Below are 122,698 nucleotides of genomic sequence, written 5' to 3' on the forward strand. Positions count from 1 at the left end.
TTGTCTTGTTTTATTCTTGTTTTGTTTCTTCCTATGCTAAATGCCTTCCTGCTGTTCTGGAAAGGCAGAAAGAAAGTGGCTAACATTTCCCACATGCATGCCACTTTATCTCTGTGAATCATTAATTATCAACCCCTTTCCTCTGGGGAGCATGTAAATTGGAGGGTGTGTGTGAGAGAGACCTCTCCCCACCCCAAGCCTTGCCTCTCCACTCTTTGTCTTCGCCAAAGAGCTTCTGCTGCACATTACCAAATGAGCAATTCACTGATAAATGTACTGGCTCAATGGGAAAACTTTAGAAATTCATATAAAATCACTCCAGTGATGGATTTATACCATTCCAATGTTGTTCTATTCAGAAGGGAAATGGCTACCAGAGGAGAAGCTTGGGATATGGCTAGGTAAAGGTAACCATTAGGTCCAGTCGTGGCTGACTCTGGGGTTGCAGCGCTCATCTCACTTTATTGGCCGAGGGAGCCGGCGTACAGCTTCTGGGTCATGTGGCCAGCATCACTAAGCCGCTTCTGGCGAACCAGAGCAGCGCACGGAAATGCTGTTTACCTTCCTGCCAGAGCGGTACCTATTTATCTACAAAAGAGGCTTGAGCCAAGGAGTCAGCCTCTTTTCTTTTGGCCTTAGGCCGTCCATTGCCCTCCCTGGCCAAGGGCGGGTCAAAGGCCAGCTCAAGCAGGTGGGTGGCACCCGCCCAGGTGAGCCCCACTGGTGCCGCAAACCCCGCCCACCTGTGGGGAAGGGAGGGCGGATATTATCTACTTGCACTTTGATGTGCTTTTGAACTGCTAGGTTGGCAGGAGCAGGGACCAGGCAACGGGAGCTCACCCCATCGCAGGGATTCGAACCACCGACCCTCTGATCGGCAAGTCCTAGGTTCTGTGGTTTAACCCACAGCGCCACCCGCATCCTGGGATATGGCTAGGGGCAGCAATAATCCCTGAAGCATGAGACCACGTACTCAGCAGCCCCACTACCTGGGTGATCACTGCTGGCATCCTGACACCAGAAAGCAGGAAAATGTAAATACTTAACTTTGTTTCACCTGAGGGGTGAGACGTGGAGGTCACGTGAGGGAAAAGGCAAGCCTGGTGCTTAGGTATCTGTCAGAAGACCCCTCCCAGTTTATGACATAGTTATGACCAATATATGATGTTTTACTAAGGGTGTTATAAAAAGAGCCATCCTTTGTTTGGGGCTTCTTTCTGCTTCTTCCATGTGGTAGTTTGAAGTCTTGTTGCAAAATAAAGATCAGGCCTACTGGCTGCTGTTTTGCTCCTATACACTTGGTTGGTGTCTTTGTTTGACAATGCAAGTGAGCTGGGGAATTTTCGTTTAACAAGCGACAGGGATTGAGCATAGTGTTCCTAGGCTATCTTCCATCAAGGAACTACCCAGTCCCCAGCCTATGTGTCTTTAGTAGATTACTGCATTGTGCACCTCCAGAGACATCCTGGCAACACACCCTCCCTTTTCTACTACAGTCCTAGAATGAAGCGCATATTCCCTAAGCAGCAGGGGTTACAAAAATGGAGACAGAGATGTTTCCTTCCTGTTGAGGGTCGCTAACAAAAGTTTTCTTCCTGCAGATTGCTAGCTTCTGGATATTTCATATTTTGGGAACTCTTTCCATGCTAAACAGAAAACGCTTAATGGATGGAATGTGTCCATGTTGTTGTGAAGGCAGAATTGTGAAACCAAACAAGCTTCAATTTCAAGATAGAGGAGAAAACTAGGGGTTTGTGGGATAGTCCCTAAGCTATCAATGGGGACTTTCTGTCTCCCTCTAGATCTGACGTGAGGATTAAGCAGTCTGTTGGAGGGTTGCATCCTCCTCTGTGCTCAGACTGTATCTATGCTCAACCTGTAAACAACTCAAATATTACAAAACAGTATACACCTTCAGTGACCTCCTCCCACGGGAAACTAAACTTGGGTAAGCTGTGTAGCTCTGGAACTTTTCACTGCTCAGAGAAGAGGGGTGAACGTAAAAAGAGCTCTCAATGTCAATGTGCTGTTATGGGCTGGGTGTGAACCAGGAAATCCTGGGTTCGAATCACCACACTACCATGAAGTTCACCTGGTTGTTATGAAAATAAAATGGGGTAACAGCGCCTCACCCACACGGCTGAGAGAGTTCCTTGAAGGAGAGGCAGGGGACAAAAGTAGTAAATGAGATGTAGGGAAATTGAGTTACCAGAAGAAAACACCCAAGTCTAGAATTTGTTCTCATGTGTCACATTAGATAGTTACTAATCTATCCCTTTTCTTGCTCAGATGACTTATCTTTATATTAAAGTCATTTTTAATGTTGTATTTTAATTTTGTTTTTAAGTTGTAATCATTCAACTTGTTTTTATTATTGCTTGTTAGCTGCCCTGAGCCCGGCCTTGGCTGGGGAGGGCGGGGTATAAATAAAAATTATTATTATTGTTGTTGTTGTTGTTGTTGTTGTTAAAATTAAAAAATAAAAAAGCAAATGGAATAAAGCTGATAATGACACTTGTCCTGCTAAATCTCTTCAACATCCAGTTAAGCATATCACAGCTGATAAATACTTCTCTCCTCATATTCCTCTTTCTATCCTCTCCCATTTGCTCTGGGCTCTTTATGTAGGCAAATACACACATCCAGATAGCTTCAAAAAGGGACTCCCAGGGTTGGCTCAGTAACCTTTGCTGCCTGAAATGGAGGGCAAGATGGCGCCCTCATTCCATGGACAGAAGATGATTGGATCTGCAGGTGAGTCTTTTTTCCAACACTAAAAATGGGGCAGTAACTTCTGCCGCACCTGAGGGCAGAAGCTATCGTAGAGGGGAGGCCACGTGGCTCAAAATTCTGGGCTTCAGCACCTCCCACCTAAAAGGGGCTAAAATGAATGGGAAGGTGGCCCTGTGGAATGGGAAGCACCTCCCATAGGAGGCTCCCAGTCTGGAGAGCCTAACACATAATTAGGAGATCAGATACATAGAGCTGCAATAGGGACGACATAAGACTATCTGTGGAGGAGTGAGCAGCTGGAGACAACTGGACTGTATTCACATTGCTTGCTTAGTTTATCCAGCATCCCTGAAAGAAGAAAAAGGAAGGAGCAATGGTGACGGAAAATCTCCTCAGAGAGCGATAACTTATAAAACGCAGAACTGGTGGCACATTTCTACCTTGGGAAATCTGGAAGCTGTGGCTGGTGTGGCTGTCTTGACTGATCTCCTCTATAGCTACATGAGATTTTCCATGGTGCTTCTCCGAAGGACAGAGTCTAATCCTTCATGCTGACATCTCCCTGGAGTTTTGATTTACTCTTTGGCTCACCCACAGCTTGCATTTCCACAGACGGCTGGGTGTTGCACCATAGACATCCCCATGAAGGACCTTCCATTCACAATCTACCCTGCCTGTCACACCAGTCGGTGCAAGAGCTCCATATTTCAGAAACGTTCTCGGAGCGTGGATGGTTTATTCCAAACTGGGTCTGGAACTCACTTTGGCTATGAGAACTACGATCTCTGGGGCCTGCAGGGGTAAGTAACCTGAGCTCTGTCTGATTTGTTAATTGCTATGAGGAATGCTGTTTACATGAACTTTGGGCTTGCAAATTCAGAGTGGATCCTATGTGGAGAGGGGCTCCTGATCATCTGCTTTCCTCTGATCCCAACTTTTAAATTTCTGGCATAAAAAGGGGGTTTTCTACCTCCACCAGCATTTGGCCAAGAAACAATTGAGAGGGGGTTGTTGCTTTTAACCAGATAATTGCCCCAGAAGAATCTGCATCTACACACCAGATTTCTGCTTATTTTCTAAACACGACAGGGTCCCCCGTTGGGGTTAGAATTTTAGAAGTAGAATACTCTGTACCCATATTCTCTCATTATAATCCAAACATCTCTTAGTGCTTTCCCCTGCTTCTTGCCCTGGAGCTTTCCTTGCAAAACCCCACTCTTTACGGCTGAATTGGAGCAAATGGCGATCCACAGAAAACTCAAATTGCTGTTTGTAGTGCTTCAACTTTAAAGAGCAGGTTTTCATGTGGAAGGCTCCGGGGCAAAAAAGGGAATGTCATTTGGATACGGAGCTTTAAAGTGCTTACCCGTACCTGGAAAGCGTGGGGTGAAAGGTAAGAGTGGATAAGACCTTATTTGAGCTATTCTTTGGTAATGTGAATTTGACAGAAGACATTGTTTGCAAGAGCGGAGATAAGAAAGAGTAGATGTATCTTCATCAGAGTAAGAAGTAGGGGATAAGACTTATTGCAGTAGGAGATCAACTCTCAACAGGTGAAAGAGAGGGGAAGAGCAAGGTCTGATTCCATCAGGTCTGTTTCAGACTCAGTACTTTAAAGATCAATTCCTAAGGAGCAAAAGGTGGTAACTTGACATTGTTTTAGATGCACTGTGAGAACTTGTAATTGGAAAAAGTGACAGAGAGCTCAGTTTTCAGGGTGACTCTGACTCCATGCTGAATCCGCATTTATTTATCCACTGGTTGTATGGAAATTTTACACCAACCACTCTGCTGTATGCCCTCCGACATAGGAAGTCTCTGGATCAGAGAATTAAAACTTACCTAATGTGGTTTGGTGTGTCAAAAGGGCGGCGGTTCAAATCCCCGCGACGGGGTGAGCTCCTGTTGCTCGGTCCCTGCTTCTGCCAACCCAGCAGTTGTCATTCTGGCCACATGACCTGGAAGCTGTACGCCGGCTCCCTCGGCCAGTAAAGCGAGATGAGCGCCGAAACCCCAGAGTCGGTCACGACAGGACCTAATGGTCAGGGGTCCCTTTACCTTTTAATGTGGTTTGGTGTGTTTGCACACACAAACACACACACACATACAAACTTTTAAAGACACCGAGTCTGGGACAGGGTGGGGGAAGAGAAGGGAGCAACCCAGAGTAGCTCAGTTGGTCGTGGCTCAATCCTCCTTCCTAGGGGACTCTGGGAACTGTAGCTCTCTCAGGGTGAATGGAGGTTTTCTAGCTACCCTCAGCACTGCTAACAAACGACAGCTCTTGGGATTCTTTGGGGGAAAGCCATGCAGTGCCGGATTTACGTATAAGCTAAACAAGCTATAGCTTAGGGCCCCACTCTCTTGGGCCTCCCCCCCAAAAAATATACTTCTTCTTAATTATATTTCACCATTAATATACTTCTTCTTCACAAAATTAAAAGACGCCTGCTTCTTGGGAGGAAAGCAATGACAAACCTAGACAGCATCTTAAAAAGCAGAGACATCACCTTGCCAACAAAGGTCTGTATAGTTCAAGCTATGGTTTTCCCAGTAGTGATGTATGGAAGTGAGAGCTGGACCATCAAGAAGACTGATCGCCAAAGAATTGATGCTTTTGAATTATGGTGCTGGAGGAGACTCTGGAGAGTCCCATGGACTGCAAGAAGATCAAACCTCTCCATTCTGAAGGAAATCAGCCCTGAGTGCTCCCTGGAAGGACAGATCGTGAAGCTGAGGCCCCAGGACTTTGGCCACCTCATGAGAAGAGAAGACTCCCTGGAAAAGACCCTGATGTTGGGAAAGATGGAGGGCACAAGGACAAGGGGACGACAGAGGACGAGATGGTTGGACAGTGTTCTCGAAGCTACCAGCATGAGTTTGATCAAACTGCGGGAGGCAGTGGAAGACAGGAGTGCCTGGCGTGCTCTGGTCCATGGGGTCACGAAGAGTCGGACACGACTAAACGACTAAACAACAACAAATCATGGACACTATAGCCTCACTTCTCCTCTGAAACTAGAATCTTCTTTTTGAAAAGTTCGAGCATGTAGATACACATGCTTAATATTTCTTCCCAACTCTTTCAACTTTAAGCAAGCATCCTGGAACTGCATGAAGCAAGCCAAAGGACAGGTTGGGGGCCCAGCTCTCTGTGTCATCCTCTAGCTTGCTACTTTTCCTGCTGTACAACCTTGAGCTGCTGCTGCAATTTACAGTCATATTTTTTTTCACCCACCCACTAAATGGAAAATTGGCACAAGTTGTGCTGCTTTACCAGTTACACCCAGACACTAGGCAAATGCCACCGTTTTCATTGCCAGGCTGCAATGGTGCCCTTTGGATGTTTCCACGCACAAATGCTCTCTTCCAAATTAAAACCCTCTTCTTTTCCCCCCAGTAAGTTCGGCTTCTGTTCCCAGAAAACAAATCCTCCAGGCCATTCCTGTCATTTAATGGTCCTTCCTGTGAGGTGGTCGACTTTTAACTTCGTCTGGGGATCAGTGCCTTTAAGAGGTGACAGGAGTTCAGCAGGCAAAGGCTCTCTCTCCAGCCTGAGCATGCAGTGATAAGGAAAGACTTTAATCGGCTGTCTGTCCTCCTGTCACGAAGCTGTTAAAGGCACTGAAAATGATTTCAAGCAGAAGGCTGGCAGGTGGTGCAAGTTGCAAAGATTGCTCTTGAGCAAGACATTGTAGGATTGTGGCACACGTTTTGTTGTCTCCAAGTATGTAAGGAAAGGAGAGTTGCCAAGTCCTGAAACCAAACATTCTGGTTCCTGGCTTTGCACACAAAATATGTCATTTGGGGTGGGATGCGGGGAGCAGCTCTGGTGAATCTCAGGAGTTTTGTTTTTTTGATGTCTAGAATTACCCGGCATTTTCAGGTCTTCTGGGAGGGTGGCGAAGCAGAGTCCAGCACAAGAGGGAGGGGCAGCGGCATTGCGCCCTCATGTGCCAAATCCTCTTTATCTATCAGCACTGTGCATTTAAAGCAATATCATGCCAGTTTAAACAGTCGTGGCTTCAGGGCCGGATTTAGGTGTGATTAGGCCCTAAGCTCCTGAAGGTAATTGTCGCTGTTTTTTGTGTTGAATATATGCTATATGGTAATTTATGGCCCTAATAGGTATCTAAAGCCGTTTGCACATCACAAAATATGTATTTTATCAAAGTAATTTTTGAACTGACATACAGTTAAGAAGAAGTATTAAGAAGACTGCTGTCACCACCTGCAGCGATCATGGAACCCAAGAAAGGACTCTGAAATCTGAGGGTGGGAAGCTTAGAGAAGCTAAGGAACTGTTGCCATCTCCTGCTTTCATTGACTGACGGAGAGACACTGGGAAATGCAGCTTGCTGCTCAAACCTTTCCACTACCCCGACGTTATTCGGTGGTGTGAATGTTGCATTGTGTTAAGCTGGCTGTTCTGAACACCCCTACAGTCAAATTTGGATCCTGGGTTAGGGGAAATTGCTCCGCTTTGGTTTTTGGGTGGTGGAGGAGGAAAATACCTTTAAAAGTTACAGTCACTTTGCATAGGTAAAGGTAAAGGGACCCCTGACGATTGGGTCCGGTTGCGGACGACTCTGGGGTTGCGGCGCTCATCTCGCTTTATTGGCCGAGGGAGCCGGCATACAGATTCCGGGTCATGTGGCCAGCATGACTAAGCCGCTTCTGGAGAACCAGAGCAGCGCACGGAAACGCCGTTTACCTTCCTGCCAGAGTGGTACCTATTTATCTACTTGCACTTTGACGTACTTTTGAACTGCTAGGTTGGCAGGAGCAGGGACTGAGCAACAGGAGCTCACCCCGTCGTGGGGATTCGAACCACCAACCTTCTGATCGGCAAGTCCTAGGCTCTGTGGTTTAGCCCACAGTGCCACCCACATCCCTTAGTCACTTTGCATACCAGAGACTAATTTCTAGCCTGCTGAAATAAAAGATAAAACTCATGTTCGTTTTGGTCACAGCCAATACCATCCAGCATAGATTTAATATACTGTTATGAGTTCTTGGGTGCTAAGTTTCTCGGGTAAGTGGATTTAATTAAGACCTGGGATGTCAAAAGCTAATTAAGATAGGCTAGTTGACCCATGTGTGTATTTGAGCTGTGTACTAGATGCTCTTAATCCTCTGGAACCAACAAGTGTCAAAAGCTAATTAAGCCAGGACTAAGCCAGTGAGGCGATAGACTGGAGATGAGGAGCGATTAGGACAAGTAAGGATCAATGACAAATCTCATTTGCAAATGAGTGGCCCTCCCTCCCTCTCTCAACTGAGAGTTAGTTTTAAAAAGCAAGGCTGGTGTTTTAGATGAGAGTTTATGATTGCAGTTGGGAGTTATGCAATAGAGATAGCAAAGCAATGGGCTGGAGAGCAATGTTTGAGAGCAATGGCTGAGTTCTCCAAGGCTGCTGTAGCACTGGGTGAAGCAAGGGTATTTTGGAGTGTGGTGCTGCGAAGCCCTCCATCATAGGCTCAGGTTGGATATATGGTAAAGGTAAAGGTAAAGGACCCCTGGATGGTTAAGTCCAGTCAAAGGCGACTATAGGGTTGTGGTGCTCATCTCGCTTTCAGACCAAGGGAACGGGCGTTTGTCCACAACAGCTTTCCGGGTCATGTGGCCTGCAGGACTAAACCATTTCTGGCTCAACGGAACACCGTGACGGAAACTAGAGTGTATGGAAATGCCGTTTACCTTCCCGCTTCAGTGCTACCTATTTATCTACTTGCACTGGTGTGCTTTCAAACTGCTTGGTTAGCAGGGGCAGAGCAACAGGAGCTCACCCCGTCACAGGGATTCAAACCACCGACCTTCTGATTGGCAAACCCAAGAGGCTCAGTGGTTTAGACCACAGCGCCACCCGGGTCCCTGCATGTGTAAATAGGCCATATATCATAAAGACAACATAGTCTCCACTGTGCCTCGTTTTCCAAAAGGAAACACAGACCTGGGGAAATGCCTGGAATTCCAGAAATCTTGCACCGCTCCGAGACTGGGGTGGCATGTAATAGTACCTTCTATTTGCTTTCCAGTTCTTTCCCGGTTCTTAGAGAGATGGAAGTCCACAGACAAGAGGCTGAATTGCTGGATGATTTTGCACTCTAGTGCCAAGCGCTGTCATTTGGACATGCCAGAATATTTCAATTATCCTCTGGGCCTTGCACAGTACTCTCTCTGTCTCCACCTGCCAGCACAAAAGCAAAAAAAAAAGGGAAAAAAAAGGAAGCACAGGGGGCGGGGAGCAATATCTATGGTAATAAGACTTTTGTAGCCCAAGGGAGCAGCATAACCCTGTTGCTACGTGTAAGCAGGACATGTCTGCAGTTTTCCTTACAGGAATTAACAAGCAAGAAGCAATGCAGTTCATAGCAGGACAGCGCTAGCTGTAGTTTAGCTGGTGAGTAAATCCAACCAAAAAGACATCTGATAGGTTGAGGACTGTGTTGGTGTATGCAATAAAAGAAAACCAGAACACATAGTCTCTTGTGCAATATGTCACCTCGAGCCGACCTGCACCTCTGGGTTAGCTTCTCTGCCAACGCTGCCTGTCGTTCTGTCGTTCTGACCTGTGCCGGATTTACATATAAGCTAAATAAGCTATAGCTTAGGGCCCCACTCTCTTGGGGGCCCCAAAAAAATTAAAGGGAAAAACCCCCAGATGTACATTTCCAAAATATAAGATAAAAAACAAATAAAATAAAACCTACATACAGCAACAGTGTTTTGTGTTGTGTAGGCTCCTATGATATGTAAGTAACGGGCCCCGCCTACTAGCCTGCTCCCTAAAATATCACTGGTTTGCTCATTTCTATATACAGTGGCACCTTGGGTTACATACGCTTCAGGTTACAGACTCTGCTAACCCAGAAATAGTACCTCAGGTTAAGAACTTTGCTTCAGGATGAGAACAGAAATCGTGCTCCGGCGGTGTGGCAGCAGGAGGCCCCATTAGCTAAAGTGGTGCTTCAGGTTAAGAACGGTTTCAGGTTAAGAACGGACCTCCGGAACGAATTAAGTACTTAACCTGAGGTACCACTGTATAGGGTGCCTACATTCTGCATGGACTGGTTATTTTGTTATGTGCAAATGGCTTTAGATACCTATTACAGTGGTACCTCAGGAGCCCCGTTCACATCCTGAAGCGAATGCAACTGCGGATCGCGTTTTGCCACTTCCACACATGTGCATGACGTCATTTTGACCGTCTGCGCATGCGCACGCGGCAAAACCCGGAAGTAACAAACTCCGTTACTTCCGGGTTGCCGTGGAGCGCAACCCGAAAATACTTAACTTGAAGCACATTTATCCCGAGGTATGACTGTAGGTCCATAAATTACCATATAACATATATTCAACACAAAAAACTGACAATTTGTTGTTGACAAAGGACAGCTGGACATATAAAGGGTCCCATTACCTTCAGTAGCTTAGGGCCTCATCAAACCTAAATCCGGCCCTGATTCCGACTTTCCACAGATAAGCTCTTCTCGGATTTTTGGAAGTGGGGAGTCGCCATACAAGCAGCTGCAAAGAACTGCATCTCCTCCAAGTGTCCCGATTTCCCAGGGACAGTCCCGGAATTACAGAAGCCATCCCAGTTTCTGATATGATCCCCTAATGCCCCACGCATATTGTGGAGAAAGTGACTTGGAAGAAGTTTTTCTCCCTCTCTCAGTACAGTGGTACCTTGGGTTACATATGGTTCAGGTTACATACGCTTCAGGTTACAGACTCCGCTAACCCAGAAATAGTGCTTCAGGTTAAGCACTTTGCTTCAGGATGAGAACAGAAATTGTGCTCCGGCGGCGCAGCAGCAGCAGGAGGCCCCCATTAGCTAAAGTGGTGCTTCAGGTTAAGAACAGTTTCAGGTTAAGTACGGACCTCCAGAACGAATTAAGTACTTAACCCGAGGTACCACTGTACTAGAACTCAGTGGCATCCAGCAAAGATGCATGCTGAAAGATTCTGGACAGACAAAAGAATTCCTTCACACAATGCATAGGTAAATTATGGAATTCAAAACACCCCCCCATAAAAGGTAGCATTGGCAATTGTTTAAAAATAATTAAAAATCTCATTTGCAGTTAGTTTGGAAATTAAGGGCTTTATTTATTTCCGGATGCCGACTCATTCCCGCCTGGGGAAACTGAAGGTGTCACAATTAAGTAGGAACTTTTGGTGCAGGTAAACAACGTCTGCCATAGGATTAAGAAAATTAATTTTGTTTGATGCAGCAAAAAGATAACTCAGAGCTATAACCAGCCAGCTTCTTATACTGGCATTCAGGCTGCTTTCACGCGGCAGTTTATTCAGTTTTCATGACACTTCCCTGTTAGGTTCTGCATTATACCGTATTTTTTGCTCTATAAGACTCACTTTTTCCCTCCTAAAAAGTCAGGGGAAATGTGTGTGCATCTTATGGAGCGAATGCAGGCTGCGCAGCTATCCCAGAAGCCAGAACAGCAAGAGGGATTGCTGCTTTCACTGTGCAGCGAACCCTCTTGTTGTTCTGGCTTCTGAAATTCAGAGTATTTTTTTTCTCGTTTTCCTCCTCCAAAAACTAGGTGCCTCTTGTGGTCTGGTGTGTCTTATAGAGCGAAAAATACGGTATTTGAGCTTCCGCACTACTTAAGAGCCACTTCTGGAATGATAGTGGAATATAGCCACCAGTTTGGCGCTCATTTCCATGTTTCCGGTTTACGTAAAACAACCCCATTTGCAAATAATATCATAATGAGTGCTAAACTTGTGCTATAGTCCACTATAGTTTCACTATTTTGGCTACCTCCACCTGCCTAATGGTAGGGCCGGTGCCCCTCCCCTAACTATCAGTCAGCATTCCGTGACCACTGAGCATGCTCAGTCCTCATAAGGCTGATTTTGGCACACACCTCTTGGGTGTCTCCCTCCCTTAGAGAATGTGGTTTTATTTTTATTTTTATTTTTTTGGACTTCTGCAAACCTCAGGGTCTTCTGAAGCCTACAGATACCTCTGTCTTGTGTCTGGATGGTGCTGTTTTGGCCACCTGAGGATCCACACTCGGAGATTGAGTTCGCTGTTATGATTCTGTGTGTGTTTATCCTGCTCTTACCTTCACGGAGCTCAGGGTGCCTCTCCAATTTCTCTTTCACCCCTTCTGTCCTTGTAATGATTCTGTGATGTAGGTTAGGTTGAGAGACAGTAACTGCCCAAGGTCACCTAGTTATTATTTTGCAATCAAACCTAGGACTGCATGCCATGTGTTTTATCACCGTAGTGGCAGTTTTTCATCGGACAATATAATAATAATAATAATAATAATAATAATAATAATTTATTACTTATTACTTATTACTTATACCCTGTCCATCTGTCTGGGCCTCCCCAGCCACACTCCCAACAGAATATTAAAAACACGATAAAACTTCCCTAAACAGGGCTGCCTTCAGATGTCTTCTTAAAGTCAGATAGTTGTTTATTTCCTTGACATCTGACAGGAGGGTGTTCCACAGGATGGGTGCCACTGTCGAGAAGGCCCTCTGCCTGGTTCCTTGTAACTCCACTTCTCGCAGTGAAGGAACCTCCAGAAAGCCCTCGGAGCTGGACCTTGGTTTCCGGACTGAATAATGGGGGTGGAGATGTTCCTTCAGGTATACTGGGCCGAGGCCGCTTAGGGCTTTAAAGGTCAGCACCAACACTTTGAATTGTGCTCAGAAACGTACTGGGAGCCAGTGTAGATCTTTCAGGACTGGAATTATATGGTCCTGGAGGCCGCTCCCAGTCACCAGTCCAGCTGCTGCATTCTGGATTAGTTGCAGTTTCCGGGTCACCTTTAAAGGTAGCCCCACGTAGAGTGTATTGGAGTAGTATACTGTACAGTAGTACCTCGGGTTAAGAACTTAATTCATTCCGGAGGTCCGTTCTTAACCTGAAACTGTTCTTAACCTGAAGCACCACTTTAGCTAATGGGGCCTCCTGCTGCTGCCGCGCTGCCGGAGCACAATTTCTCTTCTCATCCTGAAGCAAAGTTCTTAACCCGAGGTAATATTTCTGGGTTAGCGGAGTCTGTAACCTGAAGCATATGTAACCTGAAGTGTATGTAACCCGAGGTACCACTGTATAGTTGAACTAGAACTGGAAAGATTAGTTCACTGGATGACTTTGGATCATCTGGTGACTTCTTGCAACCCAACCTACATTGCAGGGTTGTGTGTATAAACGAGGATTCAAAGAGAAGAACTATGGACACATCCCTGACCTCCTTGGGAAAAGTCTGGGGCAGAAAATACAATTCACAACAATTGTGTTGATTTCTTAAAAGTTCAATTTGAGATTCCAAGCGTGCGTTCATTGCTTGGAAGACGGCTAACGTACCAAAAGTTTTTTATTCACAAATTTGATGAGCTTTATTTGGACTGGATGTTGCATGTTTTAATTAAGTAAATCGATTATATTGTATTTGTGGTTATTGTAAGACTGATCCTTTGTAAGCAGGGTATTTAGTTGTAGCCCTCCTTCCCAGAGTGCTTGTTAGGTTCTCTCCACTCGACATCCACGGTTTAAATCCCTACATGACACAGGTAACAGTTCGAAGTCTTATTGAGGTCAGTTTCATGGTTAAAGGAAGTAATTTATCCTCCAACACTCGAGACTTGGTCACATTCACATTGTTGTTGTTGTTGTTGTTTAGTCGTTTAGTCGTGTCCGACTCTTCGTGACCCCATGGACCAGAGCACGCCAGGCACTCCTGTCTTCCACTGCCTCTAGGAGTTTTGTCAAACTCATGTTGGTCGCTTCTATAACACTGTCCAGCCATCTGGTCCTCTGTCGTCCCCTTCTCCTTGTGCCCTCCATCTTTCCCAACATCAGGGTCTTTTCCAGGGAGTCTTCTCTTCTCATGAGGTGGCCAAAGTATTGGAGCCTCAGCTTCAGGATCTGTCCTTCTAGTGAGCACTCAGGGCTGATTTCCTTAAGAATGGATAGGTTGGATCTTCTTGCAGCCCATGGGACTTTCAAGTCACATTCACACCATGCATCTAAAGCAGTCAGTGCCCATTTAAAGCATGCGACTTTTCCGAAAAGCTTCAGAGGGCTGTAGTTTACTCCTCACACAGCTACAGTTGCCAGCACTCTTAATAAACTTTAGTTCCCAGGATTCTTTGCAGTGTGCGTCTGTGTGCCATGTGCTTTAAATGAGACAGGCTTAATTTAATTTCGGATGCCTACCGAAGAAGAAAGAAAAGATTGGGACAATGGTTCTGTTTATTAAATAGAATGATTTTGCTGACTTTTTCAGAGCACAACAGTCAGCCAGAAGACACAGAGACTTTGAACCATGGAAGATTCTTCTCATCATTCTGGGCGCTTCGATTGCAGCAGCCATCGCCATCGGTCTCTTCGTATACTTCATACACTTTCCGCAAGACAGAAAATATGGTAAATATCGTGTTTGTAGATCTGCTTTCTGAATGAAAGTATTGGACCTGTCACTTTTCCATGGGGTCTGGGTAAAAACCAGATCCAGTAGAATCAAAATGGTTTCCTGCAATCAAATTAAATATTATACAGCAAATACTACAAGTCTAGTATTCGCCAACCCCACAAAAACATTGCTCCAAGGCCCAGATCCTAATGCGTCTCATCATGATTTTTGTATGGCGATACCAGTAACAAATAATAGAACACAGTTGTGATCCATGTGGTCTTGACTGTGCTCTTGTGAGTATCGCTTGTAAAAACGACGAGGATCCATAACTATCTGTGCCCTGGATTCATGTTTTTGCACCTTTGCAGTGCAAGAAGGCATCAGATCCATGATTTTTATGATTCAGAGAATGGAGGCAAATTTGACAGTGATTATGGGGAGGGAAAGCGATGCAGGTGGCGCTGTGGGTTAATTCACAGAGCCTAGGACTTGCCAATCAGAAGGTTGGCGGTTCGAATCCCTGCGACGGGGTGAGCTCCTGTTGCTCAGTCCCAGCTCCTGCCAACCTAGCAGTTCGAAAGCACGTCAAAGTGCAAGTAGATAAATAGGTACTGCTCTGGCGGGAAGGTAAACAGCATTTCCGTGCGCTGCTCTGGTTCGCCAGAAGCAGCTTAGTCATGCTGGCCACATGACCCGGAAGCTGTACGCCAGTTCCCTCAGCCAGTAAAGCGAGATGAGCGTCACAACCCCAGAGTCGGTCACAACTGGCCCTAATGGTCAGGGGTCCCTTTACCTTTATGGGGATGGAACCATGGAAAAAAAAAATCATTCAATTCCACTAGGATCTGTTTTACTGCATCCAATGTGTCCGAGCACACATAGATGTCTTTTCTTGCTTTCTCTTGACTCTACCCCCAGTCACTCTGCCTGCCCCCTCTACTGGTCTCCCACATCAGTCCCCTTTCCCTTCTTTTCTCTCAGTTGCTCCACTTTCTGTTCAGCCGCTCAAGGGCTGGTCTGAACCTTAAAAATCACAGAGGGTTAGAAGAGTCGCAAAGAGCATCACTCTTCAAGCTTCCTCCTTCAGGTCCATGAACTTTCCGAAAGTGGGGAAAGGTAACAGCCCTCACCACTTCATGAAAAGGAGCATTAAGTTTTCAGGAGGATACACAGACCTGCAAGCGAGACTATAAATGGGGAGCCACCACAACTATATGCAGTGTGTTTCAAATTATACCTCCAAATCTGCCTTACAATTTACTGCAATTTTGCCCAGTTCCTTCTTGTGGTTCGAGGACCCGATCCCCGCATAGTGGAATGAAAACACAAGGACACGTGATATAAGGTTAATGGGCAAGAAAAGGCCACAACTTTATTGATTACAGCAAGTGAAAAGGTATTGGTTTAGGCATTGGATTACGTCAGCTGACTCCACCCCCTCAGAGAGGGGTGAGTCCAAAACAGGGGGGTTTATTCACCAGTAGGTGGAGCCTGTTGATGCTAATCCAACTATAAGCTCTCCCCTGATGTCACCGAGGGTCGTGCCATGGCCTCCCCCCCCCCCACAGGCATCCGACAAAATACACGACCGCCGGATTCCTTTAACGGAATACCCCAAAATTGAAGGCGCAGGCGATGGCCACACCTAGCCCTTTGACACACCACAACACATTATTCCAATGCCTAACCGTCACCCGAGCCCAAAAGGCTCGCCGCCAATACCCTCACAGCTGTAACCAATCCCTGATGCTGCTCATGATGCTATTTAACCAAATGTCATTCCCTTGGTCTGAAAGATGAACCCCATCACTCCGGTACAAGGCCTGATCGCCAATCCGGATATGGTCATGAGAAATGACTCGGCCATTCATAAAGCACACCCAACGGGCTATTGCACGATTTAAGAGTTTCCTGGATTTTTCAATGGCCATACAGTTCTGTGCACTGCGCCAAACAATTCTCTTCAGGAAGGAGGACCAGAACACCGTTGTTCCGGGACACAAGGCAGCAATCTCATCCAAATCTCTTTTTATGTTCCACGACAAGTCCGCACTTCTTCTGTTAACAAGGTCATTTTACCCTAATTGAAGGATAAGGATGTTGGGAGGGCCAAACATGGCGACTTTCTCCCTCAGCAATGGCATAAGCTCTTCCCAACGCATGACTCGTCTCGAAAACCAGGAAACTCGCACTCCAGGTGGCAATCCAAGATTAGGGGTGAGGCCGCAGCTAGCCGACCGTACGCGGGCCCAATGGACTATACTATGGCCGCAAATCCAGACACTTCTCCTGAGAACGGCTGAGAATAAAGGAAAGGAAAGACGGGTAAGTAGAGGTAATGGAGCAGAGCGCATTTTAACGAATGTAACCTTTATAAGCATCGGATTTCCACCGGCCCATTTCCTTAATCTTATCCGCCGGCAGACCCAAGCGTGCAGCTGTTGTGGCGGCCCCAATCCTGAATGAGTGTGCCGCATAATCCTGGGAAGATAAACCACAGGCATCAATCGCTTTGTGGAGTACCCTTGTGAATTGGTGTCTCAACAGAGGTGACCCGTCCTCGTGAACCAGGAGCGGGCCCGGGCCGTGCGGTCTGAGGTAAAGGTACCGTCTAGTGTCCTTGACCGGGCATGGGCCCTGCTGGGATGAAGCTGAAAGTTTAACAATAACACCCCTACCGGCCTGATCAGTTTTGGATTGACGTATCTGCACCGTCATGCTAGTTTCGGACAACTGCACGTCCTCCATAAGGAGGCCGCGCGTTGAGCCGCTTGCGCTAACCTCGACTACAACTTCGCCAACTCTCAAGGCGCCAAAAAAGGCGATAGCATATGCTGCGGAAAAGAGGCGGGCCTCAAACTTGGTCCAGCAGATTGACCTAAGCTTTGTGTGTATCTGAGAGAGCAACCCATAAGAAATTGGCTTACGGCCCTCGGCCCTAGGGGGTTGTAGCCTGCCCCAACCCTCAATAGCTCTGTGGATCAGGAAGTCACTGCACGGATTGGAGAAAAACGTGGCTTTAGCAAAGAAGCTGATGGCGGCTACATGTATCTTTAAGGTTTTGGGGGCACGTCCCAAATCGCCAAGATGGGAAAGGTATTGCAGAACGTCATCAGTGGTGGGTGGCACGCTAGGCGAAAGCCCCGATATCCCTGACCTGAAGCCCAAGAAATCGCACCAGGCCTTCTTGTAAGATCTGAGAGTGGAGGGTGCGACAGACGCTAATACTCCCTTAATCACTTTGCGTCTCCAAGGTTCCACAGGTGCTCCGGAAAGGGTTCGGGCAACAGTTGCGCTCCAGGTGCTAGCGACCGGAAGCGAGACATCTGAAAGCGAGACAAGGCATCCGCTATATCATTATTGATCCCCGGTATAAATTTGGCTGAAAAAATTATGTTATACTCAAGGCACCGGAGAACGAACGACCGTAGCAGGGACGAGACCCTCTCAGATCGAGATGACTGCCTAGCCAGTATGTTCACCACCGCCTGATTATCGGTTCTGAAGCACACCCGGCGATTCCGGAATTCCTCCGTCGAGATATGCACAGCCACTACTATGGGAAAAAACTCAAGAAAAGTGAGATCCCATGTGATGGCCTCGCCCTGCCACCCCGTTGGCCATCGTTGAGCGCACCATCCTCCCCTGAAATACAAGCCAAAACCCAGGGACCCTGCTGCGTCCGATTGGACCTGGAAATCTGAGGACGTTAACAACCTCTTGCCATAGGGATACTCCATTGTAGCGGTTCAAAAATGTAATCCAAACCTCTAGGTCCGCCTTAACTGACTTGGGAAGTCTGACCCTGTGGTGTGGGTGTTTGAGACCTACTGAGAGCCTGGCCAGGCAGGAGCAGAAGGGTCGTCCAGGGGAAACTACTCTGCAAGTGAAATTAAAATGACCTAAAAGGGATTGTATCTGTCTAAGAGTGACCTTTCTTAATGTAAGGGTTTCATGGATTATTTCCAGAAGGGCGTCTATTTTATCCTTAGGTAAGCGGGATGAGCAATTGTATCCAGCTCGATGCCCAAGTAATAATAATAATTTATTATTTATACCCCGCCCATCTGGCTGGGCCTCCTCAGCCACTCTGGGCGGCTTCCATAAAAACCAAAAATACAATAAAATATCACACGTTAAAAACTTCCCTGAACAGGGCTGCCTTAAGATGTCTTCTGAATGTCAGGTAGTTGTTTATCGCTTTGACATCTGCTGGAAGGGCGTTCCACAGGGTGGGCGCCACTACCGAGAAGGCCCTCTGCCTGGTTCCCTGTAGCTTTGCTTCTCGCAATGAGGGAACCGCCAGAAGGCCCTCAGCGCTGGACCTCAGCGTCCGGGCAGAATGATGGGGGTGGAGACGCTCCTTCAGGTATACTGGACTGAGGCCGTTTAGTAAGTGAGGCGTGTAGTGGGGCCCTCGGTTTTTTCGGCTGCGAGGGGAACACCCAGGTCCTGGGCCAAAGCTGAGAAGGCCCCAAGCAGGGAGGCACATTCCCCGGTATCGGACTTTCCCACGAGGAGAAAGATAGTGTGTGACCCCAGCAGAATTAGTCCTAAAACACAAGGCCCAGTCCAGAAAGGTGCTGAATCTGCCTTACAATTTACTGCAATTTTGCCCAGTTCCTTCTTCCTAATCTTTCTTGCCGCCAGTGCAAAAAGCGCCAATTTATGAGTCACTGAGGGGTTCAACTCATTCAGCAGCCACTCAGAACCCTCTTTGCCAAGGAGAGACTGCTTTCTTGATGTAGAGATGTAGAAAACCATGTTTTATAGCAGTGGTTCCCGATTAGTGGTTTCACCATGGCCCCATCCCTTGCCAACTAATTTTTTTTGCCATTTTTGCATGGTAATATCACAAATGTTATGCTCTGTTTTAGCACTGTGCGGCTTTTCAATATATTGGCCAAAATCGGTTTTGAAATCACACCGTGTTAACAATTTTGACCCTGCAATACACAGCAATATATCTCTCCTCACTCAAGGGAGAGCAGGGTAGCCGATTTCAAGGCACCACCGATATCGCACACTAATCTCAGCCAGGGCCGGATTTAGGTTTGAAGAGGCCCTAAGATCCTGAAGGTAATGGGGCCCTTTATATGTCCAGCTTTTCCTGCTTGGCAGGGGGTTGGACTCGATGGCCCTTGTGGTCTCTTCCAACTCTATGATTCTATGTCCTTTGTCAACAACAAATTGTCACTGGTTTTTGTGTTGAATATATGCTATGTGGCAATTTATGGACCTAATAGGTATCTAAAGCCATTTGCACATAACAAATAGGAGCCTACACTGTTGCTGTATGTAGGCTTTATTTTATTTGTTTTTTATCTTATATCTTATATTCTTATCTTTTCTTTTATCTTATATTCTGGAAATGTAAAAGGTAAAGGTAAAGGAACCCCTGACCATTAGGTCCAGTAGTGGCCGACTTTGGGGTTGCGGCGCTCATCTCGCTTTATTGGCCGAGGGAACCGGCGTACAGCTTCCGGGTCATGTGGCCAGCATGGCTAAGCCGCTTCTGGCGAACCAGAGCAGCGCACGGAAACGCCGTTAACCTTCCCGCCAGAGCGGTACCTATTTATCTACTTGCACTTTGATGTGCTTTCGAACTGCTAGGTCGGTAGGAGCAGGGACCGAGCAACAGGAGCTCACCCCGTTGCGGGGAATCGAACTGCCGACCTTCTGATCGGCAAGTCCTAGGCTCTGTGGTTTAACCCACAGTGCCACCATCCAGTTTATTTTTCCCTTTGGTTTTTTTTTGAGGCCCCCAAGAGAGTGGAGCCCTAAGCTATAGCTTGTTTAACTTATATGTAAATCTGGCACTGATCTCAGCCGATAGCGCTGCTGATCTGGGCTGCTGATGGAGAACAGGGCAGCCGATTGCCCTCACAAGGCACAGTGGCACTACCTTCCCCTGGCCCTGAGGTAGAGCAGCTTTTCTCAGTCAGCAGGAAAGCAGCAGCAGCCACAGTGGATAGAAGAGTTTGGATTTGATATCCCTCTTTATCACTACCCGAAGGAGTCTCAAAGCAGCTAACATTCTCCTTTCCCTTCTTCCCCCACAACAAACACTCTGTGAGGTGAGTGGGGCTGAGAGACTTCAGAGAAGTGTGACTAGCCCAAGGTCACCCAGCAGCTGCATGTGGAGGAGCAGGGAAGCAAACCTGGTTCACCAGATTATGAGTCTACCGCTCTTAACCACTACACCACACTGGCTCTGCATCTTTGCTGGCTGTCCCACTGATGAAGGCTTGATGCATCCCCCATCCCCATCCCCTCACACTCAAACCATGAGGTGGAGGTGACTCTGCTTCCTCTCCTCCCCCCACCCATTCCTTCTCCACAGCCGCTCCTTCCCTCATCCCCACGCCTGATCTCCTGTTTCAGATATCGTGATATATTGGAATCTTGCGCTGTTTAACTGCTGACATATCATGATGTTGCAAACCAGATATCGCTCAGCCCTACTCTGTTGTTTAGTATACCTACAATCCTTTGCTTATTAGGGGATACCCGACATTTTCTTCCAAAAAGTGCTTTGCAGAGGTAACTACCGTAGAGTTATCAAAAGTAAGGGGTCCGTGGCTTGGCTTTTGAAAAATAGGGGGGTCCTCTGCCACTTTGCCGGTGAGTCTTGGGGAGGACCGCTCCCCCTACAAGCCCATTCTCCATCTTGGGCCTGGGGGCGGGCCCCATACTCCACCTCATCACATAAGGCTCCAAGGAGGCCTCGGGACATTGTTGCTGCCGCTTTGCCAGTGAGTCTTGGGGAGGACCGCTCCCCCTGCAAGCCCATTCTCCATCTTGGGCCTGGGGGTGGGCCCCATACTCCACCTCAGCATATAAGGCTCCAAGGAGGCCTCGGGACATTGCTGCTGCTGCTCTGCTGGGAGTTTGTGGGGAGGGGTCTTCCCCCTGCAAGCCCATTCTCCACCAGGCCAGGGGGCGGGGCCCACACTCACCACCGCCACAACTTTAAGGACACTGGTGCTGCTGCAGCAAATGTTTAGAATGTTTTTATATATTTTAAAGTGTTTTAAAAGTGTTTTTACATTTTACTTTGTTGTACCACCATAAACGGTGGTTCTTATCCATGTATTTTTGTTTTGTTTTGTTTAATTTTGGGTTGGGGTGGGATGGTTGTTGAGTGGGGTGGGGATTGGTTTTGTTTTGGTGTAATTGTTTTTTGTTTGTTTGCTTTTATATTTTGTAAATGGAGGCAACTATGAGGCTTGGGATTCCTACTGTGGAGGGGCGAGGGAGGTATGGCGGTGGGGGCAGACGTCATAGGCGAAGGGGATCGAGATACGGATATGCTCATACCCCTTCCAATCTGTGCCCCATCCTGAGAGACGAGGGTAGGGTGAGCAAGGATTACTCACCTCCGTCACTGGTGTTGTGCAATGCCAGGTCTATAGGCAACAAAACCGCCACCCTGCGAGATTTCTTCATCTCGCAGGGGGTTGACCTGGCTTGTGTGACGGACACCTGGGTGCGCGAAGGGGATACTGTTACCTTACGAGAGATGGCGCCCCCGGGTTTCTCCGTCCTCCACCAGTCGCGGACTGTGGGCCGGGGGGGAGGGGTGGCATTATTAATCTGGGAAGATTGTTCTTTCAGGCCTCTACCATCACCATCAATCCCTGGCATTGAATGTGTTGGCCTAGTGTGGGGCTCCGAGGTGAGCTTGGCTGTCTGGCTGGTGTACCGGCCACCTAGCGCACCAGCAGCCACCCTGTCAGGCCTGCTGGAGGCGGTGGCCGGCTGGGCCTTGGAGTTCCCTAACCTATTGGTATTGGGGGACTTCAACATCCATGCTGATGCCACTCCCTCCTCACAGGCTCTGGACCTGGTGTCTTCCATGGCGACACTAGGGCTCTCCCAGTTTGTTTCGGGCCCTACACATCAAGAAGGCCACACGCTGGATTTGATCTTTGGCGTCGGTATAGATGTGATCATGTTTCCTTCGATGAAGGTGTCATGGTCTGATCACTACGCTCTGAAAGCCAGGATTGACGTTCCACCCCCACCCTGCTTAGGTGGCGAGCCAATTTGGGCTCACCCGCAGAGGCTGATGGACCCTGATAGATTCCGTCAAGCCTTGCGGGACCTTTCTCCCCCTGGTGACTCATTGACTGAGCTTGTTGAGGGCTGGAATACCCAGCTCCTGGCAGCCATCAATGAGATCGTACCTAAGCGCCCTCTGCGACCCCGCAGAAACCGGGCTCCCTGGTTTACTGAGGAGCTCCGGAAAATGAAGCGGGACCTCAGACGGCTAGAGCGAGTATGGCGGGGTGCCCGTGATGGAGCTTCAAGAACATCTTATAGGGTTTTTATGAAAACCTACGAGATGGCAGTGAAGGCCGCTAAGAAGTCCTACTTCTCGGCCTCCATTGCATCCGCTAGCTCTCGCCCGGCGCAATTATTTAGTATAATTCGGTCTTTAATGTCCCTCGAAGGACAGCCAAATTTAAATAACAATTTGACACACAGCTGTGAGGCATTTGCGAGCTTTTTTGCGGAGAAGGTCCTGTTGCTCTGCCATGACCTCCCTGCCAATTTGGATACAATAAAGGAACTGGAGGCCCCTCGACTGTCCTCGGGTCCAGTATTGGACCACTTTGACCGGATATCCGCAGCCGATGTGGACAGACTCCTCCGAGCTGGAAAGCCCACCACTTGTCCTCTCGACCCGTGCCCGTCCTGGCTGATTAGAGCGTGTCCAGACGAGGTGCGGGCCCCCCTGGGTGATATCATCAATTTGTCCCTTGGCACCGGGATATTCCCAGGGGAACTGAAGGAGGCAGTGGTGCGCCCGCTTTTAAAGAAAACATCATTAGATCCCTTAGATCTATCCAATTACTGCCCGGTTTCGAATCTTCCATTCCTGGGTAAGGTGATTGAGAGAGCGGTTGCTGAACAGCTTGGTAGGTTTCTGGATGAAACATCGGCTCTGGATCCATTCCAGTCCGGCTTCCGCGCTGGTCATGGGACCGAGACGGCTCTGGTCGCCCTAACAGATGATCTCCGCAGGCAGATGGATCAAGGCGGGTCGGGGCTGCTGATTCTTCTAGACCTGTCAGCAGCCTTCGACATGGTCGATCACGAACTCCTGGACCACCGCCTTGCCGACGTGGGGATCCAGGGCACAGTCCTTCAATGGCTGCACTCGTTTCTCTCTGGTCAGGGACAGAGGGTGTCATCCCGCCACTCCTTGGTGTGTGGAGTGCCCCAGGGTGCGATACTCTCCCCGATGCTTTTTAACATCTTTATGCGCCCCCTCGCCCAGCTTGTCCGGAGTTTTGGGCTGGGCTGCCATCAGTATGCTGATGACACCCAACTCTATCTGTTGATGGATGGCCATCCTGACTCGGCCCCAGACACACTGATCAGATGTCTGGAAGCTGTGGCTGGATGGTTACGTGGGAGCTGGTTGAAGTTAAATCCTTCGAAGACAGAGGTCCTCTGGCTGGGACGGGACGATATGGGATTGAGGGGGCAACTCCCATCTCTTGCGGGGGTGCAATTAGTGCCAGCACCGTCCGTTAAGAGTTTGGGTGTAATCTTCGATACCTCCCTCTTCATGGAGGCGCAGATTGCAGCTATAACAAAGGCGGCATTTTTTCATCTCCGCCAAGCTAAGCAGTTGGCTTCTTACCTCTCTCGCCCTGACCTAGCCACTGTGATCCACGCGACGGTCACCTCCAGACTGGATTATTGTAACTCGCTCTACGTGGGGCTGCCCTTGAGACTGACCCAGAAACTCCAGCGGGTGCAGAATGCCGCAGCGAGACTCCTTACGGGGTCTTCGCTGCGAGATCACATTCATCCGGTGCTATACCAGCTGCACTGGCTCCCGGTGGAGTACAGGATCAGGTTTAAGGTGCTGGTTTTAACCTTCAAAGCCCTATACGGCCTAGGACCCTCGTACCTACGGGACCGCCTCTCCTGGTATGCCCCACAGAGGAACTTACGGTCTTCAAATAAAAACATCTTGAAGGTCCCAGGCCACAGAGAGGTTAGGCTGGCCTCAACTAGAGCCAGGGCTTTTTCGGCTGCGGCTCCAACCTGGTGGAACGCTCTGTCACAAGAGACAAGGGCCCTGCAGGACTTGACATCTTTCCGCAGGGGCTGCAAGACAGAGCTGTTCCACCAGGCCTTTGGTCAGGGCGCGGCCTGACTCCCTCCTTTGGCAATCTTTACAAAACTTTAGTTTATGGTTGCCATCAATTTTGATTTTAATTAATTTTTATAATGTTTTTATAATGTTGCACTGTTTTAGTGTTGTTAGCCGCCCTGAGCCCGGCTTCGGCTGGGGAGGGCGGGATATAAATAAATTTTATTATTATTATTATTATTATTATTATTATTATTATTAATTAGCTAATTGGAAACCACTGCTTTATAGGAGCATAGGAAATGGCCTTACGCCAAGTCAGATCAGTTTAATCTACACTACTGGCAGCAGCTGTCTGGGGTTTCAGGATTATCTCCTGGCCCGACCTGGAGATGCTGGGAATCAGATCTGCAACCTTTCCCATGCAAATTTCATCTTCTGCCATGAGCTATGGCCCTTCCTTCAAAGTTCTAAGCCATTTTCAAACAGCTGAGGTTACTTACACCTTCCCAGGCCCAATTCCAGAAGTCAGGCGAGCCTGAGCAGGGGGAGAGAGTGGCTTGAGGTAGCCAAGTGTGGCAAGAGGGAGAGAGAATTGTTTTCCCTTTCCTGCATGCTCATTCTGAGATATTTAGTGGTATGTATTTATTGGCTCCCAGTACGTTTCCGAGCACAATTCAAAGTGTTGGTGCTGACCTTTAAAGCCCTAAATGGCCTCGGTCCTGTATACCTAAAGGAGCGTCTCTACCCCCATCGTTCAGCCTGGACACTGAGGTCCAGCACCAAGGGTCTTCTGGCGGGTCCCTCATTGCAAGAAGTGAGGTTACAGGGAAGCAGACAGAGGGCCTTCTTGGTAGTGGCACCCACCCTGTGGAACACCCTCCCTTCAGATGTGAAGGAAATAAGCAGTTATCCTATCTTTAAAAGACATCTGAAGGCAGCCCTGTTTAGGGAAGTTTTTAATACCTAATGCTGTATTGTTTTTAACATTTGATTGGGAGCCGCCCAGAGTGGCTGGGGAGATTCAGCCAGATGGGCGGGGTATAAATAATAAATTATTATTATTATTATTATTGGTGGTTTTGGAGGGATGTGGACTTTCTAACACAACAGAGGCCTTATCATTCCCCTGCTTTTTCTTTTGCAGATCAGAGATTAACCTACTTCAGCAGCAACTTCAAAATTATGGGCGTCCAGTATAATCCTGCTTTGTCTCGACAGTCCTCAGATCGGTTTAGAGAGGCAGGAAATTGGATTGAGAAACTGGTATGTGCAATTTATTTGTTCATCGCAGTTGTTTATTTTCGCTGTTGGAGATGCAAATCTTTCCAAGGCGGCTTACGAGTAACATGAAACGACATCTAAAAGAATACGCAATAAGCAATATCAAGAAATTGGGAAGCCCACTGGGCAGTTGCTGGGAGATGTCCCTGTGGAGGGTGGGAACAGGCTCTGAGGACATTTTTCCTTCCTGCTTGCCACCTTGGTCTCCTGGATTTTTGTCACAGGGCAGTTGGTGGTATATGATCTCCCTATTCCAGAGGATTCCAACCTTTTTGAGTCCATGGCTCCCTTGGCCACCTACATTCTTTCTGCGGCACCCCTGTGGGGCTCAAGAGCCCAGTTATGTCACCCCTTGCCTGCAGAGCTGGCAGCCTCACCGTTTCTCGAACACCCTCCCTTGTGGAGTGTTTCCTCAGCCTTCTTTTCTCTCCTTGGGAGTCCTCTGGGCAGCTGCTGCCCATGATCTCTGAGCTGCCCCCCAGCTCCCAAGAGAGGTGCCTCCTCACACTGCCCCACAGTGGCCTGGGAAGAGGATGCCCCCAGCCTTAGTGGTCCAACAGAGACTGGCCAAAGGTGAACATGAGGCCTGCACTTTACCTTGGGAGGCAGCAGCGGGCACTGCCAGGCCTGCTTGGCAGACTGTCTCCCCTTCAGCACTGGGCACTCAGTGCCCAGGCAGGCCTTGCACACAGCAAGCAGAAGAAAGGCCAGCGCAGCGCCTGCCAACCTCCCACTTGTCTGTCCATTTCCAACAGCAAGGGCTGGCAGACTGGCTGGGCTTCCTCGCCCACTTGCCTGCTTACTCCGAAGCTGCCTCAACTCCTGGCAACCAGTGCCCCCTGACCAGCCCGAGGCACCATTCGCCTGCAAAGCTAGTAGCCAGGCCTTCTGCAACAGACAGCTGTGCAAGCCTTTGGGAGGCAGAGACACAAAAAGGCATCAGAGGAAGGGAAGGAAAGGGGGACACAGGCCAGTGTTGCCCACGGCACCCCTGACCACCATTCAAGGCCCCCGGGGTGCCGTGGCACACTGGTTGAAAACCACTTCCCCATCCTATTTTTCCTCCTGTCCTCATTGTTCAGCAGTACCCATTATAGGAAATAAGAATGATGGGTGGTTGTTTTCCCCAACACCTGTTTCTCACATCATGTCAGATCCCAGCAAAAATGGCCCATCTCACAGATAAGGTCTTCTGAATGTGATCAAGTCGCTATCTGAACAGGGGTAAAAGCTAGACTTGTATCTCTGTCCTTGGTCTGTGGCATTCATATGACGGAAAGGATTACTGATGCATTTGGACTATTTGTGGAAGGCATGGGGAACCTGGGGGGGTCTCCAGATATGGTTGGAAGTCTTCACATCACTAAATTCACAGGTAGATTGAGGGGAGAACAATAGGCTTGTTTCCTCCTAAATTGAGGGGAAAATTGCCAGGGGTCAGCAAACTTTTTCAGCAGGGGGCTGGTCCACTGTCCCTCAGACCTTGGGGGGGGCGGACTATATTTTGAAAAGGAAAAAAGAACGAATTCCTATGCCCCACAAATAACCCAGAGATGCATTTTCAATAAAAGCACACATTCTACTCATGTAAAAACATGCTGATTCCCGGACAGTCTGCAGGCCAGATTTAGAAGGCGATTGGGCCGGATCCAGCCCCTGGGCCTTAGTTTGCCTACCCATGAACTAGGCTAAGCATGCCAGGACAGCTTACTCTGTGGGCATTGGCAGGTAGCAGCTGACTTCAACTAACAAGCATAGGCAAACATTTTTAAACTGCTGAAGTTGTTCATGAAAGATATGTGTAGCTTTTGGCTCAGCCCTGTGTTTCATACACTCCAAGCAGGCATCAGTAAATTTACTATGTGAGAACAGTGTTGCTTTTTCCCTGTGCAATTGATCAGTGTTCCAGTACTGGGGGAAAGTAATGTATCCAAAACAGTCTAAAGGAAAGAGTAGAAAGGCATTTGGATATCCCATAAGTGAATTCTCGTTTATTGTACTCAAAAGTGAGTGTGCATTTTGAACGTTAAAGAGCTGCTGGCAGTTCTGTTGCAATTGGATTATCCTCTCGAAATTGGTTTTTAATCCATGTGAATCCTTCCTTGATGTATTCATTTGCTGCCTTACTGAAGATGATGGCGATAATGTTTAATTGGTTACATGTTTATGACTCTGGCTTTGAGAGTGCAGATGTATTTGTTCAGACACCTATATACTTGTTTGGTTAGTAGAACAAGCAAATATTCAGTTTCCTGTTCTTTAAACAATCACGTGTTCACTTACTGAGAACCTAAATATATCGAACAAATTATGTTAAAAGGAGGACAGGAAACTGAGTATTTGCTTGTTGTACAGACCAAACAAATGCAACACAGGAGTTTTTCCTCCGTGACTAGTTTTGTATATGCAGGGATTCATTCACAAACCCATACTTGGTGGAAGCATTCAAATGTTTTTTCTGCCCCTACTACAACAGCCCATACGGTAGGCCAGGATTATTAATTCCATAGTGCAAATTGTGGGGAAAGATTGAGAGTGAGAGAAGAGAAGCTTGGCTCCTCAGGCTGTTTAGTGAGTCAATGGCTGAGGTGAAAGCAATAGGACCGTAAGCACAATTTGGGTAGGCTTGTGGCGGCATACGGGGAACGAAGATGGAAGAAACCTGCTATTGGATATATTCAAGATTGTAAAAAGGCAGTGTATTTTAAGGACATGCGTTGTGGTTATATCGGTGTATGTATCAACATTATCCACATTTTGCAGGGGGGGCGGACTCGATGACCCTTGTGGTTCCTTCTAACTCTACAATTCTATGACTAAGTAGACATCCCCAAACTTTAAAAAAAACAATTGAAGAGATTTGTGCATTTGGTGTGCATAACATAGGTCCATGGCACCGTTATATAGCAATAATCTGTGACATTGAATAGTTTGGGGTGATAAGTGATCCTGAGCAATCAAGGCTGGATTTAGGTTTGATGAGGCCCTGAGCTACTGGAGGTAATGGGGCCCTTTATATGTCCAGCTGTCCTTTATCAACAACAAATTGCCGCTACTTTTTGTGTTGAATATATGCTATGTGGCAATTTCTGGACCTAATAGGTATCTAAAGCCATCTGCACATGCAGAATGTAGGCACCCTATACAGTGGTACCTCTGGATGCGAACGGGATCCATTCCAGAGCCCCGTTCACATCCAGAAGCGAACACGACCTGCGTCCGTGCATCTGCGGGTCATGATTCGCCAGTTCTGTGCATGCGCGTGACATCATTTTCACACTGCCCATGCGAGAGCTGCAAAACCCGGAAGTAACACGTTCCATTACTTCTGGGTCGCCACAGCACGCAACCCGAAATTACTTATCCCGAAGCTACTTCAACCCGAGGTATTACTGTATATAGAAATGAGCAAACCAGTGATATTTTAGGGAGCAGGCTAGCAGGCGGGGCCCATTGCTTACATTATAGGAGCCTACGAAGCACAAAATACTGTTGCTGTATGTAGGTTTTATTTTATTTGGGTTTTTTAATCTTATATTTTGGAAATGTACATCCAGTTTTTTTCCCTTTAATTTTTTGGGGGCCCCCAAGAGAGTGGGGCCCTGAGCTATAGCTTGTTTAGCTTATACGTAAATCCGGCACTGTGGGCAATAATGACATATGACCTAAAATGCGACCCACCTAAATTTGAATGCCTTCTGTGGGAGCTGCAGGCCAGATATCTAAGTGCCAGACTTTCCCACTGAGCACCTAAACATAGAGAGCGGATGATGCTTTCCCTACGATGACAAAGGTGCAGGAATGTCAGGATTCCTGCCGGAAGGATGATTAGCTATGTGTACCAATCAGCTGCCGGTAACATCTGGAAAATCTGGAAAACGTGCTCCTTAGGTGGAGCTGAGTCAAGGGAAGGAGTCAGTGACAAAGAAAAAACTTTCTCATTTCCTAATCATTCGAATTCTCCGAGGTTAACAATGGCTGTCTCCTCTAATTCCTACCCAAGTGGCGCATGTTGCATATGTGAGGACCAAACGAGACGTGCTATCAAATGTGTCTCTGCCCTTGATGGACAGGGTTGTTGCTTTTAAGAAACGGAAACATAGCTGGGAGGTTGGAAGCTGATACTTATTGGAGCCTAAAAAGCATTTCTTTCACTGCTGCAGTCCCGAGGGAGGAAAGAACCTTCTCTGAAAGTGGCATTTTCTTCTGGAGAAATCCAGTGGATTTCCCAAAAAGAAAACACCAGCTCCACAGAACAGATATATCCCTCAGGGCTGCAGCAGGGGGATGAAAGGTTTAAATCACCACCACCGTGCCTTCGGTGCTCCAATAATTATATTCCTCCTCCCGACGCTGATTTTATTTGCATTTTTAAAGGCAGCACAAATATGTTTAATGTCACAGGTACTCTTGCTATAAATCTTCTTGACCTGGATAATTATTTCCTTATCACCTGAGATCCTTCTCTCAAGGAGTACAGAGAATGTTGTGAAACTAGACCTCATAAGCTCAGTCCTGTGCATGTGTACTGGGAATTATTATTGTCCCTGTCTCCAGTTGGGCTCACTCCCATTTAAGCATGCATATAGCCTTCATCTCTCTCAGATCTTGCATTAGATGAAACTCCCAAGTCCTGTTTCTCTAAGGGCTGGTTTGCAAATGGCAGTAGGGCATGCTGGATTTTTCAATTTTCAACTTCCCAAAATATGAGGGGTGCTAAAAAGTTGGAACGACTTAGGAATTCAAAAGAGATTTTGGTTATATTAATATAACTTAGTTTTGCTTGTTTAGTAAAATGTGTGTAAAATTGCACAGAAAAAAATTACAAATGCAGTTGTACCTTATTATTATTATTATTATTATTATTATTATTATTAAGCATTACCTGACATTTTCAGAAGGTAAAATCAAAATCCTTTGGTTTTCCGAAAGCAGTTTGTGGGCTTCTTCATCATAAAACTAAACTTGCCCAATCATGAAAGTTTTGAATTCAGCACTCGCAAAAACATATTTTTAAGGCCTGTCACTGAAGAAATTAGCAAAATTTAAGTTTCAGCCCTTAAACTCACCCCAAAATTTAAGTTGCACACCCTAGTATGGCAGCTCATCACTTGTTTTCAGTAGTCTTAGACAAGTTTGGTCAATACTTTATAGAGACTTGAGCCAGCAGTCTCCCTGTGTGTTGGTGTTCTGGCCATGATTCGCCACTCCCACAAGATAGCCGACTGCATGGTGCCTACATGCATACAGTCTTTCATGCACAGGTACAACTCACATGGTTGATTTCCCCGATAAAATCCTGGTAATGTCCTGCAAGAAGGAGCTGGCCAGTTGTGTGCACGTATGTTGATCTCTTTTGTCGACCAATGTCATTTGTGCCCTGTGTACAGAATTGAGTTAATGGAATAATATAGGTAAAGGTAAAGGGACCCCTGACCATTAGGTCCAGTTGTGGCTGACTCTGGGGTTGTGGCGCTCATCTCGCTTTATTGGCCAAGGGAGCCGGCGTACAGCTTCCGGGTCATGTGGCCAACATGACTATGTCACTTCTGGCGAACCAGAGCAGCGCACGGATATGCCGTTTACCTTCCCACCGGAGCGGTACCTATTTATCTACTTCCACTTTGACGTGCTTTCGAACTGCTAGGTTGGCAGGAGCTGGGACCGAGCAACAGGAGCTCACCCCATCGCAGGAATTCGAACCGCCAACCTTCTGACTGACAAGTCCTAGTCTCTGTGGTTTAACCCACAGCGCCACCCGTGTCCCTAGTGGAAGAATATAGAGCAGAGTAAACAATATAAATAAAATGCAAACGTTAAAGAAGGGTGCTTCTTTTTGTTGGATGTTACCAAGATTTGAAGGGTGACCAGGTGGCAAAGAGGACAGGACACCCGCACTTTTAATAGTTGTGTACAAGAGAAAATTTGAGCAAGTGTAGCTTGTAGTCATTATGGGCCAATTCAGACAAGTCTTCAGAGGTCCAGCATGCCCACCATGGAGCCAGCATGCCCACCATGACTGTTTGCTTATTCAATGTTTTTTGGGGGTGGTCCCAAATCTTTGACATTAGCAGGGAGTGGGTGTAATTCTATTTCTTCAGCTCCATGAGCCACTTTAAACATTTTCGCCTTCCACCGAAGGATCAGTTTCCCAAAGTCCGATGAGCTGCACCACAGATATATAACTGCTTTATTATATTGGCAGTTTTCTTTTCTGCCTTTCATGATCTCTAGGCACAGCATTCACATATTTCACAGCTAAAGCACATTGGGTCAACATCTTCATCATCAGTTATGATTTGTACCCTGCCCATCTGACAGTTTTGGGTGGCTATCAAGTTATCAAGCTATCCCTCTGATCCCAAGGTCTTCTTCCTGGTCAGCCAGCCCCTGTTCAGACCCCATGAGAAGATATGTGAAATTAGAATGTTTTGTACTTGCTTACATTGAATTGCATTTGCCGGTTTTTTAATTGTTTAGTTATTTCATCAAATTTATATTCCTCCTGATTGCGTGTGTGTGTGTGTGTGTGGGAACCCTCAAAGTACTTTACTGCTCATTCATCCAGCTTGGGGAGACACCTCCCTGCTCTGACCCTGAACTTACAAACAGGTGGAGCTCTGACAAACCTCATTTTAGTAATTCAATCATAGGTTAATATTAAAGGCTATCTCTTCCTTCTCCTCCAGTTTTCCCAACACAGTTTTGAATCCTAACCTATGCACCACCTTATGATATCAAAAGATAGATGTAACCATTAAAGCAACAGAGAGCTCATAGTAAGGTTATAAGAAAATATTTTCTCCCTGGTTTGCTGATACTGTGCCAAGACAGATTTATATATCTCTTAGCTTCACAAACGTCAAAAGCAAGCTTTCATATTTAAAATGCATTATGTTTAAACTCTTTGAGTTGTCACTTCAAAAGAGCACAGTACGTCTATTAACTTTTTTAATTAAAAATTTTAAAAAATCACTAGGAAACTCTGTGATCCAGTTCCCAAGGAGAACAGAACTGCATTTTAATGAATAAGAAACAACTGGATGATATTATCTCTACCATCCCATTACAGTAGTCTTCTCAGATGCTACTTTTGAGAAGGAATTCAGAATGACTCATTTCCCCGTCTACGTTATTAACATTCCACGGTTATTTGGAAGAAACATTATTACTACCACTAATGAGCTTGTGGTGTTCTGTTTGTGAAGTTAGACTTCGTTCAGTCAGATGATGCCACACTGTACAGATACAACCTATCTATTTGGAATGGGACCCATCAGAAGCCAATTAAGTCTGTGACCTAGATGAGCACTTGGGTAACCAGCACTTAAAATCCAATTAAATTTAAATTAATAAATGAACAGCACCAATTGTACTCATGATATCAGACACTTGTTGCATTACACTAGGTTTTTGTAGCTCCTTATTGACTTACAATGGCCCCTTCCTCATAGCTCCGGATATGGGGCTGCTGTCAATTCCCTATAAAGTTGAGGGTGGAGGAGCTTCAAGGCCAGTTTGTACAGCTGAGAAGGAGAACTCACCTCCATCTCTGGTTTTCTGCCCCAAATGCACTGTTTTAAAACTTGGTTGTTCTCTCGGCAAGAATTATTGCAGGTCATTGAGTCCCATCAGGAGTGGGTGTGGGGAGAGAGAGAGAGAGAATGAATGAATGAATGAACTAAAAAAAAAAAAAGGTTGTTGGGAAGTTACAGGTTGGTGGGAGTGTGATTCAACTCCCTATTCTTACCCAATTGCACTTTAAACCACCACCATGGCTATATAGGAAGTCAGTAGCAGACCTGAAGCATCATGGCTGGTGGGGGAGAGGGTTTTCCTCACATACCTAAATAGGGTTGTATTTTGCGTTTACTGTTGCCACACAGAAAAAAAAAATTGAGTTGCAGTAGATGGTTCCCCTGAGAAAACACTAATCACCTACTGAAAAACAAGGCACCACTTTGGGACTTTTATTTGACTAGGAAATACTTTTAATAGAACAAAAATACTTGCATTGCCGTGTAGCAAACTTAATTGACTTATACAAGAGTGACAGTACTGGCAGAAAAGTCTATGTAAGTTAATTGTATTCGCCACACCTCGAATAAAGCTGCAGTTCTTGTTGCGCTGCTTTGAAAAGGATATGTTAAGATTAGAAGAAGAACAAACAAAGGCAATTAAAATTACGAGGGCATGAAAAGTCTTCTTCATCTTGGATAGAAAGAAGAAAGACATGAAAGAGAGTGATAAAGTAATAGCGTGTGTCAGAGAATTTGAACAGGAAACTAATTTTGGAGCAGCAAGTATAAAACAACTGATTAATACTTTCCTAAAATGATCAAAAGAATGCACTCTGCAGACTTGGGGAAGTCTTGGGCAAGCAGAGGTGGTGATGGGCAACATGACTGATGATTTTTTTAACACAACACAGAGCCTAGGACTTGCCGATCAGAAGGTCAGCAGTTTGAATCCCTGCGATGGGGTGAGCTCCCATTGCTCGGTCCCAGCTCCTGCCAACCTAGCAGTTCGAAAGCACGTCAAAATGCAAGTAGATAAATAGGTACCGCTCCAGCAGGAAGGTAAACGGCGTTTCCATGCGCTGCTCTGGTTCGCCAGAAGCGGCTTAGTCATGCTGGCCACATGACCCGGAAGCTGTATGCCGGCTCCCTCGGCCAATAAAGTGAAATGAGCACCGCAACCCCAGAGTCGGTCACGACTAGACCTAATGGTCAGGGGTCCCTTTACTTTTTACACAAATTCTTAAAAGAGCCTCTTGGTTGGTCTTTTAATGTGTAAAGTATGTTATTTTAATCTGTTTCTGTATTTTAACTTTTGTGTCTTTTGAAGCAGAGTTGTAAATTCTTCTTGATTTTACTGTTTTACATTTTGTAAACCAGTTTGATTATTATTTTTTACAATCAAGTGGTTTATAATTTTTTTTTGAAATGAAATGAAATGAAATGAATGAATGGTCACTAAATTGTTAACTACTTGCAACCCCAGGAATGACAGGGGATAAGGTTCTCTTTTTGTATCATGTGCCATTCTGAATTTCCTCAAACGCTCACAATAACTGATCAGGTGACTGTGATGGTGTTGCTCTCTTGCTCTCCCTGAACATGTGAGAGCAAAAAGTGTGCAGGGCTTGTGTTTGTGTATGCTGCTTTACCGCCCCCCTCCCTGCATACACCAACCCATTTCGCTCCATTCCTGACTTCTGTGTGTTTAGCTCAGGGGTCGACAAATTCCCATCATCTGCCTCTGAGTTGTGACTTCCCTCAAACCACTGTTGTAAATCTATACTGGCTTCCTCTTCCTCCTCCCTGGAGGGGTCAGGATAGGGAGGCGGTCTCCACCATTCCTCCTCTGCCCAGTCCCTGACAATCACTCTCTCCTGGTCTGACGTACCTCACACAGGTTTGTGGTGAAGACTGAATGAGGAGAACCCCACCTTGAGCTGCTCAGAGAAAGGGCAGGATAAAAATGAAAGGAACAAACAAATATCATGTCAGTGGTCATGTATGGAAGTTGTTATGTTCTTTAGAAAGACTTGCTGAAAAATCTGAGCAAAGGGTGATGGTCCTGTTGTTGACAAGGCTGACTTAGTTCAGAACCCTACATGTTGTGTAAGAAAAGGTGGGCAAAGGTGAATAATAATTTATCTGAGATATTGCAAAAGTTAAAGTGGAATTTGGAAGCTATGAGATGTTGCATATCAACAGAGGTCTTTGAAACTGAAGGTGGGTCAGTGATTATGGGGTTTTGTGCCACCAGCGAGGCAGGAGCTAGGGCTGGAGGAAGGGGAGAGTCTCAGCAGTCAGAGATGATGGACATAACAGAAGCAGAGGAAGAGGTTCTTCAGGTGGAGGATGAGCTGGTTGAATTCCTGCCATCCCCTGCCGCACTGTCTCATAGAATTAGGAGAGGCTCGAAGAGGCAAGCACAGTGGCAACTTCGGTTTAGGAGAAATCACTTACGCAAAAACTCCATCAGATTAAGTCTGGAGTGAGACTTCCGGGTTGGTGCCATTGTTTAATGGCGGATTCCCTCCGAGCTCCGGAGGGAATCGGCTCCATAGCGTCTGGGTCTGGCCGCTGCGGCGAAGCGGGGACCCTTAAAATCACAGGCGCGGATGCCTGTGAACACAGAGACTCGGCGGGCACCATTTGCGCCCCCCCAATCCGTGACGGAGCCTTTTTAAAGGCTTCGGAACGGAGGCAGGGTAAGGCGTGGTGCTGAGAGTACTGCCTCGTCTACGGAGTGAAGCCGCAAGCCATTGACAGAGAGCGCCAACTTCTTCTAAGATTGATTGGATTCTAAAACATCAACCCGTGAGTAATACGGAGATTGGAACTTTAAAAAAATTCTTTTCTTGGTTTTGGAACGAGCGGGAAGGGGCTAAAAAGGAAGTCCACCCCCCCCTCTTTGTAAACAACTTAAAGCAAAGGACTGGGCAGCTAAGGTCGAGAGAATCTGTTTCTTGCTTTTTTTAACAAAAGATCCTGACCTCACGGTCTGGACATTATAAGAAGATATTCTGGAGGATAAAAAGAATTTTGGGAGCTGAAACTACACCCCCCCCTAGACCCGGGAACGTCCGATGAGAAAGCCTGTTGCATGGAAGATTTTGACAGCTGTCAAGTGAGCTGCTAGTCAGCTAGTTGTCAGCTGGAAAAAGAGAACATTGTTTCTGCTGTTTTTGCTGGTTTATTTGGGATAACTTGTTGAAAATAAGGTTGATACAAAATAACTGGACTTTTGGTTTTTGAGCTGAAAGGAAGATCAAGGAATTAAATCCCCCTAGAGGGGTAACAAGGATACTACATTACAAAAATGGCTGGAGTGTCTAAATTCCAAGCAGAATTGGACAGAGCACTTGTTCTCTTGGGAAACTTACAAGATGAGTACGATGCTTTGTCTACAGAGGTATTGCTATTACACTGGACAGTAAACAACAGCTTGGAGTCTGATAAGGATTTGAAACAGGAAGCCTATTCAACTGAACAAATAAATGAAACCGAAAGCGTAGACACGATGGAGCAATATGTTCTTTTTGAAGAAAACGAAGGAGGAGATGGAGGTTTGCAGGAGTCAAAGGAGAGCTACAATATGAGGCCTGACATGATGATAAAAAAGGACAATAAAAACTGGATGCGGAAAGTCTGGTTTGATTGGGAGTCTGGAAAATGGAGAGATCCTCTTTTGAGGAGATCTGAAGACCTGAGGATTATAAATTTGTTGAAGGTGGAAGCTGGAGCTGTGGGGACATTTGGATTTGAAAGAAATTTGAAACAAGAGTTGGAATACCCCATAGGCTTTGCTTTTGCTTTTAAGTATGGAGGACTGGCTAGAAGCAACACCGATTCTGTTGGGCCGGAGCCCCTCCGAGACCTGGGGCTTAACATCAAGGTCTATCAAAGAGACCGGCAGAAAGGAACTGAGAGAGACATAAGGGCCTCGGACCTGAGATCTCCAGGCTAAATAAATAATATAAAGACTGATGGATATTGGTTGGGGACTGGAACCGGGAGAAGGGTGGGTGGAGGTTGGGAATCCAAAGGGTACATAAGGATAATTTGTATTGCTTTGTTTGTTTTATATTTTGTTAGTGGTAAGGAAATTGGGAAAACCGTGGAAGGGAAATTTTGGTCGACCTTAGGAAAAAGGTTTAAGAATAAATTAATGAGGTATAAGTATTGATGTGTAATTTTAATAAGGTGAAATTGGGGTTTTTTTTTTTCCTTTTTTTAAAATTAAGTGAAAATAAGGCTGTTAAAAATAAATTGAGGAAATGGAAAAAAGAAGTAAAGTAAAATAACAGTATGTTAGAATAAATGTTTAAGTTAAGGTGAAGAAATAAGTTAAGGACTTGCTGAATTGACAATTTAAATTGGAATACAGGAAGGGGAGGTGTGAGGAGGTCTGAGAAACAAGGTTGAGGAAAATAAGTATCAGAAACTGTATGTGTTTTTTCTATTTTTCTGTTTAGTTTCGAATATGTTTTTTTGTGTTGTTTTTATTTTGTTTATTTTTTGTTTTTGTTTGTTGTGTGTTTCTCGAAAATACCAATAAATATTTAATAATAAAAAAAAACAGATTAAGTCTGGAGTATGTGTGGTCCCTGTTGTTGTTTTTTTTTTGGGGGGGGGAATTAAAGAACCTCTTAATGAGGGTGAAAGAGGAGAGTGCAAAATATGGTCTGAAGCTCAGCATCAAAAAAACTAAGATCGTGGACACTGGTCCCATCACCTCCTGGCAAATAGAAGGGGAGGAAATGGAGGCAGTGAGAGATTTTACTTTCCTGGTCTCCATGATCACTGCAGATGGTGACAGCATTCATGAAATTAAAAGATGCCTGCTTCTTGGGAGAAAAGCGATGACAAACCTAGACAGCATCTTAAAAAGCAGAGACATCACCTTGCCGACAAAGGTCCGTATAGTTCAAGCTATGGTTTTTCCAGTTGTGATGTGATGTGGAAGTAAGAGCTGGACCATCAAGAAGGCTGATCGCCAAAGAATTGATGCTTTTGAATTATGGTGCTGGAGGAGACTCTTGAGAATCCCATGGACTGCAAGAAGATCAAACCTCTTCATTCTGAAGGAAATCAGCCCTGAGTGCTCACTGGAAGGACAGATCCTGAAGCTGAGGCTCCAATACTTTGGCCACCTCATGAGAAGAGAAGACTCCCTGGAAAAGACCCTAATGTTGGGAAATATTGAGGGCACAAGGAGAAGGGGACGACAGAGGACGAGATGATTGGACAGTGTTTTCGAAGCTACCAACATGAGTTTGACCAAACTGAGGGAGGCAGTGGAAGACATGAGTGCCCTGTGTGCTCTGGTCCATGGGGTCATGACTAAATGACTAAACAACAGCAACAAATGTGTGGTCCCCCTGCTGCTTCAGCGGCTCAGCCGGGGCACAAGCCTGGGAAAGTGAATGCCAACTAAGTAGTGTCTAGATGCGTGTGTGTTTTTATTCAGTGGACCTCAGGAGCTGCTGCGAGTGCCTGCTTTTGTCAATAAAGAATTGAACTCCTGATTGTTTGTCCTCCTTGGTTGGGTGTGCTCAGGACGCCAGGTAAATGATAGCCTGAGGTTTTGATCTGGTGAGCTTGAATTCTAAAGGCAGAGAACAAAAACAGAGAAAGGCTGCATGTGCGTGATAGTTTATTTTAGAATCAATGGGGACTGACAGAAACCAAAAATAATTTTTGTCCCCCAAAGTGCTTCTTGAGACACTGTTTTCATTCTGAAAATAGAAGCTCATTGAAGACTGATTGTGCATTGCCCCACAGTGTGTGCATTTGAAAACAGAGGTAGGTGATGATGGAAATAGGGGATTGTGGGGGAATATACCAATATGGGTGGCACTTTGGGTTAAACCACAGAGCCTAGGACTTGCTGATCAGAAGGTCAGCGGTTCGAATCCCTGTGACGGAGTGAGCTCCCGTTGCTTGGTCCCTGCTCCTGCCAACCTAGCAGTTCGAAAGCACGTCAAAGTGCAAGTAGATAAATAGGTACCGCTCCGGCGGGAAGGTAAAAGGCATTTCTGTGCGCTGCTCTGGTTCGCCAGAAGTGGCTTAGTCATGCTGGCCACATGACCCAGAAGCTGTATGCCGGCTCCCTCGGCCAATAAAGCAAGATGAGTGCCGCAATCCCAGATTGGGCCACAACTGGACCTAATGGTCAGGGGTCCCTTTACCCTTTACCTTTTTATACCAATACTGCAATAATGGTTTCTTTCTTCATTCACCCGGGGTATGTGCAAGGAGGAAAAGGCATGGATAACTTTGGTATTCAGGGCAGATTGTAGATTCTGCCCCCTCTCCTGCTCATCTGTCTTCCTGCTTGAACTGTCAGAGGTGGTCGTGGATTTGGTGCTGAAAACTCCCAGAATGATTGTCCTGTGGGACTCTGGACATAAATCCCGAGGCTTAGGATTTCATTGCTTCCATGGGGCTGACCCAACATGTCATTAACCCAGGGCATGCAGGACAGACTCTTGATTTGGATTTCTCTTGCCATGGCCAGAAAACTTCCTGTTTAACTTTAGACTTTCCGCAGCTCTACTCCCCTGCAGGGGTGGGGGAACTATTAAAATGGTCCGCCCTTGGAGTGTAATGAGTCCTCTGGTGAACTTCCTGCTGTGGTGCTCCTGTCAAATCCCTAGTTGCTCTGTGGATATGGAGATGACCCAAGTGATGGATTGTTCTGTGGATATGAAGATGACCCAAGTGATGGATATGCTGCAGTGCAATGGTTAGAAAGGAGATGAAGACTGGTGACGAGTTCAATTAAGTGCGTTAAGAGGTGAGCTCATTATGGAGCCTACTCAATGGAAATGCTGGTATCAAAGAAGGATTTATTTTCACCATTGCGTCTTCTCATTGTCAGCTGTCCTGACAACAGTCCATGGCCTCGTGCAATTTGGCCTGGGGAGAGATGCTGTGGAATGTTTGGTAAATTTGCTCCCAATTGCCATGATCTGGACTCTCTGCAGTTTAATCAGTGGAGGTGCTCAGGTGCCTATCAGGTCCACTTTTTATGGATATTTTAAAGGTATTCTGAGGGTGGGGACAAGATCTTTGGTTACATCCAGCCGACCATCAATATGCTTGAGCGTCCTTGTCCACTGTGGCTTGTTACTCTAATGAAGAGGTAATGTCTGGCCAAGTCTAGGATCCATTTCAGTATGATTTCAAGATCAATTTTGGGCCCGCTATTGCCTTGATCACTCTGTGACATTGGATCTGTCGATAGGAAGACAGAACGGGTGAACCCTTATTTATTATTTTCAACTTCTTGGAAGCTTTTGATGCCATCGGTCATAGTATCTTTCTGAAGAGGCTACCTGAGTAGTTTTCCTCACCTCTTGCAAAGACTGGCTGGGGAAACCCAGCCAGACGGGTGGGGTATAAAGAATAAGAATAAGAATAAGAATAAGAATAAGAATAAGAATAAGAATAAGAATAAGAATAAGAAGTTTCCAATCTTCTCCCTATTGACTTCTAGAGAGATGGTCCTGCAATTGTGTCAGGGTAGAATGGTGCTGAGCCCTAAAGAAAAACAAATGTCACAATTATTAGGGAAATATAAAAAAGAGAGGGGGGGAATGCAGCCCTGTCTGGAAAGCAGTGAAGTGGCTCAGAAAGGGAAAAAATCGCCTTTGCATGCGATTATGTGACAGGACATATATATAGGTGGCATCCTGGTTCATCTATGGGCTCATCCACACACAGTGCTTTCTAGGCCCAAGTCTAGAAAAGTCTGAGCACTTTTCCCACTTCACTTTCCCCAGGAAAATCCACTCTTTGATGCTGAATCAGAACAAACAGCAATTTGGGTTTTCTGCTGATTGCAGAAAGCGTTAAAGAATGGAGAGTGGAACTGTGGATGGGCGCGAGAAAGCTACCTCAGCAGCATCCTTGTGTGGTGTCGCCCGGCCGAGGAGAGGGGCAGAGAATTGACTCTCCTCTCCAGGCCAGGCTTGACCCAGGGGTAGAGCTGTGTGGTTCCACCCTCCAAAAAAAGTGTCGCCCGGTGTGGTCAGCCACCCTGCCCCCTAGCTATGCTAGTGGGGTTTTCACAGGGAAAGTGGAGGGGCAAATAAAATAAAATAGTACTCGGGTAAAGACTGGAAAAGTGCAAAGCTGTGCCTAGAAAGTGTGGAGGAAAATGAGTGTGGATGATCCCTATGTTGATAGGGATGCTGTGCAATTTGAGATGAAACCGAGATGATGAACTGCTGTGGTATGTGATAAGAATACATTGAGAAGACACCTGGGATTACTCACCAGCAATTTATCTCAGCATCTCAGCTACCAAGCAAGTCGTGTCTCCATCTAACATTCCAAAGCCTTGAGCCGCTGCTCAGGTGGCCATTAAACCATAGTAACAGCAATAACATTTCTGTACCAGAAACTGCATTGCCTCACTGTTAGGAGTCTTGCAGCACACTGTTAAGTAGGGAAGCGTATTATCTCCTTTCTGCAGACCAGGACATCCTGGGAATTTGCAGTGGGAGGAGGAAACTGAATCTTTGTCAAAAGCAGGGGTGCAGCTGCCCATCAAGTAAATCAATAAAGATAATTAACTAACTGAGGTTCTGCACCACCACCCCCAAGATAAATCCTGGCTACGCCCATGGTCAAAAGACTTGGCAGTCATTAAAAAAAGCAGATTTAACATTAAGGTTGTATTCTCTCTAGAACATAAGTTCCACTGAACTTATGGTAGAACTTGCTTCCAAGTAAACACGCATAGGATTGTGCTCTTAAGTCTTCCCTTGATATTAAATTTTTCTTTAACCGTCTCATGATAATTAATACCAGAAACACAAACTTTGTACAACAAAATGGAGTAAGCCTACATGCACACCACCTTGAACTCCTATAAAGCAGGATAAATATAAAAAGTCATTGAAAAGTAATAAAACTGCGCAGGAAATATTTTCATTTTCATATGGGATGTAAGGCTACATTTCAGTTATAAAGTGTTTGGAGAGTTTTGTAATTCAAGTCTACTAAATTTATAGATAATATGAATTGGTTGTTGTTATTTGCATTTGTTAAATCACTTTATACAGAAGTTGCAAAGCAAGTTAACTGGATAAAAGACAAATAAAACTGGACATGTCTAAAATACGGGCAGGCTTCTTCTTATTTATTGTTTGTGTTTAGAAAACAAATGGCAAGATGCTATGAATGAAAATGCATTCTTAGGAAGTGGCAGAACATTTGCAAAAGACTTTTTGGACACAGATTACGCAAGAAGACATTCCAGTCCAGCAAAGAGAATTTCAGTTCTAGAGAACTGGGGTCAAACGCTGTCTGAGATGGATAGCTTTGTGCAGGGGTCAGCAAACTTATTCAGCAGGGGGCCAGTCCACTGTCCCTCAGACCTTGTGGGGGGCCAGACTATATTTTTTTGGGGGGAAAGAACAAATTCCTATGCCCCACAAATAACCCAGAGATGCATTTTAAATAAAAGCACACATTTTACTCATGTAAAAACACGCTGATTCCCGGAGCGTCCGTGGGCCAGATTTAGAAAGTGATTGGGCCAGATCCGGCCCCTGGGCCTTAGTTTGCCTACCCATGGCTTTGAGGCTAGTGAGTGATTTACAGAGCAATCTTAACCCTCACATTTGCTGGCTGGAAAGGGCTAGGATGGGGTGGAGATGCCTTTCTGTAGGAAGAGAAGATCTTCATCAGCATGGGGTGCATTTGCCAGAGAGGCCCTTGCTATACCTGTGAAAAGTTCTATGGGCACCAATTTAGCATTAATAGTATTTTTGTCGACAGCAACCAGTCAGCCCTGAAATGGGGCGTTCTGGGGATGGAGCAGAGGCAACCTAAAACCCCTTCATTCTTCTGTAGATCTCCAGGATCAGGCTCATCAGCTATACTCACATCAACTATACCCCACCAATATTGATTTTACAAAATGGAAATCGGCTTGGGGGTGGGGTGGGGAGAGAAATCAGTTTTATTCCCCTACCTCCCAGCTGGGCCACTGTGAGATGGCACTCCTCTCTCAGATGTTACAGTAAAAATGGGCCTCTCTCTCTGGAATGTCTGGCTTAGGCGGGTAGAAGATAAGAGCAAAGTTGAATGGGTGTTATTGTAACCCAGACAGGGGGAGGCTGAAAGGGAGGAGGCGAACTGAAAAGGAGGAGGGTAACACAAGAAACAAAGCCCCATCTTATTGCTATTAGTGTAAATCACATGTTTTACATGTAAACACGTGTCCATGCATTCTAAGGGGTATAAAAAGTGGGCGCACCCTTACTGGGGTGTGCAGGTTGCGAGCTTATCGCTCTGTACCTTTGTTCTGCATATATGCATTTCAAATAAAACCCTGTTAATAACCTGCAAGGACGTTTTGCCGCTTTGTGTGAGTCTGTGCTCCGGGGACCCAATAGCAGACATGGAACAGGTCCAACAGCACCACTCTGGAAGCAGTGGACAATCCATTTTTTCACTCCTTTTCAACCCATCCAATTCAGGAATGCTCAGTCCAGTTGCAAGCCTACACACTCACAATGGGAGAAAGCTCCGTCCAATTCACGACTTCTGGGTAGGCATGCATAGGGTTGCACAGTTTAAATACTGAAATCACGTGAGAAATGTAGCCTTCCTAAAATTACTTCTTAATAGTGCTTGGGGTTCAGAGAAACAAATGAAGACAAACTAGGCAGCTGTTCGTGACGCAAGCTCTTGCCTTGTGCTACTGCAGCTGAACTGGAGCCAGGGGCAGGTATGATTCAGCTGAGCGAAAATGGTTTTTTCTGCATTACAGAGGACCATAGCTGTCAACCGTCCCTTATTTGGCGGGAAAGTCCCTTATCCCAGCGCTGTGTCTCACTGCTGTCCCTTATTGATGATGTCCCTTAAATTTTCCGGGTATCAAAGGAAGCAACTCCTCTCCCTCCTTCCCTCCCTGCCGGCCAGGGAGGAGGGAGGCTCCAACTGTGTTGCTTGGCTGCGTTGCTCACCCAATAAGGAGTCTAAGAACGACTGGGGGGTGGAGCTTGCATGCCTTGTGCCAATCAAATCGGCCATGTTGCCTGGGGACTCGCCTTTGCTCAGCGCTTCCCAGAGGAGAGGTGACGGTGGTTTCCCTTGCTGCATCCCCTTTGCCGGGTTGCTGCGCTGTGGGAACCACCGCTTGAGGCTTTGTTTGGCTGCTGGCTGGGCTTTCTGCCTTTGGCTTGGAGGGGCTCAGAAGTTGAACATACCTGTGCCCGGAAAATTCCTTATTTTGGCTGCTGATCCCTTATTTTCGAGGCTGCTGGTCCCTTATTTTCAAATCTGTAAGTTGACAGCTATGCGGAGGATATCTCTGCAATGTGGCTCTGCAGATCTAGTATGAACAGGTGTTCCTCGGCCGACCCTAAGTTCTCTTTGCTAAAAGAACACTTTTGCTTTCTCCCAACAGATGTACGAGACATTTCACAATTCCATTTTAAGGCCTAAATATAGAGGCTCACGGCTTGTCAAAGTGAGGTATGTAAAACCACGGTCCAAAGGCATGGCAAAAATCTTCCCTCCTCTGCATTGCAGGGGAATGGAGTGATCGATCCTCAGGGCCTCTTCCAACTCTACAATTCTGTGATTCTCCTGTGACTCAGCCAGCAGGTGGATTTGCCAGTGTGTGTGTGGGTGTGTGGGTGTGTGTAACTAACTAAACATTAAGAGCCAGTGTGGTGTAGTGGTTAAGAGTGGTGGACTCGTAATCTGGTGAACTGGGTTCGCTTCCCTGCTCCTCCACATGCAGCTGCTGGGTGACCTTGGGCTAGTCCCACTTCCCTGAAGTCTCTCAGCCCCACTCACCTCACAGAGTGTTTCTTGTGGGGGAGGAAGGGAAAGGAGAATGTTAGCCGCTTTGAGACTCCTTTGGGTAGTGATAAAGCAGGATATCAAATCCAAACTTCCTCTTCTTCTTCTATGATGGTTGCCTGGATTCCACCAAGCTGCTCCTGATACAGTAATCTACACCACTTAGCAGAATGGTACAGGTGACCACAGTATGTCGGGCCAAGGTAGCTCATCCCAGTATCCTTTTCATCTGTATTGGCTCTCTGAATCATCTTGCCATTTGTTTGAGCACAGATGTGTGGTAGAAATGTTATATACTGCTTGTCTGGATCCACCTTGAATGGCATATTTCTGCATGATCCCACACCAGCAGGGCCTTAGGAGGACTCAGATGTCTCTGCACTGTAACAACTGTCAGCTTTAGGTACCTTTGGAAATTATTTGCCTTGGAAATGAAATGACTTAACTCGCGTTAGTGTACCAGACTGGAAAGCCTACGCTCCTTTCTGCAATAATTTGTAAAAGACCGCTTCACAAGTCTTTGGGGGGTCATCAGTAAAACAAGGCAGAACAGCTAAATCCACAAACCGCATGTAATGCCGGTGAGTGCGATAACACAGAGCTTCACCGTCACACCTAGTTTGACACTGAAGCCACCTAGCAGGTTGATAACATAGGTGATATTTCAGCTGGGGAATTTACCCTATGCCTCCTCCCTGTTCAACCCATATGAACCTAATCATTGCAACCTCTCCTCTTGACATATTATTCCTGAGAGGTACCTAGTTTTTCCAGTTTGTGCTGTAACACAGATGAACATATTTAATTTCCAAGACCGGAGTATTTCCACATTTTCCCAAAGCTGCCAGTTGGGCAGTGGGCAGTTCCTTTTGACAGTAGTTTGAAATGTGTTCAAAACCTTTCAGATATTTGTTTGGTGTAAACGTGTCCTTGTGACCCTCAACAGCCTCACTCCTGTCCCTTTTAAATTTATCCCAGGGATTTGAACTTGTAATGCCAGCAATGGAATTTATACAGTGGGCGCTCGGGTTGCGAACGTGATCCGTGCAGGAGGCACGTTCACAACCCGCAGCCCCGCCCGCGTCTGTGCACACGCGGGTCACAATTCGGCGTTTCTGCACATGCGCGCGGGTCGCGATCTAGCGCTTCTACGCATGCGTGAGTGCTGAAACCTGGAAGTAACCTGTTCCAGTACTTCCGGGTTCAGTGCGGTGCGCAACCCAAAAACGCCCAACCTGAGCCATCTGTAACCCTAGGTATGACTGTATTCTATTGTATTGTCCTATCTGAAGGTAGCAAATATGTGCTATATAGACTTGGTGGCCAGGAGACTAAGACTAGCCCAAGCTTCTAAGACAGGCTTTTTGTGGCAACACAGCTTTTCCTCTGTGTAATATGCAAAGCAGCCCTTACTGTTTGCTAGCATATTCTTAAGAATGTAGTTAAATGTGCATTGCATTCTAGATCATGAATCTGGGCACTGTATTTTAATTGGCAGCTCTTTGATTAAAATCAGTTTTATTCTCAGATGTTTATAAACTCCCGAGTTCCTTACACTGGCAGCATGACCCTCCCCGCACCTCCAATCCACTGAACGTATACCAGGAAGGCACGGCTGTGTAGCTTTCCTCGTTCCTTCTTTTCAAAGCAGCAGCCTAGCGGCCATTGGCAGAGCACTTTCCATAAGCCCTTAATAGCTATATTTGACAGGTCATTTCCGCGTCACCTGCGGGTGACACAGTCCTGGATGGAAATGCGTAGATTTCATTTGCATTAACACAGTCAGCCGTGGTCAATAAGGGCTTTAACTGTGGCAGGTGAAGAAAGCAATGGCTGAACGCTCCCTCCCCATGGACTGCACAGGATCAACTTAATTATGGTTGCCAGCTTTGATAAGGGTGTACTTCTTCAGCAGGCTGTGCCCCCCTCCCCATTTATTTGTCTTCCTGTGAGTTTATGGCACTGTTCCTCAATTAGTATTCTTTTTTAAAAAATAGGCCTTCCCTTCAAAATCAATTCCACCTTCTGTGATTCTGCAACAACGAACGTTCACTCTGTACACACATTGGTTGCTTGTGGGGCGTTTATAATTTCCTGCTAATCGTTCAGCACTCTCGGGTGAATTTCCCTGCTACTTCCATAACAGCCAAAAGTCTTTTTTTAAACGATGTTTTTAAAAGGAGTCGTTGCAACACCTTAGGGCGACAGAGCACTTTAATCCACTTTAATTGTACAAGCCTAGATTTACCAGCTGTGGCTCGAGTCTGCAGCGTGCAGCTATGTGAGGTCATCTGTAGACTTGCAAATGAATAGTGGGGATTATTTTAGCTTTCTCTTTCACTTGATGACAGTACCGTTCTAGCAGCACTGGCCATTTACCTAAAGCAGGGATGGGCAGTTTCCGGTTTCCACCCAATCTTTGCCTGCCAGGGGGTCCGAACTGACCCATGAGGCCATTTTCCTCAAGCCATGCCCACCTGTCCATCAGGGAGACATCAGCTGATGCGCGGGAGGGAGGGGTTCAAACCTGGTGGAATCTTCCTTCACCTGTGCAAAGTGGTCAGCAGAATTGCACTCTTTGCTCACCAGCTGGAGGCTTAAAGAACAGCACAGGTCTGTTTGGAAAAAGGCATTCAAACAGCCATGCACTACATTTTGAAGTCCCAACTGCTGGAGCGTCAAAGTGCAGCATCACTTGATGCCACCAGGACATCAAGGGATTTGACAGGTGGGTGGGCCCGCCCACCCACCTGTCAAGTTTGGCCCTCCACCTGGGGTGGGGAGATAAGGATCTGGTCCACCAGCCATAAAAGGTTCCTCGCCCCTGATCTGAAGAAAAGGAAGGAATGACGAAGCACTTTCCATCGGCTAATGCTTGCAATATTTCAATATTTCTATATGGTCTGAAGCTCAACATCAAAAAAATGAAGATCTTGGCCACTGGTCCCATCACCTCCTGGCAAATAGAAGGGGAAGAAATGGAGGCAGTGAGAGATTTTACTTTCTTGGGCTCCATGATCACTGCAGATGGTGACAGCATTCATGAAATTAAAAGACGCCTGCTTCTTGGGAGAAAAGCGATGACAAACCTAGACAGCATCTTAAAAAGCAGAGACATCACCTTGCCGACAAAGGTCCGTATAGTTAAAGCCATGGTTTTCCCAGTAGTGATGTATGGAAGTGAGAGCTGGACCATAAAGAAGGCTGATCGCCGAAGAATTGATGCTTTTGACTTATGGTGCTGGAGGAGACTCTTGAGAGCCCCATGGACTGCAAGAAGATCAAACCTCTCCATTCTGAAGGAAATCAGCCCTGAGTGCTCACTGGAAGGACAGATCGTGAAGCTGAGGCTCCAATACTTTGGCCACCTCATGAGAAGAGAAGACTCCGTGGAAAAGACCCTGATGTTGGGAAAGATGGAGGGCACAAGAAGAAGGGGACGACAGAGGACAAGATGGTTGGACAGTGTTCTCGAAGCTACAAACATGAGTCTGACCAAACTGCGGGAGGCAGTGAAAGACAGAAGTGCCTGGCATGCTCTGGTCCAGGGGGTCACGAAGAGTCAGACATGACTAAACGACTAAACAATAACAATGCTTGCAAAGTTCAAGTGAAGGAAAGGAGGGGTGGAGAGAAAGAGAAAGAGAACTTTTATGTTTTGCTTGCCTGCTCGCTGATCACTCCTAGCGTCCCTACATTTGCAGCCTAAAACACACACTTTGGGAAGCAAAATGTTACAACTTTTGCTTGTGCACACTGGTTCTGTCTGTTTGAAAGATCAGGAAGGAAAGGAAAAGGAGCAGCTTTACTCTAAACCTTGCTGCCTTTTGAATTTGTAAGAAATTGAATGCAATTTAGAAGGTATCTTCAAGAGATTGTTGACCCTGTTCTTCCCAGTTGTTTGCCTAAAATCCAGCTGCTCTTCCCTCTGAGATGTAAAGTATACCTTCTTGTGGCTTGAGTGCATCAAATGTATCATTGGTGCAGATTTCTGATGGTGTGTGAGTGGTTTCTTCGCATCAATTCATATAGCTATTATTAAGGTGAAAGAACTGCAGTTAATTTTACCCTCAGGATCACTGCTATGTAATAGAGTTTCCCCAGGACAAAATACCCAAGCGCTGCATCCTGAAATCATACTAAAAAACCAGTTCATCAGGATGCAGAAACTCGCAGTGTTATCTTCTTGGAAGAACTTTCACAAGACCATTTTACAACATTTGTCTAGGAAGATCGCTGTATGGTGACTCAACTCAATAATGGTTGGATTGGGATAGAACTACAATTTATAAACAACACTACACACCTGCATACAGAGTCCTTAGTAACATTTAGCACAACACACCTTGGGTCCTGGTGTCATCACACTGTGAGTCTCACAGAGACCAGTCAGATGGTTATGGCCAGTGCTCCCCCCCCCAAAAAAATGTTTGGGGTACTTTACTTTTGACTCAAGAAAATCACCATTTTATAATTCAAATAGGGAAAAATAAATACAGCCATACCTCGGGTTACAGATGCTTCAGGTTGCGTTTTTTCAGGTTACGGATGCGCCAAAACCCAGAAGTACCAGAATGGGTTGCTTCCAGGTTTCGGCAGTCGCGCATGCGCAGAAGCGCTAAATCATGCTTTGTGCATGCGTGTGCGCAGATGCAGCTCTGTGGGTTGCGAACACGCCTCCCGCACGGACCACGTTCGCAACCCGAGCGTCCACTGTACAGTAAGTGGACAAAAGTACAAAGATTCACAAAATGTTTAGGGGTAAGCGTCCCCCTGTGTCCCCCCAGAAAAAAGCACTGGTTATGAGACACCAGAAAGCAGGGCCAGAGCTCAAAAGCACTCTCCCTTCCTGTGGTCTCCAGAAAGTGGCATTCAGGAGCATTGCTGTGGAAGCAGAGCAGAGCCATTGATAGTCTTCTCCTCCGTGAGTTTGTCCAATCCTCTTTTAAAGCCATCTAAGTTGGCAGCCAGGGACACGGGTGGCGCTGTGGGTTAAACCACAGAGCCTAGAACTTGCTGATCGGAACGTCGGCGGTTCGAATCCCTGTGATGGGGTGAGCTCCCGTTGCTCGGTCCCTGCTCCTGCCAACCTAGCAGTTCGAAAGCACGTCAAAGTGCAAGTAGATAAATAGGTACCGCTCTGGCGGGAAGGTAAACGGCGTTTCCGTGCGCTGCTCTGGTTCGCCAGAAGTGGCTTAGTCATGCTGGCCACATGACCCGGAAGCTGTACGCTGGCTCCCTCGGCCAGTAAAGTGAGATGAGTGCCGCAACCCCAGAGTCGGTCACAACTGGACCTAATGGTCAGGGGTCCCCTTACCTTTAAGTTGGCAGCCACCACTGTCTCCCAGGGGAACAAGTTCCATAGTTTAACTATGTGGTGTGTAGCCATTGATAGCCTCCATGAATTTGTCAAATCCCCTTCTGAGTTCAACACTACATCTTTGTAGCAAACGCCATCATTTATGCGCTGCGTGAAATACTTTCTCTTGACTGAATCTTCCAACATTCAACGTCATTGGATGACTTGGGGCTCTTATGATGAGAGAGGGAGGAAAACTCCTCTCTCTCCACACACACAAACGGACACGCCCCCTCAAATACGAGGCATAATTTTATATACCTCTGTGTTATATACCTTACTGTTTTTCCTAAGCTGAAAAGCCTCAAATGTTGCAAGCTTTCCTCCTAGGGGATCGCTCCAGCCCCTGTATCATTTTGTCTGCCCTTTCTTGCACCTTTTTCAGCTCTACGGTATCCTTTTTGAGGTGAAGCAATAAGAACTAGACATAATATTCCAAACGCATGTGTGTCTCTAACAGTTTAAACGTTGCATTTTCTTCCAAAGAATTCTAGGAACTGTAGTTTGGTGAAAATGCTAACAGTTCTCTTAGAGATTCTTAACCCCTCACTATTTTTCGCTCTATAAGACGCACCAGACCACAAGACGCACCTAGTTATTGGAAGAGGAAAACAAGAAAAAAAATATTCTGAATCTCAGAAGCCAGAACAGCAAGAGGGATCGCTGCGCAGTGAAAGCAGCAATCCCTCTTGCTGTTCTGGCTTCTGGGATAGCTGTGCAGCCTGCATTCGCTCCATAAGACGCACACACATTTCCCCTTACTTTTTAGGAGGGAAAAAGTGAGTCTTATAGAGCAAAAAAATACGGTAGTTACTTAATGTTCCCAGGGAATGACCATTAAAACAGTTTAAGCCTGTTCTGTTGGTATGCTTTTAGGCAATTTTCAGTCAACATTTCTTTAAGTACAGTGGTACCTCAGGTTACATATGCTTCAGGTTACATACGCTTCAGGTTACAGACTCCGCTAACCCAGAAATAGTGCTTCAGGTTAAGAACTTTGCTTCAGGATGAGAACAGAAATCGTGCTCAGGCAGCGCGGCGGCAGCAGGAGGCCCCATTAGCTAAAGTGGTGCTTCAGGTTAAGAACAGTTTCACGTTAAGAACGGACCTCCGGAACGAATTAAGTACTTAACCTGAGGTACCACTGTATTTCTTTTTTAAATGCGGCCAACATCTTTGAGTGGATGACAGATTTGCTGAATCTTATCCCTGAGAAGGAGCTTGCCTCAAAACATTACAGGAAGAAAAAATACAGCCTTCTTTCCGCACAGCTGATATTTCCTCTTCCCTTCTCTCTTGAATTGTTTTTACCCAATACAAGTCGCTTTTCTGCAGTGGCATATAGAGCAGAAATGGAATGTTAGTTCGGTGATTAACTGTATTATGTGAGTAAACGGTTGGTAACATTATATTGCCAAGAAAGGGTGATGGCATCCATCTTTACGATACATTATTTCGAGTGAGTTATTAAAGGGTGAGACAGCGTATTGCAGTGTTTGAAGAGGTGTGTCTCCAGACTAATTTAATTTGTATGTTTGGTGCAGCACAGGAAGAAAGGGCGGGTTTGGGGTGAGGAGAGGGAACGTGCAGCATGATACCCATTAAACAGCCAATAAGATAATGACTCGTGTGTAGATTTAGTCATAATATTTAATATAATAGTATGATGGCCAATGGTACAGAAATCCGCCTTTGGGAGTACATATTTGGAGCCATATTTTACACTCCATAAAATCAGAACTGTACTTTACTACGAGCTGGTTTCCATGACTTCCAGCAGAACATGTGAACTGTCTCCATGGGAATGCATTCTGCTGGTAGAAAGGTAAAGGTACAGGGACCCCTGACCGTTAGGTCCAGTCGCAGATGACTCTGGGGTTGTGGCGCTCATCTCGCTTTATTGGCCAAGGGAGCCGGCGTACAGCTTCCGGGTCATGTGGCCAGCATGACTAAGCCGCTTCTGGCAAACCAGAGCAGTGCACGGAAACGCCGTTTACCTTCCCACCAGAGCGGTACCTATTTATCTACTTGCACTTTGTGCTTTCAAACTGCTAGGTTGGCAGGAGCAGGGACCGAGCAATGGGAGCTCACCCCATCGTGAGGATTTGAACCGCCGACCTTCTGATCGGCAAGCCCTAGGCTCTGTGGTTTAACCCACAGCGCCACCCACATCCCTAAATAGAAGAAGAGTTTGGATTTGATATCCCGCTTTATCACTACCCTAAGGAGTCTCAACCTTAAATGCCAGAGAAGTTCTTTCTGAGATGATTTTGAGAGCTTATTTACACATAGACAAGGGGTAGGTGGGGCTTGTCAACCCAGGAAGGCAGCTCATCCAGGAGAAGGAAAACAGATCCTAAACCTCTGCTGCCTTGCGGGAAAACTTCAGGAGAAGAAAAGGCTAAGGAGTAAACCCTACACACATCTGGAGTGGAGTCTCTAAGACGGTTGGATGGCACCTTGTATGTCTCCTTCAGGCAACTTCTGCAGCCGAGCTGGTGCCAAACGTCTTGCTCTGCTTTCCTTTGGACTACACCAGAAAGGGTGTCAACTGGGCAGCCCAGGACCTTCATACAGTGGCCCAGGCCTGTGCTCTGGGGAGGTCACTTTGGTGCTGCTAATGCAGCGGTTTGACTTCTTCCCTGGAGGCACACTCCATTGTCTCTTGAGACAGATTGTAGTTGTTTAGTTGTTTACTCGTGTCCGACTCTTCATGACCCCATGGACCAGAGCACGCCAGGCTCTCCTGTCTTCCACTGCCTCCCGCAGTTTGGTCAAACTCATGTTGGTCTCTTCGAGAACACTGTCCCACCATCTCGTCCTCTGTCATCCCCTTCTCCTTGTGCCCTCCATCTTTCCCAACATCAGGGTCTTTTCCAGGGAGTCTTCTCTTCTCATGAGGTGGACAAAGTATTGGAGCCTCAGCTTCACGATCTGTCCTTCCAGTGAGCACTCAGGGCTGATTTCCTTAAGAATGGATACGTTTGTTCTTCTTGCAGTCCATGGGACTCTCCAGAGTCTCCTCCAGCACCAGAATTCAAAAGCAGACAGATAGATTGCAGACTTGAGACAGATAGATGCCAACAATTCGCACACGCAATTCATTATTTGGCATCCAGCCAATGTGCAGGGAACTGTCAACAGGTCTCATGTTCATAGCACATTTTTTATTCTAAGGATGCTAAAGCTGATTCCCAAGCACAAACTTTGCTCTCATAAGAAACATATTTATTCTATAAGGGGGAAAGCCCTGTTCATGGTTATTGATGAACGAAACTTGCCCATTCCGATTCAGAATGGAGTGGGTCTTTCTGAGGCTTTCTGGTCATTTCTTTGGGGAGAGGTCAGGCTTTTTCTGCCACTTCTACACAGCTCAAGAAGATTCAAGCTGGGGAGCCAGACCTCTCGTCTACCGGTTATGTCCTGCCTCATTTTCCTGTACAGTGGACTCCTGGATTGCGAACGTGATCCGTGCGGGAGGCACATTCACAACCCGCAGCGTTCGCAACCTGCAGCGCTGCGTCTGCGCACACACGGGTTGCGATCTGATGCGTCTGCGCATTCGCAAAGCGCGATTTGGTGGTTCTGCGCATGTGCGAGCGCCAAAACCTGGAAGTAACCTGTTCTGGTACTTCCGGGTTTGGCGCGGTGCGCAGCCCGAAAACACACAACCTGAAGTATCTGTAACCCGAGGTATGACTGTACTTAAAAACTTGTGATGAGTTGTGGGAGAGTTTCTGAGCTCTGAAACATTTGCAAGCTCTCTCAACTGCTAGTTTGCCTTCTTACCCTTGATAACTTTGGAGATGTGTGGGAATGGCGAAGAAGAAAAAATTACGTGAGAAGGCCAATACTGTGCCATGACAGGCTCACCTGGAATTTGGAAGGTGGGCTGGGCTCAATTCGTAATGGCTCAATGATTTGTTTCTGAACACCCCCGTTCTGAGGTTATACTCAATCAGTATTCTTGATGGGAAGGGTTACCTTGGTCCAATAAAAGCTTGTTGTTTCCTGTGTGTTTTCTTCTTTCCATTTTGCTTCATTGAAAATTGCCTCGGTGAGGGTGTGTAAACAGAAGCAGATGCATTTCTCCTCCTCCTACCTGAATCATCCAGCGCTGGCACAAATACAGTTTGTGGTTTCACAAATTTGCATGCTGCAACCACTTTGGGTGGGGTGAATAAGCCAAAACAGAGGAGGAGACGCAAGGAGACAGTCTTTAAGCGGAGTACTGTGCAAGCTTCATTAATTTCATTGGGGATTACTCATCGTCCTCACAAGTATATTGATACTGTCCAGCAGCAATTAGTGGGTTCCAGCTATTCTTTTCTATAACATTTAACCATGATGGGCATGAACAGGAAAAAAGTCATTGAAAAGGCTGCTATACCAAATCTGATAGTGATATGCAGAGATAGCTACCCACCCACCCTGGCAATGTGCTGATACATATTTGAGAAAGTTCAGTGCTCTAATGATGATAGATAAATGCTGCCCCAATGTGCTTATATATGGGAAGGAGAAATTGCTTGGTGGCCTAAATGTAAGATGATCTCTCAGGGAATATAAATTCAAGTCCTTTCTCTTACATTTGCTTTAGGAAATAATGTCATATGGTTTAGCTGTCCATCTGTCAAATGAATATAGCAAATAACTGTCCACTGTTTTATAGAAATTGTTGCTGTCTCCTTAGAAAGACTTGAGGCAAATTATTTATGGCTGGAATTTAAGGTAAAGGTAAAGGTACCCCTGCCCGTACGGGCCAGTCTTGACAGACTCTAGGGTTGTGCGCTCATCTCACTCTAGAAGCCGGGAGCCAGCGCTGTCCGGAGACACTTCCGGGTCACGTGGCCAGCGTGACGAAGCTGCTCCGGCGAACCGGCACCAGAGCAGCACATGGAAACGCCGTTTACCTTCCCGCTATAAAGCGGAACCTATTTATCTACTTGCAATTAAGGGTGCTTTCGAACTGCTAGGTGGGCAGGAGCTGGGACCGAACTGGAATTTACTGTGCATCAATAGGTGCATTGCCTTGTGTGCAATCCGTATGTTCTCTAAAATATGGTTACATGCTGTAGAATGCATCCAGATATACATAATTTAAGCAGTGAGCGTGCTGTGGAATTACACTGTTTTAGTCAGATATACAACCCTCTCTTCATCAGGGAAAAGCCATTCCTCTTGGCCAAATGTGAAGATGTGCACAGCAATGAGTTCATGTGACAGTCATGGAGGAACCTCACACCTCCCTTGAGCTGTTTGTTATCAGTTTAAAGGAACTTACCGGGATGTTTTAATTTAAAAACCAAATGATTACTAAGGTCAACTTACAAGATGCTTGGTGTGTATGTGTGCGTAGCAAAAAGGTGAACAGCCTGGGGAAAGGGTTAGATTGAACTAAGAGGAAATCAGCATTGGATTCAGAAGCATTGGGGGAAAGGGGACAGGGAGAATTTTTTCTGTCTCTGTCATAACACAAGAACCAGGTGCCATCAAATGATGCTGAATGCTCAGGACCGACAAAAGCACTTCTTCACACAGTATATAATAATAATAATAATAATAATAATAATAATAATAATAATAATAATTTATTATTTGTACCCCGCCCATCTGGCTGGGTTTCCCCAGCCACTCTGGGCGGCTTCCAACAAAGATGAAAAATACACTAAAATGTCACATATTAAAAACTTCCCTGAATGTCTTCTGAATGTCAGGTAGTTGTTTATCTCTTTGACATCTGATGGGAGGGCGTTCCACAGGGCGGGTGCCACTACCGAGAAGGCCCTCTGCCTGGTTCCCTGTAACTTGGCCTCTCGCAGTGAGGGAACCGCCAGAAGGCCCTCGGAGCTGGACTTCAGTGTCCGGGCAGAACGATGGGGGGGGAGACGCTCCTTCAGATATACTGGACTGAGGCCGTTTAGGGCTTTAAAGGTCAGCACCAACACTTTGAATTGTGCTCGGAAACGTACTGGGAGCCAATGTAGGTCTTTCAAGATATGGTCTCGGCGGCCGCTCCCAGTCACCAGTCTAGCTGCCGCATTCTGGATTAGTTGTAGTTTCCGGGTCACCTTCAAAGGTAGCCCCACATAGAGCGCATTGCAGTAGTCCAAGCAGGAGATAACCAGAGCATGCACCACTCTGGCGAGACAGTCTGCAGGCAGATAGGGTCTCAGCCTACGTACCAGATGGAGCTGGTAAACAGCTGCCCTGGATACAGATTTGACCTGTGCCTCCATGCACAGCTGTGAGTCCAAAATGACTCCCAGGCTGCGCACCTGGTCCTTCAGGGGCACAGTTACCCCATTCAGGGCCAGGGAATCCTCCACACCTGCCCGCCTCCTGTCCCCCAAAAACAGTACTTCTGTCTTGTCAGGATTCAACCTCAATCTGTTAGCCGCCATCCAACCTCCAACCGCCTCCAGGCACTCACACAGGACCTTCACCGCCTTCACTGGTTCTGATTTGAAAGAGAGGTAGAGCTGGGTATCATCCGCATACTGATGAACACCCAGCCCAAACCTCCTGATGATCTCTCCCAGTGGCTGCATGTAAATGTTGAAAAGCATGGGGGAGAGGACAGAACCCTGAGGCACCCCACAAGTGAGAGCCCAGGGGTCTGAACACTCATCCCCCACCACCACTTTCTGAACACGGCCCAGGAGGAAGGAGCGAAACCACTGTATGACAGTGCCCCCAGCTCCCAGCCCCTCAAGACGGTCCAGAAGGATGTTATGGTCGATTGTATCAAAGGCCGCTGAGAGATCCAGCAGAACTAGGAAACAACTCTCACCTTTGTCCCTAGCTCGCCGGAGATCATCAACCAGTGCGACCAAGGCAGTTTCAGTCCCATGATGAGGCCTGAATCCCGACTGGAAGGGATCCAAATGGTCCGCTTCTTCCAGGCGTGCCTGGAATTGTTCAGCAACCACTCGCTCAATCACCTTGCCCAAGAATGGAAGATTTGAGACTGGGCGATAATTGGCCATCGTGGCCGCATCTAAAGATGGTTTTTTAAGAAGCGGTTTAATAACCGCCTCTTTCAGCGGGTCTGGGAAGGCTCCCTTACGGAGGGAAGCATTCACCACCCCACGAAGCCCATCGCCCAGTCCTTCCCAGCTAGCTTTTATAAGCCAGGATGGGCAAGGATCCAGGAGACAGGTGGTTGGCTTCACTCGTCCAAGCAGCCTGTCCACATCCTCGGAGGTAACAGATTGGAATTGATCCCACACAACCTGACTAGACAGGACTCTAGCACTCTCCTGCCCTGGTGGGAAGTTGAAGTTAAACTATGGTGTTCTCTCCCACAAGATGCAATGAGATGTCTAGGGATTGTCCACGTGCTGGTCTGAGTGGTTTTGCCTTTGCCCTGCCACTTTCCCGTGAAAAGCCCACTTTTTAATGCTAAATCAGAACAAACAGCAGCCCACGATTGCTGTTTGTTCCGATTCAGCGCTAAAGAGTGGGTTTTTCGGGGGGGGGGAGTGGCTGGGCAAAAGGAGGTGTGGGTGAGGCCTGAGGGGTAAATTACAGTGCCCAGACTCTTTTGAAAGAGAGAGAAATGCTTTGAATATGCTGTAGAGGTGTAGTGTGGACACAGCCCATAAACCAATCAGTTAGTTTTTGTGTGTGCTTTGGTTCTCTTTCAGCCCAGACACAGGTGGAGTGATTGCACAAGTCGTGCTGATGTTTCTCTTCTCTTCCACTGATAACACGGCACTACGGATGGCAGTCGACAAGATTTTGCAGGAGAGGTTGAAGATATATCCTGGGTCTGCTCGCATCAACCTCCCCTCTTCCACCCTCACAGGCAAGTGCCTTGAGTTTTTTTTACCATTGATTGAGCTTTCTCTCCCAGGGCTTGTTATATTTATCATGTTGTATTCCTACTCAACCTTGCCAGCTTCGTTTTTGTTTTTGAGAACAAGTTTTGTGAGCTAAATGTACTGGGAACTGTAGGTCTTAATTTCAACCAAGTAACATATTTTCTATTTTAGGGATATCATATTGTGAATCATAGTTCTGATTGATTTTTAAATAAGTAATGCTACAGTGCTGATATATCTGATGGTAGATTGTCACTTAAAATACTTGTGTTCTCTCACTCACTTTTGATATTTTGGTTGGTCCTAATAGATTCTGGAGGGACGTGGGTGGCTCTGTGGGTTAAACCACAGAGCCTAGGACTTGCCGATCAGAAGATCGCGGTTCGAATCCCCGTGACGGGGTGAGCTCCCGTTGCTTGGTCCCAGCTCCTGCCAACCTAGCAGTTCGAAAGCATGTCAAAGTGCAAGTAGATAAATAGGTACCACTCTGGCAGGAAGGTAAACGGCATTTCCGTGTGCTGCTCTGGTTCGCCAGAAGCGGCTTAGTCATGCTGGCCACATGACCCGGAAGCTGTACGCCGGCTCCCTCAGCCAATAAAGCGAGATGAGCACTGCAACCCCAAAGTCGAACTTGACTGGACCTAATTGTCAGGGGTCCCTTTACCTTTACCTAATAGATTCTGGATTTTTTGTCAAACTTTGTGAAAGTGATTTTGCATAGTTAAGAACATACCCCTAATATTCTACTCAGGCCTTCCCCACGATCTGATTCTTCGCCCCTTAAGCTGATGGGTCCTTCTCTGGAATCAGACGCCTCTTGTGGATCTGACTCAATGGTCTGCAACCCACTGAGACCCTCCCCTTGGTCTTCCAGCGCTAACTCTCTGAGCTCCTTCCACTCTCCCCCCAGATCTAACCACCCCCTTCATGACACCTCCATGGGGCTCATGACAGTTCTAGTGCATAGTTCACTGAGGGCACCTGCTGAACCTTGCTATTGCCCCATAAATTTTAAAAATAAATTATATTTCTTACATTTTTCCTCCATCATGGAACCCAAGGCAGGGTACATACAGTTCCCATCCCTATAGGGATGGAATGAGCAGCTAATTTTAGCCTGCTTCCGTCTCACTGGTGCCCAGTCATAGGTCTGATCTGCCCTATGTTTTTGCATATATATATTTTAAAACAGGATGCATGAAAAATCCATAGTTAAATTGTATGCACTTTTACATAAAATACAGTGGTACCTTGGGTTACATACGCTTCAGGTTACAGACGCTTCAGGTTACAGACTCCGCTAACCCAGAAATAGTGCTTCAGGTTAAGAACTTTGCTTCAGGATGAGAACAGAAATTGTGTTCCGGCGGCGTGGCAGCAGCAGGAGGTCCCATTAGCTAAAGTGCTGCTTCAGGTTAAGAACAGTTTCAGGTTAAGAACGGACCTCCGGAACGAATTAAGTACTTAACCCGAGGTACCACTGTACAGATTTTTTTAAAAAATATAAAATATGCGCTTCTTAGTGTTTTCCATGCGTTCATCCGGGAATGCATGTTTTGTACACATATGCATGTGTGCACGTTTTCTGCATGAAATCTGTACTGCAATATTCAGAGAAGTATCTGATCCCACCCGTGAGCACCTTGGAATCCACAGGAGCAGCAAATCTAACTTCCATGGAATGCATCACACCCTGCTGCTCCTTGGCAGCTGCCCCCTTGCTGCCTCTACAGCAGCCTTTTGGTGAATAGAAGGTGTTTGTGGTCTCCTCCCATCCCTAGGGAGGAAGTGGCAGGGGCTGCCCTTTGGGGTCTCACGTAACAGTAAATGCAATATGTGATTTAATGTGGAACTATTAAATGTATAGTTGCTGCAGGCCCTCCTGCGCATAATTTTTTTTTTTAACCATGGTGGGCTGCAAGGAGGAGACTAACCCCCCCCCCCAGTATTTTTTGCAGTGGGAGCAAATGGTGCTAATAAGAGTTTTCCTCTCAATGTAAATAGCAGTGACGGGAGATTTTTGTCAGGATTCCAGCAGGAGGGGATGGTTTAAAGCAGGGGTTGGCAACCTAAGGCCCATGGGCCACCAGTGGACCACAGGGGTCATTTAACCGGCCCCTGAGCCACCCCAAACCGAGTCGCCCACTTGGCGAGTCCCCACACACTGCGCTAAACCAACATGGTGCGGGGACTCGCTTTTGCGGTGCTGGAAATTGTGTCTGCGCAGACGCCGGAAATTGCGGACACGGGATCCGGCCCATGGAGGGATCTCCATTGGAGTGAACCGGCCCAGGCAAGGTAAACCTTGCTGACCCCTGGTTTGAAGTCTCCCTTCCTGTTTGCCACATTCCAGGTCTTGCTCTTGTTCTGGAATACCTTATGCCATTTAGTTGCACTAAAACCCCATGCACATTAAATAGGGCCAGCTCACCCATGGGACAAGGTGAGGCAACCGCCTCAGGTGGCAATATCCACAGGGGCAGCAGATCCTGGTGTTGATTTTTCTCTCCCCCACCCCCCGTTCCTGCTGTAGAGCTTCGCTCACCCCTTCTCCCCTGGCGGGGAGGGAAGCACCATTTTGTGGTTTGCCTCCGGTGCCAAAATGTCTCGGGCCGGCCTTGACTTAAATGCATTAAAGCATTTCACATCAGCCTACTTTGATGCTAACCAATAATGGACTTAATTGCTCTAAGCGCTTATTAAACAATCAACGAAGGATGGTCTTAAGTCTTTGTGTTTACTTTCTAAATGGGTAAAAGAAGCTGGAGTTAAGCATGGCCAGTGCTGGCGTTTTCCAAAGCTGGATACAGTGGTACCTCGGGTTACATATGCTTCAGGTTACATACACTTCAGGTTACAGACTCCGCTAACCCAGAAATAACACCTTGGGTTACGAACTTTGCTTCAGGATGAGAACAGAATTCGTTCTCCAGCGGTGCGGTGGCAGCAGCAGGAGGCCCCATTAGCTAAAGTGGTGCTTCAGGTTAAGAACAGTTTCAGGTTAAGAACGGACCTCTGGAATGAATTAAGTACGTAACCAGAGGTACCACTGTACTTGCTAGGGCCAGGTGATCTGTAAAGGATCCTCTTGGCCAAGATCTCCACACTTTCACGTAACATAAAACCAAGGGGAAAGTGGGGCCTGAATCATGTCACTTGTCTATCCCATAGCTGTCAACTTTCAGATTTGAAAATAAGGGATCAGCCGCCTCGAAAACAAGGGATCAGTAGCCTCACCTGTCCCGGGGACAGTCTACGGGATATCTAACAATCCAAGATAGCAGTGGGAAGCAGCGGGAAACGGCGCTGGAATAAGGGAATTTCCCACAAAAAAAGAGAAGGTTGACAGCTATGGTCTATCCATCGACTCTTCCAGCTAGCCCTCTTCACAAATCCTGAAGCTACTGCTGATGATACATAGTGCATTAACAAAACGCTCTTCCAGGCAAAGCACAAATCAGCAAAACCGAATTAAGAAATAAGTTCCTTCTTTGATGAAAGCTATGGAATAAGATTTCAAACGAATGCACGTGTTCAAAAATGTGGCATACACTCCAAATTAATCAGAATGAGATTGGGCTGCTGTAGCCTTCCTGTCTGACAGTGTTTCAAAACATCCTGTCTCTTCTCTGCTGCCTTTATCTTCTTCCCAGTAGACTAGCTGTAAATTGGTTTTGGGGTTTAGTGATAGTTTCAGTGCCTTGTAGAGCTCTCTCTTCTCACAATGAAGGGAGAGAAAATAAGACCGCAGCCAGCTTCTGAACAGCTCAAAATATTGCTGGCTTTTTTAAAAAGAAGAAAAGAAACAAAATCTCTTAAATAACAAACAAGGAAAAGAGCTTCTTTTCTCCCCCGCCCCCTTTATAAGATCCTCCTTGGGTGCCATGCTGATCGCTATCTGACCTGAATTGCTACCAACTGTGTCATCACATTTTTTTTCTCAAGGCATGGGCTTGTTATCTCACACATCTCTGCTGGCACAGAAGTGAGAGCAACCTGGAGGGGGATAGTGAAATTCACACTGGAATGCGGACAACCAGTCTCCTAACTCTTATGACTACCGCTTTGCCAGGCACAGTGGAAGCTGTTAATCTGGGATTGCTGGTGTGCACCGATCCCATGGCATTCCACAGCTGATGAAGGTTGGAGAACTCAGGAGACAGGATGGCTAGCAAGGCCCTTAGACTGCTGTTGTGCAAACATGGCACCACTGTGAAGGTGGAGCCTGAGTGATATTAATCCATAGCTCTGAATGATACCAACTTCGTCTGTTAGGGCTTATTCTCATTTACCTTTAGAGACCTGCTCTTTCCAGGCACAGGTCTATTCTTCAAAGCTGCATGTCTGAACGCCCTTTCCTTTGCTCTGGAGCCTTCACCACGAAAACCCGCTCTTTTAGCTGAATCATAAAGGCAAAGGGTAAAGGGACCCCTGACCATTAGGTCCAGTCGCAGATGACTCTGGGGTTGCGGTGCTCATCTCGCTTTATTGGCCGAGGGAGCCGGCGTACAGCTTCCGGGTCATGTGGCCAGCATGACTAAGCCGCTTCTGGCAAACCAGAGCAGCGCACAGAAATGCCATTTACTTTCCTGCTGGAGAGGTACCTATTTATCTACTTGCACTTTGACATGCTTTCGAACAGCTAGGTTGGCAGGAGCAGGGACCGAGCAACGGGAGCTCACCCCGTCGCGGGGATTTGAACCGCCGACCTTCTGATCAGCAAGTCCTAAGCTCTGTGGTTTAACCGACAGCCCCACCCGCGTCCCTGAATGTATTACCCAGTTGCAAACTCTGGATTCTGCCTCCTTATGAACCAACATGGCTACCTTTGCTTTTTAAGTGATTTAAAATTCTTTTAGCTTTGGCAGAAGTATTAAACGTTTTAATATTCCAAGTAAATGACATAGCATCCTAGGTTTTGTCAGGAGTTGTTTTGGTCCTGCCTGTCCCTGTTGCTCGCTACACATTATGTGGGTGAAAAGTCTGTTATGACTCCAGCATTCCCCAACCAGACACATCACCCATATAATGAGTGGTGATGATTTCTACACATAAATTAGAGTGTGTCTACACTGGTCGTGTAGAGAGCCAGTGTGGTGTAGTGGTTAAGAGCAGTAGATTCGTAATCTGGGGAACCGGGTTCGCGTCTCCGCTCCTCCACCTGCAGCTGCTGGGTGACCTTGGGCTAGTCACACTTCTCTGAAGTCACTCAGCCCCACTCACCTCGCAGAGTGTTTGTTGTGGGGGAGGAAGGGAAAGGAGAATGTTAGCTGCTTTGAGACTCCTTCGGGTAGTGATAAAGCGGGATATCAAATCCAAACTCCTCCTCCTCTTCTTCTTCTTCTTCTTCTTCTTCTTCTTCTTCTTCTTCTTCGTGGTTGCTGTTGTTTTTTAAAGTGAGTATGTTCCAGAGACTGAACTTACTAGCTCAAACTGTATGAGCATGAGATTCTGGTTAGAACTTCATTACCAGGTGCTTCATCTGGATAAGTTAGCATTTTGTTAAGAAGGAAAATATGGAAAATATGAAAATATTGCAAGGAACATTGTTTTATTCATGTTTGTACCTGATGCATCAATTCCCCAAGTAAATGTTGTGGCTATTCCTTCTCCTGCTGCATGCAGTTTCAAGAAACAACTTGGTGGCCACACCCATAAATGAAGTGCTTATGTATGAATACATGTATTCCTAGAAGCAAATTTACTTGCCCTTTGTGTCATGAGCCTCTTTATTCCTCTGCTGATCTGCGGAACAAGTACTACCATAGTCTTAGATTATCTATCAGGGACCAGCAGAATGCCTGTGTAAAACTGGGCTGTGATCCAAAATTGGGGGCTTATTCACTTACCTGTGCTTTCCAGGTATGGTCCATGTCCACGCACCCATTTTTTCACCCCCAAGTTTTCCCTGCGAAAACCCGCTCTTGAAGCTTAATTGGAGCAGACATCAATCCATGGAAAACCCGAATTGCTGTTTGTTGTACTTTAGCTTTAAAGAGCAGGGTTTCGTGGGGAAAGCTTTGGGGCAAAAAAAGGGGGTGTTTGGACAAGGAACTTTAACATACAGAAATGTGCCTGGAAAGAGCAGGGAAAAGGTAAGTGTGGATAAGCCCTGAATTCTACACTCTTAACACTAAAGATTCATTACAGGAAATATTTTCCTGTTTCCCCTATGACCTAAGAAAAATTGAATAGGAATGATATAAAAAGGTAAAGGTAAAGGGACCTCTGACTGTTAGGTCCAGTTGCGAATGACTCTGGGGTTGCGGCGCTCATCTTGCTTTATTGGCCGAGGGAGCCACCGTACAGCTTCCGGGTCATGTGGCCAGCACGACTAAGCCACTTCTGGCGAACCAGAGCAGCGCACGGAAATGCCGTTTACCTTCCTGCTGGAGCGGTACCTATTTATCTACTTGCACTTTTACGTGCTTTTGAACTACTAGGTTGGCAGGAGCAGGGACCGAGCAGCGGGAGCTCACCCTGTCGCAGGGATTTGAACCGCTGACCTTCTGATCGGCAAGCCTTAGGCTCTGTGGTTTAGACCACAGCGCCACCTGCATCCTTTCAGGAATGAAGGTCGCCGCCTCCGTCTCCTGTCTATCCAGCGTGCCGTGGGCCCCCTTGGCCGCTCCCCGTGCGGGGAGCCGGCGTAGCTCTGCTCTTGCTCACCCAGCTGAGGGGCCGGCCCTGGGGTGTGGCGCGGTGACACCGACCACGCCGACCCGTCACCTAATGGTCGAGGGCAGCTACCTCATTGATCCTGCCAGTAGCATATGCTTGTCTCAAAGATTAAGCCATGCATGTCTAAGTACACACGGGCATTACAGTGAAACTGCGAATGGCTCGTTAAATCAGTTATGGTTCCTTTGATCGCTCCCACCGTTCCTACGAATGATCTAAGTGCCTTTAAAAATGAGATTCATGTCTGATATGGGAACATTTGTTTCCGCAACTGCAACAACAAAACGTTTTAAAGGAATCTTTAGAGGCCTGCCCTGAATAAACTGGCAATCAGTTCAATCATAAAAAAAATCACCTAAATCTGCAACAACTTGGGAGGCACTATTCCTGTAGTTCCGCAGCACCACCTAGCCCTGTTTTCTTGGATTAATGTCATTTGTTGATGCGTGAGGATGTGGACAAGGTGTTTGGAGTGGTGCAGCCTATTAACTGTTGCTCAACTTTCGCCGCTCCTAGCCAATAACCTGCTCCTGTAGGAGATTGATCATCTGGCTTCATTTCCATTGGGTTTCTGTTCTGGGTTGGCCTGGATACAGACTTGGTTTCTCTGATTGTATTGGGACTAGGGAGTGTGACTCTTCTAATTCTCCTGGACCTCTATAAGTGTTTTTCAGTGCTGGGGTAACCTCTCTGAGTGAAGCTGTCTGGGATCAAAATTGGGGGCAACGTATTTCATGGGTTCCACTTCTACCTCATTCTAGAATGGTAGTTGAGGGAGCTTATTATTACAGCAAATGATGTTGAAATTTATGCAAAATTGCATTTACATGAAATTGCTGGTGCTGAGTAAGATCACACAAAGATCTGAGGTAATATCAGTATCAAACTCTGTTTCTCACAAATGCCCCACAACACCTTAAAAAAGACTTGCTGCATCATTCTTGCCTTCACCTATACCCCCACATGCTACCACTGTACATGGCCACATGGCACATGGCCACTGTGCTTCACCCGCTAGTAAACTGGATTACTGCAATCTGTTGTACATGGGGCTGGCTTCTCAAAACTTAGAAAAAATTGTAAGTTAAAATAAACAGGTACCAGATTGCTGGCTGGGACTAGTAGGATGGAAGAGATCTTTCCATTTCTTAAGCATCTTCTGGTCCATTTCTGCACACAATTTAAAGTGATGGCCATATCCTTTGAAGCTCTATAATATATATTATTGATGGATTGTACTTATTGGTCATGTTTTTTGGAAGTAGACTTAAAGAGACCTAGAATATGTTTTGTGTGCTGAGTCTCTTCAGGACTGACTGCACCCACGTGAGCCTGTTCAAATGCTAAGATTATCTTCAGAGGGCCTACTCAGGGTCTCCCTGCCTTTGGAGGTTAGGTGGCATCCAGAGAAGGTGTATGTGGTTTGGTTGTGACAACCTATTACAGAATATTGTCTGCAGAGAGGCTGCTTTGGCAATGAACCGTTTGTCTTTTGTTGACACCAGGTCAAAACTGAACGTTTTGCTCAGGCCTTTGACCATATAACAAGCTGATTTTTCTGCTAATGGCAACCGTCTTAAGCTGTTGTGGGATATGTCTTTGCCTTGCTGTTTCAAACCTTACTGTATACTAAGCTGCTCTGAATATTGCAAACTGAAGGGTGCAGGGAATAAATGCTATGAAATAAACAAAAATTAAGTACTGTTCTTTGATACAGAGCTCCACCTTGTGGATATTTGGTGCCAGTATATATAAGCAACTGCCTTGCGCTGAATTGGTCTATCTACCCCAGAACCAATTACTGTGCTTGGAACTGGCTCCACCAAGATATTGGACAGGATCTTTCCCAGCACGATTACCATATTTTCCCGTGTACAAGACTATATTTTTCCCTAAATTTTTGAAGTTTAAAATAAGGCATCGGCTTATACACGGATAGTGCATTTTCTTGAGTCACTGAAAAATATGGTATAAGAAATCTTTTTAATTGCATATACCCCATATTAAACTTCAGACCTTATGCATTCAAGCCGTCAAACCATATGCCCTATCACTCATTTCTCTCTCTCTCTCCACCCTAATCTTCCTGGTGTCAAATTTTATGAAGTCCCAACCTCTTTAATAGACACTCTCTCCCCTCCCTGCCTCACACACATTCAGCAACACTGCCTAGCTTACAGATCTTCAGCACCTACATATCTCCTGCACAAATAAAGCCTGTGTTGGCTCTCTCTTCTGGCTCCTGCACACGCCTCTCATCTCATCCTGGTCCCCAGCCTACTTTATAAAGGGCAACAGGGACAAGTGAAAGATTTACCGTATTTTTCACTCTTTAAGACCATAAGACGCACCTAGTTTTTGGAGGAGGAAAACAAGAAAAAAAATATTCTGAATCCCAGAAGCCAGAACAGCAAGAAGGATCTGACTTCTGGGATAGACACTTGCTGTCCTGGCTTCTGGGATAGCTGCACGAAGCCTCTTCAGGGCAGCGGGATGAAGGGTCCCCCAAGAGGCGTGCACCCTTTAAAGAGCGTGCAGAGTGTGTGCCCTTCTCCCTCCTCGGGGAAAAGCCCCCAAGAGCCGCACACACGCTCCCCGGGGCTCTTTAAAGGGAGCACTGAGCCTCTCGCCTGCATTTGCTCCATAAGACGCACACACATTTCCCCTTACTTTTTAGGAGGGGGAAAGTGCGTCTTATAGAGTGAAAAATACGGTATAAGGAAAGAATTGGTTCCCAGTTGCTCTAGAGCAGGGATGTTCAGCAGGTCGATTGGGATTTACTGGTAAATCCCCTCGAAGTTTTGGTAGATTAATTTATTGTTTATATCCCAACTTTCCTCCAAAGAGCTCCAAGTGTCACACATGGTTCTTCCTCTCATTTTATTCCCACAACAGCCCTGGGATGTTGTAAAGGCTGAGACACACTGACAAGGCCAAGGTCACCCAGTGAGCTTCATGGTTAAGTGAGGACTAGAACGGATACCAATAAATGAATCTGAATTAATCCACTGCCTTAGGCCACAGTAACAGTTCTTCTATGCTAATGTTTTAATTGTTTTATGACTTGCAGTGATATTATTTTGACTGTTATATGTAAATCACTTCGATAATAAACCCATCAATCCCTTTTGTGTCTTAACAAAAGCACAGGTGTTCTTGTAATGAATCATCTATCTATTAAATCTAATTTGAAGTAGCTCTTTCCAAAATTAATTCTAACTTTGAGTAAGATGTCAGATGACTGTCGTGCAATCTAATCCTGATTATGTCTTTCTTCCAGATATGAGCAAAGAAATGGCTGAAAAACTCTTCAGTGACTGTAAGTTTAAATCCCTCCTATTAGCTATAAAAAATGCAGCAATTCTTTTGAAGACATTTCTAAGCTACCCATGGTGACCAGGTCTTTGACCAATCCAGCAAAGTACAGTGGTGCCCCGCAAGACGAATGCCTCGCTAAACGAAAAACCCGCAAGACGAAAGGGTTTTCCGATTTTTTTAGTGGCTTCGCAAGACGAATTTCCCTACGGGCTTGCTTTGCAAGACGAAAGCCCATAGGGAAATCTCTGGGGACAGCGGGGAAGCGCAGCGCGCCTTCTCCTCTGTTCCCGGACCTGTCCTGAAGGCTTGCGGTGGGAGGAAGGTTTTCCTCCCCATCGCCAACATTCAGAACAGCATTCTGAATGTTGGCGGTGGGGAGGAAAGCCCTCCTCCCACCGCAAGCCTTCAGGACAGGTCCGGGAACAGACTGTCCCCGGACCTGGTCTGAAGGCGGTCTCCATAGGAACACATTAATTGATTTTCAATGCATTCCTATGGGAAACCGTGCTTCGCAAGACGAAAAACTCACAAGAAGAAAAAACTTGCGGAACGAATTAATTTCGTCTTGCGAGGCACCACTGTATAAATTGGGCTTATTAGGAGCCCATAAGGTTGATTCTCTGAAAGAGGTGGAGAAATATTCTCTGTCCCCCTTGGGGATTGGCCTTCTCATACAGTACGAAGCAGGGCCAGGCTGCTGATTGGCTCCTCCATCAAAGGTGAGTGGATGAGAATCATAAAGATTGGCTCTGCCCTCTCTTTTGTCCTCTTCTTCTGCTTGTAATTGAAATGATTTTACTCAGAAAATGAATTTTCCTTAGTTCATCTTCCCCGCTAACGGTGCATAGCACCAAAGACCCTGAACTATTTGTCTACAGTTTGGCAGGGCTATTAAGGCATCTGTCTCAGGTCTGCAATTGCCCACAAAACACTACAAGAGATTAAACTATTCTTTTTTTATCTATCTCATATTGTAATGGCTGCTTTTGAAGTAAAACGATTGAAGCTAACCTTCTGAAAATTGATGGGATTTATGGCTTTGGAAGGGGCAGCCTTGCCTGCAAATTTCTTCCAATTCTGCCCCAAAATAATAAAAATGTTGTACATTTCTTGTATGTGTGTGTGAAAACCCATTTTAGAAGTGTGCTGCACAAAAGCCTCTGGCTCTATTTGCCTGTAATTTGGTATGCTTTATTCACAGTGGGGTGCGGCTACCATTGCCTGCAAATTTCATACACTTACATCAAAAGGGGGAAAAGTTATAATCAGTTTTTGATTTCCCAATAATGAATATGAAGAGGTTAAATAAAGTGTACTAAAACTCCCAAGCCAAGTTGAGCAGCCTCTGGATTGATGTGAGCCAAACCAAGCTATTTTACGAAGTCCCAAACTGAGGTTTGAACACAATATTGAGGTAGATGCACATTCCTACCAGAAACAAACCCTAACGGACATGGCTTGTTTATCTATTTACCGTATTTTTCGCCCCACAGGGCGCACCGGCCCATAGGGCGCACCTAGTTTTTTGGGGGGGAAATAAAGAAAAAAAATTATTTCCCCCCCCCCCCAGGTGCGGGGCTGGGGTGGGGGAAGCCTGAGCTTCCCCCGACCCCAGCCCCCAGAACAGGCTGCTATCCGCAAGGCGTGGGAGAGCTGCGCGACTTTGCGCAGCTCTCCCACGGCTAGCGGAGAGTTGCGTGAAGCCGGAAGCCTGGGGTGTGCTGAGCTCAGCGCGCCCCAGGCTTCGGGGTGCAGGCAGCTCTCCGCAAGCCGTGGGAGAGCTTCCTGAAGCCTGGAGAGCGAGAGGGGTCGGTGCGCACCAACCCCCCTCTCTCTCCAGGCTTCAGCGAAAGCCTGCATTCGCCCCATAGGACGCACACACATTTCCCCTTCATTTTTGGAGGGGGAAAAGTGCGTCCTATAGGGCGAAAAATACGGTATGTCCAGAGACGGCCTCTGTTTTCTACATAATAGCAAGCTGAAGTTGTATGGTTTGATTAATCAGTGATGTGATGAAATTCTAGGCTAAATAGGCAAAATAAAAATGGACAAATGGCTGGCTCTGGATGTTGTCCATCCAGGTTCAAAGAACTCAAATGCGAAATTGCTGATCTTCTAACAAAAAAAGAAGAAGTGTAAATTGATCCTCCATACCTGAGAACTGGAAAGTAGCCAACGTAACACCAATTTTTAAAAAGGGATACAGGGGACATCCTGAAAATTGCAAGCCAGTTAGCTTAATGTCTGCATGGGAAAACTGGTGTAAAGTACCATTAAAGATAAAATAAGCAAACATATAGAAGAACAAGCATTACTGAAGCAGAACCTGCATGACTTCTATAATATAAACCTATTAAGAATTATTTGAGAGTGTAAACAAGCATACAGAAAGAGGGATCCAGGTGGAATAGTGCATCTGGACTTTCAAAAAACTTCTGGCAAGGTACTACACCAAAGATTCCTGTGTAAGCAGTCATGGAATAACAGAGTTCCTCTTGAGGATCGGGAACTGGTTAAGTAGCAGGAAGCAAGGAGCAGTAACAAATGGACAGTTCTCAAAATGGAGGGCTGTAGAAAGTGGTGTCTGCTGCTGATTTTATCTTATTTTTGCAGCCATTTTAAAAGTTGTTGCAAGCCACTCTGAGCACTGTGGCTCAGAGGAGGAATCTAAACACTTCAAATAAGTGAAATGCATTTCTATTAAAGAAAATTATCTTTATTACTACATGAGAGCCAACCTGCCACATGCACATATCATTTCTGCATGGGATAAGCACCATGATCTAAGTGTTTGGTTTAATGAGGTACTGAATACATATTTTGACTATGGTAAATTTGCAGAGCCTAACAAGAGTACTGAAGTATATAGAATTTTGTGGGCTCACGGTGCCATACAGAGTCTGAATTAGGAGCATGTGGCAAAACTGACCCAGGTTTCGAAAGAAGGCCCCAGTAAAGATGGATGTCTTTCCCTCCCAATGATTTTATGATCAGTATACACCTAGACAGATCGGCAGGCATATTTCATAAACCTCAACATCTACCTTTTTCTTGACATTAACAGTCTGTGGGCTTCGATATAACAGATCAACAGTCTCTCCAAGAATAACTGGAGGAGTTGAAATCTCAGGGTCTGGAGAGTGGCCATGGCAGGCCAGTCTCATGCGGAATAACATCCATCGTTGTGGTGCAACGCTGATCAGTAACACATGGCTTGTGTCTGCAGCTCATTGCTTCAAAGAGTAAGTTTTCAACTGGAATAAGAAATGTATGTACTGGTTGAATTATAAAGCTAAGCTCTCTGATGACATGAGAGATCTCTTGCTGACTTGTTGAGAACATATGAAGCTGCTCATCTAGCTTACCTTGTGGAAGGATGTCCCTGGGGAGAGAATAGATGGGCTCTGGCTGTTGCTTTACCAGTTTCTTTACCAGTTGCTGCTGTTCCCCATTACAGTGGTACCTCAGGTTACAGACGCTTCAGGTTACAGACTCCGCTAATCCATAAATAGTACCTCGGGTTAAGAACTTTGCTTCAGGATGAGAACAGAAATTGCGCAGTGGCAGGGGGAGGCCTCATTAGCTAAAGTGGTGCTTTAGTTTCAGGTAAAGAACGGACCTCCAGAATGAATTAAGTTCTTAACCCGAGGTACCACTGTACTGTGACATTTTGGTGTTTTATTGTGATTGATATTTTAACTTGAGGAACATATCTGTCATCAGTGCACAGGACATTATGTTAAATTAAGCAGGTGGCACTGTGGTTTAAACCACTGAGCCTCTTGGGCTTGCCAATCAGAAGGTTGGCGGTTCGAATCCCCGCAACAGGGTGAGCTCCTGTTGCTGTCCCAGCTTCTGCCAACCTAGCAGTTCGAAAGCACACCAGTGCAAGTAGATAAATAGCTACCGCTGTGGTGGGAAGTTAAAAAGTGTTTCCGTGTGCTCTGGTTTCTGTCACGGTATTCCATTGTGCCAGAAGTGGTTTACTCCTGCTGGCCACATGACCCGGAAAGCTGTCTGTGGACAAACGCCGGCTCCCTCAGCCTGAAAGCGAGATGAGCGTTGCAATCCCATAGTCGCCTTTGACTGGAGTTAACCATCCAGGGGTCCTTTATCTTTTACCTTTCCTTATGTTAAACTACCAACTGCCACCTTTAAGCTGGTTTCTGGGCTTTGCTGAAAATGCATATACTTGTGCACACTTTTCTTATCTGTCCCCTATTGTGATCCTCAGATGAAGGGTGGTATAGAAATTTAATAAATAACAATTACTGTATTTTTCTGTGTATAAGACTAGGTTTCCCCCCTAAAAAATAATGTCAAAAATGGGGGGGGGGCATCTTATACACGGATAGTAAAATACACAATTTTTTCTTAAATCAGAGTCCCCCAAAATAGGGGGCGTCTTATACATGGGGGCGTCTTATAGGTGGAAAAATACGGTAACTTTATTGAGTTAACTTGATCGTTTTGTTTGTGAACCACCTTGACATTCTTGAAATGAAAGGCGGTGTACAAATTATTTTATTAAATAAAATTAATAGCCCAGAGTTGTCTACTTTGACCCAGCAGACAACATTGGGCTATTCATTTTATCTCCAGAAACTGAGGCAGCAGTCTTTTCCAGCACATGAACCTTTTTAGCAGGAGATGCCAGCCACTGAAATTGGGACCTTCCGCATGCTGAGCATGTTTCCTCCCATGAGCTATAGCCAGTCCACAGCATAAAAGTTCTTGTAGAACAAGACTTTGTATAAAAATCAGAAGGAACAAAAGGGGTATATTATTGCAGTGAACTCATAGGCCCAAACTACAGGTGAAGTTTATTTGCATGAATCCTAGCTCCCACTTTGTGTTTACCAAAAGCTACTGCTGCAGGGTTGTAATTTTGATCTACCGTATTTTTCGCTCTATAAGACGCACATTTTCCCCTCCAAAAATTAAGGGGAAATGTGTGTGCGTCCTATGGAGCGAATGCAGGCTCCTTGGCTTCAGATAGCCGCACTCCGGAGGCTTTGGGTTGCCTTCACTGAAGGCGAAGGCAATGTGGGAGAGGGAGAGCTGCGCAGCGCCCCTTCAGCTAAGCGGGAGGAGAAATGGAAGGGGCTCCATTTCTCCTCCCACTTCGCTGAAGGGGCGCTGTGCAGAGAGGGGGAGAATTTTTTTCCTTGTTCTCCCCCTCTAAAACAAGGTGCGTCCTATGGTCGGCTGCGTCCTATAGAGCGAAAAATACGGTAAGCCTACCTTGTTCCTGACACCTACTTGTGATACCTGGGGAACAAGAATGAATGGAAGTAGGAGCTGCCATTTTCCCCACCTTACTGGTCTTTCACTCAACATTGCAGTCTCTGCAACTGCTTTTGATCTAAAAACACTGCAGCCACATTAGGGGAAAATTCAGTGGTACCTCTGGATGTGAATGGGATCCATTCCGGAGCCCCGTTCGCATCCTGAAGCGAATGCAACTTGCGTCTGCGTGGGTCGCGATTTGCCGCTTCCGCGCATGACGTCATTTTGAGCGTCTGCGCAAGCGGCGAAAGCCGGAAGTAACGTGTTCCGTTATTTCTGGGTCGCCGCAGAGCGCAACTCAAAAACGCTCGACCCAAAGCTACTTCAACTCGAGGTATGTCTGTACCTTGGTTTACAAACTTAATCTGTTCTGGAAGTCTGTTCTTTAACCGAAACTGTTCTTAAACTGAGGCGCACTTTCCCTAATGAGGCCTCCCTCCACCGGTGCCCTTCCACCGTTCGGCTTCCATTCATCGACTAAGGTAAAGTTTGGTAACCGGAACACTACTTCTGGTTTTGCTGAGTTCGTATAACAAATAGTTCGTAAACAGGGCTGTTCTTAAACCGAGGTACCACTGTAATTGGGGATCAGCTGATATCTGAAACATGACTTACCCACAGTAGTGACTACTCCAGGCATAGGCAAACTTAGCCCTCCAGATGTTTTGGGACTACAATTCTCATCATCCCTGACCACTGACCCTAATAGCTAGGGATCATGGGAGTTGTAGTCCCAAAACATCTGGAGCACCAAGTTTGCCTATGCCTGGATTACTCCATGCCAAGGTAACTCAAAATCAAAATACAGGATATAAATTAAGCACATATGCACATTTCTACTTTGTACAGCTTCATCTGCTTTCAGTTTTTGGGTGTGGTGAAAGGGTTTGGAGTGGTGGTAGCTGTCAAGAAAGGGGGACTATGGGGACAGCCTAGAGTATGGCCTTACCTAGAAATGCATGTTGTAGAGATCCAACAGTGGACTCACAATATTGTGTTTTCTTTGTAACGCTAATGTGAGTGTAAGTATTGGAAGGGAAGAATCAGTGGGAGAGGAATGCATAACCTTCTCCCCTCTTGAGAATTATCATCTGTAAATAACATCTCCTCCCTCTGCCACATTTATACTGCTCTTCTCTAGTTGGGCTCTCAGCTGGGAGATCCGATTTGCCAAGAAGAACCTGGCAGGCATGGGAAGGGTTAAGCAACCTCTCCTTCTGCCCACTGATGTTCTTTTACAAATCCTTTCCCAGTTTTTGTATTAGCTCATCACATATTGATTTGGGGACATGTGTACTGACAAAGAGTACTCAGAATCAGGGAGTCAGGTATGAATAGCAATGGGAGAAGGAGAAATAGCAGCGTGTGCAGGGAAATAACATTCCACCAACCAAAGTGGAGGTCCTTCTCAAATCCTTTCACAGATGGGTCTTCACTATAATAATAATAATAATTTTTATTTATACCCCGCCCTCCCCAGCCAAGGCCGAGCTCAGGGCGGCTAACAAGCAATAATAAAAACAAGTTGAATGAATACAACTCAAAAACAAGATTAAAATACAACATTAAAATATTGAAACATTAAAATATTAAAATGCAGCCTCATCACAGGAGGAGAAAGGAAAAAGAAAAAAGAAAGAGGGGGAGGGAATCAAATTGGCTCCAAGCCAAAGGCCAGGCGGAACAACTCTGTCTTACAGGCCCTGCGGAAAGAAATCAGATCCTGCAGGGCCCTGGTCTCATGAGGCAGAGCGTTCCACCAGGCCGGTGCCAGTGTTGAAAAGGCCCTGTCCCTGGCTGAGGCTAATCTGACTTCCTTAGGGCCTGGGACCACTAGGGTGTTGCTGTTTATGGACCTTGAGGCTCTCCGTGGGGCATACCGGGAGAGGCTGGCCCGTAGGTACAAGGCTCCTAGGCCGTGAAGGGCTTTAAAGGTCAAAAGCAGCACCTTAAATCTGACCCTGTACTCCACCGGGAGCCAGTGCAGCTGGAAAAGCACTGGGTGAATATGCTCCCATGGCAGAGACCCCGTGAGGAGGTCTAGACGCCACTCACATACTTCCAAGGCCTTGTGTGACTGTGAGGATTGTAGCTTGTTGCTTTGCTTTTTCTTTAGAAAAGATGAAGACAACAAAGAATCTCAAAATGCCGATTGGTAACATCATAATCAGTTCAACAGGAGCCAGAATACATGTAGCCCTTCTCTGCTTTCTCTTGGAGTGTAGTCTTTCTGTTGTGGATCTGCATATGAACAAGTTCAGCAATGCTGGGATTCGCTCTAATCTGTTGCTTCTTTTCAGTTCCAGTAACCCACGCTTATGGACTGTTAGCTTTGGAACCTATCTGACACCTTCGCTACTTGTACGGCCTGTCAAGACCATTATAGTTCATGAAAAGTACCGTTATCCAGCCCATGAATACGACATTGCTGTCCTGCAGCTGGCTAAACGTGTGGACTTCACAAATGCTGTTCATCGGGTTTGCCTTCCAGATGCAAGTGAGAGGATTCCATATAATATAGATGCTGTTATTACAGGATGGGGAGCAATGAGTGATGATGGTAAGTACACCTACTTAGAAGAAGACAGTATTTCGTATGATAAGATTAAGGGTAGGGGTGGGAATGTACCGTATTTTTTGCTCTATAAGACTCACTTTTTCCCTCCTAAAAAGTAAGGGGAAATGTATGCGCATCTTATAGAGTGGATGCAGGCTGCACAGCTATCCCAGAAGCCAGAATAGCAAGAGGGATTGCTGCTTTCACTGCACAGCGATCCCTCTTGCTGTTCTGGCTTCTGAGATTCAGAATATTTTTTTTTCTTGTTTTCCTCCTCCAAAAATTAGATGCGTCTTGTGGTCTGGTGTGTCTTACAGAGCGAAAAATACGGTATCTTTCGTCAGTGTTAAGATTTAAGGAGATGAAGACAGGGATGGATTCTTTTTTGCACAGGAGATTATGTTAAATTACCAATGCCATCTTTAAACTGGCCTCTGGGCTATGCTGAAAATGCATGTTCACACTTCCCTATTCGCATCTAATTGTACATACAGTTTTTTGAACCTTGTACAGGGAGTGGCCAGGCAGGGAGCAGGAGAGTGACAGCAGATTGCTGAGGGCTGCTGGTTTCTGTGGAGATGAGAAAATGCTGAGTAGGGAATGAAATATAATTGCAGAGGGGCAAAAACGCCTCCCCCAAGCTGTCAAACGAGAGAAAAGGAAAATGAAGAGAAGATGAAAGAAATCTTCGCCTAAGTGGAAGAAGAAATCATGGAGCCTAGAAGGGAAAGGCTCAACTGCAGAGACACAAATATCTTCCCCCTTAAATCTCTTATATTCATGCAAGTTTAAGCAGCTGTGGCTAATCTTATATGACACACCATATGCCTTGCCTTACCTAGAGCAAAATTATTTGATGCACTGATGAATATTTTCCATTTAGGTGAAACTCCTAATGTTCTTCAAGAAGCAACAGTAAAGCTCATAGACTCCACCACTTGTAATAGAAAAGAAGTGTACAATGGGGCCATAACACCTGGGATGATATGTGCTGGGTACCTGGAAGGAGGAGTAGATTCCTGTCAGGTATGTCCACTCTCATCTGATAAAATTAATCCCCTGTAAACAAAGGTGACATTCCTGTGAGAAGAATATATTTAAAGAAACATCACTTCCTAGTTTTGAGTACAGTCATACCTCGGGTTGCGAACGCTGTGGGTTGTGCGTTTTCGGGTTACGGACCGCGCTGAATCTGGAAGTACCAGAATGGGTTACTTCTGGGTTTTGGCAATTGTGCACCTGCAGAAGCGCAAAATGAGGTCAAGTGCATGTGCCGAATCGCGTCACGCGCATGTGCAGACGCAGCGCTTCAGGTTGCAAACGCTTCAGGTTGCAAACGTGCCTCCCGCACGGATCACGTTCGCAACCCGAGGTATGACTGTATTAGAAACCTTCCTCAATGCCCCATACTCACTCTTATTTATTAAAAAATATATTTATAACCTGTCCTTCATTAATACAGATACCAGGGTGGGGTATAGAACACAAAATAAAAGCAATCAATGAAATAAGCAGCAATAGATGTAAAAACACACCATCAAACAAATAAATCAGCTAAAAACAAAAGAACAAGAGGAGAGGCAGAAGTCCTTGCCACAGTGAGCCCTGAACTGAGTCTGTGCTTCCGTCTCAAGGCTGGAAGGCTGGATCTGCCATCTGTACTGGGATGGCTTCTCTAGAGAAGCTCTTGCTGGAGAGAATGCGTGTGAAACCCAGCAGCACTACATTGGCTCCAGATGCTCCACCTGTACACACTCAAACTAGGCATTCTTCTTTGTGGTCTCTGCAGTTCCCCATATGGGTTCCTTGTCTGCACACAGCACAGCACACAACTAGAGCTAAAGACTCAACTGTTTTTGGTGCAATGATCAAGCCCAAGAGCAGAGTGGCATACCCAAAGGGTAAGGCCAGCACCTTTCCACTCACTTCTTTTCTGTCTGCCTTAGCAGCAGCCATGTCTGAGACTAAAGTCCGTGGACTGAGTCTGGTCTCTCCCCCTCATTCTTCCTTTCGTCTTTTTTTCTCCTCCTCTCTTTCTTTCCTTTCCCATTTGTGTTTTAACTATTGGAACTCGTGGAATACCAGTTATCTTTCAAATCAAAACTTCTTTTCTTGTTCTTACAAACACATCCATGTGGGATGAAGCAGGGGCCCTCTGTTTGACTATGTGTCGACTAAGAAGATACAAATACATCCTACTACTACTCAGTCTAGATCACTGGCTCTGAGCTAGAGATCCACACACAAAACCCTGAAAGGCCTGCATCTAGCACCTGACACAAAGAATTGCTTTTGTTAAAATGCATGTCTCTTTGATCAAACTGTTGCAAAATTCAAAAATAGCTATCCTGTTGCCTCTGGTTTGAGGGGGAATAACATTTGCAAAATGCATAAGCATGGCTAGGGAGGGACAACAGCAAGTACAACACCTGGATGTACTTTTAACATTAACTTAAAATGAATATATTTTAGCTTGATGCTGCCTCTTTAATCTTCTGCTTCTACTGAAAATCAACGTTTTATTAAAACTCCCTTTCCTCCCCCTCTAGGGTGACTCTGGTGGCCCACTGGTTACACCTGACACAAGAAACATGTGGTATCTTGTCGGCATAGTGAGCTGGGGAGACGAGTGTGCTAAGCCAAATAAGCCTGGAGTCTACACACGAGTGACTTACTTTCGGGATTGGATTACGAAATATACTGGGCTCTGATGCAAAATTTGTACGTTTTGCACATCATAGGCGGTATGCAGGTCATACTCGTTTGTAACGTGTGCAAAAGTCCTTTACGTGAGATTGTCTGCCTTCTTTCCAAAGTTGTTGGCGTTGCTCTGGTATGTTAAGAAGTAATGGAGGCAGACGGTTAAACAGTATTTATTTACAGTATTCACACACAGGCTTCCCTCACAAAAGAAGGGTAACCTTCCCTTGCATAGCTTGAATGATTTCCCCCCCCCCCGGTCACGGAAGCTGCATGTTAGCAGGAAATATTGTGAGTTCAGAACATGGAAGGTTTTACCCATTGGCTTCTGCCACCGAACAGCTACAACAGTCAGGGCTGGCGCCAGAGGTGAACACAAAATGGCGCTCCCCACTAGGGAAGAAGGGGTGAGTGAAGATCTGCATCGGAAACAAGTTTACCCAATGGTTGAAGTGAGAATCAAAGGTCGTATCAGGGTGGGGAGGGAGGGGAAGGTGCCCACTCTGAATAATGCCAGGCGGGTGCAGAGCCCAGGAGACTCCAGAGGTCACTCCTGCAATTTCCTTGCTGGGGTAGGAGGAGACCAGCAGCACCTCCTGTTTGACAAATGGCCACATAGGGGGAAGCTGCCAAGGAGGTGGCAGATCTCACCTCCAAGGAGTGTGCTGCTGCAGCCATCTCTGCCAGTGCATTTCTTGAGAGGCTGAATCTGCTGCCCCTGAGAATCCTGCGACCAGAGGTTACCTCACCTTGCCTCATGGGTGCATAGCTGTCAACTTACAGATTTGAAAATAAGGGACCAGCAGCCAAAATAAGGGATTTTCCGGGCACAGGTATGTTCAGCTTCTGAGCCCCTCTGAGCCTAAGGCAGAAAGCCCAGCCAGCAGCCAAACAAAGCCTCATCACTGAGGGACAGCAGCAGGACATGGCGCTGGGATAAGGGACTGTCCCGCCAAATAAGGGACACTTGACAGCTATGCATGGGTGGCTGCCCCTAACAGCATTCAATAAACACACAAGACGTAACCGGCTATATGTTTGAATAAATAAAGTATACTATTCATTGTATTAAATTGTAGATTTCAACAGAAGTAGCTCATAAAGTTCAACAGAAAAAAGTAGAAGACCCAGTGGATCAGTTCATTCTCTAATCCACCTGTCTGTTCATAGAGTCCAACAATCTACATGAAAGGTTGTTACAATACCACAGAATCCTTTCATTAGAGTCTAAGACAAGGATTTCCAGAATATTAGCCTTGTTTCGCCGTCCTGGGCTTCGTCAGGATTATGATACTGTATTTATCTGCATTATCTAGAGTTTGTACTACTGATGAAGCCCAGGATGGCGAAACAAGGCTAATATTCTGGAAATCCTTGAATAGTACAATGAAAAGTATACTTTATTTATTCAAATGTACAGCCGGTTATGTCTTGTGTGTTTATTGAATATGTTTCACGTAACCAGAGGTTTGTTGTTGTTTTGTTCCTGACAGCAGTCATAGATAAGGTGGACAGCTTGAAGTGAACTGCATAGGACATTCTCTCTAGAGGTGGAGCATAGCGAGTTCCAGAGAATGGGCAGAGCAGTCTCACTGCAAGGCATTCAGATAAGGCCATTGCCCTGAATTTTATCATGTAGAAGCATTGCCATATTCCTCTTTGCCTTGCATCCAGAAACATGCTAGTAGTACCTTTTCCTGCATTACGGTATCAGGAACATTATGGTCGGCCTGCTAGACACTTTCAACCAGCAGCAAAAGTAAACTACACATTTTTTCATTATTCCTATACAGTGGTACAGTCATACCTTGGGTTGCGAACGTGATCCATGCAGGAGGCACGTTCACAACCTACAGCGTTCACAGCCTGAAGCGCTGCGTCTATGCATGCGCGTGACGTGACTTGGCGCTTCTGTGCATGATGTCATTTTGTGTTTTTGCGCATGCGTGAGCGCTGAAACCCAGAAGTAACCTGTTCCGGTACTTCCGGGTTTGCCGTGGTCTGCAACCCGAAAACGTGCAACCCACAGCGTTCGTAACCCAAGGTATGACTGTACCTTGGTTTACGAACTTAAGCTGTTCTGGAAGTCCAAAGTTCTTAAACCAAAGCATTCTTAAACCAAGGCGTGCTTTCCGATAGCAGTGGGGGACTCAGTTTACAAATGGAACACACTCAACATGTTCTGCTTCCAAGGCAAAGTTCACAAACCAAAACACCTACTTTCGGGTTTGCAGTGTTCTTAATCCAAGTTGTTCATAAACTACTAAGCTGTTCTTAAACCAAGGTACCACTGTATTGCCTTGCTGGCACTCTAGTACAGTGATGTACGTAGGTGCCATGCATTTTGGAACTTTGTAAAATTTCACACTCTGTTTTTGTCAGCCTGGCTTCATCACATACACACAATCTGATGATGGGAGCGAGTTAAGTTGCACAAATCTTTTAATTGCACAACCTGAATTTGCCAAAATAGTGCTAGTCTGAAAGCACCCTTAGAGTGATGATAGATGTAATATATCATCAAGCTTCCTTGGGCTTCACAGCTGAAATTAAAGTTATACGTGCTAGCGAATCAAATGCTACCTAAGGCGTCAGTCTTGTCCACCTTAAAAAACAAACAAACTGCTGCATGTATGCTAATTTGTTCTTCTTGAACAAAATTAGTGAAACAGCTGTCCAAGGAATATTAAGGGGTGGGGTGGGGGAGAGTTTCTTGGCAACAGCATGGATTCCAGCCTATAAACTTTCAGGACTGGGCTGAGCATACTTACAAAACTACCTTCCTAGTCTAAAAACATTCCCGTTTGTCTTCACTCAAAAAACATCCAAGGATCAAAAGTTTATGCAAAACTAGAAAAAGTCACTTACTTGAGTGATGCAAAGGACAGTGCCTGGAGCTATAGATATTGTTACTTTCTCCTAAATTGAGGTGTGGATAAATAATTCATTTTCAGTTAAGATGTAAGAGTAGTCAACTATGTTGTACGCAGAGCAGGCCCACTGAAAATAATGAACATGATTAAGCTTGGTCCTTTAATTTCAGTGGGTCTACTTTGAGTAAAACTTAAATCGCTATTCCCCTGAATGATTTAAGGGCAACTGGTTTTAATATTTCCAAAGATGGAGAACTGGTCATTGTATGCTCCTGCCTTTCCAATAGACCTTGGTGTAACCTGAAATGTGCATAACACCAAACAGAGTTTCATGGAATAGACTCTCTCCGAAGGTGGTGGATTCCCCTTCATTGGAGATATTTAAGCAGAGGATGGGTGGCCACTTGACAGGGTGCTTTAGTTGAGATTCTTGCATTGGAAGGGGTTGGACTAGATGATCCTTGGGGTCCCTTCCAACTCTACAATTCAGTGATTATGTATGTCTGCTATCTCCTCCAACACTTCAGCTTTTTGATACTTACTGGATGCAGACACCGATGGCTATGTTTCTAGCCAATTTTTTCTCCTCCACACCTGCCTTGTTTTCCAACTACCTTTCACACTATTTTGTAACATTTTGGTTGGCATAATAAAAGTATTGTCCCAATATGGTTTTTGGAATTTAATTTATCCTTGAATTTCATTTTAGCAGCTCACGGGTAACTTCTTTCTCAATGTCATGGGCGTTAGCATGGTGGGTGCGCCCCCCCCCCCAAATCAAGTAAATAAATAAAAATACTTAACCAATGACCAATTGATTGCAGATAACTTGGTTCTAACCCCCCCCCCCCAATAAATCCAGGCTATGCCCATGCTCAGTGTCCTATATTTGAACAGCAGGAGAACTGCATGTTGGTGCTAATGATTCAATACAAGAACATTGAGAAAAGAAATAAAGGAACTCTGAAGAAGGATCTTCTTGACCTTTTGAGATTAAAAAATGGAAGAAACTTATCACAACATACTTTTGTTGGGTCGTCTTTCTACGTTTCTATCTCTAAATCACTCATTAAACCATCTTCTTATACATACTGAAGTACCATATTTTTTGCTCTACAAGACTCACTTTTTCCCTCCTAAAAAGTAAGAGGAAATGTGTGTGCGTCTTATGGAGCGAATGCAGGCTGCGCAGCTATCACAGAAGCCAGAACAGCAAGAGGGATTGCTGCTTTCGCTGCGCAGCTATCCCTCTTGCTGTTCTGGCTTCTAAGATTCAGAATATTTTTTTCCCTGTTTTCCTCCTCCAAAAACTGTGGTCTGGTGCGTCTTATAGAGCAAAAAATACAGTATATCAGTAGCTTTTTTACTTGTCTGCAGATGCCAATCAAGTACGAAACAACAAAAACGACAAAGACAGACTTCCATTTCAGATTGGGGTTTTGTGGCTACAAGGAGGCAAGCACAGAGAACTCTTTCACTGAGTTCACATAGGGGTGGGGGGCAAAATTCTGTTCAGGGTGATATAGTGTCCATCTTTACACAAGTCCACCTTTGCTACTGCAGGTGAACAGATTCCTACTTGCATCTTGAGAAGGTCACAGGAAAAAGGTGTGGTTACAGAGGATTTAAATGGAGATTCTAACAAACCCTACAGCAGCAACACTAATTCCTGAAGGCCTCTACTGTATTGTCAAATCCATGACTTCCTTTCACTCAGTTCTACTTTGTCTGGTAACACTTGATGGGTTGCAGAAGCCAAAACTTTCACCACATAATTATAATATAATTTCAGACACATTTCATATTGTTTGTGGGGAGGTTTTCTTTTTCTTTTTCAAAAAATTAATTAGACCTTTGTGGATTATTTGTTGTTGTTTAGTCGTTTAGGACTCTTTGTGACCCCATGGACCAGAGCACGCCAGGCATTGTGGATTATAGGCACAGCTAAATATCACATGTTCTAATGCAGTATTTTTTAGTTTTTAAACTTTGATATTTCTATTCTGATTTTTCAATTTGTTACATATACACGTGTGTGTGTGTGTGTGTGTGTGTGTGTATACACGTGCATGTGTACACACACACACACACACACACACACGTATCCTAGCCAATTAAGAATGTGACCAGACTTTTAAGATTGGAGAAAGGGTTATTGTTTCACTTGTGTAAGGTATTTGCCTTTACCCATCTTAGACTGACATTCTTCAGCTATAGAATATTCTAAGGCTGTCTTCTTATCAATAGGACATCCTCCCAATGCCTTGAATGAGTTTTAGATCCAAATATGCTAGATGAACTTCAAGGTACATTCTTTCACCTTTGGTGGACATGCCCAAGGATTAAGGCTTTCTGGGAAGTGATTTATAATGAAATGAAAAAGGTATTTAAATATACCTTCCTGAAGAAACCAGAGGCCTTTCTCCTGGGCATGGTCGGCCAATTGGTGTCAAAGAAGGACAGAACATTTTTTATGTATGCCACAACAGCAGCAAGAATACTCATCGCAAAGTATTGGAAGACAGAAGATCTACCCACCGTGGAAGAATGGCAGATGAAGGTTATAGATTATATGGGACTGGCAGAAATGACCGGCAGAATCTGAGACCAGGGAAAAAAGACGGCGGAAGAAGATTGGAAGAAATTCAAGGACTATCTTAAGAAATATTGTAAAATTATTGAATGTTAGAACGATGTTGATTCAGAAATTAAGTGGTTATAAGCTGTAATGATTATGTAATCAAGAAAAGAAAGGTCAAAAATTATATAGAAATTAGGGGAAGGATTTGCTGAATTGAATTAATTAGAGATTGGAATACAGAAAGGGGAGGTATGAGGAGGTCAGGAAAGTAAGTTTTATGAATATAAGGGATTGAAATTATACTTGTTTGTATGTGTTTTGTATGTATTTTTATTGTTTTTGTTTTCTGTTTTTTGTTTTTTCTATGTTATATAAACTTTTAAACCTTTAATAAATATCTTATAAAAAAAATATGCTAGATGAACTTCAGAACATTTATAGCCCACATCTCAGATTAGGACTACAAGTAGGGAGCAACTGACTTGTCTCCAGAAGAATCACTGGTACATGCTAAGGAATATAATAAGAAACTTAGAGGAAGCATGTTGTTCCTGAAATATGTTTCAGTAGCTGTAATGAAACAGAAGGTGAAAACCAAGCACTTGGTGATAACAATTTTTCATTGGTTTCATATCTGTTGTGAAGTTGAATCACAGCAGTGATGGCCAAACTTGGCCCTCCAGCTGTTTTGGGACTACAATTCCCATCATCCCTGACCACTGGTCCTGTTAGCTAGGGGTGATGGGAGTTGTAAGTCCAAAACAACTGGAGGGTCAAGTTTGGCCATTACTGAATTAGAGTACAGTGGTACCTCGGGTTACAAATGCTTTGGGTTACAAACACTTCAGGTTTCAAACTCCGCTAACCCGGAAGTAGTACCTCGGGTTGAGAACTTTGCCCCAGGATGAGAACGGAAATCGCACGCTGGTGGCGCGGTGGCAGCGGGAGGCCCCATTAGCGAAAGTGCATCTCAGGTTAAGAATGGTTTCGCGTTAAGAACAGATCTCCGGAACAAATTAAGTTCATAACCCGAGGTACCACTGTAATGTTTCCCACCCCTCTTTTAAGATCTACAAAATATACTACCTCTGGATTCACATGGTAGCTTCACTCTTTGAAATAAAAAGTTTAGATTTGAAACATTGCGCATTGCAGATGCAGAAGGTGGTAGTGGATCATGTGATCAAATGTGCTCTCCTGCCCAATTTTGAGAAGACATGTACAATCCCACAACACTGCTCTTGATATTCTGAATCTCTTAAATTGGGATTCATTCAGTTAAAATGACAAGTGCTATAGTATTCACCTGAACTGCATACATCTGAGTCTGCATTATGTATTTCCAAATTTAGTAATAAAAGGGACACAAATGTTGCCTGATTTGTTTTGCTTTCAATCTATATTTCATGATCTTCTTTCCTGATAGGCTGTCAGACAGCCCAGGGGACTCCTTTATTAATTGCTAATGTGTTTGTCAGTCTGCTTTTGTCTCTGCTTGGTTTCAGTGTTAATTTATACACAGCTAATAGCATCAGTGCAGGGACGCGGGTGGCGCTGTGGGTAAAACCTCAGCGCCTAGGACTTGCCGATCGCTTGGTCAGCGGTTCGAATCCCCGCGGCGGGGTGCGCTCCCGTCGTTCGGTCCCAGCGCCTGCCAACCTAGCAGTTTGAAAGCACCCCCGGGTGCAAGTAGATAAATAGGGACCACTTACCAGCGGGAAGGTAAACGGCGTTCTGTGTGCTGCGCTGGCTCGCCAGATGCAGCTTGTCACACTGGCCACGTGACCTGGAAGTGTCTGCGGACAGCGCTGGCTCCCGGCCTATAGAGTGAGATGAGCGCACAACCCTACAGTCTGTCAAGACTGGCCCGTATGGGCAGGGGTACCTTTACCTTTACCTTTAATAGCATCAGTAAAACTATACCTGATGAATAAACAATGTAAACATTAGACCCTGTTGCAAGTGTTATTAAAAATGTATTTTAAAACATCCCCGTTTCCTTTGGTGTGAATGATAATTTTCACTGATGTTCGCAACAGTTTGTTTTCATATTGTTTATGTAGCAAACACTGCTACGAGCTAGTCAATCTATGGGTACTTACATGCGGCCTGACCTCCATAGCTGTCAACTTTTCCCTTTTCTTTCAGAATAAGGGAATTTCCCTTTAAAAAAGGGAAACGTTGACAGCTATGCTGACCTCACACTTCCCTAGAAGCTCAACCCATAAAGCTACAGCCCTGCATTGCCCCTGGCAACTGAGTTGTGGTTGTGGTTGTTATTAGCTACTGGGCCAAGTTCAATGTGTATCTATTAGTTCAGAAAACCTTAATAACTTGATTTACCCATGATATCGTCTTACTGCACATGTGCCCACTTAACCGCTTCAGTCGTTAAACTTTGGAACTCCCAGACTATTGAGATAAAGCAGGCGCCTTCACTGTACTCTTTTTGACACCTGCTAAAAACATTCTTGTTTAGGCAAGCCTACCCAGATGCTTAGAAATGTGAGGCAGTTTCAATCTGTTTAGCACTTTTAAGTTTAGGTGGCAAGTGCAGCAGGAAGATTCAAGGATGATCAAAGAAACATTTAAACTTTTCGGTGTAGCATCGTATCAAATTATTATTTTTCATATATCCATATATGTGGATTAATATGAAGGGTAGTATACAAATTTAATAGATAATAATAGTAACAAATCTCTTTTCAAAACGAGAGCAAGACCACGTAGACAATTCTTCCACAGTTCTGCACAACGTTTTGTTGAGAACATGGATTTTCAACTCTGACAAAAAGATCAGAAAAGAGCAAGGCTCGTGTCGGTGAGATGAGAATTTGTCTCAAATGAGACCTTATATACCGTATTTTTTGCTCTATAAGACTCACTTTTTCGCTCCTAAAAAGTAAGGGGAAATGTGTGTGTGTCTTATGGAGCGAATGCAGGCTGCGCAGCTATCCCAGAAGCCAGAACAGCATGAGGGGTTGCTGCTTTCACTGCGCAGTGATCCCTCTTGCTGTTCTGGCTTCTGAGATTCAGAATACTTTTTTTCTTGTTTTCCTCCTCCAAAAACTAGGTGCGTCTTGTGGTCTGGTGCGTCTTATAGAGCGAAAACTACGGTACATGAGTTTAGCCGGCAAAAGCAAACTCACACCCCTCCCCGAGTTTGTATAAATACATAGGGTACACACATAAGAGTCTCTTCATCATTATATTTTTTGGGGGGGGGGGGTGATTCATGTTCTTATGCACCTGCATTGCTTTATATTTTCTGGATGCCCCACGATACTATTACAAAGCAGTCTTGCCCTTTGTTACACATCAAGCACTGCTGGTTGTTTCTTTTTTGAGGCTGAATCCTGACAAGACAGAAGTACTGTTTTGGGGGGACAGGGGGCGGGTGGGTGTGGGGGACTCCCTGGTCCTGAATGGGGTAACTGTACCCCTGAAGGACCAGGTGCGCAGCCTGAGAGTCATTTTGGACTCACAGCTGTCCATGGAGCCACAGGTCAAGTCTGTGTCCAGGGCAGCTGTCTACCAGCTCCATCTGGTACGTAGGCTGAGACCCTATCTGCCTGCAGACTGTCTCGCCAGAGTGGTGCATGCTCTAGTTATCTCCCTCTTGGACTACTGCAATGCGCTCCACGTGGGACTACCTTTGAAGGTGACCCAGAAACTGCAATTAATCCAGAATGCGGCAGCTAGACTGGTGACTGGGAGCGGCCGCCGGGACCACATAACACCAGTCTTGAAAGACCTACACTGGCTCCCAGTACGTTTCCGAGCACAATTCAAAGTGTTGGTGTTGACCTTTAAAGCCCTAAACAGCCTCAGTCCAGTATCCCTGAAGGAGCGTCTCCACCCCCATCGTTCAGCCCGGACACGGATGTCCAGTGCTGACGGCCTTCTGGTGGTTTCCTCATTGCGAGGTTAAAGGGAACCAGGCAGAGGGCCTTCTCGGTGGCAGCACCCGCCCTGTGGAACGCCCTCCCACCAGATGTCAAGGAAATAAGCAGCTATCCTATTTTTAAAAGACATCTGAAGGCAGCCCTGTTTAGGGAAGTTTTTAATATTTAATGCTGTATTGTTTTTAACACTCGACTGGGAGCCGCCCAGAGTGGCTGGGGAAACTCAGCCAGATGGGCGGGGTATAAATAATAAATTATTATTATTATTATTATTATTATTATTGTTATTGTTATTGTTATTGTTATTGTTATTATTATTATTTCCTTCCAATATATTTCTTATCAATAAGAAAATTTGGCATGGGAAATTTTCATTCTGAAAGTGGGGGGCGGGATCTGAGACCCTACTGCAGGGATCAGCAAACTTTTTCAGCTGGGGGCCGGTCCACTGTCCCTCAGACCTTGTGGGGGGCCGGACTATATTCTGAAAAAGAAAAAAATGAACGAATTCCTATGCCCCACAAATAACCCAGAGATGCATTTTAAATAAAAGCACACATTCTACTCATGTAAAAACACGCTGCTTCTTGGACCGTCCGCGGGCCGGATTTAGAAGGCGATTGGGCCGGATCCGGCCCCCGGGCCTTAGTTCGCCTACCCATGCCCTACTGCTTCAGAGAATTTCATCGTGATATGTGCAATCATGAGGACTAGAAACAAATTAAAACCAGTCACACAAAAAGTCGGGAGAAAGTTGAGAGCAGCTGCCGTTGCCGCCCTACCAATCCGACAGGGCGCGCCCGCCTTTCGCGCGCTGCTTCTTTCACACGTTCGCGTCAGTCACGCGTCGTCCGCGCCTCCTCCTCCTCCTGATGCTGGTTGTTTTTTTTTGCATTTGAAAACACGCAGCGACTGGCCGAGCGCCGGCCTACCTTGCCTGAGGAGAACCGCGCGCGGCGGTTGGCGGCGAGAAGGGAGGCCTCCGTCCTGTCAGGAGGCGGAGTGTCGGCCCGGCTCCCGGATTGGCCTGCGAGGCGCCGCGGACCCGGCCTCCCTGCACCCGGGAAGGGCGCCGCGGGGCGGAGCGAGGCCGGGCGGGAGGGCGCCGCTTTCCTCGCCGGCTTCGGAGCTGCGGTGACGCCGCCGCCGGCGCTTCCTCCTTTTCCCTCATAGCCCAGCCCGCCTTCCCCGTCGCTTCCCCTCAGGGCCTGAGGTTCGGGGCCGCCGGAGCGCCGCGTGACGGGGCGGAGAGGCAGCCGCCGCCGGCGAGGAGGAGGGTGTCGGGTGAGGAATCCGCCGAGGCCTCTGCGGCGAGGGAGGCCGGCCGGGCCTGCGCTTGGCCGAGGCTGGGCTTGAGGGGGCAGCCGGGGCGAGGGGACCTGGCCGTCCCACCGACCGACCCGGGAGGGGATGATATGGGGGGGGGGGTCTTCACAGGCCTTAGCCCCCCCAGCCTAAACCTGGGACGGGGAGGAACGAGGGAAGCCGGGGCGTGACATGGCACATGGCAATTTTTATTTTTTGGTTCGACGTGAATTCGGGTGGGGGGGAAAGGGGCAGTCCATGACTCGGTTAGCCACCCCCTCCCCGAATTAAAATACACCGCTAGGTTTCAGTTTCTGTGATTACAGCCTCCCCCCCCCCCAAAAAAAAATCCAGCTTTTATAGTTGCATCCCCTCTTCAAATCCAAAATTCAGGGCCAGGTTTCAGTTTCTAGAATGATTAACCCCCCCCCCGCCAAAAAGATGCAAAATTCAATGCCAGGCTTCAGCTTCCATAACTTCGCCCCACCCCAATCCAAAATTCAATGCCAGGTTTCAGCTTCTGGAATTATGTGCCCCCTCTCCAAAAAGATACAAGATTCAATGCCAGGTTTCAGCTTTTAGAATTACGTGTCCCCTCCAAAAAAACCCAAAATTCAATGCCAGGTTTCAGCTTCTAGAATTACGTGCCCCCTCTCCAAAAAACCCAAAAATTCAATGCCAGGTTTCAGCTTCTAGAATTATGTGCCCCCTCTCCAAAAAACGATCCAAAATTCAATGCCAGGTTTCAGCTTTTAGAATTACACCCCACCCCCTTCCAAATTAAGTATCGGCTTCCATAATTACAATACCCCCAGAATTCAAAATTCTGTGCCACATTTCAACTTTCATAATTACCCTCCCTAATAATAATAATTCAGTGCCATGTTTCATGGGGCGTAGCCAGGATTTATGTTGTGGGGCAGGCTTCATGTTGGGGAGCCCCGCAAACCTCAGTTAAGTATTTTTATTGATTTACTTGATTGGGGGGGCAGCTGCTTCCCTGCCCCCCCCCCCGGCTGCGCCCATGCTATGTTTCAACTTCCATTAATACATGTGTTTGTCCCTAAGGAGCTAAAAAAAAAAACCCCCCCACCCCAAACGCTTCATTGTTTCTGGAAGACAAGAAGTAAGAATAACTGGATGTGCAGAGTGTGTACCACTCTGTTGTTGAGACTTTCTCTTTTTCTCTCTCTCTCTCTGCATCAAAGACTGTGTGCACCTTGCGACAGAACTGTGAAATTTGGAGGCAGGTAAAGCTGCTGTATCTGTGCCTGAGTTGTTGCTCCAGGTTTGCTTTTCTGTTATTATTTCTGTGGGCATATGTACAAGGCAGTGACCGAAACGGAGGGGCTGGACCAGGGGTCAGCAAACTTTTTCAGCGGGGGGCTGGTCCACTGTCCCTCAGACCTTGTGGGGTAGGCAACGGTAGGCCCGGGGGCCGGATGCAGCCCAGTCGCCTTCTCAATCTGGCCCGTGGACGGTCCGGGAATCAGCATGTTTATATTGCCCCTTTCAAGGTAAAAAATCGTGCTAGGGCTCCTTACAGTTGTGCTAAGTAAGCATCAGGCTACTATTTCAGGAATCATCAGCATCATGGCCTCCTGGACTATTGGGCCGTATCTGACTATCAGTTCACCAACACGCCAGACCCAAAACTGACTAGGATGTGTTTCATAGTGATGGCCAGGTGCCTAGGCAGCTTCTCAGGCACTGGACAAGTTCATGGAGAATACCGTATTTTTCGCTCTATTGGACGCAGTTTTTCCCCTCCAAAAATTGAGGGGAAATGTGTGTGCGTCCTATGGAGCAAATGCAGGCTTGTGCCATAGCCGCGCGCAACCCCTCCGGCAGGGAGAGGCTGCACGGGGCTATGGCTTCTTTAGCCCTGCGCAGCGACTCCGGCAAGGAGAGGCTGCACGGGGCTAAAGGGGAAGCCAAAACAGCGAGCGGGATCCATCCCGCTCGCTGCCTTGCCTTCTTCCATAGCTAAGCGCAACCTCTCCGGCAAGGAGAGGCTGCACGGGGCTATGGCTTCTTTAGCCCTGCGCAGCGTCTCCGGCAAGGAGAGGCTGCACGGGGCTAAAGGGGAAGCCAAAACAGCGAGCGGGATCCATCCCGCTCGCTGCCTTGCCGCCTTCCATAGCTGCGCGCAACCCCTCTGGCAGGGAGAGGTTGTGTGCAGCCTGTACGCTGCTCTTTGGGGCTGGGGGAGAAAATATATTTTTTCTTGATTTCCCCCCCCTAAAAACTGGGTGCGCCCTATGGTCCGGTGCGCCCTATGGTGCGAAAAATACTGTAAGTCTCAACAGTGGCTATGCAGAATCTCCAGGATCAAAGAGTGACAATGTGAGCTGCTGGGGAGCAGCAGTAGGGGATGGCTAATGTTTTCATACCCTGCTTGTTGACTTCAGCAAGGTGTAGGGTTGGTTACTGTGGAAAATTGAATGCTGGACTCCATGGACCTTTGGCTTGAACTAGCAAGGCTCATCTTGTCTAACTATAATAATCTAATTGGGAGTGTCTAGGAATATTTGCATATATTCTATAATAAAAAAAAATAGTAAGAGCAGCATCAGAAACATAACCACGAGTCAAATGAAATCAAATTTATTTATGAAATCAATATTAAATATAGGTAACACTTAACTTCGAACAGGGAACCAACCATTCAAAAGATCCCCAAAGACAGCTGTGGGTCAAAGGAATAAGATCTGATGCTGGCTTGTGGTACTTCAAATAAAATAAATGAAAATAATAGCATAGGGTTTCTCAGAATTTCTGCCGGACTGGGCCACGATCAAATAGCCTACAAAGAAACAGTAAGAAATGGAAATAGGAGGAGACCTGTCTCCAGTTCTGCTAAATCCATCAGGTTAGAATGATAATAAAACAATAATCATAATTACCTACCAGGATACATGTCCAAGAATAAAATATTCTTAGAACTGAGTACTCACTTCTTTCAAAAGAAAATTCACCCCACCCCCAATTCATTCAAAACATAGTACAGAGCATTGACCAGGCCATGCAACAGCTCTTGGATGCCATTAGCCTTGCAACATAATATTTCATTTTTGGTTAAACAAATACTGTGTTGTTTCAATGCAGACTTGAATGGGTCACAGAGATAAATTCTCTCCTGTTTGGAATGGAGTGAAAAGGTCCATCTCATCTAAAGATCCATTCGGTGTTTATTAGAGTTCTACCCCTAGAAGACTCCATTGTCCAAAAATATAAGGCTTATGTCTCTATTTCTATGCTTTTTGGCAGGAAGAATGACTCTTGTGGTTCTTAAAACCAGCCTTTGGTTGAAACAGGAAACGGAGTTGTTCCTTCTGTACAGCCCCTCAGAACCCAAAAACTGCCTGAAAAAAGACATAAGTAGCAGTTGATATGCACTAAAGGTTTTCAAATTATATGCTAGCAAGACCTGCAATGTTTTCACTTTTCCCAATATGTGTTTCCAGAGAAATGCACACTGACTTGGGTCAGTCTCAGTTCTCTTTCTCAACCCCCCCCCCCCCCGTATGTTTCAACAGCATATACAAGGTTGAAATGCATCCACATTTCTTAAAACACTGATTTTAGCAGACATAAAATATTGGATTCTAATAAGTACTTATTAAAGGGATTATCTTTTGAAGTGAACCTAGGAGACTTGCAGGTGCTTAATGATTTAAAATCTGATTCTTTTTTAGTCCCTTACAATAAAGGTTTCTAAAAACTTAATGATTTTTTTCTGTTTTGCTAGAAACGATCAACAAGGAAAGGGTGCTCTTGCTAGTTCCTTACATTTGGCAGATACTGCATGGTGGCCATTGTCTCACTGTGCTCCATTCCCATTTCTAAATTTCTAACATTTAGGCCTCTTGTTTGTCTAATATGGATTATACTTCCTTCTTGCAGGGCAGCGACCATATCACTCCTGTTGTTGTGTAGTCCAGTATTATTAAAATACTTATTTCTGTACATACCTTTTCATGTATTAGCTCAGTTGAGAAAACAAAAGTGAATGAACTGTGTTGCTTTTTTTGTTGGTGATCACAACTATCTTTTTTACTTCTAGTCCAAGCAAATATATCATAATGGCAGCAGATTCTATGGAAATTGATGATGCTTTGTACAGGTAAGTAATTTAGCAACATAGTGAAGCATAGTAGATTCATAATAGTACTAATGATGGATTTGGCTTGTTTTCGCTAAAGTTCAAATACTAGTGGTTCCTGATGTATGGAACACACCATAGCTGCCACGATTCTTGATCTTTAATGGTGTTTAGCTATTGTCAACTTGCTATTACATACAGTTGAATAGTCTATATTGGCACGACTGAAAAGCCTTTGTTGCAATGAGTGAAGAGCAAATTCAAATAGCATTTGGGAAATAGGTGCTGATTATGTGATAACCGTCAAATCTTGGGCAAGTCTTTTGTACTGCATAAACTCATCTAAAACTATGTTTAAGGAAACCCCTTAATTATTTTCTGTACTTGACTTAAGTGGCATTTTCTTTAAATAGAATGCCTTTATCACCATGTGCCGAAACAATGGCCTAGCTTGGAAATTAAAAATGGAAATGTTCTTGGCCAGCATCATAGATTACTTTTGCTGTAGTCCTCCGCACAGACTGCTTGAATCCTATTTCATCTGCATGCAGGATTACAGCCTTTGTGCTTAGTACTCTCATGAGTAAGAATACAAAAGAAAGGCAAATGTTCTGAAAATCATGTTACTGCAATATACATTTGTTGTACACTGTATGTTGAAAGTACCAGTGGTAATCCTTATTTTGTGTTGAAACTCTGTACCCTGCAGATAATAGACAATATCCAAATTTTGCTATTTCATAGTGATTTCCTGATGTCCACTTGGATCCTCTTTGTTAAGTAGTCCCATTTGTAGAAGGGATCATGCCACTGAATAGTTATTTTATGGCTATTTACTCCTTTTTTCTTTTCTTAATTGCACATAGTCGGCAGAGGTATGTTCTTGGAGACACAGCAATGCAGAAGATGGCTCAGTCCCATGTGTTCCTGAGTGGAATGGGTGGGCTTGGAGTGGAGATAGGTAATTTAAGAAACACCATTTTTCTCCCTGTTGTACATTTAATAAGGATAAAATTTGCATATTAAAATGCATACCGTAATTTTCGCTCCAAAACACGCACTTTTTTGCTCCTAGAAAGTAAGGGGAAATGCCTGTGCGTGTTACGGAGCGAATGCACTCGAACGGAGCCATGGCTGCTGTCAGTCAAGCAAAGCGGGAGCCGCTTGCAGGGCTTCTGTCCTGCATTGCGCGGCTCTAGCTTTGCTTGCTTTACAGCCAGGAGGAGGGGGAGGAGCCGGGGAGGAGGGAGGGAAGGAGAGCCATGGCAGCAAAGCGGGCAGCAGCCGCTTACACGGGAGGAGGGACAGACGGGAGCCGGAAAAAGCCGCGTAGCCAGCAACAGTTGCTGCAGCCTCAGCTAGCAAAGGTCCGTGCGCTCTCTAAACGGAGCAATGAGGCTGCAGAGGGACGGCAGGGCACAGGTGGGCTCCGAGCCACGAGCGCAGTGAAAACCAGTAAAAAACGTTTTTAAAAAGGCTTCTGGGGACAGGAGGGCACGGGATGAGGGAGAGGGGAAAATTATGATTATCCCAGCGTCTCAGCTGATCCGCTGAGCAGGACTTGGGTTGCAGGGGATTCACCATTAGCTGCGCAAAGCAGCAAAGAGGGAGAGAAGGAGCAAAGCGGGAGAGGAAAGGAGCTGCTTACACTGCTCCTTTAAAGCAACAGTGCTCTTTCCCTCCTCCCTCCCCACTCAGCTTGCCGAAAAGCTCCTTTTCCACACACCCCACGCAAGCTCCTTCTCCCCTTAAACCCCTCTCTTGCATCATTAGCAGCATCCTTCTCCACACACCCCATGCGTGTTCCTTCTCCCCTTAAACCCCTCTCCTGCATTATTAGCAGCATCCTTCTCCACACACCCCACGTGTGTTCCTTCTCCCCTTAAACACCTCTTCTGCATTATCAACATCCTTCTCTACACAGCCCATGCGTGTTCCTTCTTCCCTTAAACCCCTCTTCTGCATTATTAGCAGCATCCTTCTCCACACACCCCACGCGTGCTCCTTGTCCCTTGAATGCTTTTCCTTCCCTCCCCACTTAAAACATGGTTACAAAGCACGGATCCACATGGATCCTCAGGATTTTTGCACTGGGTCACCCCAAGTTCACCATCAGATCACATAGCATATCCATGGCTACAGCCTGCACCAAAAAATACACACACACACACACACACACACACACACACACACACACTGTTTCATGGGGCTGCAATGGCGCAAAAACGTGGTTACAAAGCATGGATCCTCAGGATTTTTGCATTGGGCTACCCCAAACTCACCGTCAGATCACGTCTGTGGCCACAGCATGAACCACAAAAATCATACATCCACTGTTTCGTTTAGAATATTTTTTTCTTGTTTTCCTCCTCTAAAAACTACGTGTGTGTTATGGTCAGGTGCGTGTTATAGAGCGAAAAATACGGTAAATTTATGTTGTACTAAGTTTTAAGTCTTTAATGAATGTTGTGTTGACTTCTGGATTTGTTTATATGGCTGATATCTTTGTTACTGATTATAATGAACGGAATTACATAGAATTTCTGTGGCTTCTCTTTTAACAGTTGTGTAATTCATAGGGATGGGATTGAGAAGGAATTACTGTTTTTCGAAGATCATGGAACAGTTAAAAAATTGAACTATTGCCAAAGAGGCTTGATGAAAATTAATCTAATAAATTAACTTTATAATATTCATCTTTTTCAGCTAAGAACATAGTTCTTGCAGGAATAAAGGTAAGGAGAACGATTTTTTTCTAAGTAAATTTTGTTTTAAAATTAGAATGTTTCCTCAAATAACTGATGATACTTTCGTAGATTTCAGTCATTACCATTTCCCTAGTGAAATGTTATTAACACTAGTTTCCTAAATGTGGCATGCCATCAGATTTGACTCTAGTGCTGGAGTGTCCAAGATGAAATACTGTGTGTTTTCTGTTGGAAGAATAGTTGTGCATGTGCCACCATCTAACCACTGGCATGCTAGAGGATAGGGCTGTTCTCTGCTCTCCAAGAGGCATTATGGGTTTTTGTTTTCCATTGACTTCAAGAATTCCATCTTGATAGCTCTACTTTAAAAACAACTGAAATACATTGACTGTTTTTAGGCATTTTGGTTCTGTTAGATGGCAACTAAAACTCTGGTAAAGGACCTCAAATATCATTTTAAAAAATCAACACCTGCAGCACATGGGATCTTTTTAAGCATTTAGAACTTGTCCATAAGCTACTTTTTGTAGCATTGTATATGTGCTGACATGGATAAAAAACACAATCAGAGAGCTGAAGAGCAAGGACAGTTCAGAATAGAAGAAAATGGTCCTGTCTGGGGACAGTGGGAAGTGTTTGCTCTTCCAAAACTTCTGTGGGATTCAGTAATATCTTCTCAATATTCCTCAGCACCAGAAGTCTCCATTTAGGATTTCTGCATTTTAAATTTGGTCACTGCATTTCAGTGTCCTTTGCGGTGCTGAATGAATCCTCCCTCCGATGGTGCTTCACTACGTACTTTTGCAAATTAATTTTTGTTGCTAGATAGCAGTGTCACTTCACTGTAAAGCAAATGAAATGTCTAGGTTGGCCCTATGCTGTAAACTTGATAAATTCACATGACTCGTAATCACAGTGTACAAAACATTCTATAATTGCCACTTTGAATATATTTTAATCTTGAATCCCTTATCCTTTCTGAAGGCTCTTACCATCCATGATACCAAGCAATGCAAGATGTGGGATTTGGGGACAAACTTTTTTGTTCGTGAAGATGATGTTCTAAATTTAAGAAACAGGTGTGTGTACAATTCTTCACAAATACTGTGAGCTTTTAAAGGTTTTTGTCTGACTTTGTACCAGTTGTAAGTACATTATTATTATTATTATTATTATTATTAGTCACTTTCAGAGTCTGTGTTTTCAGAAAAATTGGATTGATTCCTGTTAGCCTTTTGCAACAGAGAAGCTGGAATTGCATTTATCTTTCATGGATTTTTTTAAAAAAAGAACGAGTACAATTATCCTGCAGAATTGTTGTATTCTTTTGCGTGAAGGAACCCACGCCATTATCTGTCCTGAATAGATGATATGTGGGAGCCAAGGATATACAGTAGCTGCTTATTTTTTAGTTCTACTATTTTACATTAGTAGTTTGTAACTAATATGGATCCCTTTTTCAGTTGGAAGCAATATCAAAGGAAAGCAATATGATACAAAATGCTTTAACCAATTTACTTTTACATATAATCTAGTACTTTTAAAAAACCCACAATACTATGATAAAATTATTTGTATTATAAACATTGTTTGACAGAATGATTTGCTTAAAAATGTGATCACCCCTATACAGTACAGTGGTACCTCAGGTTACAAACGCTTCAGGTTACAGATGCTTCCTGTTACAGACTCTGCTAACCCAGAAATAGTACCTCAGGTTAAGAACTTTGCTTCAGGATAAGAACAGAAATCGGGCTCCGGCGGCAGCAGGAGGCCCCATTAGCTAAAGTGGTGCTTTAGGTTAAGAACAGTTTCAGGTTAAGAACGGACCTCCGGAACGAATTAACTACTTAACCCGAGGTACCACTGTATATGGTAAATAATATTTCCAGTTGCTGGATGTGTTTCAGCCTTTTGGTCTTTCTCTAGTAGCATCAATGTTGCAAATACTGGGTTAACAACAACAAAAGTGACAGGGCATTTCAGGCTTTCATAGATTGAGAGTTGCATCCTTCAAGGATATTGTCCTCTGTTAAGATTCACTGCATGAAACAATACATTTCTGTATTTTCTGTGGGAAAATACAGCAGTGGAAAACTTTACAGCACACATAACTACAGTATTTCCTCAGTGAAACATTTTCTTCAGTAGATAATGCATTTATACCTAAATTAGAGTGTGAAATATCTTTCAGAGGGACAAATTTGACTTTAACAAAGCTAAGTTCTGTGTGAAGTCTGCAATTAAAATGATGGTCGGTGACAGATCACAGTTGCACAGTTAACTTGACCTTTGTAGTTAACAGTTGAATCAGAAGCACAGGTAACTTAAGTAAAGCCTTTGCTTAACCAGCTGATGTTGGCTAAGTTAGATCAGCTTGGCCAATGATGATGGGAGTTATACTCCAAGAACCTGTGGAGCGCTCCACTTTGGTTGCCCCTAGGTAAAATCATTTCCTCATTGAAACATTTTCTTCAGTAGTTAATGCTGAACTCTAAATCATTAGAGTTTTCAAAATCATGTGATCGAAGTTACATACATACTGAGTTCACACAGTTTTATAAAGAACTGGTTGTCTGGTAGGTAATAACTCAACCAGGTAGGGATGTTTTCCTAATTTGGATGAGTGGTACTTTTCAACCTTCCAGAAAGTTGGTGTACTAATCATGGCTAACTTGAACATTTATGTTAGCAGGTTCTCTAGTAATGTTTGGTGCCATATTTGAAAGGCTGAACTTAAAAGTATAACCTATTGATAATGCAACTGGAAAATGTATTTCAGAGGTGAGGCATCCCTTCATCACATTGCAGAGCTGAACCCATATGTCCAGGTGATGTCATCAACTGCCCCTTTAAATGAAGTTACAGACATCTCTTTCCTCAGACAGTACCAGGTACGTGGCATGTATTTGAAACAACTGTCCTCTTTTCAGGGGTCTGCAAATCTTGGCTGTTTTTGGTAGCCAATCATTATTTGTGACTATTCCTGACTTTCCTTACCCTTCCCAGAGTCTCTTTGCAAATACAAAATACTTGAGAAAGGGGTAGGTTCACTATCTCCTGCCAACCTAGCAGTTCGAAAGCACATCAAAGTGCAAGTAGATAAATAGGTACCGCTCCAGCGGGAAGGTAAACGGTGTTTCCGTGCACTGCTCTGGTTCGCCAGAAGCAGCTTAGTCATGCTGGCCACATGACCCTGAAGCTGTACGTCGGCTCCCTCGGCCAATAAAGCGAGATGAGCGCCGCAACTCAAGAGTCGGTCACGACTGGACCTAATGGTCAGGAGTCCCTTTACCTTTTAGGTTCACTATCTCACTTTATTGGGAGGGATTTTAAGGTACTTAAAGATAGAAGCAAGAGAACCTACCCCTTCTCCATCTTACAGAGGACTTGCAGGTGGTGGTGGATGAGTGGAATAATTCTTTCACTTCGTGGGGTAGTCTGAAGGCATTTAGAGGCAAGAGGAATTTTTGTAGCTTTTGCAAGGGCACAAACTTGAGAAACTAACCCTTCCCTCAAGTCCTTTAGCTGCACTTTGGTTGAGCAGAACAAGTGAAGCACCTGTCCAGGTGGGAGAGAGATACCAAGGTTAAGAGAAGCTGGAATGCTTGTTCTGATGGCTCATAATTCAATGTCAGAAATGTGCAAATCCTTGTGGCTGTGGCTATATAACAGGCTTCCTCAATCTCGGCCCTCCAGATGTTTTTGGCCTACAACTCCCATGATCCCTAGCTAGCAGGACCAGTGGTCAGGGATGAAGGGAATTGTAGTCTCAAAACATCTGGAGGGCCGAGGTTGACGAAGCCTGCTATATAACTTACCATTTGAAAAAACTTGAATATTTGACTAGTAAGCCTTTGATAACTTAGAATTTATCTCTGGGATTTTTCTTTCAAAAGTGTGTCATAGTAACTGAGATGAAGCTGTCACTACAGAAGAAGATAAATGACTTTTGCCGTGCGCAACACCCACCTATTAAGGTAATGCAAAACAGTGAGAATGTAATATATTGACCCAAAATGGCCATGTCCATTACTTTTGAGAACTTCCCTATATCTGTTACAAGGCTAAATTATTTCCATGCAGACACTATTATAACTTGGTGCTGTTCCTTGTTCTGTTCCTGGATATGCCTGTGCCAAATGCCCATGAAGAACTAAGTTATTAGTTTCCTCCTAGAGGTTGGAACCCTTTACAGTACAGTAGAGCTGAGTAGTGAGAACAAAATGAAGGTATCTGAGGAGTTTCTGGCTGCATTTGTGTTGAGTATATAGAATCCAGGTGCCGGGCACTTAGAGGTCACACAGCTCCAGGTGTTCCTGGATGATACTGCTCACATTAATCTGTTTTAATCCAGTTTAAGGCTGGAGTTCAGTAAGAAACAGGTTCCATTGTGTTGACATAGAAGTATTCCATACCACTGACCATGGTATTGTTCTGGACCAACTCGCTGAATTGCTGTCTGGGTTTGGTATTCAGTTGGTTGGGAGCTCGTATAAGCTAAAGCTCCCAGGCAAAATAGAGGTTATTTGTGGGTGGTTTGTTTGACCTGGGATGTGATTTGGTCCTGTTCTGATTAGGGTTACATTCCCTCTGAACGATCAGGCTTGTCTTTGGAGACCCAAGTGGCTTTGGTGGCACAAACTTCCTTTCAACACACCTAAGCCTAATCTGCCAGCTCCAACCCCTTCTGGACAGAGAGTTTCTATGCACAGTTAATCTGTGCTCTGGGAGCATCTTGTTTGAATTGTTGCAGTTTGCTGTATGTGTGTCTGCTTTTGTTGGAAGCTACAGTTAGTGCAAAATAAATAAGCTAGAATGCTCACATGCCCAGTCAGCAGATCTCATCAGTTTTAAAATAACTACACTAACTCCCAGTCAGTTTCTGGGCACAGTTCAAAGTGCTGATTTTAACTTTTATAGAGCTCGTAAGTGGCTGAGGAGGGACGCGGGTGGTGCTGTGGGTTAAACCACAGAGCCTAGGACTTGCTGGTCAGAAGGTCGGCGGTTCAAATCCCCGCGACGGGGTGAGCTCCCGTTGCTCGGTCCCTGCTCCTGCCAACCTAGCAGTTCGAAAGCACGTCAAGTGCAAGTAGATAAATAGGTACTGCTCTGGCAGGAAGGTAAACGGTGTTTCCGTGTTCTGTTCTGGTTCGCCAGAAGCGGCTTAGTCATGCTGGCCACATGACCCGGAAGCTGTACGCCGGCTCCCTAAGCCAGTAAAGCGAGATGAGCGCCACAACCCCAGAGTCGGTCACGACTGGACCTAATGGTAGGGGTCCCTTTACCTTTTTTAAGTGGCTGAGGACCTTGGTACCTAAAGGATAATCTCATTCAACATGAACTAGCCACCTTTTATCAAGCGGCTGGAATGCTGTATTAAAATCCTTATACAAAAAGAAACCCCATGGTTTTTGGGCACCACACCAGGTAATATGCTGGACAGAGCAGAATAAACACTTAAAAATAAATTTATTTAAGGAAATTGGAATTTATATGGCATTTAAAATTAAGAGAAGAAAACATAAAATAGCAAAATACATAATTTAGAAAAGACATGCTAGTTTATGCATGTTATCCTTCATTTGATTCTATATAGCAGATGTAATGGCTACCAGGCTTCTTCAAATCTTATATAATCTTTTTGTTAAAATAGAGAGAGCTCTGTTATTCTGAGGTAAAGAGGTAAGGAGAAGCAGAAAGTTATACGCCATGGTAAATTCACACCAACTGGAAGTTTTCCAGACAAAGGCAACCTTTTCTTTTGAATTGTTCTGTTTTTCTCCTTGTAATCAAAAACTGATCCAGTCAGGATGAGTAAAAAATTGCATTTTAGTCAATGGAAGAAAGGGTTGGTAATTTTTTGACTCTTGGAAGAGGAAGCAGATAAAATTTTCAAACCTCATGCAAATGCAGGGAAGAGATAATTACACGCTGATTGTATGTCCTCAAATATATACTTTAGTACCTGTATGAGGTGGAGTTTTCCCTACAGGAAATTGTACACTTAATGCAGTCAAACCAATGTTTGGGAAGGAAGAATCATTCGGGGGAAATCCTCTTACATTTTATCTCTTTGCTTTGAATCAAGATTGTGAAATTTATTTAACTTACTTGTCTTTCGTATAGTTTATAAGTGCAGATGTATATGGGATATGGGCACGTCTGTTTTGTGACTTTGGTGATGAATTTGAAGTCCTGGACACCACAGGTGAAGAGCCAAAAGAAATCTTCATTTCGAACATATCTCAGGTGAGGACGATAGCAAGGTTTATTATATCAGTCCAGTTTGAGAGTCCAGTATATTCTGAGGAAGCTAGTGTGGTGGGGTCTAATTAGCCCCAAAGTTTTTAAACTTAAAAAAGTATGCCATCAGTGTGCCATTAACTTACGTATAACATAACTATAGGAGCTACCCAAGTGTAGCTGCAATAATTCATGAATTGTGAATTATGAATTATGTGTTACAGAACTTGCAACTGTAGCACATGCTACTCTAGCAGCATAGGCACAATTACCGCTTTTCCCAAGTGTATGAATTGGGCAAGCGAAAAGGGTATATGAGGCAAATCATTACTGTGATTTTATTTCGTTGTATCAGCAACAGAAGGGACGCAGGTGGCGCTGTGGATTAAACCACAGAGCCTAGGACTTGCTGATCAGAAGGTCGGCGGTTCAAACCCCTGCGATGGGGTGAGCTCCCGTTGCTCGGTCCCTGCTCCTGCCAACCTAGCAGTTCGAAAGCACATCAAAGTGCAAGTAGATAAATAGGTACCGCTCCAGCGGGAAGGTAAACGGTGTTTCTGTGTGCTGCTCTGGTTCGCCAGAAGTGGCTCAGTCATGCTGGCCACATGACCCGGAAGCTGTACGCCAGCTCCCTCGGCCAATAAAGCGAGATGAGCGCCGCAACCCCAGAGTCGGTCACGACGACCTAATGGTCAGGGGTCCCTTTACCTTTACCTATTAGCAACAGAGAAAACACATACCCTTTTCTTGGTGCCAGAAGTGACCAGCCCTGCCAGTTCTGTGACTCCCTTTCTTGATACCCCAGAACTATGTATGCTGTGACTCAAACCCAGGGCTTCATCTACTCTGCTAAGAATATACTTTTTGGGTGGGTTCAGCTCAGAAACTATACAGGCATTTAAATAGGTACTGTCTATTGTATTTGAAAAATAACAGTACACCGTTGGATTCTGGTCATTTCTTTGGAAATACAGGTAGTGAGCATCTGGTCATAGATGTCCACACCACCTTTAGTTTTATGTACAATAAAGAACTGTTTCAGGTTTGGGTGTCTGAGGTTGTTGCATCTTTATGGATTGAAGAAAGGAGAATATTTGTCCTTTTAAATATATAACTTAAAAGAGTGAAACTTTTTGAAAATGAAAAACAATGCTATTGCCAGTTTAGATTCTGCCACACAAGTGAATTTTTGGCAGCATCTATGCTGCAGTTGCAATGATTTTCAATATGTGTATTTGTATGAGCCAAGAGAATGTTTGTGTGGCAATGTCTAGCAATCGGTTCTTCCCCCTACTAATTTTTGGTGTGTTACAATTTCAGTCCAATCCTGGTATTGTCACTTGCCTTGATAATAACCCTCATAAGCTTGAAACGGGACAGTTTGTAACTTTCCGGGAAGTTAATGGAATGCAGTGTTTAAATGGATCCACGCATCAAATAACTGGTAAGCCATGTTTTGTATAGTTTTCCTGCTTGTGCGAAGCCACTGTTTTCCAAACTGATAGAAATGCATTTTCCTTTCATGTTGTTCTGCTGTGTGCGCTGCCTTAACTCTGTTGTTGCCAGTTCACAACATTGTTGTTCAGCATTGCTCCATAGTTCCATAGACATGGCTTGAAACTCTCTGTAGAAATGCCTGCGTCAAATCTTGAACTCGGGCTTTTAAATAGAGGGCAGAACTTCAGCAACTTGCTTAAGCTTCTCCCCATGACTAACAGGAGTTAAATACAGTGGTACCTCGGGTTAAGTACTTACCGTATTTTTCGCCCTATAAGACACACTTTTTCCCCTCCAAAAATGAAGGGGAAATGTGTGTGCGTCTTATGGGGCGAATGCAGGCTCCTTGGCTTCAGCGATAGCAACGCGAAGCCTGCGCTCCGGAGGCTTTGCGTTGCTTCTGCTGAAGCCAGGAGAGTCTGCTCTTTGAAGCTGGCGGTGGGGGAAAGCAGCGCCTCCTCCATCGCCAGCCCCAGAGGATGGGGGGCAGCGGGAAGGCGCGCGACGCCTTCCCGCTACTCTCCGACCCGGCTTTGAGGCTGGCGGTGGGGAAAGCAGCGCCTCCTCCATCGCCAGCCCCAGAGGATGGGGGGCAGCGGGAAGGCGCGCTACGCCTTCCCGCTACTCTCCGACCTGGCTTTGAGGCTGGCGGGGGGGAAAGCAGTGCTTCCCTCATGGCCAGCCTCAGAGGATGGGGCGCAGCGGGAAGGCGCGCTACGCCTTCCCGCTACTCTCCGGCCCGGCTTTGAGGCTGGCGGGGGGGGGGGGGGGAGCAGTGCTTCCCCCATGGCCAGCCCCAGAGGATGGGGCGCAGCGGGAAGGCGTGTGACGCCTTCCCGCTACTCTCCAACCCTCCTGTGGGCTTTTGCGGGAGATGGAGGAATTCCCCCACCTCCCACAAAAGCAGGCAAAAGCCGTGCGCTCTTTAAAGGGGCTCCTTTAAATTCCCCCACCTCGTAGAAAAGCCCGTAGGAGCCGCGCAGCCTTTAAAGAGCGCGCCGCTCTTGGGGGCTTTTCCCCGAGGAGGGAGAAGGGACTGACTGGCCGAGTCCGTCCCTTCTCCCTCCTGTGGGCTTTTGCGGGAGATGGGGGAATTCCCCCCGAAAAATACGGTAATTCATTCCGGAGGCATGTTCATAACCTGAAACTGTAAATAACCCGAAGCACCACTTTAGCTAATGGGGCCTCCTGCTGTCGCCGTGCCGCCGGAGCACGATTTCTGTTCTCATCCTGAAGCAAAGTTCTTAACCTGAAGCACTATTATTTCTGGGTTAGCAGAGTCTGTAACCTGAAGCGTATGTAACCTGAAGCATATGTAACCCGAGGTACCACTGTACATTGTGGAAATGTGCTTGCTTTGCATAATCATAGAATTGTAGGTTTGGAAGGGACCCTGAAGGTCATCTAGTGCAACCCCCTCTAATGCAGAAATCTCAATTAAAGCATCCATGACAGATGCCTATCCAACCTCTCCTTTAAAGCTTCCAATGAAGGAGAGTCCACTGCCTAAGAGAATTGTACATGTTTAGTGCTAACTCTTTGAAAGTTAATTAGGTTTGCAGATCCTGTATAAAATCAAAAGTGTTTTCCTGCTCTTTCTGTAGTTCTGCTTCATTTAACTACCTTGTTAACAGTGATTTACACTTTCTCCTCTCTTACAGTGGTATCACCTTATTCTTTTAGCATTGGGAATACAGTGAATATGGAACCTTACTTACATGGTGGCATAGCTATCCAAATAAAGACTCCTAAGATATTCCATTTTGTAAGTATTCTGCATAAGGACAACAGTCAGCAGTGATCACATCTATTTTCACCTCTAGAAATTGTTGAAGCTTGGTGCTCAGGCCAGAGATCTGACTTTTTGAATAAAAATATTATTTAGCCCTTCTCCATATGAGGCACCTGTATAACTTGATCTCAAAAGGGCAAGGTTACGTTGAAATGTCAGAACATAAAATCAGGGATACATAAATTCACCTACCACCCCCACCTTCTTGCTATGGTGAACGTCTCTCGTTTCTTCTGGTGGTTGTGCTGTACTTCAAAGGGGTTTGCAGTACATTGGAGGTATAACTACAGGGACAGTTCTTCTCCCTTGATTCTGATTTTGTCTTGAGCTTTGGAGGTCTTTGAAGCCCCTTGATTCAAGGAAGTAGTCTACACATCTTTTGCTTCGCCTTTGCCTCAGAGTACCTGTAGGGCACAACACAAGGTTAGGTGCAGTTCCTGGTCTTCTCACTTGTGTTGCAAAGGGTTTGGACATCAGATCACACATTTTTAAGTTCCACATTTAAGCCTTGTAACTTGGAACAGGATGTGTTCCAAGCTCCTTTTGTCCCCACTGCAATGTTTTCTACAAGTTTTGTGCTTTACATTTTCCTGTACCACGGCACATATTCACTTACATAGCAGAGAGTAAAAGGGTGCATTCATTGTGATGGAGGCTAAACCCATCCCTTGCTCCTAGTGAGATTTGTATCTGTGGTGCAGAGATAGGTTTTCCTCTCCCCAACAGTCTTTCCCGTTTTAATGTGTTCCTAGCGAGCTATGATGACTCCCGTTTCTGGTTTATTTTTTGAATTGTATCTACAGTTACACCCTGCTAAAGTTTGCAAGCTAATCCTGGGAAGGTTTGGGAAATTTTAAAGACGCTTGCATGTACTTTGCTTTCTTCTGTTCTAAAGTGTGTGCAAATTGATTTTTTTAACTTTTAGCAACAGCTGGAGAAGCAGTTGATTAACCCAACATGCCTCGTTGCAGATTTCAGCAAGCCTGAGGTTGGTTTTGCTTTGTTTTGTTTTTAATATGACACTTTGATGTTTAAAAACAATAGTGTATACTGCATTTGTTTTCCCCTTAAGGCCTTAGTGGCTCTTGTTCTTGCTGTAGCAAGCTAATGTAATCCTTAGAGCAGAGCTTTCCAAACCTTTCATGCTGGTAGCATGCTTTTTAGACATGCATCATTTCGTGAGTTTTACCAGCAAACTGGAGGTTAAACTAACCCCTTTCAAGCCCTGGGAGGAGCATGGGGAGCATTCACGCAACACAGCTACACACTGCAGCCGGCACACTAGTGTGTCATGACACAGTTTGGAAAGTTTTGCCTTGGAGTATACAGACTTCTTCTTATGTGATTGCTCTGCATATTACTGATCATCCACTATTTTTTCCTCCTTGCAGGCCCCTCTGCAAATTCACATTGCCATGCTAGCCTTGAATCAGTTTCAAGAGAGTTTTGCTCGTATGCCGACAATTGGGTAACGTATCTGTACCATAGCTGCACAAAGTTTGGGTTGTTGGGTACACTGTTAATATAGTTAGAGGTGGATAGATTGTTATCGATAGCAGTTTAAACTGTAACTCATTAGGTTATTTAATTAATTGAGTTGCAATCCCTTGCACAGTTCAGCTGTTTACAAATCACTTGGGCTTCTGTGGGATTTAATCTGCCTAAATGTGTGCAGAATTGAGACCATGATTTTCTTATCCTTGATACTTGGGAGAGTCATGGGCAGAGAATCAATTTGTTATGTCGGTTGTACAAGAAACTTCAACTGTTGTCTAGTTGAGGATAGACTATGATGTATTCATATAACATTTAAGACTCTCCACTGCTTCACGGCCATGAATTGGAACTATTGTCCACAATGCTGTATGTGTTTGGGGGTGGGATTAAAAAGATATTAAAGCGGAGTGGGGGGTTGGCTAAAACCACCTTGTGATTTCTTCTATTTTATGTATTTATTTAGGAGAATTTATACCCCGCTTACTAACTGAAGTTCTCAAGGCACCTTGCAATATATTTAAAATACAATAAAATAGACAGTGATACAACAGTCAATGGAGCAAGGGGAAAGTGTGTGCAAGTCCCCCCCCCTTCATTTGTTTTCCAGTGTTCCAACAAATGCAGCTGAATCTCCTGGCTGTTGAAGCAACTAAATGTCATTCTCACATAGGCCAGGACATTCTCCCAGCTCTGGTAGCAGATATAAGAGGTGCTGCGTGGAGCAGAGATGCTATGCTTTTTGTTTGGGTTGCAGGTGCCTTCAGGATGCCGAGGAGATGCTGAAGATGGCAGTGTCCATAAGTAAAACGTTGGAAGGCAAAGTGAGTAATTTTGTGCTATCTAGCTTACTCACCTGTGACTGTAGTAATGCATGTAATTATATAGTGTGGTGCATTTAAATGTTGAACTGAGCTTTGTGAGAGATCCCTCATCATCTTCAGTTTTCTGCTGTAGTTGGTCTCTGCTGGCTCTCTTGTATGTTTTACATTTATATCTTTATCACCTGAGCATCTTTGTGATGCATTATAGTACCTTCTTTTGCATCAGTCAAAAGCTGTCATGCATGGAAACTGCAGAAATGTAATTAAGACCATTGCTCAGCTCACTGAAAAGTATTACACAGCTTTCCATGGTTGCTTCAGCTTAGCTATCTTAGTGACCATTCTGTTGAGAATTTGTATTTCAAAAGAGGGACATGCCATCTAAATCTGCCTTTTACTTCTTTATTTTTATCCCCCCCCCCACTATATAGGAAATGTTAATATTGACCAATGAAACTTATGCATGACTCAAACTCTTAATCTCTTACACACTCATATTACTACTAACACACACATACATATTATGAATGAATGAGCAACTATTCTCCTTATTTTATCCTCAGAACAGCGCTGTGAGGTTATGTGGCTTCTCATTTAAAAATGGGCACAATCGTTGAGATTGTGTTGTTATCATCACTATGTGACACTATGATTTTAATGTATAGTCTACATAAAGGTTTAGTCAATTCTTTATTTATTTGCATTTTCAAAAGGAGGAACAGAGAGCATATTTAACCCCCTCCCCTCCCCCGTCTCACTTACAGCTTCATATCAAATACAGCATGTATACATATACCATATGACTTCCCTTCCTTTTCTACTACTTTTCTGTAAGTGCTGTTTTTACATAGTTGAAGTAGTAAGGGACACTGGTGGCGCTGTGGGTTAAACTACAGAGTCTAGGGCTTGCTGATAGAAGGTCGCAGTTCAAATCCCTGCGACGGGGTGAGCTCCCGTTGCTCGGTCCCTGCTCCTGCCAACCTAGCAGTTCGAAAGCATGTCAAAGTGCAAGTAGATGCGCTGTTCTGGTTCACCAGAAGCGGCTTAGTCAAGCTGTACACCGGCTCCCTCGGCCAATAAAGCGAGATGAGCGTCGCAACTCCAGAGTCATCCGTGACTGGACCTAATGGTCAGGGGTCCCTTTACCTAAGTTGAAATTGCCCAAGCTTTTGAAGACAAATTTTGAGCAACAGTTTGAAAGAATAGAAAGATTTTAATCCAGTGAGGGTTATGTAAACAAAAATGTAGCTTCGCTGATGCTTTCCTGTTAGCTGTTTCTTGCTTTCAAGGAGCTCTTGTTCCAACATTTTTCATGCAAAATGTATTCCAGGCTAACAGGCCACGTTGGAGGATAATTTTTGTTTTCTAGGGCTGCCATGGCTACCTCATGCAGTGAGAAGCTCAGTTACCAGTTTCTGATTGCCATAATCAAAGGGACAGAAGCTGAGAACTGAATTTTAATCTTACCTCTAATGTGCTTTACTTCCCATGTTTACTGTGCACCAATTTACCAAGTCAGCAACCTACTAATTTTAAAGATTTCAATGCTATTTGTATACAAACATTGATCTTATTTTGTTTTTAAATTGTAGCCTCAAGTTAATGAAGACATGGTGAAATGGCTATCAAGGATGGCTCAGGGATCTTTGGCACCTCTTACAGCAGCACTCGGTGGTGTTGCCAGTCAAGAAGTCTTGAAAGCAGTGACAGGAAAATTTTCTCCCCTGCAACAATGGGTCTGTTTTCTTTGTTTTGGATTAGGTTACATAAATTTAGGGACGACAGCATTCTGTGAGCATAATATTGCTTGTGTTCAGATGAAACATCAAAGATGGTGGAGAATAGCAAATGACACTTGTGCATGAGCGTTATTCTCCGTTTCTTGCATCCAGGCCTTAATTCTGTATTTCAGATTTAAGCAAGCCATAGTTTACTATTATGCCCAAACTGGCAACCTTTCGGTTTGAGTGAGACTTCAGGATTGTTCGTATAGTTTGTCAGGAAGTAATGAATTAAGCCCCAAGGGGGGGGGGGGAGTTGACACCTGAGTACAGTGTTCATTCATGATACTCCACCATGGTCTAGAGCAGGGGGCAGCAGCCTAAGGACCACAAGCGGCCCACGTGGGTCATTTAACTGGCCCATGAGCTGCCCTCGAACCGGTTCATGGCAGCAGCCCTTCTCACCAATCATTCCTGCTGTGTTGCCTTATCGGAATGTTCCCACTATAAGATAGGATGCATTACTATAAGGAATTACCACAGATGAGAGTACAGTCATACTTCGGGTTACAGCCACTTCAGGTTGCGTTTTTTCGAGTTGCGGACTGCCGAAACCCGGAAGTACCAGAACGAGTTACTTCCAGGTTTCAGCCATTGCGCATGCGCAGAAGCGCTAAATTGTGCTTTGCACATGCGCAGAAGCACCAAATCGCAACCTGTGCATGCACAGATGCAGGTTGCGAACACTGCGGGTTGTGAACGTGCATCCCGCACAGATCACATTTGCAACCTGACCGTCCACTGTATTAAGGGTATTTCCACTATATTTTCTGGATTTTTAAATTCACAGTATCAAAGGCTACTAATAAAACAATATTAAGCTGAGAAATAGTAAATTATGAGACATAGTACTAGTCTGCTGGCAAATCATCCCATAGATATATATTGCTTGTTGCACACATCAGTTTTGTTTTGAAGTAAGCAAGAACCGATTTATGTGCGAAAGATATGAGTTGGTAGAGGGAGGTAAGAAAGCATTGCAGTGTATCATTTCAGACTCTTTTAAGTATGACATTCATTTCTGTAGGCTTTCCCTTCTTAAAAAAACCAAACTACTCCCTGCTTATACTAAACATTGTGGAGAAAGATCTAGCAACCATTTTCCTATTGTGTTAGTGTGCCACATGAAGGGAACGTCTTATGTTGGGGGAGCCGTAATTAATGCAATACACCACCAGCAGTCTGAAGTGGTACAGTCTAGAATTCTATCACACCAGTCTAATATCTTGTTCAGATTTTGCCCCCCCCCCCAGGTTGTATGCTGTAATAAAATAGATATTATTATTTTTAGTGTAGTTTAAACATTTTAAGACATGCTGAATCTTGTTTTTCCCCCCTCCTTCTCCAGCTGTATACTGATGCATTTGAATTAGTCACATTTCTAGAAAAAGTGAGCCGTGAAGAATTCCTTCCAAGGTAAAAAAATGGCACAGTCAAGCTGCTCATTCTCTCTCTGTTCCTTAATCAATTAATTTGTTTACTTCTTCAACATTTATGTTCCACTTCTCTTCCAAGCAGCTCAGAGTAGCTTAAATTATCTCCCCTCCCCACCAATTTTACCTTCATTACAAACCTGTTTAGTTGGATAGAAATGCTCAAGCTCATCCAGCGCATTTGGATCCTCCTGGTCCCAATCCCAAGATAACCACATGAATGCTGTTGTGTCTGAAGGCATGCATGTTTAAAAGAACTTATATAAAACATGTACGCGTGTGTACTTTTTTCACCCAGTGGTTGGGAACCCCAGAGCTAGGGCCCTCTGTGCATCCCTCAATACTCTCCCCAAGTCATATCTCTCAAGGATCCCCTCCCCTGCCCTCTCTGAATGCTTTTTGCCTGGCTGGAATGTGTCTTTGAATTATGTTAATGCCTTTGGCTTTACGGGATGGCAAGGGAAGAGTACATCTGTTGCCCAGCCTGCTTATGCCCACCCAGGAGGGAATGTGATGCTCTGAATGAAAAGGTTCTTCATCTCTGTCCTAACCCATTGAAGCAGGCCCTGCTCAGAGAAGATGAGGTTATCCGATTCCAGAGGAGCCTAGGGAGCTGACATATCAAGGCAGACGATTAATCTATGTAGCTCCGTACGTTCTGCTTTGACTGGCCCTGTCCCTTCAGGGTTTTGGGCAGGAGTCTTTCCCTGACCTACCTGGAGATGCTAGGCATCGAATGTGGGACCTTATTCATGCAAATCATGTGCTGTGCAGCTGAGCTTTGGCTCTCCCTGGCTATGTTTGTATGTCTGGACTGCAGGGGTCAGCAAACCTTTTCACCAGGGGGCTGGTCCACTGTCCCTCAGACCCTTGTGGGCGGCCGGACTATATTTTGAAGAAAAATATGTGAATGAATTCCAATGCCCCACAAATAACCCAGAGATGCATTTTAAATAAAAGGACACGTTCTACTCATGTAAAAACATTCTGATTCCCGGACTGTCTGCGGGCTGGATTTAGAAGGTGATTGGGCCGGATCTGGCCCCCAGGCCTTAGTTTGCATACCCATGGTTTAGAGCAAAACAAAACACAAAACAATGAGAATATGGCACCTGAAATACTGATAAGACTTACTGTGGCATAGGTTTTCATCGACTAGAGCCAACTTCATCAGATGCTTAAAGCGTTGCCTTCAATTGACAGCTGTGTTTGTACACAGCTCTGGACCTCAATACCTTAAGGACACCCTGTCCCCATGGAAACCGACCCAGACCCTGTTCTTGCCATCTGAGGCCCTTCTCTACATTCCCCCCTCCCAGAGAGGTTTGGAGGGTGGCAACAAGAGAACGGGCCTTTTCTGTGGTGGCTCCCCAATTGTGGAATGCTCTCCCCAGAGAGGCTCGCCTGGCACCATCATTACATATCTTCAGACACCAGGCAAAGACATTCCTCTTTACCCAGGCCAATGGCTATTAAATAATCTACAGCCTGTCTGTATGAGGGAGAGGGACTGTTACTATTATTTTCTTATTAGGCTGTCTATCGGTATGGTTTTTATTTTGGTTTTATTATGTTTTATCATTGATGTTTTGTAATGTGCTTCTAATGTTGTTCACTACCCTGAGATCTTTTGATAAAGGCTGGTATATAGTGGTACATAAATTGTATTATTATTCTTATTACTTATTGTTGTTGTTTAATGCTTTTTAGAAATGCTTATTTTGTGATATTGGAAGGAGGAGAGTATGCTAGGGAAATATGAGCATCTTTGTTCCCTTGCACTGACATACACAAGTGAAGCAGTTCTGAAACATTTTTGTCTCTTTCTATCAATGTTAATTAATTTAATTTTATTTAAAGCCAGCTTGATATACAATACAATACAATCTTTATTACGGTCCAGAGACCCAACAAATCGTTACAAAGCAATGCACAATTCAGACAGCCTACCTCCAGGTTAAACAAGCATTTTGTTCAGATTTAAAGATAGGGATCATTGGTTCTTGCAACCACCGATAAAAACTTCACCACTGCTAATGTTCTAGCGTTTGTCCGGTCTTCCAGTAGGAACCTGACATAGTAAGCCTCTGATTTTCCGGGAAAGGTACCAGCAAGGGTAATATCAGTTGAGTCCTGGCTTGCTCATATTTCTGACAGTGCAGCAAAATATGTTTGATAGAATCTGTCAATGTTATCTTCACTTCTTTCCCACATCTGTCTGCAACAGAGGGGACAGGTACGACGCCTTGAGAGCCTGCATTGGAGACTCCTTGTGTCAGAAGCTGCACCGTCTTAATGTTTTCTTGGTAAGCATGGCTTGTAGGATAAGTCTGACATTATGTCACACAGTTGTTGAGTTGGAAGAGGGACCCCAAGGGCCATCTAGTCCAGCTCTGTGCAGTGCAGGAATCCTGCCCTCAGCTGTCCCTGGGTGGGCTTGAACCACCAGCCTGGTTAACAGCACTGACCCTATTGCCTTTGTTGGATAGTAGTCTGTAATATATTGCAGTAAGAAAACCCAGTGGACAAGTATTTTAGAAATTAAAGATAAAGGTAAAGGGACCCCTGACCATTAGGTCCAGTCGTGGCTGACTCTGGGGTTGCGGCGCTCATCTCGCTTTACTGGCCGAGGGAGCCGGCGTACAGCTTCCAGGTCATGTGGCCAGCATGACTAAGCCACTTCTCACAAACCAGAGCAGCGCACGGAAATGCCGTTTACCTTCCCACCGGAGTGGTACCTATTTATCTACTTGCACTTTGATGTGCTTTCGAACTGCTAGGTTGGCAGGAGCAGGGACCGAGCAACGGGAGCTCACCCCGTCGCAGGGATTTGAACCGCCGACCTTTTGATCAGCAAGTCCTAGGCTCTGTGGTTTAACCCACAGCGCCACCCGCGTCCCTATTTTAGAAATTACTGTTCTGTGAATTAGTTGGAACTTTGAAACTACCTTTTCCTGGAAGTTTAGAACATATAGTGGTGGGTTAAAACATGCAAAATACCCAGATGGCTCATAGTGATGCCTTTTATAGTAGGAGCTGGAATTCTTTTGATGCGTTTCAGTCCAGTATTTAACTTCAGATACTTTAGTTAGGTATAATCTTCTCTTTAAGGCATCTTCAATCTTTCATTTCACAATTGAAAGGCTGTCTGAATTTCCAGCCAATAGGTGTGATAGCATGTCAATATGTCCTTGGCACCCCAACAGTTTAGGGATTCCCCCCCCCCCCGAATTTTGTGTATTCTAGTTTTATCAAACAAGAAGCTCAACTAAAGGTTTAGCTGCCTAAAGGATGGAAATGTATAATATCTGCGTAAGGATTGGAAATTTATACACCTATTACTTTGCAGGTTGGTTGTGGTGCGATAGGCTGTGAAATGTTGAAAAATTTTGCACTCCTTGGTGTTGGCACTGGACGAGAAAGGGGCATGGTAGGTTTGGTTTTCCATACTAATTTCAGTTCTTTTTACTCTTTTCGCAAGTTGTTTAAAAATTATTTTATGATTTTAGTAAGATCAGATCTATTATGCCTTGGGTGTGATAGAACTTGGAGGGGGATCTTTGTCCTGCCAATTTCTTCATGTAATGATGGAGAATGCTTTGTTACAACTACACATTTGGGTTCTGTAACCTCACATTTCCATGTTTTGGTTTCTGTTTTTGAACTTCCAGAAATCACAATGTATTGGAATATATGTTTATCAGAATTCTAGGTAGCGCTGAACTACCATAGCAATTTTGATACATCTGTAGGTTAGTTGGTCAATCGCTATGTGGCATTTTTAGGTGATAATTTATTAGTTGTAAAAGTAAGCCTGAATTCAGGCCATTTTGTAGTCCTGTTAAATGGAAAGAGCTATGATTTTGAATCTGTTTCTGGGCAGGAATGACTACTCAGTATAAGATTATATGCATTTTTTAGGGTAGAGGGGAAATTCTCTCTTAATAATTGTTGGGGGGGGGTAACCAAATTGAGTGCTTTCAGGACTGATTCAAACTAGAAACAATCAAAGATTTATATTAACCATAACTTGTAATTCCACCTATTTGTCCAACCTACTATAGGTTACAATTACAGATCCTGACTTAATAGAAAAATCCAATTTAAATAGGCAATTTCTGTTCCGTCCACACCATATACAGGTAAGTTGGAGCGGTTGGTGAGAAAAAGCAATTTGTGCATATTTTTGAAAAAGTCAAGTGTGGTTGTGGAATCAACTTGCTATTTTAAGAGCTATTTTAAAGTTATTGAGGTAAATCTTCATATATTTAACCTAGGACAAAATAAATTGATTTTGTTGGTGAAGATGTTAACATCAGGGCTGTATGCATAGCTCAAAAGGCAGAGCACACACCTTGCATGTAGAAGTTTGACTGATTAACGTTTTTACTTGCTTAAGTAGTGTTTATTTTAATGATTGTTGGATTTGTTTATTGCATTTTATTGTATTGGGTCTGGTTTGGATTATATTATTCATTATACAATTAATAATTATTACCATAATTTTATTTTATTATTTTATCAATAAACAAAATAAACCAATAAAGAACATAAAGAAATACTGTTGCAGTGGGTTGAAAACAGCTTCAGATTGGATATTATCATTGAATTTGTTGTTCCAAAAAATTACAAACGTTGTATGTGTTCTTTGTAATAAGTTAGCTTAAACATATAATAAAAGTATTTAATCTGTTGACCACCTTGAGTTTCTTTTGCAAATAAGCCTCAAAATTATTATTACTATTATTATTAAAAATAATGTTTTAGGTTTAACCATGCTAACTCCAGTTAAAAGAATTTTGGGTAGAATGGTTGGGAAATAGAGATACTATAGAGAGGCGTTGCTGGTCCAGATTGCCAGTATTCTGCTTCTGTTTAATAAATAATAGCATGTTTCATCTTTTCTGTTTCTAAAAAGAATTCTCAGTGCAGCTAACAACCACATCAGTGGAATAACATTAAAGACAGAAATAGGTAAAGAACACCAAAATAGCAACAGCAGTATTAAATTAGTAGCAACATGCACAATAATCCAGATTTCTATGGGTTAAGGAAGGGTTAACTGGGTTGGGTGATAATCACGAGCTATGATGAACGCAGGAGAGCAGAACTGTGGGATGGGTGGTGACTAGATGTATCCATAGTCTTGCTTGGCTTACACATGCTCTATAAATGGTCTCTGAGTTTTCCAGTTACAAAATACAGTCGTACCTTGGAAGTCAAACGGAATCCATTCTGGAAGTCTGTTCGACTTCCAAGGCGCAGCTTCCGATTGGCTGCAGCCAGTTGGAAGCTGCGCCAGACTTTCATGCTTCCAAAAATCATTCGAAAACTGGAAAAATCACTTCCGGTTTTCAGTCTTTCAGGAGCCGAAACGTTCGACTTTACAGGCGTTCGGCTTCCAAGGTTCTACTGTATTTTATTTTAGGAAATGTTTTGTATCGGCCTCAATACAGAACTTTGATTAATTTTTGCTGTCAGTTGTTCTTTCCAGAATTAAAGAGTTCAACTTGGTAAAACAAAATGTTTTATTCATTTTCTTTGCTCAAGAGTCAGTGTTACGTGTCTATTTAGCTCATTATCTCATACCTCATTTCACTAAAGGGGTGATTCTTTTGAGTATGTTATCAGTGATTTGGAAGCTTTTGTTTTGCATTGCAATTGCCTTTTTCCAGCAAGAATATTAACCAAAGTTTATGAATATTTTAATTTTGCTTAGAAGCCCAAAAGTTGTACAGCAGCAACAGCGACACGTAACATCAATCCTCAGATCAAGATAGACCCATATCTGAACAAAGTTTGCCCAGCTACTGAGAACGTGTACAATGATGATTTCTACACTGCACAAGATGTAGTTGTTACTGCACTAGACAATGTGGAAGCAAGGAGATACATTGACAGGTAGGTGCATGATCTGAGAGTTCAATTTGTACCCTTTCCCACCCTTCATAGCATTTCTGTCCTTGCCACCCTTGGTGGCAGTTTTCCCTGTGCTTTCTTGGCACAGCTGTGGATAATTCAAAACCAGTTGCCTCAAATCCACTTCAAGCCATGTTTTTAATCTCCTGGTTTGTTTAAAATTAGTTTAGTATTTAATTATATATATATCTGCACCATTGTGAAACGGTGAGCACAGCATGTCTTTTTTGTGAGAAAATGCCTCAATAGCTCTATTTGAAGCAACTTTTACTACTACTACGGGTTATTGTTCTACTAGTTTTACTGGAATTTCTGATTGGGAATGTTAACTTGATTAATGACCCAACAATGTGTAGTTGCAAATGTATCTAAAGTGTTATGGACTCTAATGGGAGGGGCATGCTTATCAATGCATTGGGTTTGTGACACATTAAAATGTATACATCTGGTAGCAAGCCCAAGGCTTGCTCCTACTCTACACTATGTGGTCAGACTGTGTGTGGTCTAGCAGTTTATAAATCTGAGGTCCAAACTTGATGCAACACCATTCATACAGCAACTGCGTGAATAGGTGGGGCTTGTTTTTTAGAGAAGATAGCCAGCACAGTGTGGGACTACTTCTATACTGTAAACAGCCCTGTGGTCCTCGGATGAATGGCAGTTGTCAGGTGCTGGTGTGGTTGCTCAAGAACAAACAGGCAAGACTCCGACCTGTCTTTTCCAGGCTTTATTCTTAGTGCAAACTATTTACAGTGAAGAGCGTCATAAGTTCATGTCTGGTTCAATTGCTAGCAGAATCTGGGAGTGGTCAGTCTTTGTACCTCCCCCAGCATAACAGTTGCGTGACCCCAAGCCTTCTCCACCCTGAAACCTACTGCGCAGAAACCTACTGCGCAGAATGGGCGCTGGCAAAGGGCTACTTCCCTCCTCTCCGATTTGCCCAGGCTCGGTGTTGAGACTCTCCCTAGCATCCCCTGGTTGCTGCACCTCCTCTCCACTAGAGGCGGGGCTTTCCTCCTCACCAGAGGAGGAACTGCTTCGCAAGATTTTAGGAGGTTCCCTATAACACAACTGCCCTTCCGGGGGGCCACCAGGGGGCGCATTGGAAGATGGCCGACAATAACATCTCTCCGACCCACACAAGGTAATTAAGAGGCTGTGATGGGAGTATGCAGCTTCCCTTGCCCCCCCCCAAGGGAATGGGGGGGACTGCCTTGCCTGCTGTGCCCATAATTCACCCCCAGATTCGAAAGAAGGGGGTGAGGGCACTAGGCATAAAGCCCTCGGGTGGAGTCCGGCTCTCCCGGACGCTGTCTCTGATCGCGCACTGGTTTGAATAAGCTTGAGATATTTAATTGGAAATGAAGCAAATGCACATATTTCAAGTGAAGAACGGGAGTGAAAACTGCTAGCTAAAGTGACCTCTGTGAAACGAGAGCAACGGGTTTGGATTTAACGGAATACAACATGAAGAAATTACATCAGGTTCAGTATGCCAGAGCGGGACTGGATGAGGGGGGAAACTTTTTTTCTTTTCTTCTATGTGATTAATCAATAACCCCTTCTCAAAAAGAACTGCTGCATAACCGACCTAAGCAGGATGATTAAAAACTGTGTGGAAATAATTTACTACCAAAAGCTTGGCATGTGAGATCGAGAAAAAGAACAAGGGTTTTTGATGGCGCAGCAACAAAAAAGGAGTCGCCATTTTGACGGGTCTTGTCGAAAGATTTATCGGGAGGAGGAAGCTCTGTTTTCATACTGGATTCCTGGTAGAACCTCGTCGAGGACTGCGAAAGACGGACAGACGTGCGAAAAGTGAATAAGTAGACAGCAAGAATGCTTTTCTTTATGGAAGCGATGAAATACGGCAGCTGTCTGAAATACGACTCTTGGACGAATGGAAAAACCCACACAGGAATACAAATTTGTTTGAACCTGTTTATGGAGACAATCAGAGGCCACAAAGACAAAGAGAGAGGAAAAATATATGAAAACAACTAGAAGAGATGTGGAAAACAGCAAGAAAGGATTGGACAGAATTTTGAACATTATTTGGACAGATTTGTGGACTTTTAAAGCAGTAGCAATAAGAGGATTGGACCCCTTTCGGAACTTGAAATATGGGTACCCCAACAAAATTTAAAATTAGGCTCTGTAATTCGGAATTTATGTGATTTGATTTGATATGATTGGTCTGTTAATAATTTTTTTAAAAAAACAACAACACAACTGCCTTCCACCTCTCGCCTCTGAGCTGATGGCAGTTCCCTGACAGCAGTATATAAATTTAATAAAATAAATAAATTCCACTAGCTCCCAATCTGGATTGGACTGAAGCCTTTAACTTCTTTGCTCTCCCCTGTGCTCTGATCCAGATTGGCCCCCTGCCTCTTCCGTTGGTGCTAAGAAAGCAACAAAGGGCAGAGGGGCAGATAAACACTGCCTGTGTTACGTTTGCATTGGAAACTTGCCCCTTTTCTCTAATGTTGCTGTATAGTGGTACTGAGCCTCAGCAGCTTAGGCTCAAGATACTTAAAGGGCTGCTTCCTCCCAAATGAGTGTATGTGCTCGGTAAGACCTACTGAAGAGGTGTTTCTCCATGGTGTTAGAGGAAGTGTGGCAATAGGGAGCCTTCCCTGTGGCCATTTCTAAGCTGTAGAATTCTTCGTAGGAAGTCTCATCTTCTGCAAACCACAGAGGCATAAAGACTGAGAAAAAAGGAAGCAAAGCAGATCCTGATCACAGGCATTTCCGGAATTTTGAAGTTCTTAGTTACTGTTCTCAGTTGCGTTAAAATGTAGGCACTGGGTGTGAAATGGCTAGGCCCTGTTCCATAGAGCTGTTTCTCCATCTAGCGTTTTGGTGCTTTAGATCACTGCCTGAAATACGTTTCAAAATCTTGCTCAGGTGCAGGAATTGTGTGCCTTAGGTATAAATATATTTGCCTATTACGTGGAGATAATGCATTCCATTAATGATATGCTTCCTCAAACCACATTCTTGCCTTTCTTTGGCCTTATGAAGACCTTCATTTTTGACCCGGGTTGACTTGCCAAGTTGAAGATATTTTTCTGATTCACCAAAACTATATTGGATTTATCAGTAATTCTTAATTTATTGTTGGTGATATAAATGGTTTTAAACTTGCCAAGCATTATTTTTAATTGGAAAGCCAGCAGATAAATGATATGCCACTGGTTAATTCCTGCAACAACTGAAATCCCTTGTTTTAAACCAATTAAACCAAAGCTAGGAGGTCATACCATGGTTTTTGTCTCCCCCCTGCACTCTGGCATCTACCCTGATGTGTTCATTTTCTTCACTTATTTTCTTCTTCTATGTAGTCGCTGTCTGGCAAGCTTGCGCCCTCTCTTAGATTCCGGAACGATGGGGACCAAAGGCCATACAGAAGTCATCGTGCCTCACTTAACAGAATCGTACAACAGTCATGTAAGTGCTCCATCTACAAAAACAATGTACTGTACTTTTCTGTGTATTAGATGAGGGTTTTTTACTTTAAAGGGGGAAGGGGGGGGTCGTCTTATACATGGGTAGTGCAAAGGGGGGGATGGGCAATTGGTTGCATCCACGAGCAGGATCTAGCAATTGTTAGCATTTTCAAGTTGTGTGAGTGATATTCGGTTCAGCAATCCCCCCCCCAAATTGCTCAACAACTGTGGCAGCCCCCCAAGAAAAGCTCAACAACTCTGTGCCATCTCCCCCCCCCATTTTCTTAAAATTGAGCCCCCCAAAAGACATTATACATGGGGGCGTCTTATAGACAGAAAAGTACGGTACTTAGCTTGATGAATCCATATCTCATCCTTACATAAAGTGTGTGATCCTTTGGAACATTCTTGTAGATGCATTGTCAAATCACAGAGCTGGCTCTAAGTGCACTCGGCAGCTTGGCCATGCCCGTTGTGATCTCTCTCTTCTCCCCCCCCCCCCCAACTTTTTTAAACTTTGAATTCCAAACCCCAATGCAGCACCACATACTGCTTTTGAAAGGCCCCTCAGTTTCAAAAGTGGTTTGCCATGTGCCAAAGAGAGGGGGACGGACACAAGTCCAAAGTGTCCATGGGCATGCAAAACTGACTGCATGGCTTTGTGGATGCCAGTCAATAAAGTGTATATATGCCAAGAAGTAAAAAGTTCTTATAAGAGCTCAATTAATTGTATAGAGTGGTATTTTTTACTGGGGCTTTTATGGCAATCTGCTTCTGTGAGGTCAATATTTTTGGAAACCTTCTTGGCCTTGTAACAAGTCCATTTGAGTATTGTATGTATGGATATATGTATATCTCAAAATAAATAATTCATTTGTAAAGGAAAAAAATAGTAGCCTGTCAGTAATCGATACCAAAAGCACAAACCTATATAGTGGACCCTCCAGATACGAACTTTATTCGTTCCGAGGGTCCGTACGTACTCCAAAAAGTCCGCATCTAAAGGCGGTGCTATAGTGCGTTTCTGCGCATGTGCGCACAGCAAAACCCGGAAGTATACACGTCCGGGTTTGCCGCGTTCGCAACCGGAGTTACGTTACCAGAAGCCAATGTAACCCGAGGATCCACTGTACACGAGTGCTTGGGAGGAAGTTCAGTTGAATTCATTGGGACTTGTTCCCAGGCAAGTATGTATAGCAGCAGTGGCGAACCAGAGCCCTTCAAATCTTGATAGACTCCAGCTCCCATCAACACCAGCCAGCAGTGGCAATAGGCAGGGATGTTGGGAGTTGTAGTTCATCAGCATCTGGAAGACCATAGGTTTCCTACCCCTGGAGTACAGAAAGAAATTGATCTGATATTAGAAATAAATAGTGCAAGGGGTAAAACAGCTGCATGTGTATATGATATATTTTGATCTTTTGTCCTTTTTTTTTTTACATGTAGCGAGATCCACCTGAAGAAGAAATACCATTTTGTACTTTAAAGTCTTTCCCAGCTGCCACTGAGCACACAATACAGTGGGCAAGAGACAAGGCAAGTTTGTCTGTTTGTTATTGTTATTGCATGATATATTGCAGGGGTTGGACTAGATGACCCTCGTAGCCCCTTCCAACTCTACAATTCTGTGATTATGGGCACAATTCAGTGGGACCTTCTCTTGCACTGAAATGAAGGAGAATTACACATTTCAGTAAGGGCACCAACATACCCCACCCCCCCAAAAAAAACACAGTTGGGAAGGAAATCCAATGCTATTTTCTCATAACTCCTTTTCTTTTAGTTTGAAAGTGCTTTTTCACACAAGCCTTCCCTGTTTAACAAGTTTTGGCAAACGTATCCATCAGCAGAAGAGGTGTTACAGGTAATAGCTAACTTTATGTTGAATATTGCGCGTAAAGCTACTCTGGATGTCATTTTAACTTTGCTGTGCTGAGCCTTGCAGGTAGCTAGTAATATGGACTGATTTTAATACAGTGGTGAAATCTAACTAAGACCCCTATGTTTTCATGCTGGTCCAGGCTTGGGGTATACAAAGGTTTGGACCGGAGTAGCAACTTAATTCTACCTAGAAAGGAAAGTGAAGGGGGCGGAATTTGCGTTTTAAGCTTATTGTGAATAATTTCAAGGGCTTGGTGCAGGTATTCTAAATAGCACTAGCAGATGA

At 45.0% G+C, this 122,698-nt stretch overlaps 2 protein-coding genes across 7 annotated transcripts in view; both read left to right on the top strand.

Moving 5' to 3' along the window:
- The first annotated feature begins 3,006 nt into the window (after window positions 1-3,006).
- Window positions 3,007-82,249, top strand: LOC310747877 (transmembrane protease serine 11E-like). 2 transcript variants are annotated; one of them, XR_014541024.1, is made up of 11 exons: window positions 3,007-3,533; window positions 14,017-14,156; window positions 25,407-25,525; window positions 44,486-44,553; window positions 57,895-58,055; window positions 68,033-68,071; window positions 71,135-71,312; window positions 75,660-75,919; window positions 76,800-76,942; window positions 78,466-78,749; window positions 80,011-82,249. XR_014541024.1 is itself a non-coding variant. In XM_083583224.1 (10 exons), the coding sequence occupies exons 1-10, from the start codon at window positions 3,376-3,378 to the stop codon at window positions 78,625-78,627; spliced, it is 1,428 nt and encodes a 475-aa protein (XP_083439350.1). In that variant the 5' UTR covers window positions 3,007-3,375; the 3' UTR covers window positions 78,628-78,866. The 2 variants fall into 2 exon arrangements, 1 of the variants encoding a protein (XP_083439350.1); XM_083583224.1 differs by lacking the exon at window positions 80,011-82,249 and having other exon boundaries at window positions 78,466-78,866.
- A 6,349-nt stretch (window positions 82,250-88,598) lies between these two features.
- Window positions 88,599-122,698, top strand: part of UBA6 (ubiquitin like modifier activating enzyme 6) — a 47,708-nt gene continuing 13,608 nt past the window's right edge. Inside the window, exons 1-23 of one of the 5 annotated variants that reach the window (XM_083582577.1) lie at window positions 88,921-89,259; window positions 90,489-90,530; window positions 93,347-93,406; window positions 94,252-94,346; window positions 96,092-96,120; window positions 97,078-97,172; window positions 98,876-98,987; window positions 99,993-100,073; window positions 102,223-102,345; window positions 103,660-103,783; window positions 105,498-105,601; window positions 106,554-106,616; window positions 107,020-107,096; window positions 107,880-107,946; window positions 109,539-109,682; window positions 111,076-111,143; window positions 113,388-113,466; window positions 114,510-114,590; window positions 115,225-115,302; window positions 116,880-117,061; window positions 120,427-120,532; window positions 121,978-122,067; window positions 122,315-122,395. In XM_083582577.1, coding sequence (XP_083438703.1) covers window positions 93,366-93,406; window positions 94,252-94,346; window positions 96,092-96,120; window positions 97,078-97,172; window positions 98,876-98,987; window positions 99,993-100,073; window positions 102,223-102,345; window positions 103,660-103,783; window positions 105,498-105,601; window positions 106,554-106,616; window positions 107,020-107,096; window positions 107,880-107,946; window positions 109,539-109,682; window positions 111,076-111,143; window positions 113,388-113,466; window positions 114,510-114,590; window positions 115,225-115,302; window positions 116,880-117,061; window positions 120,427-120,532; window positions 121,978-122,067; window positions 122,315-122,395 — 1,920 coding nt within the window. In that variant the 5' untranslated portion in view covers window positions 88,921-89,259; window positions 90,489-90,530; window positions 93,347-93,365. Of the gene's footprint in view, window positions 89,260-90,488; window positions 90,569-93,346; window positions 93,407-94,251; window positions 94,347-96,091; window positions 96,121-97,077; window positions 97,173-98,875; window positions 98,988-99,992; window positions 100,074-102,222; window positions 102,694-103,060; window positions 103,784-105,497; window positions 105,602-106,553; window positions 106,617-107,019; window positions 107,097-107,879; window positions 107,947-109,538; window positions 109,683-111,075; window positions 111,144-113,387; window positions 113,467-114,509; window positions 114,591-115,224; window positions 115,303-116,879; window positions 117,062-120,426; window positions 120,533-121,977; window positions 122,068-122,314; window positions 122,396-122,698 lie in introns of those variants that run through there. The other 4 variants (XM_083582579.1, XM_083582576.1, XM_083582578.1 and 1 more) reach the window with 4 other exon arrangements.

The sequence above is a fragment of the Podarcis filfolensis genome, assembly GCF_964270895.1.
Source record: "Podarcis filfolensis genome assembly, chromosome: 13".
In the NCBI taxonomy this organism is placed as follows: domain Eukaryota; kingdom Metazoa; phylum Chordata; class Lepidosauria; order Squamata; family Lacertidae; genus Podarcis; species Podarcis filfolensis.

What these genes read in the sequence shown, in the direction of transcription:
- LOC310747877 (XM_083583224.1), top strand. Translation starts at nt 3,376, where the DNA reads ATGAAGGACCTTCCATTCACAATCTACCCTGCCTGTCACACCAGTCGG. An exon ending in TGAAAAACTCTTCAGTGACT is followed by an intron (nt 68,072 to 71,134) that starts GTAAGTTTAAAT and finishes TGACATTAACAG; the next exon opens with TCTGTGGGCTTCGATATAAC. An exon ending in GCAGCTCATTGCTTCAAAGA is followed by an intron (nt 71,313 to 75,659) that starts GTAAGTTTTCAA and finishes GCTTCTTTTCAG; the next exon opens with TTCCAGTAACCCACGCTTAT.